Source organism: Phragmites australis, chromosome 1 (assembly GCF_958298935.1).
Source record: "Phragmites australis chromosome 1, lpPhrAust1.1, whole genome shotgun sequence".
Lineage (NCBI taxonomy): Eukaryota > Viridiplantae > Streptophyta > Magnoliopsida > Poales > Poaceae > Phragmites > Phragmites australis.
In genome coordinates, this window is record NC_084921.1 from 52,685,581 (window position 1) to 52,798,452 (window position 112,872).

Here is a 112,872-nt window from a genome sequence, read left to right on the forward strand (position 1 = left end):
CGGTTCCTGATACACCAACAGTTGTGTATCCGAATTATTCGATATCCGTATCCGTTAAAACACGAATATGGATATTCGTATCCGCATTCGTTTCTGAAATGGATACTAAAATGGATACATCCGAATTCGTTTTCGAGATTTAGATTCAAACGTGGATATCCGAATTCGAGATATATCCGATTCGTATCCGTATTCGCCAACTAGGGAACCAAATTTTGCTAAAATTTTAGAAATTTTAGAGGTAAGCAAAATTCCGTCCCAATCAAATTGGAGCAAATTTCAGTCATATTTGATCAAATTTCAGTCAAATTTGATCAATTTTCAGTCAAATTTGATCAATTTTCAGTCAAATTTGGCCAAAAGTTTAAATTTTTGACATGAATTTTGAACCAAATTTCTAAAATTCTATTCCAATCAAATTAGAACAAATTTTAGTCAAGTTTTACCAAATTTCATTCAAATTTTATCAAATTTTATCAAAATTTTAAATTCCAGACATGAATTTTGAAGATTGAGTAGATATCCGAATGTGAATTCGAATTCGGACTATCCATTTTGTATTCGCATCCGTATTCACATTCGAATTAAAATGTGGTAAATCGTACTATCCGAATCCGATTCCATGCGTATTCGATCCGTTTTTATCCTTAGGTGTCTATCAGGTACTACATTTTGAAAAATTGTTGCATTGCCGTGGCCACATGGTCCACAGCGTAGTCGAGGTGAAGTTGGATGACTGATACTATAATGGTCTCAGGGTCAAGACATGCGATGGAATCCTTGTTCTTTTTATTTCTTTCATCAAGTGTCTATAGATAAGAACATAGTTAGATTCAGACTTAGTGGTATTAATTTATGAATTTTCAGTTTCAAGTGACTTACAATGTGAAGATCCGTAATAACGAAACGTCTAGACAATCAAGGTTGAAGAGGTTGTATAAGTCATTGGAACCCACAATGAAGTAACTATCATCATTGCTTAAGAGGTGTCATCGTTTATACTGTATGACTATAGATGTGACAATACTATCTCTAGAAACTTGCATGTAGTAATATGCAGGTCGACACATGCTTTTTTCATCCTTGCTAGGCCATCTACCATCATCATGAGCTTCTCATATTGGAATTTCGTGTTGGTACTAGTCCACGCTGCTCCAATGTCCATGGACTTCTTTGCTAGTATAATGGCCTTCGATATCTTCGACAGGTGCTTCTTAGAGCCTTTCTTCTTGGCCTCCTTTTCCTTCTTCTTTGGACTCTCTGGGGGAGACAGAATTGGATCTAGAAGTGAGGCTGCTGGATGCATAGGAGAAGACAGTGAAGCTAGCTTCTCTGGAGGAGGAGAAGGCAGTAAAGTTGCCTTCTCTGGAAGTGGGGAGCGCGATGGCGATGCACTTGGAGCTCAGACTAGGATGCACTGGAGATTATGATATCGCCCCTCTTCCACTGGATCCTATGACGAAGAGCTTTACCGAGAGTTGTGACTTCATCAGGGGGGGGGGGAGCTCCAACACATGATCAGTGGTATTGCTATGTACCGTGTTAACCATAACCACGACATAGCCTGCATGTATCGGGATCGTATGTGATACCTGTCAGATCTGATTATAAGGCTGCAGGGTGTGGGTCCTTCTAGCAGATCAATCGTATGTAGTTTAGTCACGGCAGTAGCTACTTGTTGCTCGACCTCCTTAGAGGCGTAGCTATTCTTCCCTGTAGCTCCAGGGCTAACTTCCGTTTGTATGGAAATATGTATTCCATGTTATGCAAGCTGCTCCATGACGTTTGCGTAAACTTTCTGGGTGATGTCATGTGTCAATGACTGTGTCAATGCATCCATGTCCATTGTAGACCTATTTCTCTTCTTGTACATCCCGAGGTCTTCGGGAAAGCCGTATTTCCAGCCCTGGGAACTTGATACACCTTGCACTCGACCTGGGTGCTCCGGGTTTTCCAGTGCGGCTGAGAGAACATCATGTTCCCTGATCCCGGTGAAAGAACCTTGGTTAGCTTTGGCTGCCTTTTCTTTTACTTTTTTTGCGATTGACTGGGTTTTTCTATTTTTAAATGTGATTTCTCTGCTTTTGGACAGCTCACCGCTCGCACGCAAATATGACCGTGATCATCCCAGAAATTGCAACCAAAGATTCTCGCGGCCTTCTCTAGCTAACTTTTCGTCCTCTGCCTGTCATTTTAGCCTTTACCTAGCATACTTGGTAGTGTTGGTCCTATGGTTATGTTTGTTCCTAACTTGAAACTACTTCTCTTCACTCTCCTTTTTGAACTACTCTAAGTTCTTCATATGTACAAAATCATCCCAATCTTCCTCTTTCAAGTGCTTGTATCTCTCGAAGGGCGCGACCCCTTTAGCCAAGTACCAATTTACAAGCTTGCTCTTAAATCTTCGGTGAAGTTTTGTGATCGCTTTCATTCCTGCATTGATCGTGGAAATCGTTTGATGCTCGCTCATATTTTCAGGGTACTTTAGATACTCTTGACGATATTATCGAACAAGTCCCTCTTCGCTTCATCACTGAGGTCATCAAACTTAGTCGTTATCGGCACCCTCTCCCGAGAAATGAGCTATGCGACACTCTGAAATTTATTCAGGGCCTTTTCATCCGTAGACAGCTCGTCAGCATCAATTTTCATGATGGTAACCTTGTCTGTCAGCCACTGTGTTTGTGACCTTGGCTTTCGGGCTCATGCACCACTACCAGTTGTCTGGCTTGGAGACTGCACTTCCGCCATCTAGAGAGAAAACAAAGGGAGTTGACATAAACAAAAAATATTCCTCCATTCAAGAAGTATAAACTACATTGACTCATATCAATATCTCTTCGGTGGGATTGTATTCTTTGTTACTTGCCCGACATCGGCTCTCCTGTTTGCACGGAACATGGCTCAGGCTGTGATACTAGCTTTCGCTGCTGTCGGAGGAGGAGGGCAGGTGCGAGCTTGGGCTCCGATCCGCCCCATCTTGTACTGGGGCGGCCTCTAGTGCTAGCATCCTCTACGCTTTTAGTTTCTCAGGGGTGATAGTCCTCTTCTTCCCCATAGTTTCTTAGAGGAAAGAAAACGAATCAAGGTTATGGATTTTCTTTCGATCAAGTGTAATATAATCGTGGTGATTAAGTCTACTAGTCGAACTATCACTAAGATGTCTATACATGTATTTTCTACAGATATTGCAAGGTTGATGATTTAATTTAATAGAAGCTAATATATAAATCGAAAAGCCAATATATGTCTATGTATCAAGCTGAAATTCTGAAAACAATTGAATGCATGTTCAAGCTAATTTGTTATGTTTGCACACTAGTGAGAAATTGTGAGTTGAATGTGATTGCAGAAATAGACTACAATCTTAATTATGTTTTTCAATAACCTTTGTGATTGAATTCTTAATGTGTTGTGACAAAAGGATGCCAGGTAGCCACTGGAGAAATTAGGAATGAAGCAATACTAAAGGCTTGAACAGCACACAATTGAATTTAAAAAAAGAAACATGTGGAATAAGTCTTGCAAGTTTGTGGCTGCTACAAAAATGCACTGAAAATATCATTGACATGTCTACGATAGCAAACAAGTACATTTTCAGAAACTACAAAAAAAGATCTACAACTTTCGTGGATACACCATATTTTTATTATATCATTAGGGTGGCATAATGTGCCGTTGAAAACTGATGTCTGAATCTGCCTGAATTTCTGACATCAAATGTTCAGACGTTCATTACTCCCAAACCACTTTTCAAAAAATTATGAAACCTCACTAGAAGATAGATAATTACTTGATTGGCATGTGATTATAATGAATCAGAGAACATAAGGATGAAAACACGTATCCGTGTTTCATAAAACATCAGCACACTAAATGGAGCATATTGGTTATCTTTGAGCTTACTGTTGATATAACCTATAAGGATGGATTATTCCTTTAAGGTTTGTGTCACCCTACTACATAAAGTATAAAAGGGAAGTCTATTAGACATGCATTTCTCTAATGACATTTTGTATTGGCATTTTCTTTCTAAAACTATAGCAAGTGATTTCCATCTGCAGCTAATTGCAAGGTTGCCAGTATTGCTCAAAGGACCGATGGATACTATCAACCAAACATATACCCTTTTTTTCTTCTTTACATGAGCAACATACATCTTTTTTACATGGTGCAACAGAAATCTAAACATTATCCCATGTAGATGAGTATTATGGCACAAGATTAGTTAACCATTTTGATGCAGATTAGCAGCCGGTTTGGACGAGGTAATTTAATTAGAGTTTAAGCGATACAGAGGTCGATGAAATGTATTTATTATGCATGTGACATGGAATTCAGGCATGCTGCTTCCAAAATGTTCAATTGGGATAGGAATATCTGATCATGTGAGTTCTCTTAGACATGTTGCTTCTTTCGAAATGTTCTAAATCTCACACTCTCCACACTATCACAACCACCAGACTGAGCCCCACAGCCACCACCCCGCTGGTGCTGTGTCGACCCATAAGCTAGAATTACTCACCAACAAAAGAAGCAAGCTAGGATTACTCACTGAGGGAGGAGCGGCGATGCGGTGGCAACAGTGGACCAAGGATCTGGTGGCGGAGAGGGCGTCGTGGGTGGCGATGGGCTAGGCGGTGACGAGCTCGAACGGTGGCGACGGTGATGGCAACGGGCTCAGGAGCGACGGTGGCGATGGTGACTGCTCAGACGACGGCGACGGCGATGGTGATGGCGACGGGCTCAGCAGCGACGGCGACGGGCTTGGGGATGAGAAGGCTGGAGGCGCGGCTCAGAAGTAAGGGCTAGGACTTAGAAAAAAAAGAAACAGGAAGGCAGCCTATATATAATTAAACGGTCATAGGTGACGGGTGAAAACTATCACCCATCACCTATGATATTGACCCGTCACTTATTACAAGTCGTAAGTGACGGGTGAAGAGGATCACCCATCACTTATCACTTGTTATAGGTGATAGGTAAAGAGTATCATCTGTCACCTATGACTTATAATATGTGAAGAGTTAATAATATCACCCGTCACCTATAACTTTATTGCAAATTTAACATTAATATTACAAATTCAAATAACTTTAAACCTAAAATTCAAATTGGATATTAATATTACAAATTTTACATTCAAATTCAAATTCACCATTTTTGTGCTTTCTTGACATGGATCCGTTCGTTATAGTCAGAGCGCAGGTATGAGATTTTCTCGATCCACAAAAGGCGTGGCACGATTGCAGTAGCAAAAGGTGGGATTTCATCAAATTGATTGAATTCCTCCTCATCAATGACATTTGCAACTCCGACTATATGTCTTTTCATAGCGAGAACCACACGATGTTTCTTTTTTGTTATGTCAGTCACATAAAAGACTTGATGAACATCTTTAGCGAGTATGAAGGGTTCAGACTTGTATCCGACATATTTAAGATCGACACTAGTGAATCCATACTTGTCATTAGTGACGCACTTTGCCCCATGTACCCAACAGCACCGAAACAGAGCTACCTTGAATCTAAGTAGTTCAGCTCCTAGATCTCCTCTATTTGACCGTAGTATGTGCTCCTCCGTATGTTGTTGTCATAAGTATCTATACGGACACCACTATTCTAATATATGCTCTTCTCACCTTTGGCAACTGTGTAAAATATGTATATGTTTATATCGTACACTTGATATATCATAATTGTGTATATAGGACTCGATGTCAGTTTTTTTATCAAAGCACTTATAGGAGTAGTCAATTGTTTAATTCGATCTTGGAATCAAGTCGTGAACCTTCACATATGTCGCCTCGTAACCCAAGCTTCAGTCTGCCCAAGATTCTCTTCAAGTAGTATCTGCTTGTGCTCATCAACATATGGGCACACTTCGCTCATTTATTACAGCACGAGGAAATAAGCTTGGTCGTATGCCTTCGGATCAGAAATTATTGTCATCTTCCCCAAAACCCCCACACCTATGAGCCTCCCATCATGGCGAGACTTAGGTATACCAATTGGGTTATTTGGATCAATATAATTAACAGACCACTCTAATACCTCTTCTGTTGTGAAACCCTGCACGATGCATCCCTTAGGAAAAGCTCGATTCCTTACGTACGACTTGAGAATGCCCATATATCTCTCATATATAAACATGTGATGCAGGAACATGGGGCCAAGATAGTGTATCTATTTCACAAGGTGTGCAGTGAGATGTACCATGATATTGAAAAAGGATGATGGGAAATACACCTCAAGAAGATATAGAGTCTCAAAGTGTCTTCTTTCTAGCTCATCCAGTGAGTCTAGATCGAGCACCTTTTGTTCAATTGCATTGAATAAAAAGCACAGGCTCAGGATAGTCTCGCGAATCTTTATTGGGAGGATGTTCCTAATAGCAACCGCAAGGAGTGAAGTTATCATCACATGACAATCATGGGACTTTATCATGGTAAAATTCATTTTTAGCTCTTTCACCGAAACAAGTCTTGCGATGTTGGATGAGTAACCAGAGGGAACTTTCACAATGTGCAAGAACTCGTAGAATTTTTTTCTCCTTCCTGGAGAGAGTGATAGCTGCTGGGGTAGGTGTTTTCCTTTGTTCTTATCATGTGTATGGAACTCTAGCCTTAAACACATTTCTTCAAGGTCAACTTGTGCATTCTCATGATCCTTTCCTTTTTCCCTTTATTTGGAGCAATGTACCGATCAGACTCTCGCAAATATTCTTCTTTACATTCATATTGTCGATAGAGTGGCGAATATCTAATTTTTCCAATACTCTAGCTTGAATAGTAATGATTTCTTGTTCCAGATTCCTAAATGTTCATCATCCTTGGAAGATTGTTTTTGCTTACCAAGAACAACATTAATATTCTTAACCTGATTATGGACATTTTCCCTACCGAAATGCCTCGAAGGTAATGCTTTTTCCCTTGTGCCATCGAACTGCTTGTCTATGTTTCGATACAGGTGCTTTTTGGGAAAGAAACATTTTCTTTGAGTTGTTCAGCCTCAAATTGCATGTGTCATCTAAGAAATGTGGGCAAGCTTCACATTTTCTTTTGCTCTGACTTGACAAGTTACGAAGTGCTAATAGATCATTGATGGTGATGAACAATATAACATGCAAGGTAAAGTACTCTTACTTGTACTAATCCCAAACATCGACGCCTTTCGATAGAGTTTTTTAAGATACTCGACTAAAGGACTAAGGTACATATCGATATCATTACCAGGTTATTTTGATCCTGATATCAAGATCGATAACATAATGTATTTTCGCTTGTTACAAAGCCAGGGTGGAAGGTTGTAGATCAACAATACAACATGCCAAGTGCTATGTGAGGTACTCATGTTACCGAATGGATTCATGCCATCTGTGCTCATAGCAAACCTAATATTCCTCAATTCTTCAGCGAACCAATCAAATGTGGAATCAACAATTCGCCACTGAGCGGAGTTCGCTGTGTGTCATATCCAGAGATGGCCAAATGGGGCATTCAGGACGGCTCGGCACGGGCCCGGCTCGGCACAGCCCGGCTACGACATGGCCCGAACGGCCCAGCTACTGTAACGGACCGTGCCGTGCCGGCCCGTGTGCCTCCCCCTCGGCCCACGGCACGACCCGTCAGTTACCGTGCCGTGTCGGGCTAGCCCGGGCATGATTTCGGCACGGCGGCACAGTCAGCCCGGCGGGCACGGTGTCAGGGGCGGCCCGTCGGCACAGCCAGCCCAAAAAAATAAAAAAAAATAGCTACAAAGTTAAAAAATTCATAGAAAATAGATTAAAAATTAGCTACAAAATTAAATATATATATATAGAAATTCATATCATACAGTATCGGGTCGTGCCGTGCCTGGGCCGTGCCATTGTCGTGCCTCGGACCGGCCCAGTAGGCACGACCCATTTGGGCATCTTTAATCATATCATTGCGTCATTCTTATACCAACGCACCAATTGTGTCTCCTTTCTGTTAGCAAACAGACGTTTCAGATGGGGAATTAAAGAAAAATACCACACCACTTCCTAGGGCCACCTTTACTTTTATTACCTCTATCCCCGTCATCACCGTTATTTCTACGCTTATATCGATAGGTTCCACAAACAGGATATTGATCCAGCTCTGCATACTCTCCACGAAACAAGATATAATCCTGTTTACATGCATGTATTTTTTTCTATTTTCAGTCTTAAAAGATAAATTATCTTCTTCATGTCGTAGATGCCCTCGGGCACCAAGTTCCTCTCCGCTAGCATGTCCCTTAGCAGATCCAGCAATGCTTCGAAACTCTTGTCAGTCCAACCATGGGTTGCCTTCAGCTGTAGAAACTTTAGGTTCCCAAATATCCGCGTGTACTTCTCCTTACAGTTGGGATAAAAGAGTGTCTTGGAATCCTGCATAAATTTCTGAAATTTAGCAAACTCACCATTGTTATACTCGTCATACCGCTCGACATCCCGCACCATCTGGTCCACATTCTCCAAAAAATCCTCGAGATCATTATCATTGAACCCTAATATATCCTCATCCCTGAGATCATGATCCATTTCACCGGGTGTAAGTCCTTGATCTACACTGTCAGCATGAAGGCCCTGCTCCGTCTCTCCCTCGTTAAGGCCTTCATCGCCATGTGTGGTCCAACATGTATAATTCTCTTTAAATCCATGCATGACAAAATGTGTATGGACATTGTCTGGTTTCGAGAACTTCTTATCATTATTGCAATCACGACATGGAAAATACATTATTATTTTACCACGATCTTTCATATCCGCTAAAGCAACACTCATGAAATGCTTTACCCCGCTCAGGTACTCCGGACAAGTCCGGGTCTCAAGGTACAACCAACTTCTGTCTGTCATCTACAATTAATGTAAAAAATATTCATTCTTCATTAATAATTACCTTAATTTCATGGTTAAGCATGTGATTAAAAATTCTATACAATTACACTAGATCTGTGGCATCTCGCGGTAGATCGGGCAAACCTAGTACCAAATCTAACATAAATACAACTCACTTGTACTAAGATTTTGGATAAATATGCAAAATAGTCGATTACAACTCAAAGCACAACAAATCTAGCAAATAGGGATCGGAGGAGAAGAGAAAAAGGGAAGATGCAAACCTTCAAAGATCTAGCAGCAATTCAAACTTTAAATCAACAAGATATTAGAGAGTCACTCGTTGAATCGGAGAAAATCGCCAGAACAGTGCAAGCAGCACTATTAAGTAATTGTTCGGCCCGCATAGTTGAATCATCTAGGCCCTCAATTTGGGTTTCGATAATTAATGACAATATATCTTTTGTGGACTAACATTTTTGAATGAGTTATGAAAATGTTAGTCACCAAGATGTTGCGGAGCTAGAAGATGCATGAGTGGAAAACATGAAAATAGCTAGTTCAAGGCAAAGGTATAATTGTATGATATTTTCTTTTATCGGTCAAAGGAGATTAGAGAAGAGAAATTGACCGGATTGGTAGGATAAGTGTTGTACTATTAAGAGGGGTTGATATGTGTTTACTTAAGATTTCTATAGTACCACAATTGCTCAAACTTGTATTTCATATAGAGTGGGAAATTTAGTTTGAGAGAAACCAAGGAAAGGATGTCTTTAGGATGTTTCTGAGCTGTGGCGGTCTAACAATCGGAGAGGCCGGTCTGACCGCTGTACAAACCTGGTCAATACTTAGTAGAACTCAGTCCCGGTCTGACCGAAGAGTGCAATCTGACCACCAAACGAATAGAATAGTTTGGACCCTCTGGTCTGGCTGGCGGTCTGACCACCAGTATGGCCGATCTGACCGCCTTGGGAACAGAGAGTTTTGGCACTTTGTTCCCTGCTCGCGGTCTGACCGTGAGGGGTCATGATCTGACCATCCTGGGAACAGAGAGTTTTGGTGCTCTGTTCCCTGCTTGCAGTCTGACCGTGAGGTGTCGCGGTTTGACCGCCAGACGTGTTTAGAGTCATCATCACGTCTTTTATAGCCGTTGTATTTGCGATGATCCGACCGCTGTTTGAGATGCGGTCTGACCGCAGATGTGTCAAATCAATAGCAACAGCCATATGCTTGGCTGGTTCAAGAAAGGGGTCTAGCACTTCACTACAATTCATTGGAGCTCTTGCCTTCCTCCTCTCCCTCTCATAACTTAGTGATTGCATTTTTGAGAGTGTGAGAGTATCTAGTGCATAACTTTGAAGAGTTTGAGCATTGGGGCACTAGTGATTCTTCAAGCAAGTGTCATCAACTTATTACTCTTAGAGGTTGCCGCCTCCTAGACAGCTTGAAGCTTGTTGCGTTGTTGAGCCCTTCAAAGAAGATTGTGAAGGAGTCACGGTGGTGATTGTGAGAGGATTTGAGCACATCTTGCCGGAAAGGCTAAGTGCTACTCTAGTGAAATCGATGTATTGAATAGTTCTTGTTCTATTCTGGCTTAAGATCAAATTACTCGGTATGAGTCATTTCTCAGGTGAGAATTAGATACTTGATAGAGAAGCGGTTAGAAGCTTGAACTCACCTCAGCATGAATTAGGGGTGATCGGTAAATCATCGATACCACGGGATAAATTTCGTATATCATCATTTGAGCAATTTACTTTATACAATTTATCTTTCTAGAATATAAATTGTTGCATGTCACCCTAGGATTGCAAATCTTGACATAGCTCTTAGTTGTTTTCATATTGCTCTAGTGATTTTTAGTTTGTTTCCACAAGTTTTGTTGATCGTTTAGCAATTAGTTTTAAAAATCACCTATTCACCCCTCTCTAGTCGGTATCCCAGATCCTACAACAGTGGCTGGCCAGCTGTTATACATATTTATGTAATAAGTGACGAGTGATAACACTTCTCATAAGTGACAAATTATATTACAGCTCGTCAATTATGACTGATCCAGGGAGACATGTCATCTATGCTAAGTTATAAGTGACGTGTCATAATGTGACTTGTCACTTATGACTGGTACGAGGAGATCCATCACTTATAACGAGGTGATATATGACGGATTTAGTTATTACACGTCACTTATGTTATAGGTAACAGATAATATTATGATTCGTCACTTATTACTTGTAATCTGTGATGATGGATATATACCCGGTCCCTATTCGAAGTGATATAAGAGATGAATTGTTTAAAGGTCCATCACTAAATTATATATCTTTTGTCTGTTTTTCATATAATGCCAATGCCTCTGGTAGGCTTGAAATAGTCCGAATTTTCTCCATTAAGGAGCACTGAGCAAAACGCAGAAGATATACACTTCATCTCACATTGGCCAAGAAACGTCGACCATGGAAACCCATCTTCTGTCATATGCTTTTGTCATATCCAGCTTCGTAGCACAAAAGGAATTTTCTCTTCGACGAGTTGGTCTTCATCTAATGCAACACACTCATAGTTGTCTGAGACATGCCTTCCCGGCACGAATGCTGATTGCTCCAAAGAGATTATGTCGGGTAAATGGAGAGGACGATCGGTGAAGGCGTGAAGCTGTAGTGCTGTAAGTGGATGAGGAAAGGAGGAGAATTTTTAGGTTAAGAGTGTGTTTAGTTGGAGAGATATTTTTGGATGGCAGATGGTTATTTAGTTTCTTAGTGTTTAGTTGGTAGGCAAGTCGAAAAGTATGTTTATACAGAGAGAATATTTTTCTCACATACTGGATGACCTCATCTGTAAAAAATTACTGAATATAACCATTCATATTTTCGATAAGCTTTATCACTGTTGATGTGGCATATTCCGTTTGATCAGAGTAAATACATTTTTTTATTAGCACGCTTTAAATAATATGATCTCTCAAACCGTTTATCTGATTTGTGATTCGATTATACCATTGTATTCATTGCAGTATAGAATTATCACCCATTAAAATATTGACAAAGTATAGAATTATAAAATTTTAAAATGAAAATATATATTTGCAAATTTTAGATTTAATACACATATATAAAACAATCCCTGCTCATTCTTGCCACGGGCCTTCTTTTTCCACACCGCGTCTACTCATGGGCCCAAAAGCATCACAAGGCTGGTTTCCATAGTGCTGCCTCCACGCTTTTACGGCGGAACGGGTTCCGTTTCAAATTATAAAATTTCAAACGGAACCTGTTCGACTCACCACGCGCCGCCCTCCGACTGTCACTGGGCGTTGCATGGCCGCGCTGAGGGAGCTCAGCTGCCGCCTCGGGCCCTCGGCAACGGCAATCCACTCCACGCCGCCATGAAGCTGGTGAGCACCAAGCTTTCTCTCTAAGTCTCAGATCAAACGTTCAGATTCTGACGTTGACGCGCGCACCTCCCTGCAGACATGCCTGTCCACCAGCGGCGGTGGCGGCGGCGGGAGCTACCACTTGCCGGCGAGCCATCTCCTGGAGTTGGAGGGGCTCCTCCTCCTCCTCGACTGCCCCATCGACCTCTCCGCCCTCGCGGCCTTCTCCCCTGTTCCCCTCGCCGGTGATGCGGGGGGCCTCATCCGCGCGGTGCCGCGCTACTGGTCGCCGTCGGTGGCCGCCTCCGCCAAAGCAGATGGCGTGGACGTCGTTCTCGTGTCGTCCGCGACGGGGATGCTTGGACTCCCCTTCCTCACCCGGCTCCCAGGATTCGAGAACACCAAGGTGCATCCCCTGCCTCTGCTACTTTCTTTGCGTAGCATACTAGTACTTTTTTAGATTATGGAATTGAATATCCCGGCCTCTGCATCCGAGCATACTAGTACTTGTTTAGGTTGCAGCTCGATTCTTTCGTTTGTCCTGAATTTGCTGTATGTTACAGTTTTTGTGATGAATTTCTAATGTGATAGTAGAAGTGTTAGCTTTTATTCTGTAATCCATTTACATTCGATCATCTGGAAGAAGAAGCCAGTTGTATCCATAGCCAAATAGTTTGTACTTGCTCGTTTATTTATACTTCATTGTGCTGATAATTATGGAGTTATGTTTGTTTTTTCAATGATAATGAAAAATAGCTCGCTCCTGCAGGAATACAAAGGGCATGTTCATTGGCCTACTCCACTTTGCAAACAGATAACCTTCATAGGTAGGCACTAGGCAGTAAGGCACAAAATGAAATATATTGGTGGGAACATTTGTACTTATGTTTTTATTAAAATAAAAATGGGAGCATGTTTCTCCTTTATGAATAGAATGGGATAGAGATACATGATGTTCAATGTAAAATGTTCTATGAGATGAGAACCTAACCACTTTGCAGTTGTTGATTTTTCTGTATGGGTAGGTTTATGTGACAGAGGTAGCAGTGAGGATTGGAAAGCTAATGATGGGAGAGCTGATGGAGATGCACCGTGAGTTTGTGACGTACTATGGGCCAAATACGGACGGGTCACCTAAGTGGATGGAAGGGGAGAAACTCAATGAACTCCTGTTAATGTTGCAGAAGGCAGTGATTGAAGATGAGGGAAAGTATTTTACTTCTCCGATGCCTCTATACAGGTCCGTTACAGAGTCATATGCCTGCTGAATTGCACATTTACGACTTTTCTTCCTGCAGAACAATTTATATGGCAGAAAGCTTAAGATAAAGTGCATATTTGTCCTTAACCTTTGATATGGCTCAAAATGATTAACTAAAGTTTCTTAATCTTAGGAGTGTAGGAGCGAATAATATCCAACCATCCTATCAGCTGAATCAAATAGGATGTGAGTTGGTAAGGGATTTTGCTATTCAAGCAATATTAGTTTTTCTGTTAGATGTGAATCTGAACCTGATCTGAGCGTAATACTCATATCAGAATTCGATTTTAATGAAATAATATCAGTAAACAGAGATTATATGCAATCCATCATATATGATCATTCAAAAATGAACTTATTTTTTAAAAAAGAATATTAATTTATGTCCAAATACTCAAATTCACACCAAAACAATAGAAGACGCCACTTAACTTTATCTGAATAATATTGTTTGCTGGCGTAAATTGTGGAACTTCTATGTTTCTACTAGTCAGATATCACAGCGAAAATATTAATAGATACCAAAAGTGATTTGTATCTATATATGGTAAGTTGGCAACACCTGACTCATTTCTGAATTCAATCCAGATGCGAATCTGATATCATCATTTTTAACTGATTATGTTTACACCTCTAGTCAATCTTAGTCTTAGGCCAGTGGTTTAGGGATCCACATGCTGCTATATGCCTGGTATTTTAGTTGCATAGAAATGTAGCTGTTCACCTCCTGCAATAAACTCTATGAGATTGGAAAACTGACTGTATGGAAGATTCACTATTCGATGATGCCATCACTAGTTCATATCACTGCTTTTTTATCATTTTTTTTCTTGATTTAATTGGATTACATCTACTTGGCAGTCCAGCAAACATAGAAGAATGCATGTGGAAAATTCAGCCTGTCAAATACGGAGAGGAGGTTTGCTTCAATGGCATATTGATGCTGAAAGCCTCTAGTTCAGGCCTGGAACTTGGCAATTGCGTCTGGACAGTAAAAGGTCCGAGAGCTACTATTACCTACCTGCCAAGTTCAGTATTTGTGTCAGCTCATGCATTAAATTTGGATTATGTCTCTCTGAAGGAAAATGATGTGATTTTGTTTTCGGGTCTCTCATCCTTGAACGACATGAATGAGGATAATGAGAAAATAGATGAGCATGGAATGGATGAAACAGACTCTTCGCTATGTCAGAACTCAGTGTTGAGGTATGCCAGTGTTCTGAACTTCTGTTTCGCATGAATTACATGTGTACTTATAACATTTGATGCTTTCTTTGGGATGAAGTGTTAAGCTTAAAATCTTCCAGGTATGATGGTGTTGATGAGGATAAAAACATTCCATTCCTGTGCAACAATGATGATATCAGAGAGGAGATTGAGAGAATGAGCTTCATATGCTCATGCATCATTGATGCAATAAAATCTGGAGGCTCTATTTTAATACCAATAGGCTGGCTTGATGTTATTCTTTTACTTTTGGAGCTTATATCGGAAATGCTACATTCTTCCAGAATGAAGGTAATTGTGGCCCTTGCAATCATATAGTGGATTTCGTGTTAGAATATATTCTTGTTGCGCTTAATGAATTCTGCATGTGAGCCTCAGCTCTCGAGGCTCTTGTAGCAGACTAGCAGCAGTCAATGAGTCATGTGAATGCCATCCTGTACCTCTACTTATGATATGCATGTTTTTTCTAATATGGACCATGATGTCAAGATGTCAATGCCTGATTTGCCATCAACTGTCTGTAAGATGATTAGTGTTTTAGGGATGTTTGTATACATTTGGTTCAAGTATCTTAACTGATAAGTAATGGGTTATGATGCACTACTTGTGCACCCTTTGTATACTTTTTACCCTATGAATTGTGAATCTTACGCCAGAGTGCTATAGTGATACCCATTTTTCCTCAGAATTATTTTTTCTTGTTTTTGGTTGATGATTGTTTTTGTTCGAGTCAGGTACCTATATTTATGATTTCTGAAACAGCAGCAGAAATAATTTCTTTTACCAATGCCTTGCCCGAATGGCTATGCAAGTCACGTCAAGAGAAGGTCATTCACTTTTGACTCCCGAATGGCTATGCAAGTCACGTCAAGAGAAGGTCATTCACTTTTGACTCTTGAGTCTTGAAATATGAAAGTAAACTGGTCTCACTTCATTGTTGGTTACATTGCAGCTATTCTCCGGCGAGGCATTATTTGGTCATGTGGAGCTTTTAAAGGAGGGCAAGTTATTTCTGTTCCCTCATTTACACTCAAAGGGCCGGCTGTAAGAACTTGATCAAAATATGATTTGCAGCTATTACGTAGAAGCCTTAGGATTGCATGCTCGGAATTCTTTTCTCATCTTTTCTCCTTTTCTTATAAAACTCTTTACATTTAGCATAGTTTATGGAGAATGTTACCTTGTGTATCCACATGAGCTCACTTGTACTTCAGTTACTGTTTTTACTATATTGTTTCCTTCATTGGTTCTGCTGTGTGACAACACTAGAATCCTGACAGGGCAGCATGGAAGGAGCCTTGTATTGTGCTTTGTCCACACTGGAGCCTTAGGCTTGGCCCGGCTGTCCATTTGCTTTGTCGATGGCATGCAGACAAACGATGCCTTCTTGTTTTGGTGGTAAAAAAGTGTCCAGTCTTTTTGCTGAACCTAACATGTACCTAATCCTTATTGCTGTTGTGTTGCTGAAGTACATAAATCTTTATTTGCAGCAAGGAAATGATGTTGAGTCTCAAGCATTTCATGCCCTTGGCAATCCAAGTCCTTTAGTGTTCTTTCCTTTCTGAAGTATGTTAAAACTTCAAAAGGTTATATTTCTGATATGTCGTATCAAAGAATATAAGTTGAATAAAACTCGAATTTCTTGTTAATAGGGTGGCAAAAGTTGATCCATTATTGGGATTGCTCAAACCGAAGTTTGTACTGGTATGCTAGTCCTTGTTTCCTTGTATCAAGGAGAGCTACTTTTTGTTAAGCCACAATCCTTTCCTTACGGTCCACTTTATTAAGCAGCTTCCTGAAGATCTGAAGTCACGGTGTCCAGTAAAAAGCCATGGTCATTCCTGTATTACTCCAAGGGCAAAACCATCGATCTCCCAAATTTACGGGAAGATTTTGAGGCGCCTCTTGCAACTGATGTTACCTTCGGTTTGCAGCCTAGGAAACTGGATGAGGCCACCGCTGTCACGAGATTGAGATCAAAGCTCCTTGTAAGCAATGGACGGTATACGCTGGCTGCTGCAGAGCAGCAGTCAGATCAATCAAAGCGGCATTTGCTACACTGGGGCGCTGTTGATCCAGGCCACTTGTTGTCAGCGTTGCAAGAAAAGGGGATGGTATGTTCATTTGCTGCAGATAACTTTGCAGGTAGTGGTAATGAACGCTCTGTTCTGATTACGAGTCCAGGAGATGCTCTGGTGAAGATAACATCAGAGAGGACTGGTATATACTGTGATGATGAGAAAACATCCAAGCATATTTATGATGCACTCAGTAGTGTTTGTAATGGAATCTGACTGCATAATATATGTGTAATTGTTCGTCATGAAATTATGTGTATGTGGATTGCTATAATGCTGTGTAGTGGCCTCTGAAGGGCTTGAGAAAGGTTTCAGTTTGTCAAGCGAGTCCAAAGCCCCTTGTTGGATCTGATTTGTGGGCCCATGTAGCAGTGCAAGCTGCTTCTACTGCTGGACCGGTTCGGCCAGTGTCCTTCATGGTCGAGGCTAACCTTTCCCTTCTGCCGCCGGCCGATGGCCGCCTCCCGCCGCCTTGCGCGGAAGCTCCCCACCCTGATCTCCAGGCACGAGCGCCTCATCTCCCCGGAGACCGAAGCACCGGAACTCACTGAACCCCTTACCGCCTCCGCGTCCATCCCCCTCGACCCCTCCCTACCCGTCCTCTCGCTCGCCGTCTCCCACCTCTCGCCGCCGAGCCCGCTCCCGGCGCTCCCCTCCGCGCACGCCTCCTCCCCCGCCTCGCTCCTCCGTCTCCTGCGGCGCGCGCGCCACCACCCGCGCCTCGCGGCGCTCGACCTCCACATCCTCCTGGCCGCCGCGGACGCGTCACCCGCCTTCCGCCCCGACCACGGGCTCACGTCCCTCCTCGCCGCCCGCTTCGCGGCCTCCCGCCGTCTCCCCTCGCTCCGGCGACTCCTGGAGCTCGTCCTCGCCCGCCCGTGCCCCTGCGCCGACGACTCCATCTTCGCATGCCCCGACCTCCTCCCTACCTTTCGCAAGGCCATCGTCGCCTTCGCCGCCTCCGGCGACATCCCCGCCGCGTCCGAAGCCCTCGCCTCCCTCCGCCGCGCCGCTGACTCCCCTCTCCCTGCGGAGTTCTATAACATCATCCTACACGCCCTCGCCCGCCTGCGCCGCCACGACGACGCCATCCGCTTCTACGGCGACATGACCTCCATCCACCGCGTCGCGCCGGATCCCTACACCTTCAACATACTCATCAACAGCTCCTGCCGCGCGGAAGGCGTCGACACCGCCATGCGTTGGTTTGGTGAGATGCAGCGCCGGAGCTGTGCACCGACGGGTGTTAGTTTCAACACACTTATGCGCGGGTTCTTCAGAGAAGGCAGGTACAAGGAGGGTATCAAGGTTGCACGCGAGATGCTCGAGCTCGGGGTCGGGCTGTCGGTTGCGTCCATGGAGATTTTGATTGGTGGGCTGTGCTGTGGTGGTGAGGTTTTAAAGGCAGCTGAGGTGTTCGTCGAGTTTTGGGGGGATGGTGTGGTGCCAGAAGGGTTTGATTGCTTGAATCTGGTTGAGGCTCTGTGCCGAGAGGAGGAGATGGAGAAAGCAGTGCAAGTGGTGGAGATGGTATTGGAGAGGAAAAGCTTCTGCTGTTTGAGTGTACCTGCTGGCGTTACGGTTTTGGAGCGCCTAATGAAGGCAGGGAAGCTGGATGAGGTCTGCCGGTTGATGGGGAGAATGGTTGATCAAGGGATTGTTCCGGATACCATATCTTGTAACTTCATCTTTGAGGCACTTTGTGAAGCTGGTAGGACAGCTGATGCGAACCGGCTGAGGTTGCTCGCTAAGGAGCTGGGTTTTGAGGCCGACGGTGCCACTTATAGCATGCTGGTGCAGGGTTTTGGGAGGCAGGGGAAGAGGAAGGAAGGAGAGGCTGTGTTGGATGAAATGCTCGATTCAGGATTTATACCAAACATTGTCTCTTACAATAGGCTTCTTGATGGCTTACATATTCATAGATCTTAGCATTTACAAGAGAACTTTTCAAGGAATGTGAAAATACCAGACTGAAAATATGCCACTGGGTCAGTGAGACTAGATGGAAGAGATGCCAGATGAGCTAGTGGTGCGCAAAACTGCAATGGTATAAGATGGGAAGTTTGAATTAAGGTATTGTTCTGGTTATGCACTTCAATTGTGTAGAACTGATTTACTGTGTTACCTTAATGCATTCTTAATAAATGCATGTCCAGGTTCTGTACAAACTTTCTTTTGTGTTGATTCCACCATATGTAGAACATGTTGTATGCTTCATCTGTCTTCACACAGGATATATGTTAATTTTGTTAACAACTGCTAGAGTTTCAACCCTTCTATCCTATCAAAATGTGTCATATTGAATTTTTTTAGCTTCCAGCTTGGTACTTCCATTAGTTCTTGAGACTAATTTATGATACATTCTTCATTTACCAGGTTTGAATTTTGAAGGCCTCCTTGTTTGGAAGCAAGGCCCATCTATCAGATTTTTGTGTAGCATTTTTCTGACATCTTTTCAAACCAATTGTGCTTAGGCCTGTATGGACTGAAAATGCCTCATTCTACCATTGATTTAAAATTTTCATAGATAGGTATACGTCTTAAGGAGCTACATTAATATCGGTGTTGCTTATGTTCCGATTTCCATAGGTCTAAATTACATAGTGATCAGGTAGGACACTGGGACCTGAATAACATCATTTTAAGGAACTACCTTACTATTATCTTTCTTACGTCTAGTTTCACCAAATATTATGTCTCCCTGATCCCCACAAAGATAATAGTGACATTAGGATGCTATCTTCTTATTACCTTTCTTATGTGCAGTCTCTGAATATATTAACTCCACCAAATGTTTGAGTTAATATTTGGAGGCAGTAGATATAGGAATGACTGTAGTGTGACTGCTTCCGAAGTAAATTGTCTTCCAGCCGTCAATTGATCATAATACCTAGGATGGGGTGTTTGCAAAATGTTTGAAAAATGCTATATAAGAAGAAAATTTACTGGGCCTGCACTGAACATTGGATGATAGACTTCTCAAGGTTTGCAGGAGGCAATGCAATGCTTCTGTTTGGACCCAACTGCCCAATATTGGAGCTTCTGTTTACTTTCTGGTTGAGAATTCAAAGAATTAATGCTGCATGAAAAATTATACGCAAAGCTTGTCGGCAACCAGCTACCTGCGGACCCTAGGATAATGCAGTTCCGTTGCTACGAATTTCAACAGTGTCATGAAACTTGTATTGATGTTCATGCCCTTCAGTGTCATTGTTTCTTAAGCATATCCAGTGATTTTTGCGATTCATACTGTTTCCCAGACATACCAATATACCTTTGGTTTCTGTAGTGATAACATCCACGATGTTGCCATTGTATTTGTTCTCACCATCAGTCCTGGGAAGCAACTATCATCGATCAAATTTTTCTTTGTACAATTCTGAATAGATATGGCACTTGTTCCTTAGCATTTTGCATTTTTGCTGCCATGCCACGGTTAATGCCTGTTCATTTCTGGCTTGCAGAAGTGCTCGAAAGTTCAAACGAGTCAGCATTTTGCCGAACGCAGCGTGCCGTTCTGCGCGCGGGTCGAGCTCTAGGTTGCAGCCCCGGTGCAGCCAGGAGGCGTTCCGAAACCAACATAGATTTCCCCAAATGGCATATGGGTGAGTTGGCTTCTCCCACTACTCATTCTGCACTGAGATCTATACACTACACATGATCTCAGTGCAAAATTGGATGGGGTGTTTTCAAACACCTCACCTTGCTTGGGCGTGCTGACGCGCTACACCGTTGCGTGGATGATCACTGAGCCGGTGGCTGGCCTCCTGCCAGCGGCGGCAGGACCAGCTAGTTGCTTGGATAGGGTGGCGCAATGGCACGACATGGTTGGTGGCTTGGCGCGGCGGCGAGCTGCAAGACAGTAGTGATCCACGAGGAGAATGGCGAAAGGGAGGCGAACAAGTTGCGATAGGGAAGGGTGGGAACGGGACTGGGAGACGAGAAGGGTCGGTGTTCAAGATTTCAAGGTTGTGCAGGAACTGTGCGTGCGAATTTTGCAGGGACAAGGGAGGTGTATCTGGTTTGGAAAACTGACAAGCAATCTCTCTGCCACATGTCTCAGGCGCGATTCACTTCACAAAGCATTTGTGTATTAAGTCACGAACTCGATATAGACGATCAGCGTCGGTGGATTTACTTAATGAAATATGTGCATTGCATGTTTAAAAACACAATCTTACTTAATGAAATACGTGCATTGCATGTTTAGAAATACCAAGTGTTTCTATGTCCAAGCTATTGGTCTCACTTTTCAGACACAGTTGTCACTGACTCGATCCCTGATTCCATCCGATTCAAAAAAAAAAATTTGCAAGAATCCCAAATGTTTCAGTCAAAAAATAACTAAAAATGGATTGATACATAGAGTTGTTCTAATTCTAAATTGAAACGAATCGCTCACCCCTAATCTCTACTATATAAAGCAAGAGTTAGTCATGCATCACCGTTTCTCTTCTGTCCCCACACTCATCTAATAAAAATCAAAAAAAAAAAGCAGAACCCCCACCCCCGCGTGTTTCTCCTTCCCCAACTACCCACCCTGTCCTCCTCGCCCTTACGCGTTGCGTTATCCATCTGCCTCCCTCGCCGCTCGCCACATCTCTTTTTAGGGTTTTCTCCTCCTCTCCTCAACCCCATGCACGCATGCACATCGACGATGCCGGCAACCGCGCAGGCCACGGAGCTGGGCGATCAACCTCCGCGGGCCTCCTCCGTCTTCCCCTCTCCTTGGAAGCTCGGTGAGGCACCACTCATTCTTCTCTTCCTCTCCCCTTGCCCCTGCTCGCTCCTTCACACCCTCACATGAGGAGCTCCACCGCCCGCCGCCACTTCAATTTAATATTCTGTTGAGCTCATTAGGTGCTTACAAGAAGCTTGATGAAATGAAAGGACACTAAGTAGTCGTGCATGAGTTGTTTAGCTGTCAAGATAATGATTTTATTAACTATTCTTCAATTTCTCTATTTTTTATCCACGGCAGTAAGGAGACAACATCAATACTGTTTATTTGCACTATCAGTACATGTCCAAGATATATGATTTGGCACTAGACACTAAAGTGGAATTCATGTTAGCTCATGATCAAGCAATTTTTCTGAAAAAGTTCAGTTAGGGTCAGAATATAGAGGTTTGAAATCATATACTTGTATTTAAATATAGAAATAAGCCTGAGGCGAATGGATGCATGAAGAAGAAGCTGGAGAATGAGGAGTCACTGGACTGGAAAAAGTTCTTGAAGGAGAACAACATTCTCTGAGATATAAATCTCATTGCTCATTTGTAATTCTGTAAAACTATTTGCTTCTTGTTCCACGGTTTTATTAGAGAAGTATTGCTTTGAAAATAAAGGTATTAATATATGAGCCAAGCAACTTGGGCAGAAACATGCATATTCCTCCTGAGACAGATCATAGACTTAACAAGAGGCCTAATTATTTTTACACAATAGAGAGATGTCCAGACAAGTAGATTTTATGACAACTTTTGTTCTATCACAGGTGAAGAAAGAACATTGTTTCAAATAGTGCTGATCCTTGGTAGCCCGCAAAAAAAAATTGATGTCCATGAAAGCGCACGTCGAGCAATCGCTGCTGTCCAAGTGAACACGATCCGGTCTTCCCTTGCCATTGTTGCCCTTGTCTTCCTATTGATTCCCAATTTCAAACTTTATATATCCTTCTCTTTGAGAGATCCAATACTTATATTCCTTTAGTAGGATAGTGACACTTTTTGGTGATAGAAACAAGGATGATAACAAAATTGTGAGTAGGGGACAACATTTAATTTTTTGTTGGGGTGTTTTTCTGTTGGAGTCATGAACATCTTGTTGCTGTGTGAACACTGAACAAAGCCAGTTTTGAGAGGATTAGAGTTGATAGATCACTTCTAGAAAAAAGCTGTGATCGAACTGGATGACTGTTGGACAATTATCGGATGTCTGCTACACTTATTTTTGCGGGTCATATGATCCTATTTTACACTTGTTGATTAGTTTGATTGTTGTTTATGAACTTCCGCTAGGGATATGTTCATAGAAATATATTAGAAACCGTATAACTTTACCTTAATATTGCCCTAGTAATCTTATACTGTAGAAACTTTAGCTTTCAGGTAATAAGGATGATAATAGTGTAGGCTCTCCCATTGTAGACAATGTTGTTCATGCTATGTTGTGACACTTAAATTGGTTGTAGATTGTCTTTCAACAAAAATTTAAAATTAGATGTTCTTTAGCTATCGACCATCTGAATTGAATCTTATTATTGTCATTTAAGATTAATTTTGTGTGCACTTGTAGAAGATTTACACAGTTCATACTCTTTGCTACATTTTAAATGGAAAAATCCAAAGGTTAAGTTGCTGTTAGTATTAGGAAAATGTCCCTTCCATGGTTAGATCTTTCTATTATGGATACCAGTCTGTTCGTTAGCATGCTTGTTTCAACCGACAGTAAATTTCTTGAAATGTTTGTTGCTGGGTGTAAATTAAAGATAGAAAATCCGATCTGACTTTGTTGAAGACACTTGATTTTGGGGAGCCTCAAGATGAAGCAAATGGGGGCATGGGAGCTTCAATTGTTTGCACTATGATGTTCGGTGTGCCTTAAGAATGAAGATGCTCCATGTTTTAATCAATGTCTTGACATTTTATATTAGGAGCATGTTGCTACTTACTTTGAGTATTGTGCTAGATGAATCAACTTTCTGCAACCGTTAGGAATTTTCTTATTTTATTTGAATAAGAAATTTAAGGTACATGATTATATCCATCATTGATGTGCTTCTACTAAACACAACTAATGATGATGCTCATGTTTGTATAGAATGTGATCTCACATTTAACTTTGACAAAATGTTAGAATATTTCATAAGTTTTATTGTTGCAAATCCATGTGCTTGAGACATAGTTAGTGTGTAAAGTACAATTGTTTTATATTATACATGGGTTCCGTTGCAATCGTACGGGCACATAATTATACAAAACCATTTAATATTTTGTTTATAACCATGTTTACGATAAAACAATTGAGAATATTTGTTTGTAACCACTTAATATCGCTATGATATATATTATCTTTAGAATGATATGTTATCATAATAGAATGATATACATTCGAAATATTTGGACACGCTGTAACATACTGGTATTATACTGGTGATAATTAAAAAGGAGAAATCAGTGTCGGCACCGCGCCCTGCGCAGCGCGCCGCCTGGCGGCGGATTGAGCCAGAGGGTGCAGGTCGGGTACACCCAGTACCTGAACGGGAGCCAGCGGCCGAAGTTGAGCTGCGCGTGGAACCTGCCGACGAGCTGCATCGCCACGGGCCCGCCATTGGTTGTGGCGTTCTCCCACACCGCGACGTCCTCCCGCGTCATGGTCACCTCGCTCACCACCAGGTGCACACTGCGGAGCACGGAGTCGCCGGGTTCCTCGTGCATCGGCGGCCAGACCGCCTGCGTCCCGATCAGCCTGCCGTGGAAGTAGAGGTTCAGCTGCATGTAGTGCAGCACGACGTCGATCTTGGTGTTGGGGTTGTAGATGGCGGCGAGCACGTAGAGGTCGGAGTTGAGCACCAGCCCGCCGTGGGGTGGAGGGAGCTGGTCGATGGACCCCGCGTTCAGGGTCGCAGTGGTCACGCGCAGCCGGGGCGGCTGCGGGCGGTAGAGGAGGTAGACCACCAGAATGGCGAGGCCGATGCAGATCACCAGAAGCCAGAAGATGATGCAGCACGCGGTGAGGCAGAACGCTACCGGCTTCTTCTTCTTCTTCTCCTCCCGGAGGAGTATCGACTGCCCCGCGTGCCCCTTCTTCCCCGACGGCGGCGCACTCCCGCTCGACTCCCCCTCCATGCGATCTCCTTGCTTGAGCGTGCTGACGGGCTCGATAGTCTTTGCGTTGGGGACGCCGACCCTGCGTGGCGATGCTCCTTCCAGTGCGGTGGTGCTGCTCCCGCGTGGCGGTGCAGCTCCTCCCGGTGTGTGCTGGTGCGGATGCGAGTGCGGGTCATGCGCACCCGGCCGGTCTGAGGCCCGACGCGTCCTGGTCTCGGTGTCCTTTCTGGCTCCGAAGCGTTTCCGGCTCGGCCGTGCAGCTCCTCCCAGTATGGCGAGGCTGCCACCGATTGGTGGTGCTCCTCCCGGTGGCGGCGGCGTCGCCTGCCAATCATCCTGGACGCCTCCATGCAGATTCGGTCCATGGGCCGGCTGCTGCTCAATTGCCGGCCGTGACGGCTCTGCGTAAGGTTGCTCTCGCCTCCTCTGTGACGGCGGCACATAGGACGGCGGGTTGCGTCCTGCCGTCGACTGGTGGCCCGGCGGCTGCTCCGCTCCCCGGTACTCGCGCTCCTCACGCATTGGCTCCGCATTGACGCCACGAGCACGGCTTGGCTGTTTGCTCATGTCTTGGTAAGGACAAGGACCAAGGGAAACTAACCAACCAAGCAATGCAAGAAGTGGTATGTGACTGGAGCAAAGCAAGAAAGTGGAATGAAAGAGTGGTGTCGCAGTTGGCACTTAGAAGAAGGGGAGTGAGAATTTTGGAGGCAAAGGAGGGCAAGGAAGGAATCATTTGATTTGTGACCGGGACAAGCAACTTAGCCATGTCTCTGTTGCTGATACTAGCAGTAGCATCAGTAGCCAGGAATTTTCCGTTGGCTTGGCAAGAGAGGTTCCTTGCTTGCCACCCCTAAAACTTCGCTCCATCTTCCTACTCTACTCCACTCGCAACCAAAAAAAGGCTGAAACATCCGCTCCAAAAGCCCTTTCTGTCGCCATGATCAATGGGAAATCGTACTTCTTTTCAGATGTTTTGATGCCATTTATTCACATTCTTGCTTACCAGTCAAGGTTGTGTTTTTGGTTTTCAGATGCAGGTTCTGTGATGAGAGCCTAGTGTTCTTTTGTTGCCTTTTGGAAAGCCCAAGTAAGGTATTGGCTGTATACGGCCCACGTACCCAGCCGATGGAGTAATCACGGACCCACCCTACGAACACCTCCAGAGAAGAAGGCAGAAATAGTTACACCATCAATGGGCAACAGAACTGGTGATTAAGTGTTACTTTTAATCGTAAACTTGTTTAGCTTCCGGTTCTTTTCCACGCCACCGGAACCTCACTGTTTGTTGAACTTTCGTGCAGGCAGTGGCACTGCTAAGAAAAGTGGCCACGTCCATGTTGCGACCCCTTATCCATCATCAGAGCAGGTGAAGAAGACACCTTCAATCAATGACAGCTCTAAGGCCCTGTTTTGTTTCAACTAGAGATCAGCTGCTCTATAATCTTTATCTGAAATAAATAGGTTCTCATTACAATTTAGCTTGTAACAAATCAATCTTCAGATTGTAACAATCTAACAATCCGGATTTCACCCATTTCTACAGATTATACAATTCAGTTTCTTACGATACACAATCTACAAGCTATTTTTCATAACATTCAGTTGAAAAAAACAGGTCCTAAGCAATCCCGGGGCTATGCTTGCAAGTCATGCAGCAAGTAATTTCTCAGGCTCTTTTATTTGATCCTTCTTCCATCTAAATGATGACATATATTTGCACATGGAGTTTTCCTCGTATACCCAGGACTTTCCACTCCGTCGGTCTGGACTCTGGAAACTCGTTGCAAGGTGAAGCATAGTGCTCATATGTGAGCCGAAGTATTTTCGGGACTGGGTGTTACTACTTAGCTAGGGTGGTAACTGGATTCTGGGACTGGGCTGCGGTGTAAACAAGTTTGCATTGACAGCGAAGGCAGCATCAGCATGTCTGCTCCCTATTGGTCCTTTGGAACATCGTTAGGGCAATGCTACGGTGCCGTTCTGTCCTGAAATCCATCGTCGTTATGCTGGTTGGCGTATAGCAGATTTTCTTTCATGGATGATGGCTTTCTTCGCAAGTTAACTCTATGTAACTTGCGATCTCCCAAACAGAAGGCGATGAAATTAAGTTATGTGCCACTTCTTGCAAACTATAAGAGCTTGTGCTTATTTTAGCGCAATGTCCTACCGCCTGTTAGGCAGTTACCTCATTGCAAAAGCATAGAACGACCAAACTGTAAATGGAAGAAGTGAACATCACTTCTATTTAAAAGAAGAAAAAGGAAGCAACGCCACAAAGTGGACAAGCAAACGGGGTGTAAACAGAAATCCAGGTCACAAAAGAGGGAGATTTCACATAGGATGGGGTCCTCCCATACGCAGGAACACAGGGTACCATAGCATCGTAGCACCAGAAACTTACATCAAGCTCACAAGCTTCTGATCAACCTCACCCAACAGCTCAATAACTAAACTCACCGAAAAATAAGCACTGTCAAACGACCAAAAATTGGACATGTTCCAACTAACGACATATCCCATATGCATGCTTTAAAGACTAGAAATACTATTTCTTCTGCTGATTAGAGGATATTTGCTGGGCAGCGTATCCATCTAGGCTCAATGCTTTGCCTTCTGATGAGCCTCCATTGCTCCCGCACTGCCGAATGTCCTGAAAGAAGAGGATCAACATGGGATTTAGCAAAGGCTGCGAATAATATCAAATTGTCAAGCTTTCATTTGAAAAAAATGTCAAATTGCTGTGTACGTACTTGCTGCACGACTTGCAGGCATGGCTCCCTGATTTGGGGGTCTTCTCCTTTGACTTGCTGTCTGCAGGAGTCTTGGGGGCCTTCTCCTTTGACTTACTGTCTGCAGGAGTCCTGGGGGCCTTCTCCTTTGACTTGCTGTCTGCAGGAGTCTTGGGGGCCTTCTCCTTTGACTTGCTGTCTGCAGGAATCTTGCTGGCCTTGCTGGCCTGCTTTGCTGGATGAGGAGTTGCCACATGAACGCCCTTCTTGTCACCTGAGATGAATGAAAAAATAGCTCAAATTATTCATGTGGCACCCTTCATCAGTAAGGTTTTAAGAACCCAGAATGAGCAGCGCACCTGTTTTCTGGCCAGATGGTGTTGAAATCTTTGCCTTCTTATCAGAAGGTGTCTTCAAGCCAGTTTCAGATGCTCTTTTCTTGCCAACTTCAGGCTACAATCCAGAACAAATAGAGGTCAGACAATATTGTATAGGCAAAAAAACAAGGGCAACTATCCGGTGCACACCTTCTCAGGAGTTTCTTCATCTTCCGAATCATCACTGATATCATCATCACCACTGGACTCATCATCAGACATACTATCATCTTCTGAATCATCACTCAGATCATCATCACCACTGGACGTTTCTTGTTCGTCCTTTTTACTGTCCTTCACAGGAACCTTTGCAGCAGATTTTTCTTGAAATGAAAAATAAAAAGTGACACATGCAATAAATAACCTTTTGTACACTCAGCATCAAGGTAAGGCACAACGAAGTTCATGGTGCAAGAATAAAAGAAAATCTCATACCAATTACATTATTTGTCATTGGAATTTGTTCAGTTTCCAGCTCTTCATCTGAAATGGAAAAATATTATTTGGTTCCTGTGATTGTTGAACAATATAGTAGCAGTAACAATATCTAATCAGGACTTTACCTTCATCTTCACCAGAATCAGATTCAAACATATCAGGCATCTGAGACTTGTAACCGCACAAGAAAACACTAGTAGTCTTCGAACTATGTGATAGCTCAAATTTTTGGTCGAAAATCAAATCGCACATAATCTGAGGGTGCTTTTCAGCTGACAGAGTTCCAATGACCAACTTCTTATCATTAACTTTGACAGATACAACTACATTCTCACTCCCTTTCTTTGTTTCCCCCACTGCAGCCTACACAACAAAAAGAACACAAAATCAATTCAGATAAAACTCATAAGAATTATGCACTCACAAATAAAAACAAAACTAATTGGGTAAACCTGTGAGAGGTGGATAACATAACCATCACCAACTTCGCAAGAAACAGTCACTCCTGGCTTCACTTCTTCACCTGTATGAATGAGGTAAATTAGTCAAACAGCACAATACGCAGGCTTCAATTCTAAAATTCATTATTGCAAATGAGGAATTGAGGAGGACGCTTAACAATGTTATATTGCGCTCTTTACCAGATGAAAACAATAGCAAAAAAATCTAGCACTAATAGCTAAATGAATATCCAATATCAACAAATGTTCATCAGAAGTCATGTGAAAAAAAAAAAGATCTGCTGAGTCAACAAATATAATGGACTAATTTCACAGCAGCATAATGGTTGATGACCAAAGAAATCCAATTGCTTCTTTCTCGAATGGAAAAACCGAGAAACATTCAAACTCTATTGTGGATAAAGGTACCGCATGCATAATATCCATCCATGGCTGAGTCAGCATAGCGTTATCATAGGCAATCACATAACTACGTGATATACCAGATGTGTTTCAACAGAATACATCTTACATGATACCGACTAACACAATGTAAGCTATAAAAAATAACTCCCCAAAAAAGTTGTATAAGCAAGGGGACCAAATCATATAGTCGCACGCCCCCACTAATGATTGTCAGATAGGGCAAGCATATGTTGCAACAGGAAGATAAAATGAAGCAATTCAATACATCAAGTTCCATAGCAGACAAACTAACAGAGCAGTATCTGCAACTACAACATCAACCAGATGAAGACGGCTAATCTGCGGACCGCGGTACAGGGTGGATCAGAGCCTTAACAGGATCAGGGAGCACGGAGTAGCAACATTCGAATATTTATAAATGCATACGGCCTATGCGAAAGGAGCGACGGTTTGAACGATCCAACTACCGAAATCGAGCCCGAAAATCTCAAAACCGCAACATCCCGAGAACGAACCGAACCGCGAAACGCATCGAGCAGGAGAAGGGAGCAGTGGGAAGGGAGGGAGAGAGAGGGATTACCCCAGAACTCCATCGCGCCGGGCTCGAGGAAGCGGAGGCGCAGCCGCGAAAAACCCTAGGAGAGTGTGGAGCGGGAAGGGGAGGAGGCGGAGCTTAGGGTTTTGCGGTGCCCTCGGGTCATTTTAAAGGGAGACCCTCGCGTGTAGGCCGTTCGATTCGTCTTCCGGAAGATCTGGCCGTCCGTTGAGGGATCCTCGAAAAAGAAGAGGGGAGGGGCAAATTTGGAAAAAGAGAAAGATAGACGGAGAGCAAGGGGAACCCTCACTTTGGGCCTAGGCCTCAGAAGATATGATCGGCGAATTTAGATCCATGTTGACTTTAGGCCCAACTCTAAATTCGCCGTCTCAAGCCTTACACGATATTCCACTTAAAAAGTCTTAGACGACATGATCTATAAAAAAATCCAAATCAGATAAATCAAACGGAGATTAATTTTAATCAGATGCACTTTTCACCACGTCTAGGTTTTGTTCGTTTCTAAGATATAGAACGCCAGTATATCCTGAGTTCTGGCTGCTTTTTTTTAGAAGGAAAAATGTTTCGGTCTTTTGCATCATTCGATGCAATATCTAGCTCACGTCGAAGTTTTAAAGAAAATGAATAACAAGCCATATATTGTTTGACATTTTGAGCAACTCATAACATATTACTAAATCGTCACCCATGTTTACAAAGAATTATATGGAAAACACCTTCAGAGCTCGCCATGCTATATATATCCACTCTTTCTTCCTGCTTTTGTAGCAATGCCCAGTGTCTTAGTCTGAGATATCATGTCTTGCCATCATATTTTCCTTCGCGAACTTATACAAGTGCATGCTGAGGAAGTCTTCCAAACTCGGTGTTCAGATATACAAAGTTTAAGCAAAAGAGCGAGAACAATGCTATAGGAAACCTGTGAGCAGCATTGCATACAGAGCGAGGCAAAATAAATGGATTAGAGTATCTCGTGAAGATTAACAACCGTGTCAAGATTAGCATGTAAGCATATCATTGGATTGCCCAGCATTTCAGCTCACAGAATTTTCGAGTCTGGAAACCAAGTTATGCAGTTACAAATATGTACAAACATCACGACTGGCAGCGGAGGCAGCTGTGTCCACAAGATGACATCTGAATCCACAAGATAGACACAATAGAAGCCCACACGGCTACATTATTTTCCTAAACCGGCGAGGGGGCTAGCCACCATGGGCAACTGGTTTGGTGATACTATTATTCCGACGCGCCAAGCATGGTGACTTATGGTACTCTTTCGCTGGAAAGGTTAATTTACAAGCACTTCTTTGCTCCCCTATGCCATATGGAAATAGCAGCTGTGGTGCTTTGGGTTTGGCGATTCGACCGAGAGTTTGGGGCATAGTGTGTGGTTTGTTTTCTAGTTGGGGAATGACTTGTGGGCCTTTCTTAGACGGTTGATTTGGGGCTGACGTGGAAGCAAATCATATAGAATTTTACTATGAAAGATTTTTCATAAAATTCTGATCCGATCATATATCTTCTGATCTAATGGTTGAGCTGAAGAGAAAAAAGAAGAGAAAAAAAAAGAAACAAATTTTACAAAACCCTCTTGAGAAAGATCATCGTGAGACCTCCATTCACGCTATTTACCCTTGATCCAACGGCTTATATGCGTGCATGCCTGTTTGATAGAGAACACATGTCAACGTCTCGCGAGGTCTACACGTGAGATTGAATCTTATAAAATTTATTTTAAAAAATATATATGTCATTACAGTAAAATAGTTCTTACTTAGGACTGGATTCTGTAAAATTAACTTCGGCCTGACGTTGCGCTCGTTGGGTTAGGCGTGGTGGTCGATCTTTTCCGGATTTTCTGTTCTCAGTAGCGACGTTTTCCTTTTTTGGGCTTAGGATTTGATGGACCACTGGCTTATCATCTTCCTCTTTGCCTGGGCTATTTTTCTGTTACGGGCCAGTGACTTAACCGAGCAAATGGTCATCGCACGGTCAATCCCGAAGGTTCCAACTTGCAGTACCCCCAAATTTTACCCAGCCCAGACTTGCCTATCTTCTTCTTCATCCCTAAGTCTTAAGAAACCAAGGGATAGTGGGTAGGTTTTATTAATCCCTTGGGTTTCCCTTAATCCATGGGGTTTTCTCGTCCATGGATGGCTTCACGTGTAAGTTTAGGTGGGGATCAGAACCAGATCCAAACAGTGGAGATTAGAGCCAATTCCTTTGGATCGATGGTGGAAACGAAGTAAGTTCCTCATCACTCGAATGGATTTGCTTTATACATGTCTATCAAACAAGTTTAGATTAGCTACATCAAATTCTTGGTATTTACATTTTAAATCCACATGTTCAAGTTTTAGCTTCTTCTTATTAGCCTCAAAAGACTCACTAGATGCAACTATTTTATCATATTTCTTAAACACATCGTTGTATTTAACAAGCAACTCATCATGACTAGGACTAAATTTAGCATTAGCATTTTAAAGAGACTTAATTTTAGCTTTTTTATTTCTTGGTGATAGTAACATAATTATTTATGAGCTTATATATGTCATTAGGAAAAAGTCCATTATCATCACTATTGTCATCTTTATCATTACTCACCTTGTTGTTACCTTTTGCCATGAGACACATAGGTGGTGGAGATAGTAGTGGATCATTATTGGTGATGGTGAGGTCCGCGAAGTTGTTATCTTCATCATCGCTTGAGCTCTCGCCAGAGACTCATTCACCAACTATGTAGACCTTGCGGCATTCACATTTCTTGTTGAAGAGCTTCTTTTTCTTCTTGTGCTTGTTCTCATCGTCACTTGCATTATGCTTCTTGCTCTTATTCTTGTGTCTCTTATTAGGATGAGGGCAATCATATGATATGTGAGCAAGGTTACCACAATTGTAGTACTTCTTCTTGCCTCTGCCACCAGACTTGTCAAAATTTCTTGAGATAAATTTGTTCTTCTTGGGATCATAGTTGTAGTCCTTCTTGTTGAACTTGGATATCATCCTTGTGGTTCTTCTCATAAGGAGAGCAAGATCGGTGTTGGAGTCATCATCATCTTCATCGTTTTCACTCGATAATGAGAGCTTCATCTTCATATTCTTATTATCAATTATCTTTGCCTTAAGAGCAAGATTTTTCTTAGATGAGGACTCTTAGTCTCCAAACAAGAATATCTCATAAGCATATATCTTTCCAACAGCGTCAGTAATGGTCATACCATTGATGTCCCTTTTATTAAGAAGAGATATGACAATATTGTATTATGACTTTGGAAGCAACATTAAGATCCTACGAATAATGTCTCCCTCAGACAATAGAGTAAATTCAAGAGAATTGATTTTTTCAATAAGCATATTCATACGAGAATACATATCATTACATAACTCATTTGGAAGCATCTTAAATTGATTAAAAGCATTCATAAGCATATGATATCTTTCCTCACGAATTCTCTTAGAGCCCTCATGAATTTCACAAAGAGCGGTCCAAATTTCATGAGCTAGTTCCTTGCTCCTAACTCTAGAGAAAACCTCTTGACTAATTCCCTCAAATATAGAATTTTTAGCCTCACCATTCCATCTAGCTTGTTATTCGGTAAAAGGTTGATCAATCCCAAATTAAGGTGGCTAGTCAGAAAATAGTCTCAAGATAGCCCGCCATGCGAACTTTTCAATAGGCAAAGTTATTTCTCTCAAACCTTGACACGCTACCGCCATTCTCCGTGGCTATTGCTCTAGGATTTTAAACCTATCAAGAGCACGAGGCTCTGATACCAATTGAAATGATCGAATGACCTAAGAGATGGGTGAATTGGGCAATTAAAACTTCTACCGATTCTAGAATAATTACCAATCTTAGCCTAGAAGAAAGAAAATGCGACTACATGAACAAGCTAGGAGAAGGCAACACAACTAGCAAGCAAAGACACTATGTAAATGCGGAATTAAAAGCTTGCAAAAATGTAAATGCTCAAATTAAACTATAGAATGGTAAAGAGAGGGACAAGAGAATACCGAATTTTTTCCTGATGTATCGAGGAGTTGTCACCCCCTAGTTCTCGTTGGAGCATCCACCAAGAATATCGTTCCTCCTTGAGTCACCAAAACTCAAGTGCTCCCTCATGATTGACGATTCTCCATCTTCGGATTGACGGGCATCAAACTAAGTACATAACTCTTTCTGTGGCTCCCACAAGAACTCTAAGAGCTCACCAAAACATCTCCAATCACCAAAGACTGGATAAATGTTGCCAACCATCAATTATAACAAGACAATAGCTTTACTTGACCAAGATCAAGTCTAGACTATAGTTAGATGCACACTTGCTACTCTTGAAATAATAATGACGTCCTTAATATTCAATTAGGGACTTGAAAATCAATTATGTGCTCTCTCTTGCTTCTTGATGACACACATAATGTATGAACTTTTCTGGGTCACAAGAGATTAAAATCAAACCAAGTGAGGGGATATTTACAGGCTAAAGGTCCAAATCTAGCCGTTGCTCAACAACCCAACTTTCTGTGAACACCAGAAGGTCCGGCGTGCACCGGCTCACCCACGTTAAACTATCTGGGTGTACATTTTTAGAGCCCCAAACCGTGCCAGCTGTCATTAGTCGTTACTGCAAGAAATACTTTGGTGAAGCCTCCGGTTCACACGTCGGACCATTCGATGTGTACAAACACAGAAACCAATATGAAATTTCTTCTCTGCAAAAATTTCTCCAACGATGCCATTCGATGAATGCCAAACCATCCAGCATGTACACTCAATTCTTCTACCAACAATCATGTTCTGTGAAAAATGCTCTGGCGTTCTTCACCCTCAACATCGGGCCATCCAGCGTGTGGACTCAAAATTGTCCTTCTGAGTCCAAACACTCTGGCGTGTTCATCATGCAGGCGCCGGACCATCCGGCGTGGACTTGTTGTTTTTCTAGCCACGTTACCCAAAAAATGCTCCAGTATAAATGACTTTGTAGATCGACGGACCGTCCAGTGCACTCAACAACTTTCTGAACCGAACCAAGAATACTCCGTCGAGTTCATATTCAGGATCACCGGATCATATGGTGTAGGTATTTTCTTCTGAACTCATCCAATTCAACCAAGTTCGAGTTCTAACTTCTCGGCAACTTATCCATAGGCTTCTCTGAACTCCTTAGTGCTAGAGTTTCACAAGTGTGTATTATCCATGTCTAAACTCACCCAGGTAAAACGACTACTCTTAGCCACTCTTTATTGTATGGTTGAAAGACTACTAAAAAGGAACATATACTACTTTAAGTGTCCTTCACCTCCTTATGACATTTAGAACTAGAAGATCCTTAATCTTGATGCTTAAGTTATTTGATGGTCCATAAGTTCAACTTAGGAACCAAGAATACCCTATTAACATTGTGAACTAAATTTTTTATTCCCTTCAAAATATAGATGTTAGTCACAATAGTACGATTATCATTAATCACCGAAACACTTATCACTTAACTAGAGGTCTAGATGCTACAAATAGAAGATTCTAGATGAGATGATACAAGTAGCATATTTGATTCAATGTATAGAACGGTAAATGAGAGTGTTTAGTTGGATCCATGGAAATGGGATGCACATATGAATGTGTTTAGTGTTTAGTTGGATCCATGGAAATGGGATGCTGTCGGAGGGTGAACTCCTGTCGCAGAGATCCCGAGAGACCCCTTTTTAGAGATTCGGCCGGGGGGATGATCCTGGATAATCTTGTCTGGGAAATAAGTGAGAACGGAAATAAATGCAGTGGCTGGTGGAAGATGATCGCCCTAATGCGAGAAAGATGGGTGCCCCGGGGTTTAGACAGGTTCGGGCCGCGCGGAGGCGTAACACCCTACTCCTGTGTGAGTGCTATATCTATCCTTGAAGGGAATTCTTTAAGGATGTATCTGGTTACAAGAGAGAGCCACTTATAGAGAGCTTGAGGCTCTCGTGTTCTAGCTTGGCTTGAGCTGGTTCGAGCATCTGCGTCCTCTTTCTTTTTTTCCCACCCTTTTACGTGTTCTCCATCCTTTCCTTTTATAGGCGCGCCGACCTCGACATATCCTGAATGGGAAAGAGGGGATGCGAGTGCCAAGGTGCTACGGAGAAAGGCGTCATCATTCCGTTTTGGCGAAGTGACAGGGGCGGTGGAAAAATGCGGCGCGCATCCGACCACCCGCCACTGTGGATGCCCTGCGGCGCCATTAAGGGGGCCCACCGGGCAGTCTCAGAGGTGCCCGGTGCGCCCACCCTGTCTTGTTCTTTTGCCAGGGCAGGGTGGCAGGCGGAGCGCTTCGATCCTGGCAACGTTATCCCGAGGTATCCAGATGAAACGGGACAGGACCCGTGCATTTAATGGACCCACGCCCCCCTGCCAGTGCATGGCAGGGTCTGACACTGGGGCGTGGGCAGCTGAGAATGTCAGGATGTCAGGATGTCAGGCCGCGCGTGCCTATTAAATGCGGCATTGGGCCCTTGACTGGCTGACACCTCGACGATGGGACCCTTCGAGTCATCGGACGATCTTGCGCGAACCTTCGGGGAACCGAGTCTTCGGGGGCTGCCACGTGCAGCCCCGAGCACTCTCTTCCGAGTACTTGGGTGAGATCTTCGGGGAACTGAGTCCTCGGAGGCTGCCACGTGCAGCCCCGAGCACTCTCTCCCGAGCACTTGGGTGAGACCCTTGGGGAACCGAGTCCTCGGGGGCTGCCACGTGCAGCCCCGAGCACTCTCTCCCGAGCACTTGGATGAGACCTTCGGGGAACCGAGTCCTCGGGGGCTGCCACGTGCAGCCCCGAGCACTCTCTCCCGAGCACTTGGATGAGCACTTCCTTCCCGGTATTTGGACTCTGCGGATCATCGGGGAACCGGGGTGCTCGGGAACCTAGAGGCTACGGCCCCGAGCACCTTCCCCCGGGACTTAGTTTCTTCTTCTCCTGCAGGGTGGACCTCGCGGGATGGTGACATGTGGCGGACGGCCGGTCCGGTCTTGGGACTCAGGGACCCCTGGTTCCTAATACACCGACAGTACCCTCGGGTAGAGATCCTCATCTACTATGGCATAGCGTCTGGACTGCCAAGCAACTCTTTCGGCAGACGTCTCATCCTCGGGTAGGAACTTTTCTTTCAAGTACCCTCGGATGTCAGACATCCACGAGGCATCTTGAGAACATTCGGCGAGCACAGCGCACTCGCCGGACGGCGGCGCCCTGACGGGGCTTCCCACTGAGGGCACCGCCGGGGTCCCCTGAATTGAGTTCGAGGTTTCCCCTTCATCCTGTTCGGCAGGCAGGACGGAAGGCCGTGCGAGTCTTTCTTCAAAGACTCCGGCAGGGACGCGCGCACGTGAGGAGGCCAGGCGAGAGAGCTCGTCGGCCGGAGCATTGTCGCGGCGAGGGATATGCCGCAATTCGAGGCCGTCGAAGCGTCTCTCGAGCTTCCTAACTGCAGTCACGTACGCCACCATTTAAGGATCCGTGCACTGGTACTCCTTGGATACCTAGTTGACGACCAGTTGGGAGTCCCCTTTGACCAGGAGGCGATGAATCCCGAGCCCCACCGCAGCCCGAAGGCTGGCGATGAGACCTTCATACTCCGCCATGTTGTTGGATGCGCGGAACTGCGACTGTACGACGTACCGGAGCTCTTCACCCGTTGGGGAGGTGAGAACCACTCCGGCCCCTGCGCCTTTCAGCGAGAGGGAGCCGTCGAAGTGCATGACCCAGTACTCGGGCGCGTCGTGCCCGGGATAGGCAGAGACCTCTTCTGGGACGACGCAGGGGACGGGCGTCCACTCTGCCAAGAAGTCAGAGAGCGCCTGGCTTTTGATTGCCTGGCGACTGACGAAGTGTAGGTCGAACTCCGCCAGCTCTACTGCCCATTTGACAACGCGCCCGGTGCCTTCCCGGTTCCGGAGAATGGGTCCCAGTGGATAAGTGGTAACCACCGAGACCTTGTGCGCCTGGAAGTAGTGGCGCAGCTTCCGGGAGGCGACGAGCACGGCATAGAGTAGCTTTTGCGCCTGGGGATATCTTGTCTTGGCTTCCCGGAGGACTTCACTGACGAAGTACACCGGTCGCTGCACCCGGCGAGCCCGGACGGCGGCTCCACCCGGGGGGCTACTGCAGCCCCCAGGGTGGGCGGCACGGTCGGGGCTGGCCGGGCACTCGGGCTCGACTCCTTGGCTGGGAAGAGCAGTGTGCTTGGACTCGACCCCTTGCCCAGGGGGAGCCGCGAGGACAAGTGAGTGGTCGGGGGCCTCTGGGAGCTGGGACCCAGCACCCGGCCTCAAACACTCGTCGCGCTCCACCACCAGCACTATGCTCACGACCTGAGGAGTGGCCGAAACGTAGAGTAGTAGGGGCTCACCTTGAGAGGGAGCCACCAACACGGGTGGCGAAGTGAGGTACTTCTTTAAGTCGCGGAAGGCCTGCTCGGCCTCCGGCGTCCAGTCAAAACGACCGGATTTCTTCAGAAGCTTGAAGAGGGGGAGCCCTCGCTCCCCGAGCTTGGAGATGAAGCGCCCGAGGGCTGCCATGCAGCCGGCGAGGCGCTGGACCTCCTTGAGTCGAACCGGGGGTCGCATCTGCTCGATGGCCCGGATCTTTTCTGGATTGACCTCGATCCCTCGGTCAGAGACCAAGAAACCAAGAAGCTTGCCCGCCGGCACCCCGAAGACACACTTCTCCGGGTTGAGCTTGAGGCGGGTAGAACAGAGACTGTTGAAAGTCTCAGCAAGGTCCTCGAGCAGGGTGGCACGGTCTCGGGTTTTGACCACGAGGTCGTCGATGTAAGCCTCGACGTTACGGCCAACCTGCGAGTCAAGAGTAATACGAATAGCGCGCTGGAAGGATGATCCAGCGTTGCGCAGGCCGAAAGGCATTGACATGTAGCAATAAGTCCCCACCGGGGTGGTAAAAGCAGTTTTTTCCTCGTCCCCTACGGCCATGCGAATCTGGTGATACCCAGAGTTTGCATCTAGAAAGCATAAAAGATCGCATCCCGCAGTTGAATCTATAATTTGATCAATACGAGGCAAGGGGAAGGGATCTTTAGGGCAAACCTTATTTAGGTCGGTGTAGTCCACGCACATGCGGAGCTTGCCATTGGCCTTTGGGACGATGACTGGGTTTGCTAGCCAGTCGGGGTGGAGGACTTCTCGGATGAATCCGGCGTTGAGGAGCTTGCTGACCTGCTCGCGGATAAACTCCTGGCGCTCTGGCGCCTGCCGCCGGACCTTCTGCTTCACCGGGCTGGCGTCCGGACGTACCGCCAAGTGATGCTCGATCACCTCCCTAGGGATCCCGGGCATGTCAGACTGTTGCCAGGCAAACACGTCTACGTTAGCCCGGAGGAAGGCGACGAGCGCGCTTTCCTATTTGCTGCCCAGGTTGCTGCCGATACGGACAACCTGGGTAGCGTCTTCGCCCACCACGACCTCCTTCGTTGGAACAGAGGTGTCGGCGGCGAGTCGGGGTTTGGATGAAGAGGGTCCTGGGCCCCCTGTAGAGCCATCGACCTCGGCCTGCGCTAAGACCAGAGCCATGTATGACTGTTCAGCGCAGGAGACGGCGCCGCAGGAATCGGCGATCACAGAGATGGAGCCTGCGGGGCCGGGCATCTTAACCGTAAGGTATGCATAATGCACGGCCATCATAAACTTGGCGAGCGCCGGACGCCCGAGGATGGCGTTGTAGGGGAGAGGGAGCTCCGCGACATCGAAGAGGACGCACTCCGTGTGGAAATTGTCCCAGCTCCCGAACGTGACAGGCAACTCAACCTGCCCGAGGGGCAGGGAGTGCCCAGGGGTCACTCCACAGAAAGGGAGCGACGGCTTTAGGCGTCGGGAAGACACATGTAGCTTCTCAAAAGCCTCCTTAGAAAGGAGGTTGAGGCCAGCACCACCGTCGATCAGCACCCTGCCGACCTTGACATTGCAGACAGTGGGGGACACTACCAAAGGTAGTCGCCCCACGGCTGTAGTACTGGCGGGGTGATCAGCCATGCTGAACGTGATCGAAGTATCCGACCACCTTAGGGGCCTTGCGGCCTCCTCGCTCGGGGTTGCCGAGCACACCTCGCGTCGCATGACCTTGATGCCACGGCGCGAGGAAGGCGTATACGCGCCCCCGTCGATGAAGGCGACGGTGTGCTCGGGCTCCTGGAAGCCGAGCTCGGCGTTGTCGGGGGTGACCTCAGTATCGCCTCCTCCACGGGACTCGTCGCGTTCCCTCTGGCGCTGCTCCACGAGTCCTTTGACCGTACGACACTCCGTGAGGTCGTGCCATCTGGTCTGGTGTATGGGACACCATTTACCTGGCTCGGGCCCCGCGGGAGCGGGGGCCCTCGCTGGAGCGGGAGCTCGGCCAGGGGCCGGGGCTCTCGCTGGAGCTGGTGCCCTTGCTGGAGCCGGGGCCCTCGTAGGCACGGAGGCCCGAGCAGGAGCCCTGACGGGGCGTCGATCGACACCCGGCCGGCGCTCTTGCCGGTGATCGGGCTCTTGCGGCACCCTGTGAGCGGGGACCTGGGTTGGCTCAACGGGAGCGGCCTCGCGCTTCCTTCTCTTCTTCTTTTCCCGCTTGTCGGAGCCGATAGACCCTGGGGGTAAGTTCATAAGCCAAGAGCGGGCGGAGCCCCTCAAGGCAACATGAAAGTAGTTTGCCATCACCTTTTCACTGCCTCCGGCCGCTTGGACGGCCGTTGTGTAGATCTGGAGGAACTCGACGGGGTCGATAGACCCATCGTACTTCTCCGGCAACTCGGGGTGGAACTTGGAAGGCCACCTGACCCGGCGGAGCTCGGTGGTGAAGGCACGGCAGCCGGTGCCGTACCCCGCAGCGCGAGCGGGGGTCCTCGGTGGCGAGTGGCAGCGAGCCGGGGATCCCTGGTGGCCTTGGACCGGGAGAGAGGAAGCCTGGTCCTCTGCCCCGACCCCCTGCCGGGTCTCCCGCTGACGCTCGAGAGTAACTCGGGCATCCTCGTGGCCCCTCCGCTCGTCAAGGCGCAAACGAAGGTCCTGGGCTTCAGATACGACCAGGGGGACGGCACTTCGCCTGGAGACCCCTCGGCTCGTGCGGGTGTTGCCCGTTGAGGAGCCGGCTCTGGCGGCACCATGCCGGGAAGTGGTGCGAGGACTCCTGGCCTGCACCTGGCGACGAGCAGTGCAGTCCAAAGCGACGACATCTTGTATCCACCGGCCTTCCGGAGTGTTCGGCGTGGCCTGAACGGGCGGGTGCCTAAGGAGAGCATGTGCTGCAAGCAGCGCGCTCCCTGGGCTGGCCTCGCTGAAAGCGAGCCCGCGTCGTGGTGGCACCCGACGCGGTCCAGAGGCGGACCTGGCGGCCGGGGTCCCGACCACCTGCTTGGGGTCGGAAAGTGCGTCGGCAGCGGCGGCGGCGGCCCTGATGAGCCCAGCGCCTTGATCCCCGTGAGCGGGAAAAACCGCGCACGTGGATGGTGGCTGTTGCTGGTACGCAGCAGCGACTGGGCCTCCTCTGGCGTCGGGCAGCGCCCCGTCACTGGAAGTGGAGCCGGAACGCTGGAGGCGATGCCCACCGGCCATCTTTTCCTGTGGGAAGAAAGCGAAACAAACAATCCAGGGATATTCCCCCCTACCTGGCGCGCCAGCTATCGGAGGGTGAACTCCTGTCGCAGGGATCCCGAGAGACCCCTTTTTAGAGATTCGGCCGGGGGGATGATCCTGGATAATCTTGTCTGGGAAATAAGTGAGAACGGAAATAAATGCAGTGGCTGGTGGAAGATGATCGCCCTAATGCGAGAAAGATGGGTGCCCCGGGGTTTAGACAGGTTCGGGCCGCGCGGAGGCGTAACACCCTACTCCTGTGTGAGTGCTATATCTATCCTTGAAGGGAATTCTTCAAGGATGTATCTGGTTACAAGAGAGAGCCACTTATAGAGAGTTTGAGGCTCTCGTGTTCTAGCTTGGCTTGAGCTGGTTCGAGCGTCTGCGTCCTTTTTCTTTTTTCCCACCCTTTTACGTGTTCTCCATCCTTTCCTTTTATAGGCGTGCCGACCTCGACATATCCTGAATGGGAAAGAGGGGATGCGAGTGCCAAGGTGCTACGGAGAAAGGCGTCATCATTCCGTTTTGGCGAAGTGACAGGGGCGGTGGAAAAATGCGGCGCGCATCCGACCACCCGCCACTGTGGATGCCCTGCGGCGCCATTAAGGGGGCCCACCGGGCAGTCTCAGAGGTGCCCGGTGCGCCCACCCTGTCTTGTTCTTTTGCCAGGGCAGGGTGGCAGGCGGAGCGCTTCGATCCTGGCAACGTTATCCCGAGGTATCCAGATGAAACGGGACAGGACCCGTGCATTTAATGGACCCACGCCCCCCTGCCAGTGCATGGCAGGGTCTGACACTGGGGCGTGGGCAGCTGAGAATGTCAGGATGTCAGGATGTCAGGCCGCGCGTGCCTATTAAATGCGGCATTGGGCCCTTGACTGGCTGACACCTCGACGATGGGACCCTTCGAGTCGTCGGACGATCTTGCGCGAACCTTCGGGGAACCGAGTCTTCGGGGGCTGCCACGTGCAGCCCCGAGCACTCTCTTCCGAGTACTTGGGTGAGATCTTCGGGGAACTGAGTCCTCGGAGGCTGCCACGTGCAGCCCCGAGCACTCTCTCCCAAGCACTTGGGTGAGACCCTTGGGGAACCGAGTCCTCGGGGGCTGCCACGTGCAGCCCCGAGCACTCTCTCCCGAGCACTTGGATGAGACCTTCGGGGAACCGAGTCCTCGGGGGCTGCCACGTGCAGCCCCGAGCACTCTCTCCCGAGCACTTGGATGAGACCTTCGGGGAACCGAGTCCTCGGGGGCTGCCACGTGCAGCCCCGAGCACTCTCTCCCGAGCACTTGGATGAGCACTTCCTTCCCGGTATTTGGACTCTGCGGATCATCGGGGAACCGGGGTGCTCGGGAACCTAGAGGCTACGGCCCCGAGCACCTTCCCCCGGGACTTAGTTTCTTCTTCTCCTACAGGGTGGACCTCGCGGGATGGTGACATGTGGCGGACGGCCGGTCCGGTCTTGGGACTCAGGGACCCCTGGTTCCTAATACACCGACAGATGCACATATAAATGTGTTTAGTTGCTAAAAAGATAAGCAATATATCTATTTATATCTTAATTTCTTTATAATATGATAATTTTATAATTATAATTATCAACAAACTATTCTAATTAGTACTAATATTTACTAATTATAATTAATTATAACTTAATATATCACTACTCATTGCTAATTAACCACATTAATAGTTAATTATGGTTGATAACATCTAATTGTAACTAATGCATACCTAATTGTTCTTACTTCTCACTAATACTCACTAATCATTACTAAGTATATGTAATTACAAGAGTTGACAAAGCCTGTATTAGGTCGTTCGGCTAATTTTCTCATATGAGATGGTTCAATACCTTGATAGAATATCTCTAGAATCTATATCACCTTGTCCTGGACGAGTTGATACCGTTCGTCCAACCAAACACAGACATGTCAACATATTTCGCATCATTCCATACATATAGAGAAAATTCCTTATTCACCATCAAATGATAACCTAATGTCCTATGTGCCACTAAAAAAAATGAGTTTCTTTATTTGCCATTGCTTCTAACTTTCATCCCCTACATGCCATTTTTGTTTGTTTGGCCCCTGGATGCTATTAAGTTGTAGTGTAAAAGACACATTTGCCCTTGTTGGTGTACAAGGGCACTCCCCGCAGCGCTAGCGCTCCCCTCCCTCATGGCCGAAGGGCTCATGCCACCCCCGCGCCCATCCCAGAGCTCTAGGCTGAGCCCCCCACCGACTGCCAACTCCCTCATCACGCCCCAAGCCCACCACCACCCTCCCCGATGCACTAGCACGTGGCGCACCTCCAATCCCTGCACATCAACCCGGCATGGCACCTGCTCTACTCCTACTCCACTGCCACACATGGATCTACGGCGGTGCTACTCTCAGAAGGCCCCTTTACTGTCATTTTTAGTGCACTAAGGCCCCACTAGAATTGCACAAAGATATGAGCTTTGTGTAGTGGACTCTCACAATCACCCAAGAAACCAGGCAATCCCCAGCCAAGAACCCGAATTCCAACCAAGAACACATGCACCTGTGAGCTGCAAACCCAATTGAGCAAAGAAACATCGGAGGCAAGCAGCGGAGCTCTCACCAAATCCCACCAAACGTAGAATGATGCCCAGGCACGTGGCCGCGTACCAGGTGTGTTGGCCGTCGCCAACATTGACATCGTCGTGGCCGATGGGGTGGGTGTGTTGTCACTGTCCCTCGGCTGCTATTGTGGTTGGGGAGGAGGGGGCCACCCGTCAGTCAATGCAAGAGTATAAGGGCGGTATAGCCATTAACACAAAAAAACTGACAAGTCATAGGGCAAAAATGCAAATGGTAGTTGATGAAATGGACGACGATGGCATGTAAAGGATGAAAGTTAGAAGCAATAGTAAATAAGTAAACTCAAATTTTTCAATGGTACGTAGGGCATTAGGTTATCATTCAATGATAAATAAAGATTTTTCTCATGCATATACCACCTTATACAGGAACCAAACACTAACTTATTCCTCACAACCTTCCCCAAAACCCCGCACCCCCACATGTTGAGATCAGGATGCTTGAAGAAAGGGAGAGATATATGAGGGTTACTAGGGCTTGAGGGAAAAAATTGTATCGAATGGGGAAAACGGATAAGTTGGTTAATATGTGGACATATATAGTGTTGCTGAGGGTTTAAAAATGTAAAATAAGACAATGGAGACCTATCCCGTCAAATTGGTGTGGATGATACAACATTCACTAGTTTTTCTCCTTGGCTTTTGCATTTCTTTTGTTTTTTATTCATGAAAATATTTTGATCCTATTTCTACATATCTTTTTTATATTGCCAAGTCTTAATTCATACAGTGAAAGGTAGAATACAGCATACTCCGCGACGAATTGTGAAACCCCTCATACAAACTTGTTTAGAAGTTTTTTAACAATATGAAAAAAAAATCACACACGGTAGAGGCGGTGGTGATATACAAGTATATAAAATTTCGAGGCCAAAATTCAACTTTGAGGACATCTTAATTCTGCTTTTATTTGGATGTAAATCAACGAGGTGCTATATACTACCCAGGTACAAACAAGATGGTATTCTTTTAGCTAACATTTGAAAACTTTGACTGCTAGTATGCATGTCATAGGAGAGTTGTTTCAATAGATTCCTTTTAAAAAATACCTCTTTATCCTTGTAGTTCCATTCTTCATTGCTCTAATAAGCTAAGAAAAAGTAATTTTCAAAGTTGTACTTGGTGACCGTTTCCTTGCCAACGGCATGTAAGTTGGATCTGACGTAGTAAAATTGTAATCCAAACTTGCAGCGTTGTTTCCATGGTATTGGAGCCAATGATCAATGGCGGAGCTTATGATAGAAAGGAGTAAAGGACTACGGACTATCTTTCATCCACAAAGGAGAAAGACTAATGTAAGTTATCAATACCCAAGCGAAGGCAAAAATATAAAATTAGATAATATACATGAGTATATTTACTGAAATAAACAACATATTATTATATTTATAAATTTAGTATTCGTATTTGTCACATCATTTACCGAAAATAGAATTTTGGTACACCGTATACCGAAAAACCGCGGACCCGGTCATATTCGGCACACGATGTGCTGAATATGGGCTTTGCACGCCATCGTAAACCGCACGGCAGGCAAATGCCGTATTCGCCATACGATGTGCCGAATATAAGTTTTTGGTGTACAGTATATCGAAAATATATTTTAATAAATGATGCGTCAAATATAGATGCTAAATTTGTAAATATAATAATACCGTCATGTATTTTGTTTAATTTTAGATTTTTCACCAAGCGAAAGCCAACTGTCGATGGTCTGTAGTCCCATCAGCGAGCTCCACTTGCAGCCAGCGTACCACATCCTGCCGTTTCGGGGCAAATTACAGGACCTCGGGATGATCACTCTGCGCTACGATACAAGATGCCGTCCGGCCCCGGCCGGCCGCGACTTCACATGACGCGCTCTCGGCGCCGCACGCCCGCACCTCGTCCGTCTCTCCCCCCGTCTCCGCAACAGCTTCACAGAAAGATCTCAAAACGCGACGCATACTAACCAAACAAAGGTGTGCCAGCGCGAAAGAGCGAGAGCACGTACGCAGGCGAAGAACTCGTTCTTGGCCGCGCGCGCAGCTGCCATGGAGGTGGACGAGGCGCCGGACCTGACCGACTTCATGAACGACTGGTTCTTCGGCACGGTGGGCTCGCGGCGCAGCAGTGGCTCGTACGACCTGACCGGGGAGAGCAGCAAGAGGCCAGCGTCGCCGGCGGAGAGGAAGCAGGGGAAGAGCGGCGGCGGCAGCAGCAGCAGCGCGAGCAAGCAGACGCGGGAGTGGCTGGAGGAGGCGAAGAGGATGGTGGGCTCCGGGTCCCCGGGACGAATGGGCGTCGGCTCGCCGTCCAGACAGGTGCCCAGGTTCGCCGGAGGCTCCGGGACTGAGCCCACGCCGACGCTCGACCGCCGGGACCCGATGTCGCGGTCCGCGAGAAGGTAAATCAGATCACTCCCACTTGTGTAGTCATGCAGATATGCAACGCGCGCACGTGTCCGAATTTACGAAATGAGTTGTTTTGACATGGTCGTGTGTACGTGATACACTGATGCATGATGCGAATCATTCTAAGGATATGTTTGATAAAGCTTATAGAACAATTTACTGGTTAAAATCAGAAGAAGTTTTATCAAACAGTCGTTTTCAACTTTTAATTTATTTGAGTGGAATCCGTGAGAGTGATTCGCTGAGGAGCTGAAAAAAATAGCTTCTCCTAATTCATTTCCTCTATATATTTTATTTTAAAAAATCACTTTCAATTACAGAATCACTACTTAAAAAAATAAATTTCTAACCACCGATGGTCTTTTAAAAAAAAGTTTCTAACCACCGGTGTTAACCAGCTGGCGTTCCGTGCAAATCTCACCGCGGGCTCACAGCTCGCCGGCGGTTCGGTTTGATCAAATAAGAGTTACAGAGTTAGAAGCGTAGCAAACAACCTGCACAAATTGCATGCAGTTCAGTATATTTGCACTTTGGTTTGCGTGCCTGTGTGGCAAGACTTCTTTTGGCCCTATTGCCCGAAGATTTTTTTAAAGCAAATGAAACTTTAGCTTAAAAAAAGCAAATGAAACTTTAGCTGAAAACATAACTCTTTTGTTCAAGTACGCACCATAACTTTTGTGTTCATGTCAAGTACTTCTGTTATATTTATTTTATTTTCTGTACCGCAATTAGTTTCAGCCATCATTTTTGTTGTGATTTTTTTTTTAATATTCCTGGTCACCTTAAACAGGCCAAAACATTGTATTTTTTGAGGCCCAACCACAACAAGGGCTACCCAAAACATTATAAGCAACAGCACCACCTCGGCAGTGGCCCAACTGCATCCTCGCAGAGGGGGCGGGGTGGTCCAATTGCGAATTTACGCCCTAGAAAAAAGGTAAACTTTATAAAACTACAAATATTTTAATAAAATTATCGTAAAACTATAAATTTAAATAATATTTTTACAAAACTGCAGGTTTAGTGCTAATTTATTGTAAAATTACAGATATTTTGATAAAATTATCGTAAAACTATAAGTTTAAGCAATAATTTTACAAAACTATAGATCTAATATCGATTTTATCGTAAAACTATAGATTCTAGAGTAGCTGTTACTAGCCTCGTTACCATGACAACAATACCCTGCTTGCAGTCTCATAATAGCTATCAACTCATGAAACGGATCGTCCGGGGGTTCAAGTGACTGCAAGCAGGACTAATTTGTCAGGTTAACAGGTCTGCGATATAATATATAGTTTTACAATAAAATTGGAGCTAAATTTGTAGTTTTATGAAACTATCGTTTAAATCTATAATTTTACTATTTACGATAATTTTATCAAAATATCTGTAGTTTCCTGAGCTTCCGGATGGTCCATTTCATGAGCTGACAGTTATTTTAAGATTGCAAATAGGGTCCGGTCATCATGGTAATGAGGTTGGAACCACTACTCTAAAATCTATAGTTCTACAATAAAATTGACGTTAAATATGTAGGTTTGTGAAATTATTATTTAAATATGTTATTTTGTGATAATTTTGGCAAAGGTATGTAATTTTACGATAAGATTGACTCTAAATCTATAATTTTATAAAATTATTGTTTAAATTTATAGTTTTACGACAATTTTATGTAATTATTCGTAGTTTTGCGAAATTTATTAATTGCCAATTTAGGGACCAAAATTTTGCCGCCCATGTCGTGGTCGGCTTCACCCGCCGCGAATATTGCGGCGCAATCCTCTCCGCTAAACTCAACACTCTTCCTCCGGCGTGCGTGCGTGCAGGCATCGGCAGCCGAGCGGCATCGGCGACGAGATCCTGCAGAGCGCGTCCGTCTCCTCGTCGCCGCCGCGCTCCGACCCCTTCGCCTCCGCGCCCCTCTCCCCGTCCCCCTCCCTGCCCCCAAACCCGCAGTCGTCTCGCCGCAAGTCCCGCTTCCACGACGCCTCCACCCCCGACTCCCCCCACCGCGGCACCGCCTCCACCTCGCCCACCTCCGACGCGCACTCCCGCCACCGTCGCCACGCCTCCGCATCTTCCGCCGCCGCCGCCGCCGAAGGGTTCGACGACGGTGTCGCCCGCCTCAACTCCTTCCTCCGCCGTCAGCGTGCCGCCGTCGATGACCTAGTCGCCGGGGACCGCCCCGCCTCGAGGTCCACCAAGCTCGTGCTCTCCGACGCCTCCAAAAGTAAGACTCTTCATTTCTGGTCCCATTGGAAAACCAGCCCCCCCTGATTGAAATTTGAACTGAATCTGAGCAGTGTGATCAATTATTGGATTTGTGTAGGTGTGAGCTCGATCGTGGCGGCGATATGCTACGCGTGGATGCTGTCGAACAAGGGGGATGGCCACGCGGCAGTGCCGGTGGTGAACGTGCGTCGGAGCAGGATGGCGGGGTGCAGGCAGGCGGCTTGGCTCCTCTACCACGTCGGGGTCGACACCTCGGCGCTGCTCTTCGCCAACGAGGTACACTATGTGATCTTTTCTGTGAATACACTATGCTCCTTTGAGACAGATGGTGATGGTTGGCTTAGGGTGTGGAGGAGTTTATTTTGGGACAAATTCGACAACTGTTTAGGTCCCGGAGTTATTGGGCGTTTATTTTGGGCAGAGGCGACAGGTATGGGGTATATACAGCACCACATTGCAGTCGTGTCATGTGGGTGTCCTGAATTTTGATTGGCACCATGTGATTGTCACTTGAGTGATGATGTCCGATAGGTTTTCAGCAAGTGCACATTTGTGCGTGTAGCATAATAAGTTGATATGCGCATAGAAAGGGGAATCAATCCAAGCCACAATTGGGGGACAGTGTAAATTTGATACACTTGATGTCTGCATTAGAAATCAAGAAGAGTTAAGAAGAGCAGTGTGCAGCAGCTAACTCTTGTCCATAGCTTCTTTCTTTCCAACTGGTTTTCTAATTTATGGACATGCAACAAGTATCCTTTTTCCACTTTGAAAGGAACAATCAACCTGTAAATACATCCTGAGGGAAGCAAAACGTATATGATACTGATTTTGAGAATCTTAATTAGGTTGATATGGAGGGACTAATAATGAATCAGCGAGTTAGCTTGCTTGTGGTGGGGCAAGATGTTCTGAAATCAAAAGCTGAGGTAATAATGTGTACTTGTACTTTTCAAGTGTCTGCAGCTGTTAATGTGTATGATATCATCATTTACTTAATAAGCATGCTTGATTTTGTCTCCTAGGTGGGCTCCGTTTGCACAATCCTGACCAATACCTATTGTGAAGATGCCTATAGCCTACTTCAGAGCTTGGACATAAAGAAACTTCTGGTCAGTGCATTTGCTACATGTACTATCGTGTGTAGATTACTGGCATCTCTTGATTTATTTTTTTTATGGTTTTCCCCTCAGCTTGCAGGTATCCTGTTAGATACAAACAACCTTTCCAAGAAGTGCTCAAACAGAGATTCAGAGGCAGTGCAACTGCTTTTGTTCGGTACCTCTGAGCATATGAGGCACGAATTGTTTCAACAATGTAATATACCAATCTTCATTAGACATTGATCTATTAGTATAGAATCAAGAAGTTAATAAATCATACAGTGATAGTTGTATTTAACTTCTATCTTGCGATTTTACCAGTGATGCTTGATCACAATGATCACTCTTTTGTTGAGTACCTGATGAACACCTACAGAAATTCAACTGTAGATGGTGAGTTGCATTCATTATATCTTCATGTACTAAAAAACTAGCCTTATTTTTGTTAACTTACTGTACCTACATCTTGAAGACAAAATTGCAATTTGTGTCCATTCCTTTTAAATTGACCCAGCAATGTTATGTTAAAGCTGAATAGCTGATGCTGCCAGGGGTGAATATTTTGTTATTAGTAACTCCACTTACCATCTCATACACCTTCATGACTCAATTGAAACTTCTGAATAACTCAATTAGTGTTCTACTTCTAAATTATATTTCTTTCAAGTGCCTTACTCATCTATTTTCTTTTTACCATAATGGTTTGACATGATTTTATTCTTTATGTTAGGTAATGAAGACAGCCCTCCAGAGAAAAAGCATTCAATTTCGGCATCAGGATCATCCCAAGATGCTAAAAAGTCCAATCCAAGTAATTTTTATAATGCTTTCATTATGAATTTATGATCTGATAAGCAGATTGCCTGTGTATAGTTGAGCAATTTTCACTTCAGTAAGAGCACCACAGTTCGCTGGGTTAACCTTGATGAGATTTAGAAACGAAAAAAGCACTGTCCAGAAATTTGCTCCATCTAAAGCTCCCTTTGGATTGATCTTATTAACTCGTATCAATTTTGAACACCATGTTAACTGCTCTTTCCATATCTACTGTGCTACTAACTAAACGAATTTGTAAAGTTGATCAATGACAATACAATTTTGTATGTGATATAGATCTTGCTGATTTGGTTATGGTTATTTCCATCGCAGCTAACCAGAGGCCAGCACGTGGAAGTGGTGGAAAGGCTTCAGATGAAGCTCCTCGTGGGAAAAACAAATTTTTCTTGGCAAAATGGTTTGGTTTTGGCCCAAAATAACATGCTCTCATTTCTATTAGTTCGATTGGTTTAACTGCTATGTCATAAATTTGAGAAGTATCACTGTGTTGAGGAAGTACCATATTAAAAAACGCCCCCCCCCCTCCGGCAATGTGTTCGTGTGAGCAGCATATTGTATTCTGTTTTTTGTAACTATTTAAACAGGCCATTTCGTTACATAATTTACTTTCTCATTCTTATATATTTTATCACCTGTTGTCGAAGCACTTCCCGTGCTCTATTTTAGGCTGGAGTTCTGGGAAAACCTATGTTGCTTTTGATGAGAGACACTAACATAACAATAGGCTTTTCTTGGCATAGATTCTGGTTATTCCTAAATTAAAACCTGGTTATCAACTAATGGGAAAAACAACGAGCATTAAAAAAGTATCAGCATTAGAAAACCATTTTATTACTCTACCTTGTCATTCTAGGTGCTGCCTTTTCTTCCTGAACCCTATATGACACATATTAATGGTAAAAATGCACTATAAGGCCCCAAGCTATTTCAATTAGTATAATCAAACCCCAGAGTTTAGGTTTGTCTTAGTCCCCTACTGTTCAAATTTCTGCAATCAAGCATCTTAAGTAGGATTCTGTTTATTTGAACATCTTCAATTTGATTTTATTCAATCCTGATTCTTTTTTTACTTAAATTAGTTGAGACCATTCAAACTAATATATTTATGACATTTACATTAATTCGAGTGAGTGAGGATGAGTAACTAAAATGAGCAATTTAGCTATCTTAATTGTTTCTGCAGTTTTTTTTGTCTGTTAACGACTTGTAAGAAAGGAAAATCTTAACCGGGAGTTGTGAGTACCACAATTACATGGTCCAAATCAAATGTGATTATCACTAAAAGCCCAGGTGGAGAGTGTTGCATTTCATTCCTTGAGTATTCAGATTTTCTTAAGATCTGAATGGCAGGCATTGTGCAATCAGTATTCAGATTTTTGCCCCTTTCCGATCCACTGTCCTCATTCTTGAACCAAGCAAATATAAGTAACTAGGAGGGCCAAAATAAATGAGGTTAAGAATATAAGAAACCAGCTCTTAGCTGGAATTTTCCAGGATAAATCAGTATGAATGCATGATTGGGCAAGGCAATGGCATTGTGAATCCTGCCTATCACCACCCTATCAGGACCAGCCTGTTCCTAATCCCCAGGACTATCCTGTGCCCCTCCAGCCCAATCTTCCATGTGCACAGCACACTCCCATGGAAAGGAGAGAGAAAATAGCCTCAATCATTTGATTCATTTCCATACACTTACATCTCCCGATCCATTAGAACATGGTATGAATTATTGGTTCATAACATGGTAAGAGGTCCACTGTAATGCAGTAACAATTGTAGGATCCTAGCTCACTCAACCTTCCATGCGTACAGAAACAAGCAGAAATCAGAGTACTCATTATTGTGGAGGTCAGCAGAAGTGGACGGCGGAGAAGACAGAGACGGCGCCTCAGGCTTGAAGATGAACAGGGCATGCCTCATCCCTGTGCCGAAGAGCCAATCATGCGCATCCCAGTACACCTGCACCTTGAGCTGATTGATGGAGATGCACTCGTTGCCTCTGAACTTCCACTGTAGGTGCCTGACCAGAACATTCACGCACCCGTCGACCTTGATCACCATGTCGACGTCCACGCCGCCATTAAGGTTGCTGCTGCTGCACTCGATGCTGATGTCGTGCAGCTTGCCCTTCTCATGGAACCTGGCCTTGGTGAGGAACCTCTTCTTGCTGAATACGTGCTCCTTCTTGCACATCAGGACGGCGTCCTGGAGAGACGGCCGCGACCCGGTGCGCCGGAAGGCGTCCTTCTTGAGGTTGCCGAGGAGGAGGACGACCTCCTCGTCCGAGACCACCGCGACGTAGTAGTCGGACAGCGGCTCTGGCTCATCGGAGTACCTCGCGCTCCTGAGGTCCCAGACGACATCGATGGCCTTGCCGTCGACCTGGAACTGCTTGGCGCCGTACTTGCGCCAGAAGTGCCACGGCTGCATCTCCACCTTGCAGGCGGTGCTGCAGCTCTTGGCGCCGCCGCCTTCGGAGGCCGCGGCCTCACCGTACACCCTGCCGCTCTTGTCCTTGCCGCTGCCCACCGATCCTTCGATCGACACCGACAGGCCATGGGTGAGCAGGTTCCTGCACCATGTCACGGTGACCAGGCGGTCGTGGCCGGCGATCCCCGCGCGGTAGACCAGCGTCACCGCGCTCTGCCCCGACCTGGTGGCCGCCGCGGATGCCGGGACGTCCGGGAGCTTCTCGCCGGACGAAAAACACGAAGGAACCGAGAACAAGTCCTGCATCATGTGCTAACTATGTGATCCTATTTGATCAAGGTATGGGACTGTAAGGAAAAATAAGGGTATACATAGGTGCCGGCAAGTGCCATGAAAGCCATGCGAAGGTATGGAGTTGGGCGAGTGGATGAGGAGACCAAGAGTTAGCAAACCGAGCTGGAAAAGAGGGAGGCCAAGAAAGTGAGCTGTACATGAAAGCGAGTGGAGGAAGCCCTCATGGGGTGTTTAAAACCGGAGGAACTCTCTCTTTTGGGTGGAATAAATGCTCCATCTTTCAGGGACCAACCTTGGTTTCCCCTGCAGGCCATTGTACTCCACTAGTATTTTCTACTTCCAGCTTTCACCATGAGCAGGGGGCAAAGGCCAAAGCTGTCAGTTATCAGGATTGCTCACCTGTCGAATGCATTGGACTTGGATCTCCTTAGTGGGCCTCAGGTCTCAGCAGCTGTAAGCAGGCGCATGTGGGTAACATGTTCAAGATAGCAAGGCATGTGGTGATGAGGCACAAGATTTCTTGGTTTCAGGGGAGCGTAACTGTATTGTGCCAAAACGATGTGCAGGCAAGGGAATGTAGGAGTAGGCAGCTGAGTTAACAAGACAATGACAAGTCCATGGATGAAATGTGCACTGCAACTAATGGCAGAATCTGGCCGTTTTGCAGGGGAGAAAAGGAGATGATGGGTCCTAAGACAAAAGAGTGGTCAATGAATCAACATACGGCTTTAGGGTGCGTGTTAGTGTTATGGCTGACAAGGCCTCCTCCTCTACCTGCACAACCTTAAAAAGAAGAGGCCGCAGACGTCCTTGAGCTAGCTTCTTGGTCCATGGATAAACCCGTAGACTTTCGTTTGTCGTCGTCGGCACAAGCCATCAGGAAGTATCTGATTGGTCAGTGACAGGAGGCGGCCGCCTCGTTGTGAAAAGCTTCTGGGGATGGTGATGGGTGCAGTGATGAAGCCGACGTCTGAGTTGAGAGCTTCAATGTGGACTCGATCAAAGCATTTGCCATTTGGTGGCGAGTGACGGCGGATTCGACTTTCCTGAAAATCTTCCGTGTTAGACTGGACCAGTGGCCAGTACATGTTTGTTTAGTGTTTATCCTTTCTAGGCCTGGAACTCGGAACTGGAAAAAAAGGAGAAAGTTTCAGCTTGTGTTGGAATGAGAAAATAATCGATCACGAGTTGTTTAGTCGAGAAGTTGGTAAGTACTAGATCTATAGCTTTTATAGTATAGGTTAGAGTCGCTGGGTTACTAACTCTCTGTTTTATAACTGTATTGAATGCTGATGTACTGCTATATCCAGTCAATCTCTCTGCACTTATTTACTTACTATATTATTGGTAATAAAATTTGACATTGCATTTTGAAAGGATGTACACTTGCAAACAGGAATACACACTGATCTGGGGAATGAACCCGATTCCCCCGGTGAAATCAGGGAGGATCAATGTTTTAAAGTCACCTGACTAGTCACTGTAGCAGCGGAATGTAGCAACACTATCATACCAAATACACCAGTTACTGTAGCAATATTTTAAAGTCACCTGGCTAGTTAGATGATCTAATTCCGTGGGAAATGGGATGCACTGGTGCGCTTCTCCCTGGCTTCTACTACTAGGTACTAGTACGGATTCCTCAATGCTCCATCCACTAGCTAGGGCGCTAGCCGGTGGTCTGCCTGTAATTTGTTGGATCCAGCTCTCTACTCTCCACCTTTTTTTTCATTACGGCGTCGCGTGTTAACCGAGCGCGCCCGGCCGGCCGGCCGGCCTAACCTCGCCTCGGTTACAGCTCGCGATCGGAGTCGTTGGAGGTAGCCAGCGCGCGCTCACGAGCTGTGTCTGACCTCTCCCCAGACTGGGAAGAAGCTAACCGGACCGAACCAGTGAACCACACACCGAGGCACGTGGGGCTGTGTCTGCGTGCCATGAATGGCTGATGCCGGTACAACGTTTGTCTGCCGGCCCAGCGCGCCACAGTTCGCAGGAAAAGCTTCATTCATGTGTCGCGGTGCCATGCCGTGCCGTGCCGAAAAGAGATTGTGGATGCCGGATCATATCTACACAGAGCCAGGCACGACTCGTTGGGCGCCATCTCTGCATGTACGAGGGGCACATACATGCCTAATTGTCTTTGGATCCATTGCGTGTGCTTGCTCCGACCAGTTTATAGTGTTGCACGAAGGCCTTCTGCCGACGACACGCTCTGCTCAATGCTCGAGCAAAAAAAATCGAGGAAACGGGCCAGAAAGTGTCGTAAGCGACGGGGCGGTGCGCTTACTGCCCGTGGTGCGGCCACGGATGGTCCGGGCAGGCGGCCCCCTCGTCGGACGAGCGGACGAGGAGATGATGCGCACACGGAGGCACACTCCGTTGGTTGGAAGCGGAACCGCGCTCGATTCTCTCCTCGCAGCATGCAGGAGCATGTGCGGCTCATCTTGATCGTGGCGAGCTCATGGGCTGAAACATCAGCTGCTCTGGGCTGAGCACACCTTTCCGGCCGTCCCAGAGCCTGGCCTCGCGTAACTCCCGATCGACCTGTACGAGCGGGCGCTATGCAGGAGGGAGGAGGAGGAGGAGGAGAAGACCATTGACGCTGTCCGCCTCACGCACCTCGCCACGCCGGAGTCCATCTTCCACTCTGTTCTCGAGCCTATAGCATGCAGTATATGTCCAAGCAAGGTGAGCATGCAGTCAGCCGTCTGATTGAGAAGGCTGTGTCGGATGCAGAATCAAGTGGTGCGAGACTACTAACACTTGGTCACCTGAACCAGGCAAGGAAATTAATTTCTGCTTTTACCAACTTAGCCACCTTCGGCGTTTGCTATTTCTGAGAAATTAAATTGAAATGTATCTTAATTTATATGTGATGAGTTATTGATAAAGTTGTTGATGTGGTTTATTGAGTTTTAGATTATTTAAGCTTAGTTTGAGTATTTTTTATTAAGTATTAATTAGAATTGCAGTTAGAGAAATATGTTTGCTTTCCTTATGATGTGCAAGTGATGGATATAACTTGGTGATCAATAGCGAGTGATCGCGGCTAAGCGGTTGCTTAGTGTCGAACGATCAAGGAGGTCGGACGGAGTCAATAATGATCTTAGCTATACACGTGGAGATCAAGTAAAGCATGAAACAGGGAATGAAGATGACGTGTTGACAAAATCAAGCGAAAGGGATGCCAGTGCAAGAAATAAGATGGTCCGAGAGATCGAGAGCGGGAAAGACTTACCAACGGTCAGTATCTCAAGACGGAGTATACGTGTCGACATCAGGGTGCTTGCTTAAGGTGTAAGCAAGTGACGAGTCATGCTTCGAGAAACGTGCTGAGAGTTTCACGATTGGGCTTCAAAATCGGAATTGGAGAAGTACGTGGCACCATGGCGAAGCTAAGTCGTGAATGCGCCACGTCCGTTCGATGGACGGAGCAAGAAATTGATCAAAATACCTTCAGTGGTAGGTAGGAGTATACTACAAAAGAGGGGTATTTTAGTAACAAGCTAGAAAATTTAGGAGTTAAGTTTTCTAGACCTATAAATAGAGAGATAGGGCTAAGAGAGAATTTGAACCAGCCACTTGAGCCCCTTGTGTCACCTATTTAAGAGCATAGTGCTAGGGTTTTAAAGGAGAAGCAGATGAATACTTAGCTTATGTAATAGGTGAGAGTTTTTGAGAAAAAAAATCTTTGTAATCCAACTAAAATAGGGCTAATATATTTGAGTAATGAAGTTTATGTTTTTGTATATGCTTGAATTTTCCTCCTTCTCGTCTCTCTATTGGTTTCCTTGCAAGTTTTCTTTTTTTCGATTGTGATTTCCTTTTTCTTTTTGAGCTACAGTTTTTTACCTTTTGTGAAGTGATTTTTCTTATTGCTAGGGACATAAAATACGTGTACAATATTATAAATTTGGGTCTCGTATTCACTTGCCTCTAAATCATCAACTTGGAGGGTTTCTTCACCCGGTGAACATCTTATTTGGTTTCGAGTTTTTCTTTGTAAGTTTCTTGCCTTTGTGACGATGACTCGTGGATTAGTGATCTATGGAACCTAAGGTTTATATTTCATCCACGAGAGCATAACTTCTTCCAGTTTTGTTGCTTTCCCTTTTTCTCTCTATTTGCTTCCGCCGGTGCTTTTTAAGGAGCGTTGGGTAAAAAAAAAATAGACCATCTGTTTCGAAAGAAATTTAAAAAGACACCTATTTACCTTCTTTTAGTCGCCGTTCTTGATCTACAATTTTAGACATAAGAACAAATCCTTCCTAGTTTAGACGTAACTTTAGTACCCCAAGAGGCCAAGAGAGAATTGAATGTGGTACAACCTCCATTCTTAAATAGATGTCGTTTTTAAAATTTGAATTTGTTTTTAAATAGATGTAGTTTTATGTTTTTAAGTTGGTGTTTTAGTAGAGTGCATATATTAAAGGCTATTGAAAAGTAAAGTTTTAATTCAATGAGTATAGTGGATTGGTGGTTTATGTAACATTGATTGAATATGTGAGAAATTGAGAGGAATAAACATATCATGTATGAAAGAATTTATTATAATCTTATTCTGTATACCGAAAGCTAAAACGATATCTAAAAGAGAATAGAGGTATTCAACTCAGATGACGCTAATAACAAGTTGTAGGTTCAGATTATGAACTTAATATGAATGGGGAGCTGTGCATAATCAGAAAGCCTACCCTGAAGACGAAGATCGTTGATGGGACTGGCTGGCTGTCGCTGCCGTTCTCCCTACGATCCCTAAAGGCGCAGAAGACGTGCTTCTCCTCGGAAACGCAAACAAGATCTCGTTCGTGCTAACTTTGGCCTTCTGCGAACGGAAGACATGTACGAGAAATATATACTCTGACAGGTGCAATATATATTATTGGTACTTACGAATACGACAACGGTAAGTTGCGAATGATTTTTTTTTATCGAAGCAGGTTGAAGATGGTGGATAAGGATTTGCATGACTGTCCGAAAGCAACAGCTGCCTCCAGAAATGAAGTATCTGGTTCTGTCTTGCAGTCACAGCAGCAAGGTAGAGTCGGTTGCCTGCTTCGCACTTGGCGTTCCTGCTTCACTTGTTTAATTACAGCTCCGGTCCTGATCAAATACAGCACGCAGGTGTGGCTTGTTGGCGAGGAGCTGATGGATCAAGAGCAGACGAAAGCCAAGGAAGGTGTCCATCATTCCGCGCGCTACTCCGAGTTCCCTCCCAAGACGATCCGCAAGGACGGCATCTACCACCGCACCCCGGCATTGCTAGTCCCAGAGTCTTTGGATCGACAACCTCCATGCCTGCGAGGTACGTGAATACAAGCAGATATACACACGCTCGAATGCTCGGTCGCTTTGCGCGCACACACATGACGCATGATTATTGATTACCTGATGATCGAGACGTAAATCAATTTGTTCGTGCACGATCGGTCCTGCAGAACTGGCTGCCGAGGAGGGTGAGCAGGCTGTAAAATTGCATTGTATGTGCAACTGAGTAGGCGTAAAATGCAATTGAATTGCTCCGATCAGTTTTGTTCCCGGTTGTTCGACTGCCCTGCCTGCATTGCAGTTCCTGCGTGCATTTCGATTATTTTGCCCGTGGCATTTGGCAACGTCTGCATCTGAACTCTGAAGCGAAAGTGATCTGATTCCAAGGAAAAAAACAAAACAAGAACAGTCTGAGGTCTGAAGTGTCCTTGATGATCTGAGCTCTGAAGTCTGAGCTGGAGGATGACGGGAGGAGCCAGCGCAGGAGAGGGCCGTATTGGACGTGTGGCGCAATTGGTTTTGCATTGTTGGAGATGGACTGGACTGGACCGGACCGGACCCAACCCATCGGATCCCGTTCAAGAACTAAAGCTCCCAGTCTCCGACCCCGTCCCGCTACACACCGCAACGCCGCCTCCCCTTCTCCCTCTTCTCGCCCCAGTTGTTGCCTCCTCACCGTCTCCTTCCAGGCGCCGCCGCCGCCTCCTCGGCCCCTCTGGCCGCAGCAGCTAGCCTCCCCGCTTGGCTGCCTTCCAGTTCCTGTCCGCCGCGCGGTCGCCAGCTCCCTGTGCGGCAGCACCATGGCTGGAGGCATGCTGTCGTCGGCACCTTCCATGGCGCGAGAGGGCGTGGGCTGTGCCACTGGAGACGCCAGGGCTGAGATCGTGGCTGGCTGCCCCCCTCCTCTCGCAACGCCTCGGTTCGCCGGTGACTCAACGGCGGGTCGCATGCATTTCAGGTCATCTCGCACGATAATACTCTGTTTTACGCACAATTAAAGCATTAGGGCTGTTTGGGAGCCCACAATCCCTGCCTAATCCACGTAGGTGGGACGGGAGGGTCAGAAACCACCTGGAGCAATATAATTTTTTTTGGCTTCTTTCCCCTGCTGCCCTCCCTCCCGCTCTCGCCCGTCTCCGCCTCCGAGACTCCGACCACCGCCTGCTCCCGCTCCGGCTCCCGCCCCTGCAACCACCACCGCCACCTCTCACTTCTCTCCGGCTTCCTCCACTACCACCCTCCCCGCACCTTCTTCCTCTGTCACCGCCATCGTCTTCGTCCCCGCCATTGTTTGCCCTCCATCCCGAAAGCTTGGCCTATCTCCGACCACCTCTTCTTCACCAAGGTTCAGGTGGTACGGTTCTGTTCTTTTCAAGAAACGTGATTTTCTTGAATCAAGAAACCTTATTTCTTGTTATACCATTGTTCTTCCCCTCTTTTCTTAATTGCTTAGTGGCTGTTTGTTCCCAACAAACATGATTTTCTTGAATCAAGAAACCTTATTTCTTGCTATATCCTTGTTCTTTCCCTCTTTTCGTAATGGCGTAGTGGCTGTTTGTTTCCACCTTCTCTTCTCCAAGGTTCAGGTTCATGATTCTCTTGAATCAAGAAACCTTATTTCTTGCTATATTCTTGTTCAGTTGTTCTTTCCATCTTTTCGTAATGGCTTTGTGGCTGTTTGTTCCTAGGAATGGGGCAAGTTTTGTCTACTGATTGGCTTCCAAAAATTAAAAAAAAAGTTTTGTCTACTGCCGAGTCGACATAGAGAAGGAGAGGGAAGAAGCGAGCTCAAAGCTTCTGGAAGTGGTTTTGGAGCTTCATCTCCTCTTTTTTCTGGAAGAAACATCACGGAAAGACGAATTTCTGAGGTAAACCATGCTTCTTCTCTGTTCTCTTTTTCACAACGTTTTGTCTGAAGAAACATTTACAATTTGAGTGCATCCCTATAGAAGGGTTTACATGTTTACATATTCAGAATGAAAATAAGCCTAAAAAACAAGCATTAGCTGCTACGTAAGCAAGACTGACATAAATCCGACAATATAACATGAAGACGTTTCAGATGTTCCTGCAATAGCCTAGAAGCCATCTGAAAGTGTTCCCCTTGTATAGATCCTTGCTCTGTAGACCTGTCCAATACTTGAGAATTATATATACCTTATAAAAAAAACAATTTTAGGAATCACATGTATTAGCATGATTGAAACATCTGTCATTTCGAACTAGCCATGTTGCCCACCAAGCTGCCGCCAAGCCAACCCAGTGACATTCAGAAGCTCCTGGGAGCAACTTATGCGCCCAACTGAAATATTCTCTCAAGCTGCTGCCCTCCAGAAAAATTCAGCAATCGGACATTGAAAAAAACTAGTGTTCCATACTTCCCAAACCTCCACAAAAGTAGCAGCTATTCACTCCAAACCACCCTTTTCTCAGCAAATTGTCCAAAGTCAGAGTTGCATTTTTGCTTATCAGCCACATAAAAAACTTGTTCTTCAAACGTATCTTCAGTTTCCAGAGAAGAGTATATAACTTTATTCTCTGACCTTCATTTAAATGACTATATAACGATTTGACAGTGTATGTACTTCTTGTAGTATGCTTCCACATTGAATATCATCTTCATCTGATAATTGCTGACGTCGACATAACTGTGATATCTGTTGTAACTGTACAATATGTTCTGCATCTAAAACCCTTCTGAAAAGAATTTGCTATTGATCAGATAGTACCAAATCCACTGTATCTTTAGTTCGTTGAACTATAGCATAAACACCAGGATATAAAACAGCCAAAGGACTGTCAATTACCCATGAACCTCGCAGAAACGAATTCTGGTTCCATTACCTAATTTCCATGTGCATCCTTTATACAAACTATCTCTCAAACTCAGCAAAGCATCCAAACAAGGTGAATCAGAAGCTTTATTCTGAATTTGGAAACATGACTGACCTTTCAAGTATTTGGCTTCTACTATATGTCTCCATAACCCTTTTCCATTTTGGCTCTTAAATAACCATTTACATAAAAGACTGTGATTCTTTTTCTCCAAATCTTTGATTGCAAGACCACCTGAGATATTGAAATGCGTATCTTAGACCATTTTACCAAAAGATACATTCTTCTTATCCTGATTTCCTTGCCACAAAAGTACTTTTTCTCATGATACCAATCTTATGTCTCACTGTTTTTGGCATCTTGTACATTGACATCATATAGGTTGATATAGAACTTAGACATGATTCCAGTAATATTGATCTTCATCCCTGAGATAATTGTCCTTCCTTCTAAGTAGACAGTCTCTTTGTTTCTTTAGCTAATAAAAATTGCCAGTCTTCTACTGATAGCCTTCTTGCTGATAGTGGAACTCCTAAGTGTTTGAATGGAAAAGGTTCAATGTTGCAATTGAATAGCTCTGTCATCATTTCTATCCTCTGAGAATCCTCCCCCAAATATATAATGGTGCTTTTCTGATAATTTATTTTAAGCCCTGTCATCCTTTCGTGTGTGTATCATCAGTTTGATGTTTGTTGCCATTTCTATGTTATCTTGAAAAGCCAGAACTAATCCCACAACCAAACCTTGCTCATAAATGTGGGACAGTACTATGTTTCTCAACTTCATCAGTCACAATATACAGGTGGCTCAATTTTACTCGGACAACCATCCTCACATTGTTTGTGAGCATGGAAGGCATAAGTTCACTTCAATGATGTCATTCTTAGGCGGAAAGGATATGTTGAAATCTGTTGATGTTCCTGGGACGAACACTCAAATAAAAGTCACACAGGAAGTCCTTAGGAGACTTCTGGTCGGAATGTTTGTCCGCTGTCAACATTTGCACTCCGAGGGCAAAACGCTTGAGGGATGCTTCTCAGCTGATAATATGTTTGTTCCAGATCAGGATGTATTTATGATACCATACATTGAGGTGAAATTAGATTCCCTCCGTATGGAAGCGTTCAAGCCTTATACAGACGAAGGAGGAGACAAGGACCTCATGAAGTTGGGTGTGATAGTTGAGGATGTCATCCTTTCCTCGGAAACAGAATTGCCTGCTGATTTGAAGCAACTATTTGTGTTACTGCGCACTGAGCCTATCAAAAACAAAAATCTGATTTACTGTCATGTGAGTCTCAAGGGACCAAGGGGGAAGCTGTCACACTTCATGTGGTTGTACAAGAGGCTAACGTACTTGCAAAAGAAAGTGCCCAGCAAGTATGAGAAGATCATGCTAAAATTCAAAGATGATAAAGATAACTGGAGAAAAAGAGCTAACAGAAACAAATTTCTGGCCAAACTTCGTCCTTTTAACACCTGCGGTCGAGGCGGTTATTCCAAACATGGGAAAGGCCTAAGTCGTTTCTACAGAAATTCTGTAGAACATTTGCTTAAGATGTTTGATGACAATAACCCAAACTCAGGGACAAAACCTGAAGAACATGAAAAGAAGGCCCATCCAGCATCACCTGTTGAAGAAGAAGAGCTTGAAGACTATCATATTGCCATTATTTTGACACAAGCATTTCCAGAATTCTTAGGTGATCTACAGGAGGCGTTCCATGAACAAAATGAGCTTCAAAGGTTCAATACCGAAGATACAGTGCCCCTTCAAAATGTAAGTCTAGAATCTTGAGCATTATGGTTGCAATACGCTAGTAAGGAAAACAAGAAAACCGACATGCACCACTAGTATAAGAGCCCAGAGATTTCCTGTACACTTATGACCCTTGCTTTCTGCATTGTGAAGTGCTTGTAAAGTCATTAACATTTCCCATGCACTACATGTTTTCATGTGCTTGTGTAAACTGAGACCATGTGCAAGTAGCCAAGTAAGCATGGGCATGCAGTTTTGTGTTATAGCTCGTGGTGATCCTTTTGACACCAAAGGAGTTACAATAATGTGGTTACCCTTGTAGGCTGCTCCTGCTGTTGCAACCTCAGAATGTTGAACCAAAAGGAAGGTGGAATGAGGTACTCTTCCTAACAGTTGCTTTCTGTTATAAGGATATTTTTTTAGATAACTTGTATCTAATGTTTACCCTCTTACATAGGTTGGCTTTGTGACTAGTGTGTGCTTTTCTTGCTTCTTTATCAGATGCATAATGCTGAGTCCTACGGGGTACCAACTTAAGTTTTTGAATAATTCCACTAACTTAAGGTGTCTATCTTACATATGCGCTTTAATGCTTTCGATAAAAGCTCCATCTTAGGTGGTATTACTTTACTTTGCGGCCTTAGATACTGCTTTCATTTATCTGATGGTATTTTAGATATTGATCTCTACTTGGAGATGGTCTTGTGATTCATATACGGAGGTCCAGGGCGTTTCCATATATTATAGAAATAGAACAGATAGTATTATTGATGATTTCAGTGCTTTAATGGTTTTATACTCGTATGATTTGCACTTGTTGATGATGAAGAATGTCCACATCTAGTCCCGAGGACCATTTTTAGGTATTATTAACCGGTGAGACAGCGCACAAGTCATAAGAAACATGCTACATTGTCGATATGCTAATAACTTATAATCATGCTTGCAAAAAGAGCAGAATTGAAGCTGCTTCGAGTTGCTCATGAAGATGGATTGTTGGGAGATGAAATCAGAAATGCATATATTGTGACTTGGAGAAAAGGGTGTTGATGAATAATATAAGGCAAACTAGCAAACCCGTGAAAGTTACTACTTATTTTGCAAACTGTGGTGTGTAATTCCACCCTACTGTTTTGAAGTAATTCTCTCGAGCACTGTTGTAGATGAAGAAACTGATTTGCTGACAATGAAAATAAACTTTTCTAATCTTTTGGCAAGTACTAACTGTAAAATCCATTGTGATGTAATGTCAATTAGATCTCTTATGATTGATAGTTGCGCTTTCTGATATGCTTTCCTACTGGTGTTCTGTCTTTTGCAGCTGGTTGAGATTGTACCGTCAGCTTTGGTGCTGTTCGGCTCACAGAAACTACCGCCAAAACATGGGATCACATCATTCCATTCCATCCATTCAATTACACCAGCTCCAAGAATCCTCATGTTCCATTTGCTAACTGTTCCTTCGAAGTGGTAAATACAGAAGGGCATGTTTGTAGGTTGCCTAGCTTTGTTGTGGAAAAAAAATCTGTACGTAACTCTGGCAAATATTGCTTGTAAAAGAAAGATATAAACCTCCCTCTGTTACAAATTCCCCCAAATGTTAGTAACACATTTTTTGCTAATATAGGTTTTCCTCTGTAAACTTCAGAACAAAAGGAATGCTGTGATGATTTGTTTACGATAAGGTCGTCTATTTTTTTTTTTCAGAGGAGTGATAGAATCAGATTGTTTCACACTTCCTCCCGAATGCTGCTACATTAGCACATCACTTTTTATCTGTTGTCGTTGTTCCTTGAAGCTGTATCTTACACCTTTCGAATTTAAAACCTTAGAAGAAAAGGATTAAAGGAATGGCTCAGTCAGCTGAAACTTATTTTAACCTGTAAGGTTATGGAAAGCTTCAGGAAAGAAGTCCTCCAAATTAAAAGTTAGCAGTGATATCGGCCCTCAAAGAAAAAGTTAGCAGTGTATGCGGAAGGAACAGATGGGTTTATCAAACGAAATAGAGCACGCATCTATCAATCAGCTCGACCTCATGTACCAGATCATAGCAGGCTTCAAATTCGCAGAACCATACGAATACTGATAGCAGAAGGGAGCGGAGCGGCTTCTACTCTGAAATCTGAATCTCCCAAAAGCAGGTGGCAGAAAGAAGAGAAATATTTGGCGTAATGAGCCCGCAGGCCTTTGCTTGTATTTATAGTATGACAATACAATAGATCGTATCTCAACAGATCAAGAGTTTGTTAGCTCCGATGGATTCTACGCTAACTATATTTTGTTATGTACTCTAACACGCCCCCTCAATCTGGACCGCTGTGTACAAGGTTCAGATTGCGTCGAAAACGATCAACGGTCTGCCGGGTAGCTTGCTTGGTGAAGGCATCGGCAAGTTGATCATCTGATGAGATGAACCGGACATCAAGCGCTCCCAGGGCAACCCTCTCTCGCACAAAATGAAAATCGACCTCGATGTGTTTTGTGCGGGCATGGAACACCGGATTAGCCGTCAAGTAAGTTGCACCCAGATTGTCGCACCATAACACTGGTGGTAGAGTTTGGACGACGCCTAGTTCCTTGAGAACCGATTGAATCCAAATAGCTTCAGCTGTCCCATTTGCCAACGCCTTGTATTCGGCTTCGGTACTCGATCTTGAGACAGTGGGCTGTTTCTTCGAGCTCCAGGAGACAAGGTTGAGACCAAGAAAGATGGCAAAGCCACCCGTCGACCGTCTGTCGTCCGTGCACCCGGCCCAATCAGCATCAGTGAAGATGCTAAGGCGCGTTGATGGAGATTTGCGAAAATGCAGTCCGGTATTAATTGTGCCCTTGACATACCGCAAAATGCGCTTGACCGCCTCCCAGTGCACATTAGTTGGCTGCGATAGATATTGACACACTTTGTTCACAGCAAAAGATATATCAGGACGTGTCAATGTGAGATACTGCAAACCGCCCACCATACTGCGATATTTGAAAGCATCATCGGCATTGAGGATATGGCCGCAGTCCCGTGTCAACTTATAGGTCACAGACATCGGGGTTGACGTTGCTTTACAATTCTCCATGCTAGCACGATGAAGCAAATCAAGTGCATACTTGCGTTGGGTTAAGGACATGCCCCCTGAATTGTAAGCAGCTTCAAGACCGAGGAAGTATTCCAATCTGCCAAGATCCTTGATGGGAAATGCTTTGGACAAAGAGTGAACAAGATGATCAACCGCTTGAGGAGTGGACCCGGCAATGACAATATCGTCAACATATACTAGCATAAGAATGGTAATGCCCCCACGAGCAAAGATGAAGAGAGATGTATCTGCTCTAGATGACGTGAAGCCAAGTTGATGAAGCTTGTCGCTGAGGCGGGCGTACCAGGCTCGAGGAGATTGCTTCAAACCGTACAAAGCACGCTGCAACTTGCACACATATGTGGGATAGCGCGGGTCCTCGAAGCCGGGTGGCTGCTGCATGTAGACGTCTTCGTCGAGGAAGCCATGAAGAAAAGCATTGCTCACATCAACCTGCCATAGGCACCACCCGTGAGAAAGTGCCAAGGAGAGGACAAGCCGAACATTAGCATGCTTCACAACTGGACTGAAAGTCTCCGTGTAGTCGAGGCCATGCTGCTGAGTAAACCCGCGAGCAACTAAACGAGCCTTGTGCTTGTCAACCGAGCCGTCCGGAAGATACTTCGTTTTGAAAATCCATTTGCTTCCCACAATGTTGATGCCAACAGGACGAGGCACCAAAGTCTACGTATGGTTCTTACAAAGTGCAGAGAACTCATCCTCCATGGCCGCACGCCAAGCGGGCTCGGAGAGAGCGACGCGATGCGACGTCGGTGCAGCAAGAAAGGCTCGGCGCTGGGGATCATAGCGCACCGTGCCGTCCGTATACTGCTTGGGCACTCGCAAATTGTCCCGGAGACGAGTTGTCATTGAGTGGCCCGGCGGAGGAGCATCCGGAGCAGGAACGGGTGCTGGAGGAACTGCTGGTGGGACGTCGATGGAGGCAGCGTTGGGGACACCAGGCACTGCGATGGTGGCGGCATCGGGGACACCAGGCGCTACATCCTGGACCGCAGGAAGTGCACCCTCATAGTAGGCTGGGGAGGAAGGCCCAACGTCCGCTCGAGAGGCAGGCTCGAGTGCTGGCGAGGATGGAACAGCGGGTGAGGCGCCAGGTTGAGGCAGAGACAAGGCAGGGGGCACGTGAACAGTGCCATGCACGGTGCCCCCGCTAGGCATGTCAAGCGCAGCGTCAGGAACCTGCATGCATGAAACGTCGGCTGCTTCGGCAGGGTTAGGAGGCAACAAAGACAGGTTGTAATTGCGCATATGGGCATTCTGTGTAGCCGGTTCATTATTAGGAAAAGTAACAGGGTTAGCAAGGCTGGAGACATCGATGGTAACACCGGGAGTAGCGAATGGGAAAACCTTCTCATCAAAAATTATATCTCGGGATATGTAGATGCGTCCGGAGGATCTCTCAAGACACTTATATCCTTTGTGCATGGGGCTATAACCAAGAAACACGCACATCTTAGAACGAAATTCTAATTTGTGTGGATTGTATTTACGAAGACAAGGCCAACATGCGCACCCAAATATGCGAAGAAAGGAATAGTCGGGCACTATCTGGAGAAGGCGAGTGATGGGAGTGGTGTTGTCGATGACTTGGCTTGGCATTCTATTGATAAGATAGCATGCCGTAAGAAAGGCTTCATCCCAAAATCGCAAAGGAAGAGAGGATTGGGCCAAGAGGGAAAGACCGGTCTCAACTAGGTGACGATGCTTACGTTCGGCCACCCCATTTTGTTGAGACGTATGTGGACAGGAAACACGATGAGTAATACCAACACGTTGGAAATATTTATGTAAGCGATGATACTCACCCCCCCCCCCCAATCAGATTGGATGGCTCGGATTTTAGTGTTCAAGAGTCTTTCGACATGGTTTTGAAAAGCATAAAAAATGGTTTCGACATCAGACTTATGTTTCAAGAGATAGATCCAACAAAAGCGACTATAATCGTCAACAAAACTAACATAGTATTTGTATCCCCTAGAAGAGGGAAGAGCAGGACCCCATACATCGGTATGAACTAACTCAAGAGGCATTGTGGAAACACGATGAGACATATTATAAGATAGTTGACGACTCTTAGCACGCTGACAAGCATCACAAACAAAAGAATCAGATTTTGATGAACATGAAAGTTTATGTGCCCGAACAATGGATTGCACTACATTATTTGAGGGATGACCGAGACGCTGGTGCCACTGATGTGGAGAGATCTTAACACCAGAATTGGCTTGACGAGTGGATGAAGCATGGCTAAACGGAATAGGGTAGAGTCCGCCACAGCTCCTACCGTGAAGAATGATTCTCCTCGTGACCTTGTCCTTAACAAACAAGGAATCAGGGTGAAACTCGATAAAGACATTATTATCGGAAACAAGTTTATGCACGGAAAGAAGGTGTTTGCTGATATGAGGAACATGAAGAACATTCTTCAAGAGCAACGAATCAGTAGAACTGGCTATTTTAGAGCAACCAATATGCGAAATTGACAAACCTGCGCCATTTGCCACTTGGACTTGATCTTTGCCCCCATAGCGCTCGTGCATGGACAGATGTTCCAAGTCGCTAGTGAGGTGGTCAGTGGTGCCCGTATCCATGTACCAATGGTTGTCATTGTGGCCATGGTTGGTCGAAGCGGAGTTGCCGGAACGGTAGTCGTCAGGCTGGTACACTTGGTTGAAGCGGTTGCGGCAGTTGAGAGCCTCGTGCCCATAGATCTTGCAGATCTGGCACCTGGGACGATAGCGACTGCCACCATTGCGGCCGCCACCACGACCACGACCGCCACCTTGTCCCCATTGCCCACCGCCTCCACCAGTGCGTCCACCCCCACGGCCGTCATTGGCATCATGGGAGCGAGGGGCCTTGCTAGTGGTGAAGTCGCCTTGGCGGGCCACGGAGTTGGCCGACGTCGTATACTCCTCGGATTGCGTGTGTTGATCCTGCACAGCTTCATACGATAGGACGTAGGCATAAAAATCAATGAGCGTCACAGGAGTGTTGATGACTGTGAGGGACGCCACGAGTGCATCAAACTGGGGGCCAAGACCGGCAAGGATGTAATCGATGATCTCGTCGTCATCAAGAGGATGGCCGATCGTGGCCATCGTGTCCGCGAGGCTCTTCATCTTGTGAAAGTACTCGGCCGCCGTCAAGTCTTTCTTCTTCAGTGTCTGGAGCTGGTGACGAATGTGGCGGATGCTAGCCCGGCTTTGCGCCGAGAACATGGCATGAACCGCAGCCCACACCTGGGCTGCCGTGTTGCGGCCGATCATCTGGCTGACGACATCCTCCGTCATCGAGGAGAGCAGCATGCCAAGAACACGCTGATCCTGCTGCCACCAAGTCTGGTAGGTAGGGTTCGGAACCTGTACGACGGTATCGCCGGTTCCCTGGGTGATCGTACGGGCTGGTGCAGCAGTAGTCCCGTCGAGGTAGCCATGGAGATTCTGGCCGGAGAGATTGGGTAGGATGAGGGTCTTCCAAAGCAGGAAGTTGGATCGATCTAGACGAATGGGAATGGGGCTGAGGGTAGGCGAGGCTGACGCGGTGGCAGAAGGCGAGGAAACAAGTGCTCCGGCGACACCAGATAGCTGCGGGCTTGAAGTGAACGACATGGCTACGAAGATGGATCAGATCGAAAGCTTCAGGCTCTGGTACCAAGAAAGAAGAGAAATATTTGGCGTAATGAGCCCGCAGGCCTTTGCTTGTATTTATAGTATGACAATACAACAGATCGTATCTCAATAGATCAAGAGTTTGTTAGCTCCGATGAATTCTACGCTAACTATATTTTGTTATGTACTCTAACAGTGGCGAGTCCAGACCAAGTCGGATACGGATTGTAGTCCGACACCTACTCATACGTGGCTGGGGTTTCTGGCTTCTGGGCCCTATATAATCAAGCCTGCCTCGATCAGCTCGGTTGGTGCGTGCAGAAGAAACAGAGGCAACCAGGATAGACAGACAGAGCACGGACACAGCTCGTCTCGACACGAGAGAGCCGCCGCTTCGAACTACGTGACAAACATGTCGACGCCGCAGCGGCAGAGGCAGCATCTGTATTTGGTGCTGGATGAGTCGGAGGATGGCCGGTACAGCATCCACAAGATCGACGTGGGCGACTTCGACCCCGACGACACCGACCATCCCGACTCGCGTGCACGGCCGCTGCCCGACCCACCGCTGGTTCGCGTGGAAGCCGAGTGCTACAGCGCCATGTTATTCGTGGCCCACGGCACCAAGATCTTCGCCATGCACCCCTCGCCCGCCCGCGCTGCCCCTGCCCTGGACCCCAGGACCATGGCGATCACCGCCGGCCCTCTGCCACAAGCCAAAGAGCAGAAGTTCTGTTGCAGTGCCTTCGTGTCCATCGGCGACAGGCTCTACAGCATGGACGAGAAAGAGGGACAACATGGCGGCGGCCAGTGCAACTTTGAAGTGATGCGCTTCGGCTCCCCTCCGAGCGGCGGCAGCAGCAGCAGGTGCTGGTCCTGGAGCAGCGTCCCTTCGCAACCGCCATTCGATCCGCTCTATGTGACCTGCTACGCGGTGCACCCTGATGAGCGCACCATCTTTTTCTCCGTGTCTGCTCACAGCTACCACCTCGATCCCCCTCTCGCCCGGTCACGGGGGTGCGACAATGAGGACCCGGCCACCTTCTCCTTCGACACCGAGGCACTCAAGTGGACTTTCCGAGGCTACTGGAGTCTGCCCTTCGAGGGGCAGGGCCATTACGACGTCGAGCTAGACGCGTGGGTCGGGCTCCACTGCGGGTCTTACCTCAAGGGACGTGTCTGTTCCTGCGACGTCCTGTCGCCTGCCACCGACGAAGACGACGTCGACAAGCAGCAGGCGCCGGCGTGGAAGCTCGGGAGGGACAAGCTCTTTCGCAGCAAAGGCAGGCGACACTTGGGCGGCACGCTCGTGTACATGGGAGACAGCACGTTCTGCGTCCTCGAGTGCGTCACGGCCGAGAAGCTCACCAAGGAGCAGAGGAGGAGGCTGCAGGGGCCGCCTCGCGCGCTGCTCTACCTGCGGACGTTCGGCCTCAAGTACGGCAAGCAAGGGCGGCTGCGGATGGCGACGTGCGGCCGCCGGGCTCGATGCTACGCGCTACCCGAGGGGACAGGTTGTGGAGAGTTTTTTATGTCGTTTCGGGCGTTATGGGTGTAGCTAGGTAGTCTCCAGTGGGAATCGTATCCTCTGATTTTGTGCAAAGTCGGAGGATAAATAGAGCATGATATTGTATTTTTTAGCCGTTAGATCTGAAATAGATGCATCAGATTACCTGCTACACTGACTCTATAAACAGTAGAATTACAGTAATTGCTATAATAAAATAATGTCATGATACTGTTCACCTAGACTTATTTTACTGTACATTCCGGTGACTTTGTGAACCAATGTTAGAGGATGCGCGTCCATCTCCAGTAGTGAGCAACTGAGCACTACACCTCTGATCCGATCTTCTTTCCTTTTTTGTTTCCTTTTGCTCCAAAAAGACAACACTTTTTCCCCATACAAACTCCCTCAAGCTCTACCTGTTAGAGTTAATTGTCCTCCACTAGCAATCGCCTATCCCGATTGAACATCAAGAAGACGATCCTCGCTAAAACATCTAAAACTACGAGGAAAATGTTTAGTATGAAAACTATAACTTCTAGATCTAGCTTCACAAAAGTACAACTATACTGAGCCTCTAGTAAGATAAATCAACAAATATTTCACCGTTGTATCTATCAAATCATATTTTCGAGTTCTCTTATGTCTCATATATCAATCATTCGATCAATAACTGGTATGTACAAATTACAATAGAATAATATCACGATTGTACTTCAAATAAAGTATATTACCTGAATAAATCATACAACAGTCTTGTGGCTTAAGATTCTTTACATCCATAACCAACCATTCAATCCAAAGATAACTCGGTAATGGAAAACATGTTAAGCCTAATGCCACAAGCAAATTGAGTACGGACATAACCTTAATATTCTATGTTTCATGATCGTACTTATGTGTTGTCTTCTTTATCTAAATTCAACTATCAAGTTTGAGTATAAAAAGATGCACAGGAAACCCTAACATTACTCAAAAGATTTGATAGATGTTTAGGGGTAAAAATTAAGGACAAACCCATATGTCTTTAAGTTTGAGCGGAAAACCAAATTTAAATACAATGGAATTAGGTGTAACCCGAAGTTTCAAACTATCGTATAAAAGTCAGATTTTGCCATTAATTATGATTATTAGGCCTGGAGAGATACGATCCATCTAAGTAAATTCCCAAGTTTTAAGTTGGTCAACAGTGTATCGGTTCAACGGCTAATTCTTGTGAACTGCAAGAGTAGATGTTCAGTTTCGGTTCCACGTGTATTTCTCCTCCGATCAGTTTGGGGATTAAAAAAGAAAAAGAAAACAACAAAGATGACAATGATGGAATCAAACTGAGAAGCGAGACGAGAGGTGTGCATCAGTTTGATATGTGGCTAAATTTGATTTCTCCTGCTATTTATGTTTAACTTTTTTTACACTACGTAAAAATAGATAAAGGAGATATATATAAGTGATGGGTCATTACATGACTCATCACTTGTGTCTCCTCAGGTTGGAACATGGTATTTACCCGTCACAAATGATACATAAAAGTTGATAGGTCGTAATATTACCTGTTACCTATAACATGAGTGACGAGTAATAACTAAACTTATCACTTATAATTTGGTTATAAATGATAAATCTTTCTACACTAGTCATTAGTGACGGGTCGTAACATGACCCGTCACTAATGACTTGGCAAAAGTGACAGGTTGTAATATTACCCGTCACTTAATAAGTGACGGGTAATATTACAACCTGTCACTTATTACTTAAATCTGTTTTAACACCCGACCAACTACTGTACATGCGAATAGTTAATCAACAGTTCCGCCCGCACAGTGCTGGCGATTTTCACAGGCTCCGCTAGAGATTTTTTAATATCTTGTTAATTTCAAGTTTGAATTGGTGCTAGGTCTTTCAAGGTTTGCATCTCCACTTTCCTCCTCCTCTAATCCCTATTTGGTAGATTTGTTGTGCTTTGAGTTGTAATCGGTAATTTTACATCTTTATTCAAAATCTTAGTACAAGTGAGTTATATTTATGTTAGATTTGATACTAGGTTTGCCCGATCTACCGCGAGATGCCATAGATCTAGTGTATTTGTATATAATTTTTAATCGCATATTTAACCACAAAATTAAGATAATTGTTAATGAAGAATGAATGTTTTTATATTAATTGTAGATGATGAATATAAGTTAAATGTATCTTGAGACCCAGACTTATTCGGAGTACTTGAGCGGAGTGAAGCATTTCATGAGTACTACATTTGCGGATATGAAAGATCGTGGTAAAACAACAATGTATTGTCCATGTCACGATTGCAAGAATTATAAGAAGTTCCTGAAACCAGACAATATCCATGCCTACTTAGTCATTTGTGGATTTAAAGAGAATTATACATGTTGGAACAAACATGGTGAGGAAGGTCTTAACGAGGGAGAGTTGGATCGGGCCCTCCATGCTGACAATGTGGATTAAGGACTTACACCCGGTGCAATGGATTATGATCTCAGGGATGAGGACATATTATGTTTCAGTGATAACGATCTCAAGAATTTTGTGGAGAATGTGGACCATATGGTGCGGGATGTCGAGTGGCACGATGAGTATAACAATGTTGAGTTTGCTAAATTTCAGTACTTTGTGCGGGATTCCAAGACGCAACTTTATCCCAACTGTAAGGAGAAGTACACGCGGATATTTGGAACCTAAAGCTTCTACAGCTGAAGGCAACCTATGGTTGGACTGACAAGAGTTTTAAAGTATTGCTAGATCTACTAAAGGACATGCTACCGGAGGGGAACTTGGTGCCCGAGGGTGTCTACGGCGCGAAGAAGATAATTTATCTTTTAGGACTGGAAATAGAAAAAATACATGCATGTAAGCAAGATTGTATCTTGTTTCGTGGAGAGTATGCAGAGCTGGATCAATGCTCCGTTTGTGGAACCCATTGATATAAGCGTAGAAATGACGGTGTTGATGGGGATGGAGGCAAGGAAAGTAAAGGTGATCCTAGGAAGGTGGTGTGGTATTTTCATGTAATTCCCTGTCTGAAGCATCTGTTTGCCAACAGAAATGAGGCACAATTGGTGCGTTGGCATAAGGAAGGTCGTAAGAACGACATAATGATACGGCACCCGACGACTTCCGCTCAGTGGTGAATCATAGATTCCACATTTGGTTGGTTCGCTGAAGAATTGAGAAATATTAGGTTTACTATGAGCACAGATGACATAAATCCATTCGGTAACATGAGTACCTCATATAGTACATAGCCTGTTATATTGTCGATCTACAATCTTCCACCCTGACTTTGTAATAAGCAGAAATATATTATGTTGTCGATCTTGATATCAGGACCGAAACAACCTAGCAATGATATCGATGTGTACCTCAAGCCTTTAGTCAATGATCTTAAGAAACTTTGGTCGAAAGGTGTCGAGGTTTGGGATCAGTGCAAGCAAGAGTACTTTACCTTGCACGCCATATTATTCGTCACTATCAATGATCTGCCAGCACTTTATAACTTGTCAGGTCAGAGCAAAAGAAAATGTGAAGTTTGCCCCTATTGCTTAGATGACACATGCAGTTTGAGGTTGAACAACTAAAAAAAAAATAGTGTACATGTGGCATCGACATTTCCTTCCCAGGAAGCACCAGTACTGAAACATGGACAAGCAATTCGATGGAACAAGGGAGAAAGCGTTACCTCCGAGGTATTTCAGCGGGAAAGATGTCTACAATCAGGTTAAGAATATCAATGTTATCCTTAGCAAGCTAAATGAATCCTCCAAGGATGATGAACAGTTAGGAATGTGGAGCAAAAAATCAATACTATTCGAGTTAGAGTATTGAAAAAATTAGACGTTCGCCACTCTATCAACAACATGCATGTAAAGAAGAATATATGCGAGAGTCTGATCGGTACATTGTTCCAAATAAAGGAAAAAGAAAAAGATCATGAGAACGCACAAGCTAACCTTGAAGAAATAGGCTTAAGGCCGGAGCTCCATGCACATGATATGGACAAAGGAAAACACCTACCCCCAGCAGTTATCACTCTCTCCAAGAAGGAGAAAAAAGAATTCTGCGAGTTCTTGCACAGTGTGAAAGTTCCCTTCGGTTACTCGTCCAACATCGCAAGACTTGTTTCGGTGAAAGAGCTGAAAATGAATTTTACCTTGATGAAGTCCTATGATTGCCATGTGATGATGACGTCACTACTTGCGGTAGCTATTAGGAACATCCTCCCAATTAAGGTTCACGAGGTTATCCTGAGCCTGTATTTTTTCTTCAATGCAATTGAACAAAAGTTGTTCGATCTAGACTCGCTAGAGGGGCTAGAAAAAAGACACTTTGAGACTCTATGTATTCTTAAGGTGTATTTTCCACTATCATTTTTTATATCATGGTACATCTCACTACTCACCTTGTGAAGAAGATACACTACCTTGGCCCCGTGTTCCTGCATCACATATTTCCATATGAGAGATATATGAGCGTTCTCAAGTCATACGTAAGGAATTAAGCCTTTCCTGAAGATGCATCGTGCAGGGTTACGCGACGAAGGAGGCATCAGAGTGGTATGTTAATTAAACCCAAATAACCCAATTGGCGTGCCTAAGTCTCGCCATGAGAGGAGGCTTGCAGGTGTAGGGGTCCTGGGGAAGATGCCAATAACTACTGATCAGAAGGCATACGACTAAGCTCATTTCCTTGTGCTGCAACAATTGAGCGAAGTGTGCCCATATGTCGATGAGCACAAGCAGATGCTACTTGAAGAGAATCCAGGACAGATCGAAGCTTGGGTTGCGAGGCAACATATGCAAAGGTTCACGACTTGGTTCCGAGATCGAATCAGACAATCGAGTTCTCCTACAAATGCTCTGATAAAAAAATTAGCATCAGGCCCTATATACACAATTATGACATATTAAGAGTACGATATAAACGGATACAAATTTTACACGGTTATCCAAGATGAGAAGAGTATATACTAGAACAATAGTGTCCGTATGTATGCTTATGACAACGACATGCAGAGGGGCACATACTATGATCAAATAGAGGATATTTAGGAGTTGAACTACTTGGAATTCAAGGTAGCCCTATTTCGGTGTCATTGGGTACATAGGGTAAAAGACGTCACTATTGACAAGTATGGATTCACCAGCGTTGATCTCAAACATCTCGGGTACAAGTCTGAACCCTTCGTACTCGCTAAAGATTTTCGCCAAGTCTTTTATGTGACTGACACAACAAAGAAGAAACACCATGTGGTTCTCGCTGGGAAAAGATGCATCGTTGGAGTTGCAAACATCGTTGATGAGCAGGAGTTTAATCAATTTGATGAAATCCCCCTCTTTTCTGCTGTAATCGTATCATGCCTTTCGCCGACCGAGAAAACTACATACCTGCGCTCTGACCATAACGAAGGGATCCATGTCAAGAAAGCACGAAAACAATGAATTTGAATTTGTGTGAAATATTAATGTCAAATTTGAATTTTTGGTTTCAAGTAATTTGAATTTGTAATATTAATGCCAAATTTGAATTTTAGGTTTCAAGTTATTTGAATTTGTAATATTAATGTTAAATTTGAATTTTAGGTTTCAAGTTATTTGAATTTGTAATATTAATTTAAAATTTAAATTTTAGGTTTCAAGTTATTTGAATTTGTAATATTAATTTAAAATTTGAATTTTAGATTTCAAGTTGTTTGAATTTATAAATTGTGACGGATGATATTATTAATCCGTCACTTTTATAACTAATAGGTGACGGGTAAATAACATAACCTGTTACCTATGACTTATATGTAAGGGCCAAGTCGAATTAAAAGGTGACGGGTGATATTCTTAACCTGTCACCTTTTACTTACAATAGGTGACAGGTAAATAATATAACCCGTCACCTATGACTTGTTTGCATATAACCCTAGCTAGTCCGCGCGCACTCTTATTTTGCTTAAGTCTTTTTGCCTGCGTGCGCTAGGGTTCGCCGTCACCATCGCCCTTCACCCGTCTCCACGAGTCGTCGCCCCCCGATCCGCCACCATCGCCGCAGTCACCCCGTCGCCAGTCACCAGTCACTGTCGCCGCCGTCGCCCCTGAGCCCGTCACTGCCCCCACCAATGATGCTCTCTTCGCCATTGTCAGAGCCCTGCCGCATTCGGAGCACCGTCGTCGCCCCCGAGCCCGCCGCCGTCGCCACAAGCCTTCTCCGAGCACCTGGCCACCGTCGACATGCAACTCCTTCCAAAGCCCGAGTTTGAGCCCAAGTCAAGGCAACGCCGCCGCCAGCTCCTCCCGTCCTTCTTCCCTTCCCCATGAGGTCAGTCATAAACTTTTGGTCAAAAGCCATATGTGATATGTCTCAAATTGGATTTGTCTGTGTTGAATGGACTATAACAACCATCTGTGATATGGGATCACCATAAGTTTAAGTTCTTGTTCAGTTCAGAAATGTGAGAGAATAATTCTTGTTCAAATATGTGAGAAAATACTTCTTGTTCAGTTCAGAATACTTCTTGTTCCTCCATGATATGCAATTTTGGTCAAAAGCCATATGTGAGAGAATATTTCTTGTTCACTTCAGAAATGCCACAACTGTTTAAGTTGCTTTTGAATTCTGCAATTTTTTGAGATCTGTTAAACATTAGTTACCATTTTTTTGAAAGGAAAATGATGCCATATTCTGTATAACTGTTGTTGTTCCATTGTTCAAATATTTTTTGTTTCCATTTTTTTTGGCAATGCTCAGTAACTTCTCAACCTGGAATGATGAAAGTTAGCCAAATCATATTATGATGTGCTCCTCTAGGTGTCATTTTTGTCTTGGTGAAAAATTATTCTTTCCTAAGAACAAGATGAGATGACTAGAGTTGAAGTATGCATCATTACTTGATGATAAAAACTGAGATTGGTAACTTGCTGACCAGAAAATTTCTGGAGCCTAAAATACATTGTTGCCATATGTAAGATTGCAGTCATAATTTTGTCTTGTCTCCACGATTAGTCTGCAAATGTCTTATGTATGTTTTATCCCTCTAGGCATGAGCATCTCCATGGCCATACACATGTTTGCTTCACCAATGCCTGCCATTCAATTTGAGCTTTTGAAACCATACACATGTTTGCTTCACCATGTTTGATATTGGGTGTTGAACCAAAATTCTATTTCATGACTGCACCTGTGAGGTGTATGCATACTTATTCATACACTTGTTCTTGAACTAACCAAAGATAATGAACAAAACTATTGACCTCAAAGCATATGTAAAAGGAATTAGTGGCTCTATGCCTTCAACAGGAGTAGTACAAATCCTGAAGCACTTGAATATACACATTTTTCTTATCTTGAATGAGATGTAGAGTTTGAGAACACTTTTCTTTGGCATACTTGGACTCATTGCCACATTTAGTATGTGAAAACGTAAGGTGGGCTGTCCGGAGAGTTTGTAGTAATATAAGCAAATTGGTCAGTTTATTTTAGTAGGTTATCATATCTACCACTATCTAGAGAACACTCATTTCAACATAGATTGTTTAATCTTGATTTTTTTTCTCTATTCAGAACAGAATATACTACACTTATTTTCGGTACATTGAGCTTATGAGAAAGCATGGGCTGGAGATCTCTCAACCTGGTTTGGAACCTGATAGAGGTCTGACATGGCAAATGACTAAACGTCAAGGTGATCGGGAAGTCCACAAGTGAGCTACTGAATCTATATTGCTTACCTATGCGTAATCGTCACACACCTATATTAAGTTTCTGGAGTGACATTTTGCTTTTCACAGAGTAACTGAGGAGAGGCCAGGCTGGTGTACCGATCCCCATCTGCCACCGTGTGCAGCGTAGGTGCCCAATCAGTTGTTGCCATATTATTTTCCTCCATTAAAATATATGAATTCACATTCAATTTTATATGTAGATTTGTTGAAATTATGGCAACTGTATTCTCTAGGGATGCATGGCGCTGTGTATGGCATATGATTCAGGTACAGTGGCATTAGCTACTCGGCTCTTAGCTTCGTTTGGAGTCAGTATTCTTACACACTGTTTTCTGTTCTGCAGAATGACTTGGTGCATGGATGGGGTCTCGATTTTGCTCTTAGGAAATGTGTGGAGGTATTCTTTTTCTCCATTATGGATGAGACGTATTACTCTTGTGAAGTAAATTATACATGAATACTAACCTGCAAAGGTCTAGAATATAGCTTAGATTGCAGGTTGCATAGAATGAGTGTTTTAATTTGTTTCTTTTGGGGTGCAACCAGTCATAATTTACTGAGACGAAATTCTTTTACTTGATCTTATTAAACAGCCAGCTCATGAGAAAATTGGAGTTGTTGATGCCCAGTGGATTGTTCATCAAGTTATTCCATCACTTGGTAACCAGGTATATTGACTATTCATGTCACCTCATTTGTACATGTTACACAGCTACAGAGTTTTCTGATCCTGTAACATGTATTCCCGTCTGAATGCATACAGGTTTTTTCTTACTGTTTTATTTGTCACTGTGGCACAGGTAAGAGCTCGCTGCAGAAAAGAATGGGGAATATTCAAACAAGGTTGGCAGATGCTGAAAAAGCATATTACTTGGAGCACGGTATCACGCCCCCGAATTCGACAGTAGCTTAGCTGAAATACAGGCACCTCAGGAGTCATGGCAAGGTAGAATCTGTTTTGGGAACCTGGCACTTGCATCTTCGGTATGCACATCCATGCAACTGAGACTATGGAGCTGCAGTTCCACGGCCAGATTTGTACAGGCGACCTCCCAAGAATTGCCATTGCTGGTCTTAGCCATGTTCACTTGGTTTAGTCGTAGTGAGAGTAGTTCTTATGTAAGTAGCCGATTTAGCACGGATTTTGAGGTCGATTACTACATACTATTATGTGTCTTATTGACCTGATGCAATATCAATATTGGTAGTATTTTTTTCTTCCCTTGTTTTAACATGTAAATCATTGCCCTTGGGACAGCTCTTTGTGCAACAGTATCTTCTTTTCATTTTTCTAGCCAGATAGAATGACAGATTATACCAGGTGGAGAAGCTTTACAGACCTGATCTGCCCTGAGGGCATCCGGTTGCATAGTCAGTTTGGAAAAGTCGTCCACATAGAACATAGTCATCAGAGTTTCATCGTACATTATTAATATCGCATGGATGGTGGATGCTCAATGAGAAAGCACTTCTTATTTTTAGATACTTAGATTGTTAAGTTGCATCAGAGATCACAATCCACCAAAATACTGGCACATACCCGTACGACATATTGCATACGTATATACGTAGCGTATATGTACGTGCAACCATAGCGCGTGGAACTCAGGGGAAGAGGAAGAAGCGGTTCTTGCCCTGGGCGCACACGCCGTAGCCGCCGCCGCCGGTGTACCCCTCCTGGGTGGTGCTCTCGTACGACTCGTAGCGGCGCACGCCGCCGAGGTTGCTACCGCCGTTCTTCCCCTCGCTCTTGTACGCCTCGTAGCGGTGCACGCCACCCTGGGGGGCGCGCGGTGGAAACGTCTCCTCGCAGTCACTCTCGTCGTCGCTCTCCTCCTCACTTTCGCTCTCGTACGCCTCGTGGTGGTGGCCGCCGGGGAACCCCGTCTTGCCCGCGTTCCCGTACGCCCCATAGCAGTACGCGCCGCCCGTCACACCGCCGTGGTGGGGACCGTACCCTGCGGAGGATTTACCGCCGTACTGGTCCTGCTTGTAGCCATGCTTCTGAACGACGCCACCGACGGCTCCCCCGTACGCCGCCTGCTGCTTGTAGGCGTTAGTCTTCACGGCCCCACCGTAGTGAGCACCGTAACCTGCGTCGGCTTCGCCGTACACCTCCTGCTGGTAGTTGTTCTTCTTCACGGCCCCACCGTAGTGAGCACCGTATCCTGCGTCGGCTTCGCCGTACACCTCCTGCTGGTAGCTGTTCTTCTTCACGGCGCCACCGTAGTGAGCACCGTATCCTGCGTTGGCTTCGCCGTACACCTCCTTCTGGTAGCCGTGCTTCTGCACGGCGCCACCTAAGGTTCCGCCGTACGCCGCTTGTTGCTTGCAAGCGTTTGTCTGCACGGCGCCACCGTAGTGACCACCGTATCCTGCGTCGGCTTCACCGTACTCCTCCTGCTGGTACTTGTAGGAGTTCTTCTTCACGGCGCCACCGTTGTGGGCAGCGTACCCTGCGTCGGCTTCGCCGTACACCTCCTGCTTGTAGCCGTGCTTCTTCACGGCGGCGCCACCTTGTTGGAGAGGGTACCCGCCATCACCGGCCCCCCCGTACACCTCCTGCTGGTACGCGTGCTTCTGCACGGCGCCACCGCCAAGGTAGCTGTTGCACCCGTCGTCGTCCTCCTCGCTCACCTCCTGCTTGTAGGCCTGCTTCTGCACGCCGCCGCCGCCATGGTAGCCGTTGTACCCTTCATCGTTCTCCTCGAAAACCTCCTGCTTGTAGGCCTGCTTCTGCACACCGCCGCCGCCACCATAACAGGGCTTCTCGTTGATGGTTATGCGGTTGATCTCCGTCACGATGGTGGTCTCGTACTCGGAGTTTTGCTGCTGGTAGTTCACCTGGGGCTTGCTGGGGCCGTAGCCGTAGCGGTAGCCGTAACCATTTCCACGCTTGACGAGCGACATGCTCAACTAGTTCTCTTTCTTCTCTGCTTGCTCTGATAACGATTTGCTTTGTGTGTCCGTGTGGCCTCGCATGAGGTCCGGTTTTATAGTCGCCGCGGTGACTGGGCACTTGAGCCCGATCGACCAGTTGCTCGTAAGGTTTGGCAGGGCAGGTAATGGATATGTCCTCTGCTTTATATCCAGTCAGGCACCTTGAAATTGTTCGATCGAACCAGACACGGTTCTATCTTATTTGATGCCTCTTTGTTTAATGTGACGCATATACGTATATACTGCGATCATTTATTTGAATGATAAAGCAAAAATCCTATTCGCGTGGCATATTTGATGGCCTCTTTTTTCTTTGCCGGCCTAGGAAGAATGCTTATCTTGTATGCAATGATTCGATGGATCAAACGTATGTCACGTGACGGTATTCCCATTCTACAACGCATGCTATACTCTCTTTTTTTTGGGCTATTCACAACTCGAGAAAATTAAGCATGACAGTTCCCCACTTGCATGGTTACGGAACCAACTACAGTATTATATTGTTTCCCTTTTTATGTCAACGATATGGTACTAACTTTGCACATGAAGCACCTGTTTGGATTTTAACGAAACAGATCTGGAGTAATACAAGCTGTGGGCTCATCGAATCGCTCTAATTAATCTGATTCATCCCAATCCTATCCAACAGTTCACACACACTACAGGAGCAGAGCGAGTATCCGGCTGCACGGGTACTAGCTCGTTGCATTGTGCGCTTCGTCTCCGTTGCCGGTGGACCTGAACGGGCAGGACACGCGAGGTGCTGGACGTGAGTTTCCCGGCCGCCGGGGCGCCGGGCCACGGGCCGCGGGATGGTTCGGCTCGATCGTGCATGCACCTGGGATTGGAACAGCTGGGACGACCGAGCAATGCCGAAATGTTGCATCTTGCGTTCTTTGGCGTTTCCTCAAAACCGGAGGTAATTAGATCGATGCCGGTTTTCAGTGTGATGACATTGAGCTCGGTTTGGCTGTTGCCACCAGTTTACACTTCACACGGCGGCGGAGAGAGAGAAGCCAGCTCGCCTCTCGCCGTCGGTGTTGTAGCAGACAAGGGTCACGTACCCAATGAAAAAGCAGATTAAAGATCGATCGGTACAGCTAGCGAACGAATTATCAAGATACTTTTTCTTACTGATGCGTCACAAGTATACATATATACGGTGGACGCAGAGCATCAATCAACTGTGAGTACAGTTTATTTACATACGATCGATTAGGTATTTTTTTAATAGAGATTACCTTGGCTTTATATTGTAAGCTAAATAACAGATTCACAAATAACAGTAAAAAAACAAACACGATAGAAGGCAGCGGGGGCATCAACGCACCACAAAGCCCCTAATCAACAAAGTAGCAACTACCCATAAACAGTTGGGACCATCAGCGAAACAAAGGATCCGCACACTAGGAACCGAAGCAAAGACAAGTGCGACCCATTACACATGGAGAACAAGCCACCATGTTATAATTCGTAGACATCAGTAGAGGCCCTCTCAATCGGAGTGAACCTCTGTGGCCATTCTCGGACATAATTTGCGGCCTCTCACACCTTGGCCCTATCACCTTCTTTGAGAAGAATATTCTATTTATGCACGAAGGATATAACGAGGGTCAACACTTCTATAGGCTTGTTGGGGAACTTCTTCTCGATCGCCATGGTATTCCGTGTCCGCCATAAAGCCCAAGCAATCACTGCAAAAAGTAAGGTTCTTAGCTTTTGAGAAATTTTGAAATTCTTCGGAAGCCAGCTCGCCCATAAGTCAACTACCAAAGTGGAGAACCCATCTAGCTAAATATGTCTCACAAAGTACTTCAAGTAAATTATGTCAACACACATCTAAAGAAGATGTGATTGACTATTTCAGGCCCATCACATAGGCAGCAATTCATTCCTACTTTCCAACCCCTCTTCTTGAGGGAGGTGGCCATTGGAAGCTTATTGTGCAGCATATGCCACAGGAACACCTTGATTCTAAGTGGTATTTTGCAAGTCCAGAGTGTCTTAGCCCCCTTGCAAGACACCTCTTCAAAAGTCAGGAACTTATACAAAGATTTGGTGATAAATCTCCTTGATTTATTCAGAGCCCAAATAATTCCATCCTCATTTTCATTCAAAAAGACATTATGCAGCTTGTGTAACAATTCCTCCCAAGGAAGCAGATCATTTGCTGTTAGACTCCTTTTAAATTGGATCTCTCACTCATTATTACCCCAACGATCAGCTACTACAACATCAAGGTCAGTATACATGCCAAACAAGCTAGAAAATTGAGTTTTTAAAGAGGTCTCTCCTAGCCACACATCCCTCCAGAAAGAAACCTTATTGCCATTGTTAACCTTATACATAGCCCCTCATTGAAAGAGATGTTTGACCTTATGTAGATATTTTCAAAATTGTGAAGTGTTTTTCTGCTTGGATGTGAAAAAATTACCATCTGGCATATATTTGGCCTTTAGCAACTTGCACCAGATATCTTCCGAGCCAAATACCACCTTCCAAACCCCTTTGACTAGAAGGCATTCATTCATGATCATGGTGTTTAGGATGCCAAGGCCCCCATAGTCTTTAGGTCTGGATATGGCTACTTATTTGGCCATATGATATCTGTTTACATCCTCAACACCTCTAAAAATAATCTGGATCTTATAATATCTATTTTCCTATGTGCCCCTTTGAGCGGGAGGTAGAATCCCATGATGTATAGAGCTAAACTAGTTAGGCAAGAGTTTGTCGTCAATCTGCCCCCATAGGTCAAATTTGTGCCCTTCTATGGGTCTAACCTTTTGTTCATTTTTGTTAAAACCTCAGTTGAGGTAGCATTTTCTAAATGGTGGTCAGATATAGGGATACCCAGATACTTTAATGGTAGATGTCCCAATTTGCAATTGAGCATGTTTGCCACCCTTTCCTGTTCATTCTGATTCATTTCAAAAGCAAAGATCTTACTTTTATGGAAATTAATTTTAATTCCAGATAGTCATTCAAAGCAGTATAAGATGATCTTGAGATCGAGGATAAATTTATCAAAACTATCACTCATCAAGATTGTGTCATCAGCATACTAAATATAGGTGATCCGCCCTGGAATCAGGTGGTCAACCATCCCTTTAATCAAGCCCTTAGATGAAGCCTTGTTCATCATCCTATCAAGAACATCTGCAGCAAGGGGGGATAGGGGATCACCTTGTCTTAAGTCCTTATAGGTTCTAAAGCATGAGCCCCTTTGTCCATTAATATTAATGCAGACCCTGCCTCCCTTGATAGATTGCATGACCCAATCTATCCACCTACTAGGGAATCCTTTTCTTTTCATGACTTCATCCAGAAAATTCCAATTAACCTTGTCATAGGCCTTTCAAAGTCAATTTTTATCAACACCCCTTGTTGTCTTGTTCTTTTTAATTCATGAACGACTTCATGTAGGATCACCACCTCTTCCAAGATGTTTCTACCTTTGATGAAGGCAGTTTGACTAGGGCCAATAACCTCCTTGGCTATTAGGGTCAGTCTGTTATTTAGGACCTTGGTGAAACCCTTGTAGTCTATATTGAGTAGGCAGATAGGTCCGTATTACTTGATATTATTAGCCTCCTTGACCTTAGGTACCAGAGTTATAACACCATAATTTATTCTTTTTATATCCAACCTCCCTTCATAGAGGTCTGTGAAAATGTCAAAAATATCCTCCTTAACTAGGTCCTAGAAGATCTTAAAGAAAGTAACAGTGAAACCATTGGGTCCAGGAGCAACATCTTCTTTCATGTCTTTGAAGACCTCCTCAATCTCTTGAGTAGAGAAGGTTTGAGTCAAACTCTCTCTGGTTTCAACTAGCACTATTATGGTTGTCCCAGAAAGAGTCATGTAACATAAGCCCCTATCTAGAATCAGAGCAAAAAAGATTTTTGTAGAACCCATAGATATGATCTCTAATTTTAGCTTGAGAGCTGATCTGACCTTGATTAGTTTCCAAAGACAAGATCGGATTCTTCCTCCTCCTCCCATTGGCTAGCATATGGAAAAACCTTGTATTGTTGTCCCCTTCTTTGATCAAGGCCCCCCCTTCCCCCCGCTTCTGTTTCCAAAGAATCTCCTCCATGGAGAGAATCTCCTCAAGGCTTGCTTCTAAGTTATATCTACTCTCCCATTCCTCCATAGTCAACCCATCAACATTTGCCTTGCCATCCAGCAGGGTCAGCTTAGTCAGCATATCCTGCTTGTATTTTGTCTGCTCACCAGTATTCTATCTATACCAACTTCTTATGAACTGCCTAATATCACATAGGCTGCCATGCCAATTATCCATAGAATAACCATCAACATGTCTTCTTGATTTCTTTTCCAGCCACCTTTGATGAACTAGGTCGTTAAAGTTGTCAACTAAGAGTCACTGTCTCTCTAAGGTGAATTGCTTGCACCTCTGGATATCAGATTCTCCTGAATCTAAGCAAATAGGATTGTGATCTGAACCAACCCTATTTAGGCTCCATACATAACATAGGGGAAAGTGCTGCTCCGAGTCACTGGATATAAGAAATCTGTCTAAGTTCACCATTATTAGAGCTAGCTATTTATCGGTCCAAGTATACTTAGCTCTAGATCTTTTCAAATCCCTTAAGTAAAATTTCTAGATTGAGTCACTGCGATTGGTAGGGCCATAAACTATAATGAATTCCCATATGAGGTCGGAGATTCTCATCCTCACAGTTATCTGGACACAGAATTGATGGATCACACATTCCTCCAATACCATCAAGTCTTCCTTGACTCCAACTAAGATTCCTCCAGAATGACCATAGGCAGGGAGAACACTCTAAGCAAAGTTCTCACTTTGAGCAATATCTTGAAGGTCTTTGACTGTGAAGTCCGCCTTCCCAGTCTCCCGAATGCCTATGATATCCAGTTTCTCTTGTAGAATATAATCTTTTATCTGTTTTCTCCTTATAGGCTTGCCTAACCCCCTGGCATTCCATATTACTATCCTCATTTGACATTTTTCTTTGGTTTGGCTCTTTCCTTTTTGTGCATAGGGCCACTCCTTGCGGGCTCCATTGCTTCTGAGACAGGGTTATCAATATCTCTAACAGAATTGTCTATGACCTTCATGGTCATATCTTGTTGAAGGACCTCCACCCTAGAGGCTTCCTTTTCAGCTTGTTTTTGCTGGAAGACTTTATAATTTGCGTCTGCAATCTTTGCCCTAACAATTTCCTTAGCTTTAAAAGTGTCAATTTGAGTATCAATATTATCAGATACTAAATCTAACTCATGAATAACATTTGCAATATATTCCTTAGAAGAATTGTTTAGAATAGTAAACTGATTATATAAAAATGAAGTACTTACAATTGAGTTCTTTTGCTGAGCCCTTTTCATGGCTTTAGATTGAATGGGTATGCCATCTTTGGGAATTTTGGAGCTTACCCTTATGGCCATTGTTGGGCCCTTCTTCTTGGGAGTTCTGATCTTAACTCTTTTGGGGATATCAACCCATCCTTGGGAGCTTTCCCCTTCCTCATTCTTAGAACTGATGTGAGAAAGATTGTCAAAGTTTTCCTCTTCCTCCTCCAAAAGCTCATCTAGCTATTGACCCTCAGACTGCTCATCCACAATAGGTGGCAAAGGAGTGTGCCCCTCTTGGCCAACACATCTAAGATCCATAGTAATGTCTTGTGGGGGTGATAGCTTTGACCAAGAATTGGCGCAGATCAGGTAAGGCCCTTCTTGGTTATGAGCAATGCCAACAGGAGCAGGTATTTCCTGTGGAGATTGGGTGAAGTTTTCCTCTTCCATCTTGTTCTGTTCCACTACCCTTCTCACTGCAGTATGTAACTGCCCCCACCCCCATGGGGTAGTCCTCCTTTGAATCCTGCTGGAAGGGAGTAGATAGGGAACCAGAATTGGCCTCCGTGATAGGTAAGGTCACCAAGGCTTGTTCTTATTTAGCAAGTAATGCTTCTTCTTGAGTAAGGTACCTTTTGTGTCCATTCTCCACCACTATATCACTGAAGATTTTAAGCTATCCAACTTTTGGATCAAAAGAGGCAATGGGAGTGATATCCTTGCAGCCCAAATAAGGGGTCACATCCCTAGTCACCTTCTTTCCTTTTTTTTCATATGCTTATGGATCCTTGTAGTCTGTTTCTTGTCTTTGCCTCCCATGTCCTTGCCTGGCAAGTCACCATGACTAGCATTTTTATCAAATTCTGATAGGACATCATCATCTAACCCCTTGTCTTTATCATCATCATCTTATTTGCTAGGGATGTCCCTAGTTGAAATTTTATCATTAAAGTATTCCATGATGTATCTAATCAAGATCCCTTCTCCATTAAAAAGATCTCAATGAAATTTCTGATCTTATAGGGTTTCTGCATAGCACCTTAACTCTGACTGGATCATTCTTAAGTAAGTTGAGTTCATCCACTACCAAAGGTTCAGCCACCAAGGAGGTTATTTTCTTAATTGCTTCAACATCTTTAGCAAACGAAGGAATTCCATAAACTTTGATCTAGGTGGACTTCAACATATCAGTAATATCTGGGTCCTTCCCATATTTCCTGATTTTGACCTTCAGGCTATGTAAGGCTAGCTCAATCGAATTGAATCTTGTGAAAGTTGCTAGAAACTTCTTGTTTGGGAACCCCAACATGAATTCATTTTCATCTAATTTACTTACCTTCTAGTCCCATTTGGGGTTGATCGATTAGGTTGTCACCAGATTATTTAAGTTGCACTCTATCAACGTGGCATCCACCAACAGTGACTCGCATGCATCCAACCACACGCATACATACATGTCACTCTTGCACGTCCGCAATAGCGAGAGCGGTCATGCGCGGTAGCAGTGCATGAGCTAGGCGCATGCAGCCACCGCCGCCCAACGTCACCACCTCCTCCTCGCACGTCTCGTGCACTTGGTAGGTTGTTTCTTCGTAAGTTTCGTACTCCTCTTCCTCATCGCAGGTTTCTTCGCAAGATTCATAGCGGCACGTGCCCCCGTGTCCGTGGCGACCGATGTACCCTGCTTCGCCACATGCCCCATGGTCGACCTGGTGTTGCGGCTGCGGCTGGTGGTTGTTGTGGCCATTGCCTCCTCCTCCGTCACCCCTCCCTGCCGCCACCGTCGCCTCACCCCCTGTCGCCCCTCCCGATCATTGAGGGTGAGTTTCCGGGTGTGGGTAACCCGTCGGGTACCCGTTAGCTACACAGGTACGGGTACGAGTAAATATCGTACCCATGTGCGGGTATGGGTATTGTAGCTGGCGTAATTTTTTCACACAGGTACAGGTACAGGGTGGTACAATCCGACGGGTTAGACCCATTGCCATTCCTAGCCTTGTGTGACCGAGGTGCAATGTGCATGCGCTGAGACCTGATCGACGCTGGATACATGGATTGGCCCTGCTTTTATAGTGTGCAAGCACCTCATGCATTTGCCTTGGTAACGACGTGCATGAGTGATGGAGCATGGAATTTGTTCAGAAAGATACCTGAGGTTGCTGGTTTAGCGTTATCCCTGTTCAGTTTTGGATCATTGGAATTTGTTGGTGCATCGGATGAACGTGTTAATCAAGACTACAATTTAAAATCAGTACTCCTGATGGGCTATTGGAGTTCATTTGTTCATCCAACTCAAATCTTAACCAGTGCTACTACAGTAATCTGTCTTAGAGATCAGCCGCTAGTGCGATATGGACAAAAGATACATATGGTGTAAGGGAATGTTTGGATAAGGAGGGATGGGATCCTATTTAGTTCAAATTTCTAGCAATTGACTAGATCAATTTTTTTAAGTACAAGTAGAGCGTATATATGCACTAACACCATATTTAAGCTCACAAATACTCACGTGGGTGTGTTAAACACACATCTAAATAAGATTGGAGGTATAATCTCACGTAACACGGTACGTGCTTTGATGACTGAACACACACGTGTGCATATACTATTTCTCTCAGGATTTAATCCCAAGAAAATACAAGCACCCGTGCCGAGTGTAAGACTCGAATCCGGATGAACAAGTTCCACCATAATAACTCTGACCAAATGAATTATGATCAGTTCACCATAGATCAATTAATACTCTTTATCCAAATATTCCCTAGGTTTTTTTTAACACTAGGACTCGTTTAGTGATAGAGTGGTACCGGACTGTAAGCCCGTTCGCAAACATTCCCCAAGTGAAGGTGAAGCTAGCTTGATCAGATCTTCCCAATCACCTGCAGGCATGGTACTCCTGTAAGTTTGTTACATATGTGGATGTCCCTGCTTACTGCTGAAACTTACAGTGAAGCAGAGCAATATTAGGCCTGGATCCGTATAATGGATTCACTTCGAATGGTGTCAGATTGTAATGGAAGCATGCATGTAGATCCATGGAGAAGCTTTATTCAGGTCACGAGCTTATTTTGGTAGTTGGTACAGAAGCTGCGTGCATGCACGCCAGCCAAGTACACACACATATACATACGGATACGATACGGTGTGACCTTGCACACAAACTTATACATACATATGGAACGCACGCGCGAACGATTACGATCGAGCCCGCATGCAGCTGATCAGTCAGCCCTGACGACGACGGTCTCCTTGCGCTCGTGGTACTCGCCAGTGCACGTGTTGAAGTCCTCCTGGACGGTCTCGCGCACCTCGATGGAGCCATGGCCGTGGTGGCCGTGGTGGTGGTGGCCCATGCCGCCGGTGCGCGAAACCTTGTCAACCTCCTCGAACGTTTCCCTGACGACGTGCTGCTGGACTCCGCCGTGGCGGCCGAAGCCGGCCGGGCTGGCCACTGACCTCACCTCCTCTGAGCAGCAGTCCACCTCGTGGCAGTGAGCCATGGTGATGCTTGTTGGTTTCGTGTAGTGTATGTGTCCTGAAGTGCTTGTGAATTGTGTGAGATTTGAGTGCTGGATGCTAGGGTGGGGTGCGCTTTTATAACGTGGAAGTTCATGAGTGGAGGAAGGAATCTGTTCATGGGAGCGATACATATGTGCATTGTGCAAGTTGTTTTGTGCTTTCTTCCTCGCTTTTTGCCCATTGGTCTAGAAGCATGTTGGCAGTATTTGCCACGATATTATAGATAATTGGCCCATGGGCGCCTTTTAATTGGACGTTCTTCACGGTGATATGCTGGGTTTTGAAACTTTTGATAGGCAGGGCATCGACCGTAATCCAACTCACATTTGCCATCTCATGGCTGCTTGCATGCAAAACCGTAAATTACAGTTCCGTAAAAAAATCAGGCCTGACAATTATGAAGCAAAGTGATAACCAATTAAGGGTCTATTTGGTAGAGGTCTTTCTGATTTAAATTCTCTATAGAGAGTGATTCTCTGTGAGGGTGATTCTATGTAAGAAGTGACTATGTGGCTAAAAATAATTATGTGCGGGAAATGAATCAGATGAAGTTATTTTTTTAGCTCCTAACTTTTAGGGCTCGTTTGGCAGGGCTCCAGATTCTCCCAGAAACGTTTCGGTTTCAGATTCTCCCTGGAAACGTTTCTCTGGTGAATCACCCTCAATTTTCTGAAAACGTTTGGTAGGGATTCTGGATTCGAATTCTTGAAGAAAAATGACCTGAGTGATTCTCGAAACGGGTGAAACACCATTTTAGATGATTCTCCTCGTAGTGTTAAAAATGAGAAACGTTTCAGGTGATTCAAGGTGAAACGTTTCACATTTTAGTGCGTTTGGCAGGGATTCTAGAGAATCACCAGAGAATCTGAAACGTTTCTTGCAACCAAACGGGCCCTTAGTTTATTTCAGAAAATCATTCCTACGAATTTCACTTGGGAAACTAAAAACTGAAATGTGTTGTTTAGCATAACTCTCCTCGTTCCAACCGAAAAACTGCTCTGAAAACTCTGTAAAACAGACTCTAAGCTCAATTTCCACGTCCTCTTGTATGCAAAACCGTAAATTACAGCTCCGTAAAAATATCAGGTCTGATAATCATGAAGCAAGGTGATAATCAATTAAGCTCAATTCTCACGTCCTGTTGTACATCACCTTCCAGAGAAGTCACGGGTCAGGTAAGAATATACTTATCAATTAGTAAGTGGGCATATATACTTGCGTCTCGGCCAAGCACCACACCACTTCACTTGGGATGGAGACTGGAAGCCGCCTTACCACCGGATACCGCGCAGCTTATGGGAGAAAAGAAAAGAATCACAAGTTGGTTCAGGATGTGAGAACAACCTAAGATTCCAAGATGTGACGCAATGCATCAGCCTACTTCAATTCATTTTTTTTTTCTCTAATACGCAGAAGATGCGTGACTTTGGAGACTAAGATGTCTTAGCATGTTTATTGCAAGAGAGTAAACAACTAAAGCGCCGACTCTGCACCGGCTAGAGCACCGTCCCGTATCTCCGTAGATAAGCCCTAATGACAGAAAGCTGAACAGTCCCGGCGTTGCACCATTGATCGGCCATCTCCCAGATTAGAGCCACAGCCAAATCGGACGAGGTGCCGCGATTGTTGACGAGCCGCCGTTGGTTTTACCCCAACGGCTCTTCAAGAATCTGGCAAAGGGTTTCACAATACTGATTGACAGGTCATGTGTCGGACACACACAAGTTTACAAAACGAAAACAGAAACCCAGAAAAACAATTCATCTTAAGCATACACCAGTCACCGGAAGGGCTCAGGCACTCAAGAAATAATTGCTAGGAAGGATACATAAAGCTGCTACTTCTAACCACTTTTGAACCGTAATGGTATAATCCATACTGCTACATTAGCACAAATCAAAATTTTGATTTGAAATTAGGACATCGCCATGTTGAAGGACTCTTGGTGGGGTTTTCTCCAGCTTCCAGTCTTGCCGTGTGGCTTGCTTGAGCCGCCATCGTCTTCCTCATCTCCGTCGAACAGCATGTTGAAGGACCATCAGTGCATCAGAGCTAATGCCTCCTCTTCTTGCTTTTCTGGTCTGTCTTTCGTTCTCCATTCTTGGCATAGGGCTTGCTTGAACCACTATCATCTTCCTTGTCTCCGTCGAACAGCGTGTTCATTCCAAGGTCAAAGCCATCGGTTAGCCCCTGTAGCCTGTAAACAGAATCAGACATCAGTTGGTTTACTTAAGTTGGGTAAAAAGGAAATTGAAATTCCTAAGGACAAAACCCAGCGAAGAGTTATACTTGTAGCAAACCAAAGCCATCATGATTTTAATGTAACTAACTACTTGTATTCATACACGAAAAATAAACAGTAGCACAAGCTCGACCTTATAAACTCTGAAAAATATAACATACCCATGAATTTGTCTCTTCATCTGCTTCTCAATCTGCTTATCACGTTTGGTTACTGGAGCTCGAGTGAACAGCTCCTCTTCCTGTTTCTCTTGCTGCTCTCTGTCGCATGTACTTCACAAATTCCATGCTTTCATCACCCACCGTTTCCTTCAACTGTAATATTGCATAGACAGATCATTTAGCTTGAAAAATAGAACAAGTAGCAGAGTCGACATCTAAACTAATGTACAATAATTCCAATGCAAAAAATAGACAAACCTCTTCAGGTCTATCAGCAGCAGCATCTATTATCTCTTTAAGGTAAGGATTTTCCGTTGCCATTCGTGCTATCGCTTTGTCTCTCCTTGATGCTTGTTTATGGCACTTGTCCTCATCATCCATGCTTGCAGGCATAAATTTTGGAGGGCGGTAAATACTATCATTGTCCTGAAGCCAAAGAGTTATACAACAGATAAAAAAGAGTTGTATAAACTGAACATGCAACAGTAGCTGAGAAATGAACAATACTGATCTGAATAATATTAACAAAAAATATTGCACTTAGCACTCTAGTACTATATCACAAACTTATGGAAAGATGAAAAAAAATTAAAACGTGATAATTATGCATCTCGGACATGTTGAACAATATTCATAGACCACCATGTTAGAAATTAGTTCCAAATATGTCAGAAGGGCTTAATGCGATTATACCAAATTCTGCAATCAAGGGATATTACCCCTTATCGCACTGACAACTGTGTTACAAAGAACAACCTATATAACTATATTGGTGGCAAAGATGGGTATATTTGGTCCTACTGTGAATCATGTGACAGTTATCGATCCATATTTGGGCTGTGCACAGACAAATGCTACATTTCAAGATTTCAAGTGCAGACAAGTTAGTGAATACAATTTCACAAAGTAAGTTCATGTAGGTGGGCTGCGCACACACAAAAGGAAGCACCTGACGTGGTAACAAACATATGGTATCAGTTAGGAAGTGAAAAACATCACCTGCCCATCAGGAGCAGACTTTGTGTCCATCATATCTGGGTTTGGCCGATAATTCAGCAAGTCTTCCTCATCCGAATGCTCGTCCTTCCCCTTCGCCTCTGCATTTGGTGCCTTCTCTTGAGCAGCTGCACCATCGGCGGCATTGGTGAGCTTCTGGATTTGGTACTCCGCCTTCTTGTCAATCGGACGTATCTACAGCACCACACTCAACAAAACACCATCATTAATTAACCAACTATGCCGAGGCGGGCAACTGAACAATAAGCACTGCAGGCATAGGCACACCTCTAGAAACAGCATGATCTCGACAAGGCTCCGCACGACGGGGTGGTCGTCCACCGAGAGCCCCTTGGTCTTGCGGAGCAGGTAGTAGACGATGTCCTGGCAGTAACCAATGAGCAGATGGTTCTTCGCTTCTAGGTACCCAATCACATTGGTCGTCGGCAGTTGGTTCTTCTCGACCTATCCACACGCCAAATAAGCAAAGCCCATTTTTTGCGGTGGCAAATCGTCAATTGGCCCACACGCCACCCAAAGAGAAAAAGAACATAATTCACACCAAGCAAACAGAATAGCGAACCAAGCTTCGTTCAATTGACGTCCCCAAATTCGGCAGTTACAAAACTCGCTATCTCTTCGTTGAAGGCGAGAGAGGTAGGAAGCTTGCGAGGGGAAGAGAGGTGAGTAGAGTACCTTCCAGGTGAGAACCTCGACCTTGCTCCTGACGAGATCCAGCCCGTCCTTCATCTCCTTGAGGATGGCGAGCAGCTTCGACGCGTCATCGCTGCAAGCAACCAACACCCGCCTCAAATTCTGCAAGAGATTTTCTGTTGCTTTCGCCGGGAAGAGGCGTCCGAAGCGGGAGCTTACCGTACGAGGATTTCGGCCTTCCTCTCGCCGCCGGCTTCCGCGGCGGCGGATGCAGCTGCCATGGGAGGCGAATCCGCGAAAACGGCGGTGTCATGCGGCGGGTCTCCGTAGGGAGAAGCGGCTTCAGCGAGATGGCGCGGGGCGTGGAGCTGGCTGGCGATGGCGCGGTGTCTCGTGACGGCGCAGGGGTTTAGAGGGACTGGGATCACGCAGAGGGTGCACAGTGATCTGGAGTAACAGTACATTCGATCGTTTTGCATCAAACGTTACAGTAAAATGCTACAGAAAAAACGTATAATTCATCAAACACTGTAGCAACAGTGCTAATGATCGGTTACTATTTACGGGAGGGAGGACCGCGGTGTGGGCTTAGTAGGCTGTGATGTTTGGGTGTCCGGAAGATACGGGCGTTATACATGGGAAATGGAGTTGGACTTTTCTCTGATATAGAAACTGGGTCACTTTTTTTAATGGAAACATATTACAGATAGTACCAGTGTGGACAGACCCTTACAGCATGTAATAGTGGTTTTTTATTGCTTAAAAATTTTAAACTTTTTATACATATTTCACAATGTGATGGACTAAGTTCTAAAATTATTTCTGATCTAGATTATATGTTAAAAAAGTATGTTCCTTTATAATACTTAATTTATAAGCTTTTTTATTATTTCATGTGATAATAACAAATAAAAATACTATTTTTATAAAATAATTAAGTTATACATTGATATAATACATGACTTTTAACAATTAAATATGTTCTCGTAACATCATATACATCCAATCAAATACATTCTCGTAACATCACGTACCATCCTATGTATCGAACTAAACACATTCTCGTACCATCTTATATATTTAACTAAACAACCTATATGTACCACCTCATCCAAAAACACTCCCTCTAAAATCATCCTATCTCATTCAACTTTATTCAACTAACCAAATGCTACCTAATTACCTCACAACCGACCACCAACGCACAACCGACCACCCTCACACTATTGCTAGGCTCTACACCACTGCGACAATCCGACCTTCGCACCTGCCACTGGCTTACCCTCGGCATTCCACACCGCACCACGACCAAAATTGCCACTGACCTCCGCAAAGCAACTGCATTGGCAGATCTAGGATTTTGGACAAGGATGGTCTAACATAATATAATTTTGTTAATACCGTAAATGTAGCGTGCCGAAATACAAGTATAAATTTTTACCAAAAGCACAATACAACTAGATTAATAAGGTCTTACAAATATCGTAAAATCAACAATTAATCTAAAATTTATCAAAAAAACTTACACATACAATAGTTCAAAGAATATTACAATACTACTTCTGATTGGTCTTACGCACTTTTAATAGCCATAAAAGTCTCGTTTATATCATCTTTATTCACTTTAATGAAAATATCTTGCTCAACGAACGTGATTAGACAATCATCAAAAAACTATTATCCATCGTATTTCTCAACTTACTCTTGACTAAACTCATTACGAAAAATACATTTTCAACACTTATCGTTATCATCGGTAGAAGCAATACCAATTTGAAAAATAAGTACACCAAATCATGAACTTTATATTTCTTTGTTTCAATAAGCTTAATTGAGAGCTCAACAAGGTTATCTAGGCTTTTAAGGCTATCATCTCTCCTCATATCATCAGTATATTTATCAAGTTGCATTTCAAATCTTATCAAATGTGTGTTTGAAATATCATTAAAGTAAAACTCATTAAATGTAGTAACTTATCTGCATCAAAAGAAGCAAATGAGTCTATGTGTCGGCTACAAGACTGAGAGAATAAGATGAATTTTTTTAATCATATATGGACGGATAAGTTTTAAACCGGTGCAATTTTTTAAGTAGTCTACAGCTCACCCGTGTCACCCATTAGATCCGCCAGTGCCACCACGCCCCTAGAGCCGAATGACATCGCTGCTCCACGCTACCCCGCTTCCATGCAGGACATCTCACAGTTCTTCCCCACGCTGAATTGGCCGACACTATGTGGGACTGCATCACGAGCCTCCGTGCACCGCACCACCACCGGCCTCCGACCTCAATACCATCGTCGGCTCACGCACCTCCTCACCACCACCGCCAGCCTCCGCACCGTCAAAAGGTGTTTCGAATAGCCCCTTCGTGCACACACAATATTGCGAAAATAAATTCTATGAGACCAGCAAAAGATCCATGCGAGACCTCTACCTATGTCATATATTTTAGATCTAAAAGCTTGCGCGTGTACACACAAACATGATAAAAGACATGTGTCACGTAAAGATAAAGATCTACTTATAAAACCCAATCTCACAAAATTTGCTTCCCGACCGACATAGCCATCACTATCACGAATGATGCAGCTGACTTAGATTCCGGACAGAACGAGACATCACAATTGATCTTCAGAAATCAGAATTCCTTGGATTGGTCTTACCCACGATCTCGACTGCCGAACAGCTGGTTTCTTCTCCCTCGCAAACACTCTACATACCTCGTCCGCAAAAGACTCAATATTGTTTGCATTCATTCCTTTCTCCCTCGCTCTTCCTCTCCGCCACCACATCCACAGGAGAGTAACAACTCGACTCTGCATTTCTTCATTCATTTTATCTGTTCATTCCATCGCCCCCTTAGCTTTTTAGAATATGGAGTCCCAACTACCACTAAAAAACACTACCAAGTTTATGCACGAGCGGTGTAAAACCACTTCAGTTCAGGTTCAGCCGGGAACGGTAAATTATCTCATCCTCTTCCGGCCGAAGAATTACCAACTAGGAAAATTACCGCTTTTCAATCGGACACAGATTAACCATGCACTAGTCTCTGCTCAAATGAGGAGTTCATCATTCTGGGCTTTACGTATCTAGAAATGTGAAATCAACAAACTAAATTCACGTCACATTTAGGATCCAAATACAATATTTAATGTTTAATCAAACAACAGAGATAGGAAGGTAAGTCGTTTTCAGGTCCGAATTCAGTATACATCCACTCGCTCCTGAGAAAAACAGGTGACAGTGGTTGCCTTGCCAGTTGAAAATCAGGCAAACATTAACTCATGTTATACCCAAAAATAAATAAATAGCTTGCAGCAGTCAAATCTCAGCAGTGTATAACCGACTTTAAAAGGCCCTGGTCCTCCAAATGAGAAGCTTGACTTGAATGCATATGCTAAGTTGTTGATAAATGTTGATCTTTCATATGAGAAGATTCATAGCTCTGGTGCCAAGTAGTAAAAATTGACTTGCCGTCAATCCTAGTAGTAGGGGGAATTTCATGGAAATTTCCCAAATAATGCATTTAATGCCTTGTTGTATACAAATAGAAGTCCCATGGTTCTTTTGCAGCCATCAATATGTCCTTCTTCCTCCTACAGGAAAGGTATTTGATCCAGATATATGACCCCGGTTACCAAACCCACTTCTGCCCCTTGACCGAAAATTGCCTGAACACAAAACTCACACAAGTTAATACAGGTGAGGTCGTATACGGGCCCAGAACAAAGCATGTAGTTCTCTGAGAAGAAATAAAAAGAAAAGTTCAGGTAGCTACCTCCTCCCATTGAATTGGCAGACTTGGACAAAGATTCAAGTGCAGGATTCACAACCTGGCTGGCTTCCCGCAGAATCTTGACAAGATTCCTTGAGAACTTTGCGTTTGCATGTGTGAAAAAAGTAAAAGCAGTTCCGCTAGCACCAGCACGGCCAGTTCTACCTATCCTGTGAATATAATCTTCAAGAGTTGTTGGAAAATCATAATTTATCACACACTTTATATCCTTGACATCTGCAAAATTAACAAAAATATTATCATTATTTAATCAAGTTAATGTGTTGTCCTGAAGACCAAGCTGGACCACACCGGGACACCAACATTGTCGATCTCCATAGAAGGCAGCACATGGCTTAGACAAGTACCAACGAAGAAAATCCACATGGCTGCATTTTCAATTTCTACAACTAACACAAGTCGAAGGGGCTGAAAAACTGAACTGGGCATCAATCACTGCTGGATGTGGAATTGATGGTGATTAACCTTTCAGCCTTCCTAGAAAATGTTGAAGATATGCAACTGACATGCCCGAGTAGCCATTTATCCAATAATGTAACAAAATCCAATATCCGTAACCCAAACAAAATCTGTCAAGCATGTCAATCCCACATAGGCTGCAATGTTTAAGGTGCAGCATCAGAGGTCATTATCACGACTCCACTGAAAAGATCGCTGATAACTCTACAACCATCTTTGGACCAGTTGGCACTTGGCAGTGATACCGATGACGAGGCACTTGATTAAAAAAGCGGCATATTCTAAAGGTTCCCGTAAAGCTAAGGGGAAGGAAGGGAGACCCATACAGGTCTAAATGTATATAGTTATGCCAAATTGAAATAGAAGTTCTACTTATGAAGGTTGCACAAGTATTCTTATGTGAAGCTTATTATACTGCTTTCACACAAACAATTCCATGACTAATGTTTTTCCATACACGCACAAAATAATTTCTGCAACCATCAATTCTAAACAAAAATTAAAAATGTATCCATAAAAGAAATGCATAAAGGCACTTGCCAAAAAGAAAACAAAGATTACTGTTCACCATGCTTACATAAGAACATGGCAAAAAGGAACTAAAAAGAATTCCATGCAGGGCAAACAAACAAGACATCAAGAAGCAGATTATGTTACTGCCTAAATGCTCAGGAATGAAGGGATGCAAATCAAGGTCAGAAATCAACTGCTCAGGGATGAAGGGAAGGTCAGAAATTGACTAGAGAGTGCAAAATGCATAGACCTTCGCATGCTTCTTTTGTAAGTTATCCAAAGTAAGGCTCCCTAAAAGAGTAAAAGTTCATAATCTATCAGGTTTCTGATTTTTTGGCAGGCAACTAAGAAAGGAAAAGATACCGTGATAGCTGAAATCTGAAGTGCCCGGGTAACACTGCCAATGCTTACGCTCAAGTGAGGTAAACTGAGGGAAAAGATGATCTACCTTTGACATGATGGCACCTTGTTATACACCACCAATCCACATGTTCAGTTCACTCAACCAAACACAGCTGAACAGCCCTCCGACTTATCATCCTTGAGCATTTGGAACTACTACCTAATCCTATTATTCAAATAAATCATCATACCAAGACCACGTGCCGCTACATCTGTGGCAGCCATTATGGGGCTCTTGCCACTCTTAAACTCTGCAAGAACATAGTCCCTTTCAGATTGAGCTTTATCACCATGTATAGATAGTGCAGGCCATCCATCCATTCTAAGTTGACGGGTGATCTTATCGCAGTCTTTTTTTGTTTGGAAAAATATCAAGATGCGGCTCCCATCCATTAGATCAGATAAGAGCTTACTGAGTCTGTGAGAAAGAGGTGAAAATCAACTCACATCATGTCAAATTTGTAATCAATAGTGTAAATGGTACAAGTTTTAGTTACAAGAACACGGACCATACATACCTGGGATACTTTTCATGATCTGAAATAACTTCAATGATTTGTTGTATGGAATGGTTAGCTTTAAGTTCAGATGATCCTATGATTACCTGAATTACAATATAAGCCAAATGGTAATAAAAGAGCTACTGAAGTCAATAAAGTAAAGAACCATGAAAATAGCGAGTCAATTTTGCAATGTGCACCTTGTAAGGATTTTGCAAAAATTGTCTGGCTAAGGCTTCCACTTCTCTAGGCCATGTGGCACTCCAATACAAGGTTTGCCGGTCTGGGCGGATCTGGAGTTGGCAAAAGTATTGAACAAACATCAGAGCAAGGCTAAATAATCAGTATTAATAAGCATTCTGAATCCCAAAGGAAATCATACCTGTGCAACTATTTTTCGAATTTGGGGCTCAAAACCCATATCTAGCATGCGGTCTGCCTCATCCAACACAAGGTATGTCACTCTACGTAGGTTAGTGTGACCAGCTTCCAGCATATCAATCAACCGACCAGGTGTTGCAATGACAATCTCAACTCCTAGAAGTACAAATAGCATGCTTTAGCTTTAAAAGAAACATTCACCTCAAAAGATGAAGTGGATAGAAGTGCTCAAATACCTCGCCTAAGGTCACGTATTTGTGGACCCTTCGGTGCACCACCATAGACACATGTGCTTCTAGTTCTTGAATATGATCCAAATTTTGTAGATTCTTCCTGTATTTGAACAGCCAGTTCTCTTGTCGGGGCAAGGATTAATACAATAGGGCCATCACCTTGCTCTACAGCCATTACAATCGTGAATCATTAGAATGGACACAGTAAAAAATGCTTACAGGAAGTGCACAAAAATGCAATAGCAAACAAACCTAGCCGAGGCTGTGCACCAACATGAACCAACGCAGGTAGCAGATAAGATAGTGTTTTCCCTGAGCCTGTTTGTGCGATACCAATCAGGTCCCTACCCATCAGAGCCATAGGCCAACCTTGAGACTGAATAGGCGTTGGCTCCACAAATCCGGACTTGGCAATCGCTTGCATGCAGTAATCTGTTGAAGACATTGTAAATCTCAAGCACGTAGCATTACTTTCAACAGACACACGGACAGGCAACACTGGAGCTAGATTAAAACTAATATTTAGACAGGACAAACCTGGGAAGCTGATTTCCTGGAAGTACCGGACCGGCTTGGGCACATCTCGGCCCTCGACCGTGATATCACGGAGTCGGCGATACTGCGCCACCTCCGCCTCCGACATGGCCTGCACGGCGGGGCACTCCACGTAGAAGTTCTTCTCAAACGGTATAAGGCTCCGGAAGTCCGGCTTGGGCAGGGCGAGCGAGTCAAGCCCGTCCCTCCCGCGGCCTCCTCCTCTACCACCACCTCCATAGCCACCGCCACCGCCGCTGCCTCTGCCACTCCAACCGCCTCCACCACGGCCTCTCCCACCCTGTCCGAAGCGCGGGTAGTCGCCGGCCGCTGATGCCGCGGGAGCAGCGGGCACGGGCGGGTACGCGGCGGCATAAGGGTTCACCGCCGGGGCGACCATAGGAGCCACGGCCAGGTCGCTGCACATAAGAACAAACGAATCGATCGAGTCAGGTGAGAATCCAGCTCAGATCTGATCGGAGAAGCCGCGAGGTGCACGCGGGCTGCAGCTAGGGTTAGGGTTAGCGTACCTGCGCCTGCCGTGGTAGGAGGAGGGGTCGGTGAAGCGGAGATCGGAGGGATTCATGGCGCCGGGGAGGGGCTTGGCCGGTGGGGCGGGGAGTTCGGGACGAGCGAGCAGGGCGAGGTCGCCGCCGTGCTCCAAGGGTAAGGTGAGGGAGAGAAGGAGGATGGATCTGGTGGTGGCGGCGGACAAGAGAAGCGCTGGTTCGCTTTTGATGGCGTGCCGGGACGGATAGGGTTGGTTTCTACGGCCCACACGTCAAATTTCCTGGAGGACGCTGTGCTGTGTACAAGAAAGAAGCCCGGTCCTTCCCGCAACGCAAGCCAGCGAGCTTGACGGACCAGGTGAGAATGGGCTACCTCTCTCTCCCCTTCCTGGCCCATGTCAGGTTCTCGTTGGGCTCGTTCATACTCGTAGAGCGTGATTCGGCTCGTTGGGCTTTGTTTGGGCTCTCTAGAGGGTGAAAAGTGAACCACAGTAAATAAGGCTTGCTCAGAACGTGTGAACCGGTTCCAATTAGGAGTATTTTGGAATTAGACTATTTCATGTGAAGTTACAGGCTGAAGTGGGTTGGGGGCGTATGTGTATGGGTATCTGACTTGTATTTTAAATAATATTTTAGATCTAACTAAGAGTATTCTAATCGAACCCTTATATTTGACTCTTATATCGCATATAAGGATTCTCACTATCCAGGTTGATCCATTTATTTCTCTATACGTTCCAACCGATCCTCTAAATTTGATGTATATATTTCATTCATCCGTATATTTACTACTATCATGTAACTAACAAATTAATTGTACCAGCTATATTTCTAAGGATTTTTCTCAACAACTATTTTTCCCAACAACTATTAATCAAAATGATGTTGCTGGCCAGCCCTCCCTCTTCTTCTCTCCCTGTTGGCCTCCCTCTTCTTCTCTCCCTGTTGGCCTCCCTCTCTCTCCAGTCGGTCTCCCTCTGTGTTGGCCCTCTCTCTCTCCCGATCGGCCTTCCTCTCCCATAGCCATCTCTCGCTCAGATATAGGGGGCGAGGGCACTGGAGAACCAGAGGCGGCAACACGGGCGGTCAAAGGGGCTGGCAGCGTGAGCGGCAAAGGGGGCCAACAGTGTGGGGCAAGCCGCAAGCGGAGTAGCCGGTGACGCGGGGCAAGCAGAGGAGCTGGCGGCGCGAGGCAAGCTGCAAGCAGGGCAAGCGAAGGAGCGGGCGGCACAGGGCAAAGCGGAGGAGCCGGCGGCGCAGGGCAAGGGGAGGAACCGATGGCGTGGTCAGTGATGGGACTAAGGTGGGGGTAGAGGGTGTACCTAACGTGGTCGGCGAAGGAGATGTCCGTGACAGGAAGGAGCGGTCATTGAGGGATAAGGAGTCGACAGCTACTTCCTACATCTAATGAATGAGGGATGCAAAATATGGATTCCTTAAAAGAAAAGAACCGAATAAGAGATCGGTTGGTGAGCCGTTTGAGTGTTTTTTACTTAAAAAATAGAGTAAAAGTGGGACGAGGGTTCGGTTCAAGATGCACTACCTGTATGCATGACTGAGATAAGGCTGTCATCGACACAGGTATGAGGCATGTGATGATTGAAAACAGACTTCATGGTGTCGAAAATAGCGCTGGAGACTGCAACTTTCAACCTGGCGCCACTAGGGTGCTTGATATGCGAACTAAAGAATCTAATTCGTTTGGATTTCATTAGTTTTTCGGTTAATTTGTACTGGAGGTTGTAATAAGGTCGCGCATTTGCAGTGCTCAGATGTAAGTGGCCTCGCGATATCGACATTTAACTAGGACGCTATGCCAACATGTGTGGAGGACCTGATGGCCAGCAACATCGCTAAGTCCTTGGTTTGATGAAATTCATATTCCATAAAAACAATTATGTCTTCCATCCCCTCAAATGAAAAGAAAAATTACGTCTTCCAAAGAGACCCAGACATTTTTGCATGATGATCGTGTTAGACTGATTTTGACATAGGTGGAAGGGTTATTGTCAGAACATATCCTGCCCCTACCCGACTAGGCGACGACGGACATGTAAATGTCTTATTCTTTATTGTTTTCCCTTTTCTACCCTGTCATATTGATTTCAGTTTAACCTATATAAAACATAATATATATATCACATAAATCGCATACCTCTTGTCTGTTATCTCGACAACTACCTACCTAGTCATATCAAACCTACCATAATCTTTGTATACAATGCTAAAAAGCAATATAATTTTTTTAAACCTCGATACTAATATAAACTGTAATATTTCACATCATATTTTACACGTGTATATCCACACATTAAATCTATAACTTATATTCACACGCCTACTGCAAAGATTCACGAAGCCCCGGGCTCCGCTAGCACAGGCACGCCACTCTCTTATTGTGCGCGCCAGCGGGCTCGAGTCCGAGCAGGTAGCGTCCATGACGAGACGACTTACTACCTGAGCTACGCTTGGTTCGCAAAGATAATGTAATTGATGAAGAAGAGGTGTGTTCGGTGGAGAAAAAGGTTATGATGCTGTGCACGTAGGATATATATAATTAAATTTAAAAGATTTACTCTTATCTAATTAAATTTTAAAAATAAATTAAATAGTAATTTAAATTACCTATTAGTTACTGACTTATATCCCTATCTCTATGGATATCATGTGGTTTGTGAATCTTCAAACACTTAATATGAAGCTAGGGACTTCTTTTAAATTAAATTTTGAAAAAGCCAAGGCCAAAACGAAAAAAATATAAGGATTAAAACACTTAGGGTGTATTTGGTTACTATAATGAAGTTTTATAGAGCTGTATCGTATAAGCAGGATGATAAGAAGTAGGTGCACGAAGTTATATTCGTTAAAAAGAGAAGTATTTGGTTCACTATATTTATCTGTATAAGCTATTTTGAGTTTCTGTTTAGTTAACTGATTTTGATGTCGTATGAGTAAATGTAAAAATTAAGATTATGATTGGTTACTTATAAGAAGATTTTGTAATACTGATCGTGGGTGGCTGGGATCCGACGTCGTCATCGCTGTTTAATCATAGAATTAATATGATCATTCACACTTACAGATGCAGCATCCTTCATCGTGGAAGTTTGCCTTCCACTGGAACCTGCGATGGTATTCTATGCCGATTATGGGCTTCGTGGGCAAACCATAAGTGAGCCGAAGCATCGAACCATATACGAACCCTTTCTTCGCAATCGAGTCCTCTCCATTCCCTTTGTGATACGCTTTTGACGCGGCACATCACCGTTGCGCCCTTGTTCTGCGATGGCTTTGCTGTCCCTTGTAGAACAGATCTCACGCATTGACTCCTGCCAATGCATCCGAGGATACAACTAGCACGTAATGTGATTTCTTGGTTGAGCCTTTTCGAGGCGCCATTCATGACCAAACACATCGTACATAATTGGAGCATTTTCTCAGTGTAAAAGTAAGTTACAGAGTACAGAGTTTCCGATAGTAGGATCAAAATGCCTACACATTTGTAGTTACATGTTGGATCTGACGAAATGTAGCGGACCAACTTCTTTACGAACTACTGGAAGTCTGCTCTCCATACTGCCGTGCCAGATGTCGACTTTGTCTTGCTCCTCTTCGTGAGGAACACCATTATAATTTAGTTCAATTAGTTGTAAATACAATTGCAATTTTATTCGACCTCCAGTCCCGGGTCCAGGTCAGTCCTTGTAAAGAATCCCACCAGTGACAGACGACTCTCATTACCTGTCATTCCACTGAGTAAAAAGGGAGTGGAGTAAACCACCTTCTGTGATTTCAGGTCTACTCGAGATCGTCATTTTGTCGCCTAGCTAGTCTTGAATACAAACCATCCTTCTTAATAAGCTCACTGTGTTTACCATCCTGCACAATCATACAAAGGATCTTGGAATTATAAAGCTGAAAGGAGCTGAATCCATATGACATTGTAGGTTGGTGCAGTTTGTTCATGTATCTCTAAAAGATCACCATAACCCCACGAGCTTGCACTCAGAACCAACAGTTGAAAGCATACCTCCACAATACCACCGTTTTCCATCACAATAATTCTATCAGCTGCTTGAATCGTAGATAACCTACGTAGGAAAGATGCCAATAGCCCAATTATCTGACATGTTTAAAAATCAAGATAACAAACACTGCTGCACAAGATACATTACCTGTGTGCTATGATGAGCACGGTTCTTCTAGTCTTTGAGTCTCTACTAACTTTTGTGATGACACTCTAGTAAGACAGAGAAAGAAACAAACAATAAGGCTCCTAGACACATATTAATCATACACATCATTTGGTATGGAACCTAATAAACATTCAAATTCTTCAGGAAGTGTTTACCTTCACATAATGTTCACTCTCGGCATCAAGTGCACTAGTGGCTTCATCAAGTAGTAAGATGGATGGGTCCCTCAGAAGGGCCCTGGCAATAGCAACACGTTGTTTCTGACCTCCACTAAGAAGAGCATCATCAACAATGGTGTTATAACCGTCGGGCAGAGACATTATAAAATCATGAGCATAGGCCTGCTTTGCAGCCCACACCACTTCTTCACGACTGACTTCTCTTGGGCAACCATACTTTATATTAGAACTAACATCCATTCGGAATAAGCGTGGTTCCTGCATATAGCAAGCATACATGGTCGTTTAGTATGCCATAAGTTACACATGGTAGCACAATGTATGTGGAGTTGAGTAACTCTGAACCTGTCCAACAAAGCCAATTCTTTCCCTGAACCATCTGATATCAAGCTCAGTGAGTGGGACACCATCAACTAATATCTGCAAGAGCACACCATGCTTTCAAGTGAGATATACATGCAAAGGAGTCATCCATCCTGATTGTGTAAGTGTGAAAAAGCTGAGACCACAATCAGGAATAGCTTACTTGCCCATTTGTAGGTTCGTATAGTCGAAGTAGCAAATTGACTATAGTACTCTTGCCACTTCCACTAAGACCAACCTATCAAGTTCCATCATATAAGCAAAGTAAATAATATATCAAACATTGCAAAATTTGTGAGAATTCACATATAGCAAAAGAAGTAAAGTTCCATATGTCTTACAATGGCAACTACTTCATTTGGATTCAGCGTAAGATTCAATCTTTCCAAAATTGGTACCTGTTAACAAATAGAGATTGACAAATTAAGGGCCAAATGGTACGGCGACCACAAAAGACCCTTGCTTTCATCATAATTACAAAATATCCATACTTCAGAGTTCACCCTTCCAAATTTCCTTGAAAATTTCCCCAGATATATTGTTAAGGTCAGAAGCACCAGTTCATGAACAGTATTCATTAACAGAAAAGTATCGAAAACTGCAGTGTAAGCGTACCGTAGATCTTGATGGATATGAAAATGATACGTCAGCATACTGAATTTGCCCTTCCAACTTCTGTAACTTGAGTCCTGCAATGATGAAAAGCTTTATATCACCGAACAATATTGCCTCCAAAGATACATAATCTTACAGTCATGGACACATTTTCTTGCCTTCAGAGGTAAGCTGCTTGCTGGGCAGGAGATCCATCAAACGAAATACTTTTTCACTTGCTCCGACAGACTGCATCAGGGAGGACCAGTTGTCTCCAATCCACCATGTGGACAAAATCAGCCATTCAGCATAGAGTATGAATTTTGTCAATTGCTCGGCAGTTAACTTCCCAGACATGATAGCTACTCCTCCAATCACCACTGCAATGACCTACGCAAAGCTTATTTGCAAGAGTACCTCATCAATAGTGAAATGCAATTTCCATATCAGAGTTGGACTTCAACGTCAACAGATAATTATTCAAATTATTCAGGCGTTTAATGATTTCTGAACAACAGCAATACCTGAGTAGAATGGTACAGATAGTTCAAGCTCAAGCTCCAGCCTCCATAAGCCACCGTCTGCCGAAAGCTTACATCATACAGTTTATCAAGCCACTTTGCATACCTATAAAAGACTCAAAGTACAAGATGTTATGACATGTTATGACACATGCAAAGCGTTAACTACGATGGACATAAGAGAAAAAAGAAAACAAGCAGAGAAATTGCCTTTTGAACTCTTGTTTTTCTGTTCCATATACCCGCACTGTCCTAACCAAAGTTACCACCTCTTGAGCAACCTGATTTAAATTAATGTAAACAATTTAGGTGTAGTATGGGATATGAATTTGACTTTGTCAAATAACTTATTTGACTAAGTAAGCAAACTTACATTATTGGCGCTTGCTGTGAACTCCTGAGCAAATTTAGCTGCTCTTTTCTGAAACCTATCAATCAAGTTATAATTGTGATGGATCGATTTCTCTCGCATGCACCAAAGATGCAAAACAACAAATAAATAACTTATAGGAGGTTTATGTTTTTGAACATGCGCCACAATAGCAACATAGTGGTGTAAAGAAGGAACTAGAGAAAAGGAAGGCAAACTAGAAAGGAAAAAAAAACAAGAGTAGCTTTTTACCGTCCATGAACTAGCATAATTGTTGATAATGTTGCACAAATAAGCAGTGTGCACATTCCAAGAGGCCAAGATAAGATTAGCAGATAAATCAAGGCACCTGCACCCTGAGATACATTAATGAAGTGACACATGAGCTTTTCGAGGACTAGCCATCAATGTTTAATAGGAGAACACCAAATAAAATATTCACCTGAAGTAAATTGCGTGAAATCAAGTTAAGGTCGTTGCCTATAACACGCGACACTTGCTGGCAGTCGGAACCAAGCCTACTTGTCAGATCACCCACAGTTTCTTCATCGAAAAAGGAAATATCCTGAAAACAGAATGACAACAATGTTTATATGCATTAGTCAAAGCTCATTCAGAAATCACATTTTCCCCTTCTTTTTTACCTGAGAAAGAATGGAATCAAATAGCATTTCTCTCATCCGTTTGACCTACGGAAATTTCAGATGATGATTGTTAAAGACATGTCAAATGAAAGAGTAATGTGAAACAAACAAACTTGGCAGGACATGAGGAATCTAACATGGTTTTACCAATATCATGTTTGCAACACCAAAACAGCAGCTTCGCAGACCACTGCAAATGGGGACACCAGCTACATAAGCAACCTCATTTTTTCACAAAACCATGCAGAAGGCAATAATCAATTTCAGTTCCGTACAGAGTATCATGAAAAGTTCCTTGTTTTGTGAGTGCAAACTTGTTTATGAATGTAAAATTTTCATAGTGCTCTGTAGAATTTTCAAGTTTGAGTCTCCCTACAATCCCACCATTTCTTTCCATCATCATATTGGAAACTTTTCAACTTTGAAGCTCATCAAAGACCCAAATGTTTTCAAGTATTCCTCCTACACTATTAACTATGAAGGCATTTCCATGTACTACACTAAAGACTACACCATCTGCAGCAATAGTTTTTACTGATATAGGCCCTGTTTGGTTCAGCTTCTGCTAGCTTTTGCTATTCCGAAGCAGAAAATTGAACCAAACAGTCCACTTCTAGAAATAGCTTCTGAAAAACAAAAGTTGGCGAAAACTATCATTTTACTAGAAGCCAGAAGCTGATGTGTATGAGCTTTTGTAGCTTCTGAGAGATGATGTTCTGAGGGGTATTACATATATTATACATTTCGTCCGTATTAAAAGTCAATTCAAAAGCAGCTTTTCAACAGCAGATATTAAAAAAACCTCAACCCAACCAAACAGGCCCATAACCAGAACATCTAAGGTCAGCTTCTTCAATCAAATGAGAGCAAACGGCACAGTTGCGTAGCAAAATGTGATTTCTAAAATGCATCATTACCCATTTTTTTAGCTTATCCTATGATCCCATGCACAATATGAGCACAATCTGAACAAACGGCAACTAACCTTAACACTCCCGAAATCAGACATAGGACAAGTAGAAGCTTGGCATTTCGGTAGAACACCGCCCCTCCATTCTGCGCAGAGAAAATGGACGCCGCGAGGAGATGGGGTATAGCGATCTCCGAAAGCTGCAACCAAAACCACAGCACATCACTACGACCATCAGCAAACACAAAAAATTAGCCAAATCACGAAGTCAACCACAGCAAACTGGCATGGCAGACTCGCATTACCGCAGCGCCGACGAGGGACGCGAAGCCGGAGTACACGACCCAGCGGTCGGCGGCGACGAGACCCCACATCCGCCTGAGCACGGAGACCGCCGTGGTCCCGCTCCCCTCGGCGCGGCCGCCCCCGTCCCCGGCCTCCTCGCCGTCCTCGAGGCGCCACCAGCTGCCGCCGGGTAGCACGTTCCGCAGCCGCTCGATGAACTCCCCGGCGACGACGCGGCGCCGGCCGAGGCCGCCGAACTCTTCGCCTATCGCCGCGGCCGCGCGAATCCTCGCCGGCCGGAGCAGCCGACCCTTCCGTGGCGCCCGGAGCGGAACCCGCCTCCGGTCCAGGGTCAGCGTCAGCGACAGCGCGGTAGAGCCGGATGCCACGGTGAGGAGCATCGGCGCGGGAGGCGGCATTTCGCACCCTCCTCGATCCGTATTCCGATTCGCGCTTGGGATTGGTGCGTCCGCGAGTTCAAATAGAGACCGGAGTTGGGTTGGGTTGCCGTGCGCGGCACTGCCACGGCGGCGCCTCGGCTTCTCCTCCGGCTGTCTCGGTGTTTTTTCCTTCTCAATTTCTCTTTTTTTTCTTGTGTTTTTCCCTCAAATTTTCGAACGCTCATTTTGTTTTCCTTGCGTTTGTTTGGGGGGAAAAATCCACGCGCGTTTTTGGGTTGCACACTGCGTTGGTGGTGTAGGAAATTCTGCATAATTTAATTTAAATTTTGTATGGCTGTGATTAATTTGTGGGGGATTTTGGATTGGCTTTGGTTACGCGGGGAAGGAACGAGGCGGGAGCGAGAGGGGCTTCGCGGTGGACGTGGACCTCGCGTTGCCGCCTTTCTGGCGTGCGATATGACATAAGGAGTATCAGCTTCATGATGCGAAACCTCCTATCGTGGACACTGTGGTCTTCGAATTGAAATAAATTAGTGACAAATAACAAAGTATTATTCCGCCAAGAAATTAGCAAGAATTAGTGTGTATATTTTAGTCCTTTCGGTTTCAAATATACATTGAATCCAGTGAAGGATTCAAAGTTATCAAGTAGCAAAACTTTCTCTCTTCTTTCCCATTTACTTTTCCTCTTCTTCTCTTTATCTTTCTCTTTTATGTCAAAAAAATTGAATAGCGGCTTTGAAGGACTTCCGTGCACTCAAAGGGTAGAAGAGCTTGAGCACACTCAGTCCCTATAGTGGATCCGGTACTGATTGAATCTAAGTGATCTTTATTTGTCTTCTCTATTCAAGAGCAAGGTTGAACATATGTTTGACTGCATTTCACAAATTGATATTTAGACTAGTAGTCAATAAATTGTGTATATGCATGTCAATATATACAGAGGTGGATCTGGAACTAGGAAGTATTGGTGTCACTGCCATTGATGTGATGGTTTCAATATCATCATCACATCAATTCTTCACTTATTTAACACAAAGTAATTATTGTCAGGTCTGAATCCATCTGAAATATATATTATAGCTACCCGATGTGGATAAAAAGAAAAATATCATTTGTGTGGTTTTTACTGGAATATAGGATCACTACATGTTATAAAAGTGTCATCTACTTCTTACATTTAGAATCTTAGTAATATTAGCAAGAGTTACCGTGACACTTGACCATGTGGTTACATGTTGGATCCGACTAGTGCTACGTACGAAGATCTATAGAGTATATGTGTATGGTCTGTACATATCAGGGGCAAAGATACATGGAGAATAGAGGTACGAATACATCCATAAAAAATCGAAAATTATACTAATTTTCATAATTTTACTTTTATCGTACTCTCTACGACTCAAACTCTTACACCCATAACAGCCCGTACAGCCTGATATCAAACATAAAAATATATATAAGTAAGATCCTGCATCTTCTCTATTTCACTCTAGCTTCGTCACTGTATATATCCCTCTTTGATTCATAGGTTGTCAAAGAGTATCTATCTTCTCTATACCTAAAGCGTGTGGTTTTCTCGATCGGCCGTTGAGCCATGTCGGCAAGAATTTGAGGGCCGTCGGATCGCAATCGGTTGGTGATGGACCATCTTCTTCTCCCGTGCGTTCTGGAACCCTTCAGATGACTCACACCTCCATCGTCGATGGCGCCTACTCCCTCTCTGCGGCCTGCCCTGCCACCGACACCACAGGGTGCCTTGGTAATGCCCCTCAGGACCCCTGCCTCCAAGCATCGCCTCCAGGTCCCAGCCACCACCCCGAAGAACACCCACCACAGCGGCGCCGCCACGGAGCACCCGGTCGAGGTGATCGGCCGCACCCGGAACCTCACCGCGGGACCAGCGGCACGTTGGCGCTGGAGATCGCGCGCAGCGGGACGGCCATGCCCGTGCGCGGTGACGCGGGCGGGTGCCGCGACTTCACCCTCGACGGCGACTCCGCCTCACAGGAGGAGGACCTCTAGGGGTTCTACGACTTCTTCGTGCGCTCGCGGATTGAGGGCATGCAAGTCGGGGCCAAGTGCACCGTCATTGTGTACGGCCCCACGGGCTCCGGGAAGAGCCACACCTTGTTCGGAGGGACATTCTTGACGGAGGAGGGAGTGAAGGCGCCGGCTCCGGCAAGGATGACGTCGGGTTCGGGGTCGGGTTCTTCGTGCAGGTCGCCGTGCTTGAGATCAACAACGAGGAAATCAGGTATTGTCTGGGCAGTGGGTGATGGAAGTAGTATCTGGGTTTGTGAGGATCCATGGATTCCTCGTGGGATTACTA

The 112,872-nt window shown here is 44.8% G+C and overlaps 10 protein-coding genes, 1 non-coding gene and 3 pseudogenes across 20 annotated transcripts; 6 read left to right on the forward strand and 8 right to left on the reverse strand.

Annotated features, from left to right (window-relative positions):
- Positions 1-12,161: 12,161 nt before the first annotated feature.
- LOC133886157 (uncharacterized) lies at positions 12,162-17,025 on the forward strand (annotated as a pseudogene).
- Positions 17,026-17,156: 131 nt separating this feature from the next.
- Positions 17,157-20,930, forward strand: LOC133926994 (pentatricopeptide repeat-containing protein At2g36240). Of its 5 annotated transcripts, none has more exons than XM_062373228.1 (3): positions 17,157-18,856; positions 19,160-20,388; positions 20,558-20,930. In XM_062373228.1, the coding sequence occupies exon 1, from the start codon at positions 17,237-17,239 to the stop codon at positions 18,710-18,712; it is 1,476 nt and encodes a 491-aa protein (XP_062229212.1). In that variant the 5' UTR covers positions 17,157-17,236; the 3' UTR covers positions 18,713-18,856; positions 19,160-20,388; positions 20,558-20,930. The 5 variants fall into 5 exon arrangements, with proteins under 5 accessions (XP_062229212.1, XP_062229220.1, XP_062229206.1 ...); XM_062373236.1 differs by having other exon boundaries at positions 20,589-20,930; XM_062373222.1 differs by having other exon boundaries at positions 19,160-19,261; positions 20,248-20,930.
- Positions 20,931-23,959: 3,029 nt separating this feature from the next.
- Positions 23,960-25,138, reverse strand: LOC133886165 (uncharacterized). The gene has a single exon (XM_062325906.1). The coding sequence runs from the start codon at positions 25,136-25,138 to the stop codon at positions 23,960-23,962; it is 1,179 nt and encodes a 392-aa protein (XP_062181890.1).
- A 1,778-nt stretch (positions 25,139-26,916) lies between these two features.
- Positions 26,917-29,720, reverse strand: LOC133927016 (histone deacetylase HDT3-like). Its single transcript, XM_062373251.1, has 8 exons — positions 29,610-29,720; positions 28,616-28,686; positions 28,289-28,526; positions 28,161-28,208; positions 27,876-28,048; positions 27,708-27,801; positions 27,370-27,622; positions 26,917-27,269 (listed from the first exon to the last, which is right to left on the reverse strand). The coding sequence occupies exons 1-8, from the start codon at positions 29,620-29,622 to the stop codon at positions 27,218-27,220; spliced, it is 942 nt and encodes a 313-aa protein (XP_062229235.1). The 5' UTR covers positions 29,623-29,720; the 3' UTR covers positions 26,917-27,217.
- Positions 29,721-48,005: 18,285 nt separating this feature from the next.
- On the forward strand, positions 48,006-51,312 carry LOC133890740 (uncharacterized). The gene is made up of 8 exons (XM_062331263.1): positions 48,006-48,434; positions 48,534-48,712; positions 49,285-49,365; positions 49,462-49,548; positions 49,630-49,753; positions 49,861-49,932; positions 50,270-50,350; positions 50,689-51,312. Exons 2-8 carry the CDS (start codon positions 48,572-48,574, stop codon positions 50,793-50,795), a joined length of 693 nt encoding a protein of 230 aa, XP_062187247.1. The 5' UTR covers positions 48,006-48,434; positions 48,534-48,571; the 3' UTR covers positions 50,796-51,312.
- A 706-nt stretch (positions 51,313-52,018) lies between these two features.
- Positions 52,019-53,870, reverse strand: LOC133927020 (uncharacterized). 4 transcript variants are annotated; one of them, XM_062373278.1, is made up of 3 exons: positions 53,500-53,870; positions 53,178-53,262; positions 52,019-53,106 (listed from the first exon to the last, which is right to left on the reverse strand). In XM_062373278.1, the coding sequence occupies exons 2-3, from the start codon at positions 53,205-53,207 to the stop codon at positions 52,165-52,167; spliced, it is 972 nt and encodes a 323-aa protein (XP_062229262.1). In that variant the 5' UTR covers positions 53,208-53,262; positions 53,500-53,870; the 3' UTR covers positions 52,019-52,164. The 4 variants fall into 4 exon arrangements, with proteins under 4 accessions (XP_062229262.1, XP_062229248.1, XP_062229255.1 ...); XM_062373264.1 differs by lacking the exons at positions 53,178-53,262; positions 53,500-53,870 and adding an exon at positions 53,298-53,489; XM_062373271.1 differs by lacking the exon at positions 53,500-53,870 and having other exon boundaries at positions 53,178-53,489.
- A 5,119-nt stretch (positions 53,871-58,989) lies between these two features.
- LOC133890750 (uncharacterized) lies at positions 58,990-64,600 on the forward strand. The gene is made up of 3 exons (XM_062331276.1): positions 58,990-62,983; positions 63,285-63,339; positions 64,284-64,600. Exons 1-2 carry the CDS (start codon positions 61,958-61,960, stop codon positions 63,315-63,317), a joined length of 1,059 nt encoding a protein of 352 aa, XP_062187260.1. The 5' UTR covers positions 58,990-61,957; the 3' UTR covers positions 63,318-63,339; positions 64,284-64,600.
- Positions 64,601-77,928: 13,328 nt separating this feature from the next.
- On the forward strand, positions 77,929-78,095 carry LOC133891204 (small nucleolar RNA snoR127). The gene has a single exon (XR_009904156.1). It is a non-coding gene; the product is annotated as a small nucleolar RNA snoR127 (small nucleolar RNA).
- A 1,005-nt stretch (positions 78,096-79,100) lies between these two features.
- LOC133927048 (uncharacterized) lies at positions 79,101-80,089 on the forward strand (annotated as a pseudogene).
- Positions 80,090-80,334: 245 nt separating this feature from the next.
- LOC133927043 (glycine-rich cell wall structural protein 1.8-like) lies at positions 80,335-81,925 on the reverse strand. Its single transcript, XM_062373297.1, has one exon. The coding sequence runs from the start codon at positions 81,798-81,800 to the stop codon at positions 80,496-80,498; it is 1,305 nt and encodes a 434-aa protein (XP_062229281.1). The 5' UTR covers positions 81,801-81,925; the 3' UTR covers positions 80,335-80,495.
- Positions 81,926-90,201: 8,276 nt separating this feature from the next.
- LOC133927056 (uncharacterized) lies at positions 90,202-90,753 on the reverse strand. The gene has a single exon (XM_062373321.1). The coding sequence runs from the start codon at positions 90,671-90,673 to the stop codon at positions 90,395-90,397; it is 279 nt and encodes a 92-aa protein (XP_062229305.1). The 5' UTR covers positions 90,674-90,753; the 3' UTR covers positions 90,202-90,394.
- Positions 90,754-92,363: 1,610 nt separating this feature from the next.
- Positions 92,364-95,294, reverse strand: LOC133927065 (uncharacterized; annotated as a pseudogene).
- Positions 95,295-97,836: 2,542 nt separating this feature from the next.
- Positions 97,837-102,325, reverse strand: LOC133927071 (DEAD-box ATP-dependent RNA helicase 30-like). Of its 3 annotated transcripts, XM_062373345.1 has the most exons (10): positions 102,099-102,323; positions 101,572-101,987; positions 101,287-101,466; positions 101,038-101,199; positions 100,803-100,957; positions 100,621-100,713; positions 100,439-100,524; positions 100,112-100,338; positions 98,529-98,762; positions 97,837-98,421 (listed from the first exon to the last, which is right to left on the reverse strand). In XM_062373345.1, the coding sequence occupies exons 1-10, from the start codon at positions 102,152-102,154 to the stop codon at positions 98,327-98,329; spliced, it is 1,704 nt and encodes a 567-aa protein (XP_062229329.1). In that variant the 5' UTR covers positions 102,155-102,323; the 3' UTR covers positions 97,837-98,326. The 3 variants fall into 3 exon arrangements, 1 of the variants encoding a protein (XP_062229329.1); XR_009911247.1 differs by lacking the exon at positions 97,837-98,421 and having other exon boundaries at positions 98,620-98,762; positions 99,967-100,338; positions 102,099-102,325; XR_009911246.1 differs by lacking the exons at positions 97,837-98,421; positions 98,529-98,762 and adding an exon at positions 98,898-99,142 and having other exon boundaries at positions 99,967-100,338; positions 102,099-102,325.
- Positions 102,326-105,479: 3,154 nt separating this feature from the next.
- On the reverse strand, positions 105,480-110,788 carry LOC133927083 (ABC transporter B family member 26, chloroplastic-like). Its single transcript, XM_062373367.1, has 18 exons — positions 110,160-110,788; positions 109,930-110,054; positions 109,092-109,134; positions 108,945-108,989; positions 108,743-108,865; positions 108,553-108,656; positions 108,304-108,358; positions 108,141-108,211; positions 107,934-108,036; positions 107,589-107,799; positions 107,431-107,504; positions 107,157-107,213; positions 106,979-107,053; positions 106,798-106,872; positions 106,429-106,710; positions 106,253-106,317; positions 106,108-106,168; positions 105,480-105,956 (listed from the first exon to the last, which is right to left on the reverse strand). The coding sequence occupies exons 1-18, from the start codon at positions 110,556-110,558 to the stop codon at positions 105,876-105,878; spliced, it is 2,049 nt and encodes a 682-aa protein (XP_062229351.1). The 5' UTR covers positions 110,559-110,788; the 3' UTR covers positions 105,480-105,875.
- Between the last annotated feature and the right edge of the window lie 2,084 nt (positions 110,789-112,872).

What these genes read in the sequence shown, in the direction of transcription:
- LOC133927020 (XM_062373264.1), bottom strand. Translation starts at nt 53,414, where the DNA reads ATGGCCTGCAGGGGAAACCAAGGTTGGTCCCTGAAAGATGGAGCATTT. An exon ending in CTTCCTCCACTCGCTTTCAT is followed by an intron (nt 53,107 to 53,297) that starts GTACAGCTCACT and finishes CACATGATGCAG; the next exon opens with GACTTGTTCTCGGTTCCTTC.
- LOC133927016 (XM_062373251.1), bottom strand. An exon ending in TGATTCTGGTGAAGATGAAG is followed by an intron (nt 28,209 to 28,288) that starts GTAAAGTCCTGA and finishes TTTCCATTTCAG; the next exon opens with ATGAAGAGCTGGAAACTGAA. An exon ending in ATGAAGAAACTCCTGAGAAG is followed by an intron (nt 27,802 to 27,875) that starts GTGTGCACCGGA and finishes TCTGGATTGTAG; the next exon opens with CCTGAAGTTGGCAAGAAAAG.
- LOC133927083 (XM_062373367.1), bottom strand. Translation starts at nt 110,558, where the DNA reads ATGCCGCCTCCCGCGCCGATGCTCCTCACCGTGGCATCCGGCTCTACC. An exon ending in TTGATTCCATTCTTTCTCAG is followed by an intron (nt 108,866 to 108,944) that starts GTAAAAAAGAAG and finishes TTCTGTTTTCAG; the next exon opens with GATATTTCCTTTTTCGATGA. An exon ending in ATCTGTACCATTCTACTCAG is followed by an intron (nt 107,800 to 107,933) that starts GTATTGCTGTTG and finishes AGCTTTGCGTAG; the next exon opens with GTCATTGCAGTGGTGATTGG.
- LOC133926994 (XM_062373207.1), top strand. Translation starts at nt 17,237, where the DNA reads ATGGCCGCCTCCCGCCGCCTTGCGCGGAAGCTCCCCACCCTGATCTCC.
- LOC133890750 (XM_062331276.1), top strand. Translation starts at nt 61,958, where the DNA reads ATGTGGGACAGTACTATGTTTCTCAACTTCATCAGTCACAATATACAG. An exon ending in ATACAGTGCCCCTTCAAAAT is followed by an intron (nt 62,984 to 63,284) that starts GTAAGTCTAGAA and finishes TTACCCTTGTAG; the next exon opens with GCTGCTCCTGCTGTTGCAAC.
- LOC133927043 (XM_062373297.1), bottom strand. Translation starts at nt 81,800, where the DNA reads ATGTCGCTCGTCAAGCGTGGAAATGGTTACGGCTACCGCTACGGCTAC.
- LOC133927071 (XM_062373345.1), bottom strand. Translation starts at nt 102,154, where the DNA reads ATGAATCCCTCCGATCTCCGCTTCACCGACCCCTCCTCCTACCACGGC. An exon ending in TTCGAAAAATAGTTGCACAG is followed by an intron (nt 100,714 to 100,802) that starts GTATGATTTCCT and finishes TGCCAACTCCAG; the next exon opens with ATCCGCCCAGACCGGCAAAC. An exon ending in GATCATGAAAAGTATCCCAG is followed by an intron (nt 100,339 to 100,438) that starts GTATGTATGGTC and finishes TCTTTCTCACAG; the next exon opens with ACTCAGTAAGCTCTTATCTG.
- LOC133927056 (XM_062373321.1), bottom strand. Translation starts at nt 90,673, where the DNA reads ATGGCTCACTGCCACGAGGTGGACTGCTGCTCAGAGGAGGTGAGGTCA.
- LOC133886165 (XM_062325906.1), bottom strand. Translation starts at nt 25,138, where the DNA reads ATGCGTGAGGAGCGCGAGTACCGGGGAGCGGAGCAGCCGCCGGGCCAC.
- LOC133890740 (XM_062331263.1), top strand. Translation starts at nt 48,572, where the DNA reads ATGCTGTCGAACAAGGGGGATGGCCACGCGGCAGTGCCGGTGGTGAAC. An exon ending in TGGACATAAAGAAACTTCTG is followed by an intron (nt 49,549 to 49,629) that starts GTCAGTGCATTT and finishes TTTTCCCCTCAG; the next exon opens with CTTGCAGGTATCCTGTTAGA. An exon ending in GCACGAATTGTTTCAACAAT is followed by an intron (nt 49,754 to 49,860) that starts GTAATATACCAA and finishes CGATTTTACCAG; the next exon opens with TGATGCTTGATCACAATGAT.